At 43.8% G+C, this 131,024-nt stretch overlaps 3 protein-coding genes across 4 annotated transcripts; 2 read left to right on the top strand and 1 right to left on the bottom strand.

Moving 5' to 3' along the window:
* The first annotated feature begins 12,832 nt into the window (after window positions 1-12,832).
* Window positions 12,833-88,691, top strand: GALNT16 (polypeptide N-acetylgalactosaminyltransferase 16). Its single transcript, XM_054634716.2, has 16 exons — window positions 12,833-13,237; window positions 51,174-51,349; window positions 54,175-54,273; window positions 60,525-60,592; window positions 63,045-63,110; window positions 64,097-64,218; window positions 66,250-66,337; window positions 67,316-67,400; window positions 68,433-68,536; window positions 72,018-72,144; window positions 73,079-73,171; window positions 75,254-75,337; window positions 76,367-76,508; window positions 77,786-77,902; window positions 84,986-85,125; window positions 87,483-88,691. The coding sequence occupies exons 1-15, from the start codon at window positions 13,034-13,036 to the stop codon at window positions 85,121-85,123; spliced, it is 1,713 nt and encodes a 570-aa protein (XP_054490691.2). The 5' UTR covers window positions 12,833-13,033; the 3' UTR covers window positions 85,124-85,125; window positions 87,483-88,691.
* A 14,352-nt stretch (window positions 88,692-103,043) lies between these two features.
* ERH (ERH mRNA splicing and mitosis factor) lies at window positions 103,044-109,786 on the bottom strand. 2 transcript variants are annotated; one of them, XM_054634756.2, is made up of 4 exons: window positions 109,642-109,786; window positions 106,520-106,607; window positions 105,321-105,441; window positions 103,044-103,527 (listed from the first exon to the last, which is right to left on the bottom strand). In XM_054634756.2, the coding sequence occupies exons 1-4, from the start codon at window positions 109,642-109,644 to the stop codon at window positions 103,425-103,427; spliced, it is 315 nt and encodes a 104-aa protein (XP_054490731.1). In that variant the 5' UTR covers window positions 109,645-109,786; the 3' UTR covers window positions 103,044-103,424. The 2 variants fall into 2 exon arrangements, with proteins under 2 accessions (XP_054490731.1, XP_054490730.2); XM_054634755.2 differs by lacking the exon at window positions 109,642-109,786 and adding an exon at window positions 109,189-109,314.
* A 139-nt stretch (window positions 109,787-109,925) lies between these two features.
* Window positions 109,926-127,915, top strand: SLC39A9 (solute carrier family 39 member 9). Its single transcript, XM_054634719.2, has 8 exons — window positions 109,926-110,138; window positions 110,337-110,454; window positions 112,721-112,829; window positions 115,906-116,097; window positions 118,499-118,567; window positions 119,726-119,811; window positions 121,687-121,821; window positions 123,535-127,915. Exons 2-8 carry the CDS (start codon window positions 110,359-110,361, stop codon window positions 123,763-123,765), a joined length of 918 nt encoding a protein of 305 aa, XP_054490694.1. The 5' UTR covers window positions 109,926-110,138; window positions 110,337-110,358; the 3' UTR covers window positions 123,766-127,915.
* The last annotated feature ends 3,109 nt before the right edge of the window (window positions 127,916-131,024 follow it).

Here is a 131,024-nt window from a genome sequence, read left to right as displayed (position 1 = left end):
TCTGGTACTCCTGTGATATATGAGTAGCAAGACTAGATGTTGTTCAGCTGCATGTCTCAAAGCACTGTGGTGTTTCGAAGACCAGCTCCATTTTACACACTAGAAGTAGAGTTGGTCCAAGCAGTAAAATTGTAACTTAAGAAATCCTTACAGAGCTCTGGAAAACATCAGACTAGACTGCCTATTTCTTGACAAAGTGTTTACAGGGGAGAAAACTGCCTTCAAGTGCATCTTTTGTGCACCATAAGTGATGGTGAATGTTAGATCCTCAAGAATACCCAAATGCCCCTTTTTTCCCTGCCTTGCAAATGGGCATTGGGACTCTTAATGTCACTGAGGTCTGGCCACATTGGCTCCATGCCCCTGTTATGCTCTGCTGCTTTCAAGGTTTCCAGTGTATAGTGAAATATTGGAGTGTGTAAGGCCTGCTCCAGTTTTGGACAAAGAAGCCAGCAGGTGAGGTACATATAGGTAGATAAACGTAAGAACTAAAAAAGGTGGGTTATCTGTATTTCACCCACCTTTCATCTGAATTGGAATAATCACCAATTAGAACCAGAAAGACTTCCTGCTAGCCACCAACCTTTTGCTGGGTGTGTTTCACTGCCAGCTGTGTCCAGTCAGTGAGTTCACAGCAAAAGCTTATTCTCATGGTGGGCTGTAGTAGGGACAAGGAAGAGATGGCCATAGCTAGTGGGTTGGCACTCAGCTAGTAATCTGGGTTGTCTTTTGACCTGCCTTGCCCTAACCTCGAAGGGAAAGGAGCAGAGGGAAGCCTGAATGGGTTCTTGTCCTCATCACTGCCTCTTTTGCTGAAAACTTGCCGCTCTGAAGGTGAGTCCTGTGCTCTGCAGGGAACATCAGTGTGGAAGTGTGGCTTATGAGCAAAGTCTAGAAGAATTGAATTTGTCTTGTTTAGGGGGAACAATGGAGGGACAAAGAGGTAAATAAGAAACGTTCTGAAGAGGAGGGGGATTTTTGTGGTGTGCTTTCTAGTCTAGCTAGGACAGAAGGTAATGGACTTAAATGTCAACAAAGGAGATTTGTGCTAGTCATGAAGAAAAGCTTCCTTACAGTATGCACTGCTTCACGACACAGGTCACATTGCTTTCTTAGCAGCACGCTGACTGGCTCCCCAGCTGCAAACCATCTGTCAGTGCTGCCCACTGACAAACCTGGAGGTGATAAAAACAAAAATATTTTTGCTAACTCTGTGCATGGACATCCTGCTCCCCTACGTGCTATTTGCCCTTCAGTCACCCGCTGCCAAGACAGACATGCAGAGCTTCTCTCTGAACTACTTTAATTAATATGTGCCTGCTCTGTATTTTTATAGCTCTTAAAAAGTAGCTGTGAGTGGTATCTTGTATCAGAGGGAGTTTTTATATCACTGCTGTGAAGCTTGCCATGGCTACTGCTGAGGAGGTGACCTTGGCACGTGTTCCCTCCCCTTCACTCCTCACGCTACGTGTTAACACCACACTTGGCACTTCCAGTCAAACACTTCAAAAAAAGGACACAAGTCAAATGAGGATTTTTTTAATGCAACTTAGTAGCTTTCAAAAAATCCCTGCTTCCTTGAGAAAAATTACAAAAACAGAACTCCAGACCTAAATAAACCTTCTCTTCCAAGTATGTGGTCATTTTTTTAAAATCTCAGAACTTCACTTAGGGGAGACAATGGAGTCAGTAACCTCACCAGCCTTATTTTTCTATAAAATTCCCGAGAGTTTTCTGGGGAGATTTCACCACCACCCCACCCCATGAAGTTAAATGGAACTGCTGTACAAAGAAACAAATTGAACTGGAATCAAGATGGGAAATACATGCCAGTAAAACCAGCATGATTTTCTCACTTGCATCCTGAACAAAGATGAAGGAGAAAGCCTGAAAAATCCAATCAACTTGAAGGGAATTCCAAAAGCCATGGGGTGCTGTGTACTAGGCACACTACAAGAAAAGTACCCCATATGATCCCTGAGGGCAAGGATAGACATGTAGGAATTACTGTGCTGGACTGAAGCCAAAGTCTAGTTAGTTCCAGACAGTTTCACTGACCTTACTAGTCAGTAGTGTGAGCTTGGTTCTCCCCTGATAGTTTGTTTTTCACACTTCATGTTTTCAGGGTGAAAACTGATTGATAGTTCCTGTGGTAGTTTGAGGACACCTAGGCAGAATTTTTTTAACAAACCTCCTATCACCAAGACATGGAGCAGTGCCTGCCTTGGTGGGGCTGAGCTGTATATGGCCAGCAGGATTTAATTTCACCTTCCCCTCTCTAAACACCCAGCAGTGAGTAGACTCTCAATGAGTTGCCTGTCTGAAAAATGTCAGCTAAAGTGACTGCACTTTTTCTGCCAACATGAATTCCCAAACTGCATTTAGGGTTTGATGAGGGAGGAGAAAGTCCCTGATGATACAACACTGCTTCAGTTTGCTTCAGAAATGCTCGTGCACAGAGGAACTGTGGGTCAATTAACAGAGAGTTTTACAAGGCAGAACTTCAAAGTCTTCAGGCAGAGTGAACTTTGAAGTATTCTATGCTCTAGCTGACACTTTGTTTCTTTCAAGGATGGGGGGAATGCAGAGACTAATGGTGAATGTACAGTCTGTCGATGAAATGATGGTGTTCAGGCAGATTGGGTGGTAACAAGCTATTTTGCATGTTTTAACCCCAAAGATTCAGTGCTCTAGGTGTGTTGATTTGATAAGGAAGAAAGGGGCTTCTGCATTCTCCTTCCTGTATTTATCAGTGAATTGTGGTGATAGTGACATAAAAAGATGTTGGGGAACATTGTCAGAAACTCATAGCTGGACTTCGCAATTTCAATGTGTGGCAGAGGAGTAGAAACTCATTCTATGCATGCTAACTCACTGCTCTGCCGATTTGACATGAAGGAGACAAAAAAGGCATTAGATCTGCTTTTGTGGTCCTTATTGCCCCTGCTGAAACTGCCTGCCTATCAACAGCAGTGCTGTGTGAACGAGACACTTGCAAGGTAGCCGGATGATGAGTCAGCTGGGGAGATGGACATTAGTGGCAAGGAGACAGATGAACAGGTACCATTTGTTCAGGCTTGAGGAACATCATGGCTGTGTCTTCAGCAGTGAAGTACTTAAATGTCAGTGGTCTTCACTGCCTATGGCCTGTTAAAGCCCACTGAGATGCATTGAGGGACCTATTTTCTGAGCTAGTACAGACCATCTGGAGAGGACCCTCTGGATGCATCTGTCTCTGTCATGATAGGCAGAAATTCAGATCTGCTTGCATAGCATTATTATTTTGATTGGAGGTGGACTTCTGGATGGTCTTTTTGTTTATCTAACTGAAATGTCACCTGATGCTGTCAAGGGGGGTGCAAAGGCCTGTTATGTGTTTATAGCTAATTCCCCTGGCAATGTTGTGCTATAAACACCTTGAATTCAGCAGCTGGGTCCATCCTGAAGAAACTGCACTGGTTTAATGCTATCAGTGTACTAAAGCAGCATTACTTTTGTATCGACAAGCTCCTCTCTCTTTTAACAGTGAATAGTAGTAGTAAATAAATTACATTTTTCTGACAAAAGAGAATAAAAGGCATTACATCTGTGTGTCTCCACCTCAGGCTCTGGGCTATGTGCATTTATGCACTGCTGGCAGCCTGGATTCCTGCTGAGACACAGCAGCCTGGTACAAAGGAGCCTGCTAGGGAACTGGGCACTGGAGTGTCACCGAACTGAGGTGGAAGGTTGTCACATCACCGGGGGCCAGCAGGAGCAGAGGAGTAAGAGGCAGCAGCAGGGAATGGACCTCTTGACTTCAGTCATTGCAGACCTCACAATTTCAGTTGTTGCTCCTGTTCCCTGTTAATTTCATATCGAGGAGACCCAAAACACACACAATGAATGCAGGAAATGTATCACTGCTCCTTCAGGCAGCTCCCATGGGGAAGTCTGTTCTTGTCATTTCTAAAACCTCAAGTTCTTGGAAAGAGGTGCCGCCTCAGTAGCTGAGCTCATACTTCAGCAGGTGGGGTGGTGGTAGGGCAGAGGTGTAAAAGTAAAAGTACCCAAACTCTTCTAAATCTCAATGCACTGGCTATATCTCATTTATTGACTTCTGCTCAGTCTGGGGGCAAAAAATGAATATGCACAGTCTGCTCAGTTCAGTCCATGGAACGGGACTGAACAGGGCAGTGCCAGGTCACTGATTTCAATGTTTTATTAGTGAAAGAACTGCATATGAGCCAAAAATGAAATACAGGTTTTGTTATTTATACTGTAGTGGCTGGTGGTCTGACTATGGATGGAAATTTGGGTGAGCCCCAGCTCATGATGAATGGACAATGACCTAATAGTCTGATGTCATCACAAATCATTTCTGTTGCAGATGATTTAAAACAACTTCAGATTTAGATGAATATGGTGCTAGTTGCACCCCAGATAACAGATGGTCTGTCATTATTTTTCTTCTCCCATACGACCCCAGATTCACCAAGTTTTTGTAAGGTACTTTATTCTGTTTTATCTGCAGTAAGAGCAATCTACTTTCTGCTCTCCCTCTTCTTCCTTACCATACAACTAACCTTCATTCGCTTTTGTAACTGGACTCCTTCCTCTTTACAGCAGACTTGTTCTGAAGCAGCCAATGCAGTACTGAGTGGAGAGGAACAGCCTCCTAAATTTTCCTTGCAAACTACAGGACACCTCACTGAGGAATTCCTAGTTTTCTCCAAATCACTCCTCTGGTGAGCAGTTTCTTTTTGCACCTCCCTCTGAGACTCTGTGAGGCTGGACTTTAATTTCCAGATCCAACTGATATTTTTCATTGTGATTCCCATTTGACATTCTCAGCTTTACTGGTTCAGAGCTTTGATTTCCCACTTCCTTGTATCACAGAGGGCCTTCAACCTGTGATATGTAAGTTTTCTATCTAGGGCTGGTTTTCTGCTAGCAAGCAGAAAACACATCTCTTCCTTCACTGTTGATCACTCTTTCACTTGGATTATTCTAAGCTTTTTGTTTACAAAGAATATGAGGAAGGATAAGGCAGGCAGAGGGAGATGGAAAGACATGGAGCATGTGTTTCTTCCTGCTTAGGGAGGTGGCAGAAGTTCCTGAGGGCTGGAAAGGTGTCAAAGAAAACTCATCCTTCAGAGTTTGTTGGGGGTCAAACATCCCTGTGAATCACATCTGTCCTGCTGAGCTCCTCCCTGTACATGATAAAGAGAACCTGGTGCACTCAGCTGCCCCTGGGGCTGCCAAGTAGAGAACAGTTGCCTCCCATCTCTAGAGACACGGGTACAAGGGCTGATGCTGTCCAGCTGAGGCAGGAACAGGGTGTATAAGAGCCCATGGAGTGCTGTGATGGTGGAGTCTGAGCTTGGTCTGTGCTGGAGTTCAGACAAAGCCTTGCCTGGCTGAGCTGGCTGCTTGGAGCAGAAACAAAGCCAGGCAGCAAAGCCCGAAAGACCAGTATGACATGTATGCATGGTAGCATAACTGTTGGCAGGCTGAGACTGCGTGTGTTGTACATGGGGCTTTAAAACTTTGACCTATTGATATGGTTATTTTTGTGTGCATAGATTTTACTGCAGTAAAATAACCATTAAGTGTACTTCAGTATGCCATTAAGCAATATGGTTATAATTGTTGCACAGAGCCTTTTTCATCCTCTGTCCGTGGGGAAAGGTATGCTGCAGTGGACACATTTGTAAAGGAATGAGTTATTTGTTTGCTAGATATGGCACAATTCTTGGACCTTGCTGTGACCTTCAAACAGCAATGGTTAGGCTTGCAATAGTTCTTAGCTCCTGGGGGAGATATTTTCCTCATCTTCAGCCAGCACCAGAGAAAGTGGTATCTGCTGCAAACTTGAGTTAAGACTTGAAACAAATCTAAGGGTGTGGAACACATGTGCATGCCTGTATATGCATGTCAGAATGTATCTCTGCATCTGAAAATGCTGCAGTGATGTGCTGACATGCAAGTGTTCAAATCAGAGTACCACCTTCCATTCACAGTGGCTTAAGCATTTTCTGCCATTTCTCACTCCTTTTTTTGGCTGCTGTGCTCCACAGTGACAGCTCTTCATTGCCAAACCATACATTCAGGTACTGAAGATAATTACAAGGAAAAATTTGGGGTAATTTTTTAAAGAGTAAAATTTTTTACTTCATAATTCCCATCCCCCCTTCTATGCCAAAGTTGTAGAGGCCATTTTGTTCAGCACATCTAAAGCATTTACCTTTGGGGGGGATAAAACTATTTGTCCTAAAATGTGAATATTTAAAGAAGTATTTTCTAAAGTCAGGAAAAGGACAGCAGCTCCATTTCTGCAAAAGCTTCAAAAGAATTTAGCAGCATGCTTGTGTAAGTTTAGCAATACCTGGATTGCTGTTTATAGAGAGGAATGCTGCAAGGCTCAGACTGTGTACCTTATTCTTCAACCAGAAGTGGTGTCAGACTGAGAGAGTTGTCTGTGTGCTGCCCCATGAAGCCTTCCAGACTGACATAGCTGCTTGCTGGCCTGATGCAGGTCAGCAGTTCTTAATGGTTGCAATTCCACCACAGCTGTCATTTCAATAAATACTTTTGCCATCCTTGATGTCTGCTTCACCCACCTTCCTGGAAGTAAAGATGTTCCAACAGAACACAAATGGAAATGGTAGAAACTTATAAATATTTAATATTACATTGATCTGCCTGGACTGTGCTCCTGACATTTCAGGGATATCTGATGTCCTCTGAACTCCAACCCCTTTCCTGGCTTTTTTACAGATTCCAGGTTCCACCTGGAGATGGACTGGATCCCAGTAGGCAGATTATGGCATCAGGTTCACTGCAGTGCCTCTGGAGTTGACTGATCCGTGGCTCCTATTTCTGGCCATCCTTCAGCCTGGAGTTTCTCATGCTTAGTGCCAGGGCTGGAATGTTTTGGAAACTTTTCCATTAATTATCCAATCTATTTTCAGTGATAGAGCTTCAAAAATAAACATATCGCTGTGATTTTTAGGAAAGCTAAACATTTTTCATTGCACTCTGTTCAAACCCAGTCGGCTGTGCAGGGTGCAAGCTCCTTTTATGGGATGTGTGAGAAACTGGGTTGGATGTTTTTCACAGATTATTTCCCAGATTGTTGTGTTTTCACATGAAATTCCTCTGTAGTGGAAGACAGGAGTTTCATAATTTTGCCAGATGAGCATTTCAAACTGCTTCTCCTTTGCAGCCAAGAGGACTGTTGCAAGCACTAACCTGGGAGCTACACTGAGCTGTAAAATCTTTGAATTTCTATGAGGATTAAATTGCAGTTCAAGTCACAGTCAGGGCTGTGATGGGATGCCAGTAAAGGAGAGCAAATTGTCCTCAGATCATAATAAAAAGATTTTTATTGTTAATTAATTCTGAGCACCAGAAAATGTGCTACGTGCTTTACCATGAAGGGGAGAAATAAATCTCTGTCCTAGAAAAGATGCAGCAAGGGAGTGAAGCAAATGACTTGGGGTAAGAAAAGGAAAGAAGAAAAGTAGGTAGGAGGGAGAGCAAAAATTTGTATCAGGCTCATAAAATTAATCAGGTTGATTCTATGTGGATCTTCAAGTTCAAAAGTTGTATTCATATGTAATTATTACTACTTAAATATGTATTTTGTTTCTACATTTTTAAAAGGTTATATGAACTTTGAGCATTTTTCTGGGCTGTTGATCACTCCTGCCTAATTCTACCATAACTCCACTCCTCACTGAGGCCCACCTTGTCTGGTAGTGACAGACAGGGGAGTTACCTGGCTTAGAGGGGATTAATGGCACCATCTCCCATCCTGAATCCCAGCCAAACACTCTGAAGGCTTTCCTGGCTCTTATACACTGTCAAAGCAGATTCATGTTGCCACTGTTAGCCTTTTGGCAGATTTTTTCTCTTCATACTTGAAGAGCACAAGTGCAACTAACTGTTAATTACAGCTTATTGTGAAGTCTTCTTTATTCTCTCATTTTCCTTTAAAAAACATGCTCATGGAAGTATGTTAAGATTACAGTGACCTTAAAAGCACTTAAGACAATGTTTAATTGTACAATTTAAAGCAACTGAAATCCTGGTTCCCAGTTAACTTTGTACTATTTGCCTTAACTTGGGTCTGAGTTGCTGCCCTCCACCACCTTACTTGTTTACATGCTGGCCAGAGACAAGGGCCCAGAACACATTTGTGTCCTGGTCAGCATATATGACACCCCAGACACCTTATCTTCAGTTAAATGCAGAACTAACTGGCATCTACCATGTGTACCTATTCTGACTGGGCATCGGGATAAATTGAGGCACTCCTAGGGGAGTAATTTATCTGACTGGCCTTTTTATGACACCTGCAGCAGTAGAGGGCTGGAGACTACTTCAACAGTGTCTAGCTCTAGGCAGGGCATGATCAAGACAAGCTTTTGGACTTTTGGTGCACCTTGTGGTTTCCCAGTGGTGTCTGAGGCCAGGGATGTGAAGGATGATATATGACAGCAATATGGATTTTCAGAAGCCCACACGCACACTCATGCCCTCTGACCAGTATAAGAAAGTTTTTTCAGACAAGGAGAGTACTCCAGGCAGTGTAGAAATTTGGCCAATGTAGATGAGTCATGAAGGTAACATTTTTCTTTTTCTTTTCGACAGCTGTGTGGTGAGGGATGATGGTGCACACTGTCATCTTGGCATTAGAGTATGGGTGAATGTGTCTCAGAGGCTTTATAAGGGTAGGATCTGGATCTGGATGAAGAGCATGGTGAGATGTCATGGTCAGACTGTCAGAGGTGCCTATCATCCATTATGGGGCAAGAACTACAGCTCTTTCTGTCCATTGAAACAAATATTTTCCCTTGTCCCTCTTTTTCTTGAATTGAAATCAGGGATGAGCTTTGAGTCCTCTCCCTTCAATTGTTTTCACCCACTCCTACCAACCTCTTCCTGACCTGGAAGCAAACCACTGCCCCTGCTTGGGAAAGATCAGGAGCTTCACCAAGGAGGGTGAGTCTCCAGCCTAGGGGTGGGCCAGAGGAAGGAGTCACTGGGTAGCAGCAAGTTCAGAGAAAACCATCCTAAGATGTCTCCTCTCTTTTACACCCTGCTCTGGCTATGCAGGAGGAGCTCTTTGAAGAGTGATCTTTTGTGAAAAATCCCTGAAAAGTCCCTAAACTGGGGGTGCTCTTCTCTGGATACAGGGTGGAGCTCAGCTCCTGGCTGGCTGTGGGGAGGCAGAGCTGCCTCTCTCTGAGCAAGTCTTCTCATCCCACCTCATCATCATAACAGGCTACTCTTGTTTCTCTCTGGAGCATGACCTGCTTCAGCCCCTGAACTCTAATGCTAATTTTCCTCAAATGCTCTTAACTAAACTCTGGATGAATTTACTTAAACAGTTTCAAGAGTCCAGACAGACCTTATGTTGATATTTCAGATGGCACTTCCTTGCCTGGAGGCCACAAATCTAGCAGACCTGATTTCTCAGATCAGAGTAGTGCTAAGAAAAAACCTTTTGGTGTTCTCCAGATGTTTCATAGTTGAAAGCTCAGCCACGTTTTAAGTCAGATGACTGCAAAAACATGCACTGTGTCTCGCCACAACTATAAAGCAGCCACACTTCATTTTTCTGAAGACAAATCTGGATGATGCTTGTCTTTTCTGCTGCAATAACGATTATCTCAATTGTATCTGGGCAATTTCAAACACCATGTGTGTTCTCCTAGATGAGTGACCTAAGCTGTCAGCCAAAGACAAAACCGGCTTCTCAAGAGCACCTTTTAATATTCATAGCCTTAGGAGATCTCTTTCCATTGAAGGTGATGCTGGCTAGGGCCTTGGTGTTTGTAAAAAAAAAAAAAAAAAGTTCTCAAACCCCACACAAAATTTTCCTTTTGGTTGGTTATATTCCTCCTCTTGTTCTCTATCTTTATTATTCACCAAATACTTAGCTTGTGAAAACCAGCCACCTTATTCCACTGTACAAAGTTTGTCACAAAATAAGAAAAGATTTAACATCTCTATGATGGAATTGAAAAAGAACAAATGTGGTGATAAGATCCCATAATTCTGCTATGGAGTTTGAATAATCTTGATTTGTTTAGTTTATTATACTATGTTTCTCAGGTCACTTCTCTTAGGGCACGTACTGAATTAGTTGATGCTTTTGCAATGATCATCACTGAAGTATTTATTATCACTGTTAATATTCATTGTATGTCTAGTTTGCCAGTTGTGTGGTGTAGAGATCTCCATGCCAGACTGCTTCTGGTATTCTTTTCTCTGATGGGCTGGTGCTAATATCTGCCTGCAGCATTGCAGATTACAGTATAGCTATACCTGAACAGAACAATTTATATTGTCAGAGATCCCTGCAGAATATAAGGTTAGAAGTGTGCTGTCTTTTAAAAGAAATATGATATTCTGGAGCAAAGCTCAGTGGTCAGAGATTAAATCATTGCAAGTTTTGGCTGCAGAAAATGGAACCTTCAGTACCAATAGCTTGGACCTGCAAGCTGGTAATCCTACAGTGAGGTATCTGGGCCCTGGAGATGAAATATTGCTGCATTACTTTTAAAGCATGTGGAAGCTTGGTGATATGTAAGTACATGCTTTTTCTGCTGGAGCTGTGTTGAAGGTCCTGTCTCCTTCAGGTCATCTAGCTCTAGTGCCCCAACCACCTCCTAACACTCTTCCGCTCAAATTGGTCCCAAAGCTAAGGCAACATAAATAAAGGACCCCTGCAAATCTGGGTTGTCTATGCTGAACTGGATCTGCTGGCATGGGGAGCTGCTCTGCCACCAGCTCAGAGAGTGGGTAACACAGCTTTTCTGTACCCTTCACTGTGATTGTGGGCTAGAGCAGAGCTTCCCTGCCCAGCGCTCTGAATGTGCTTCTGCAGGAACAGACCCTGCTTTCTACTGCTGATTCCTGCAGGGAGAGGGGAGTGAAAACAACTGCCCCCATAGAGAAAGACCTCTTGACCCGGCTTCTGTCTGGGGCCCTGCTGAAGCTTGCCTACAGAGCACTCTGCTAGTTTCTGAGACTTCCCTACACAGCACCCCTTAAGAGGCAATGGTGATTGCATGGCAGCTTATAGGGTGTGCTAGTGGGGTGAGGGGGGCAACACAGGAAGAAAATGAATGGCTGCAGTGGAAAAGGGAAGCAGCGTGCTTGGAAAAGCAGGAGAAGGCAGTCTGTTTAGTTCAAGTCTTGGGGCAGAGGATTTTCTCCTATTTCAGACAAAAGTCTCCATTGCTGTTTACGATTTGCTTTTCTGTAGTGAATCCCACCAAAAGGTGAGAAAAGACTAAGAAGGAATCAAGCATAGTCTGGTGTGATCTGCACAGTGGTGAAAAAGAAGACACTCTGCCTGGCTCTGCTGTCACATGGATATGAATACATCTTACTTCCTGTCTTCCTCTTTTCTGATTCCTTGGTACAGCTCCTCTGCCTCTCTTCATGTGCCTCTGCAGCCCAGGCAGCTGCTGAATCCAAACCCACACAGGAGAGCAGATGCTCTTTTTCCAGTAAGACTATGAAAGAGATTGAAAATAGTGGGAGTAGTCCAGCTTCCACAGGATGTGGACTGGGCAGCTTAGACTAATTATGTTTTTGATGATCCCTTGGAAGACTTTGGTTCTTAAATGTCTCAAACTTCCCCTTGCCACTGACTATGACTAGTCAGCCTGGAAAGCTGCGTGTGGTTGACAGGTCATTGGGAAACGTACCTAGGAGGATGTGAGATGCTTTCTAACATTTTCTACATCGGGCATGAATTGTGCTTTGCAAGGAGGTTGATGTGGAGCTGTGCTGCAGCCCTGGGAGGTGCTGGTTCTGGAAACAGCATTCTGCCCTGAGTGCCCACAGAACGAGTCTGATGAATGAATTTTGTACTGTGCTGTACTTCAAGAAACAAGCAGTGTGCAGGTAAATCTCAAAGGGCAATTTAGCGGGGCAGGTTGCAATTACACTTAGAGGCATGTGGTCAGGAGGAAAGTAGGGCAAAACGTTATTTAGAAGCCCTGATGACGTTTTCCATACTGTAATGCAAAAACTCGAATCCTCTCATCGGGTGCCTTGGAAGCACCCACATTTTCTATCTAGCCCCGTTATCAGGTGCCTTGGAACCACCTTTGTTTTCTAAACATTTGTTTTCCCTGTAAGTTTTCTCGGTACCTCCCGCAAACCTTAAAGCCGTGGTTGCTCAGCAGCTGCACTGTGCCTAAATGTCACTTGGTTTCACAAGCTGCGTGCTCTGTTGTTTAAGCTGCCCGCAGGGCTGGATTCAGTGAGCCTTTTACCGCTACAGCTTTAGCAGTGCCCGGTAATGTGGAATTGTATCATCGTTGCCTCTCCACTGCCATGCTTGTCCTGCCGCAGGGCTTGAAAGGCCTCGAGGCTGAGGCGGTGGCCCAAGCGCCCAGCCCTAGTGCCAGTGTGTGACTGTTGCGTGTGGCAGCGATGGGAGCGGGTGCTTGGGCAGCTCCATTGTCCGCCCAAGGGCCTTGCTCCCGTCAACCACCACAGCTTTAGTGGGAGATGGGCTCATCTCCACGGATGCCTAGATCCCGTGTGCCATGGGCTGTCACGGTGCGTTCGCTGGCCGCCTGCCTTACGGGCACGACCATGGCAGTACGGACACGAGTCCCTCAGGGGCAGCGGTGCAGGAGGGCACGCTGGTGCCATCTCCTGGGCTGAGCCCGTGTCCCCCGCTCCCCGCCACGGGGGCCCTGCCGCTCCGTCCCCGCTGCAGCTGCGGCGCCGAGCGCATCCCCGCCGGCAGCCGGCCCCCGCTCCCCGCTCCCCGCGCCGGCCCGGCCGGGAGGAGGAGGAGCAGGAGGAGGCGCGGAGCCCTCCGCCCCCTGCGGCGGAGCGGGCCCGGCGTTAGGACCCGGCGGCGGCGGCTGGGCGGTGCGGGGCCGGGGCCGGGGCCGGGGCCGTGAGGGGCGGGGGAGCCGGGCCGCCGCCACCGCCTCCTGCTCTCCTCTTCTTCCTCCCGCAGCCGCCCCTGCCCGTCGAGGCAGCGCTCCCAGGCTCCCCCGGGGCGCTCGGCATGAGGAGGATCAGGGCTAATGCCATCGCCATCCTGACCGTCGCCTGGATCTTGGGCACTTTCTACTACTTATGGCAGGACAACAAGCCCCGCTCGGCGGCTGCCGGCAGGTCCGCCGGAGTCGGTAGCGGCGGCGCCCGGAGCGGGCAGAGGGCGGCCGGCAGGCTGGAGCTGCGCCGGGAGGAGAGGACCATCCCCCTCATCGTGAGTGAGCGGCGGCCCCAGCATCCCGTCCTGCCGCGGCGGGGAGGATGCTCAGGGAGGGAGCCGCCGCCGCGGGCGCGGGGTACGCCGGCGGAGGGCTGCGCTTTGCCTTCGGGTTGCTTTCTGTTTATTTTAGCATTCGTGCTTGTCACCATGGCAGCCGCTACTCGGGGAGCAGGGTGGGCACTCTCGGGGGAATAGAGTAATGCCGTGGGTAAAGTGTTTCCGAGTTGTCTCCGCCGCTCTCCGCCCGTGCTCTGCTCCTCCGGCTGAGAGCGGCTGCCCTTGGCCGGGGAAACAGGCGGGTGAAGCAGCTGGAAGGTTTTTAGTTCGCGTTCAGAAGGTGCTCACATACAGATATGCACGCACACACGCATGTATGTGATCACAGTCCTTTCCCGTCAGGACCAGCTGAGAGCCGTGACCTCTCACAAGCCCTTCCTCCGGCCAGCCGGGCTCCGAGCACCGGGCCGGGGGGATGCGAGGGACTGTACAGCTGGTACCAGCCTCTGCCCCCTCCGCTTGGCTGCCCGATGGGACTTTAGTCTCTTTCAAACCGGAGGCAGCGGTCTGAGGCGGGCTCAGGCTGGGGTTTGGGCAGGGAGATGGCGGGAGCCCCCAGGGCTCCGTTCCTAACCCGAGGAGTGGTAGCAGTGCCCTGATGTGCTACTTCAGTTTTGTTGAAAGCACCACGCTATGCCCTCCTTGGGTATCTGTGGGCTCAGTAGGGGGATAAAATCGAGCTCCTGACTTAAGGACGATGAGGACCTTTCTGCTCTGTTCGTGGGGGTGATCTGTCCTCCCTTCAGCCTGTATAATAGCATCAATAAAGCTCTCCCAACTCTAGGCAATCGCTTCATAAAAAATAAATCGGCCCCTGGAGCAAGAAGTGGCCCAGCAATACCATTCCCAGGAGTGATCCAGCTGAAGCTGTTCGGGAGCTGCACTGTGTGTCACTCTTTGGCTGCGAATCCATTTGTCAGCTGGTTATGCACACATGGAAGCGAACAAAAGCAGCAGCCCGGTCAGAGTCGAGCAGGGGCCAGGCTCCAGGGCTGCCCGCCTCCCTCCTTGGCTGGCACCGGGAGTTTTTGGCCTGTGTCTCGCTTTTTTTCACGTGTAAAGCGAGGGGATGGGAAGTGTTTATAGGTGTTTGGGAAGCCCCGTGAATGTTTGGAAAATGCTGTCAGAGCAGTCCCAGCCCTCAGGCGGCAGGGTGGAAACTCTTCAGCTGAGCCCCTTGGCCATTGCTTGCAGCTGCTGAAACTCAAAAGTCAAAGCTGAGGCTCTTGGATACAGCACTTCTGTTATTTGCTGCTCACTAGGGCTGGGGGCTGCCGGCAGTTCAGGCTGCTCTGCTTTGGACCCTTTATGTAGCAGGAAATGGGCACGGTGAGGAGCTCTGTGCGAGTGCTGCTGTTGCTGAAGCCCTTTGGGTGCACTGGGAAATGCTCTTAGGCTGGCCAGGGCTGAGTTGAACAGAGGATTTAGAGCACTCCTGCTTTTCTGATTCCAGCTTAGTGACAGAGGAAGCTGCCCCTGAGCCTCTGATTTCTTGTGTGAGCTTGAACATGCTGGTGTAGCAGTTTTATTTCTCTGTTCCCCCGCTTATCCCTTCTGGTTTTTTATAGCATTTACTTTACTCCCTCTCAGAGGGCTTGTTAGGTTACATGAATCCATATCGTCTGCCAAGCACCTTAAAATCCTCATGAGGAGGATGCTGTGGCAGTGCCACACGTGATTATATTGCTGCTGTTTGGGGGGCAGTATGTGCTCATGGCTAACCACAAAGCCTCTCCTTGCAAGATACACCGCCGTGCAACAGCCACTCCAAATCTGGTCCTGCTCTCAAAACCGTGTAAATCATTCCAGCACTGCTTCATGCCCGAAATCCCTTAGCAAGGAAAAATAATCATTCTTTGCATCTCAAGTCCCTCTGTAACTGGGGTCCCAGGATGTGCCAGCCCTCGCACTAGGGCTTTCAGTAGCAGCTGAGATGTAGGAGGACCCTCTCCTTATGCACCCAGTAATGGGGCATGGTGGAAATTTCACATCCTGACCTGCCATGATGTATTTGGATAGAGAAGGAAACAGGAAGGATTTGTGGTGTTTGGGTTTTCCCTCATGCACGCAGGTTTCCCAAGGGTTTGGTGGGTTGCTGTGAGAGGCAAGGTGGTAAAATGCAGTGTGTGTGCTCGTGTAGCTATGCGGTGCTATGGCTGTGGGGAGCCTAACAGGCTTAGCAGTGATGTGCCCAACGAGCTGTCCCAGCCTGGGCCTCTGCCTGCACTGCTGGGGCAGAAGCAGGAAAGTGACTGCATGTGGGCACAGGGCCGGAAGGTTGGTGGAGGTCTGGGGACAGTGCTGTCCCTCAGGGTGTGGCATCTAGCAGGGTCTGACAACTGGGTCTCGTGGTCTGATCTGTGTGAGTGAGCCTGAGGGCTGGTCAGGCCAGCGCAGTAGCTGTGCACACTGTCCTCAGCTTGTCCCCAGCACAGCCCACTACCCTCTCCCAGCCAGCACAGGAAATGTGCCAGTTCTGTTGCCCCACTGGAGAAATAACAAATCTTAGAGAAGCAGCTGTCCTTTGGCAGCACAGAGCCCTCAACTCCGAGTTCATTCCCCTTGAAGTCAGATTATTTGAATTAATGTATGATGGCAGTCATGTATAAGGGGAGGCGTGCTTGTGCTCTGCATGCTTCTCTATCCCTTGGCTTTCTGCAGAGCCACTGAGACAAGCTGCCCATTTTGATTCAGGTTCTGGTTTCCTCTGCTCTGCATGAGTGATGATGTTGGAGTTCAGGTTTGGGCTCATCTGCAAATAAGGGTGACTCATGTGACTTATGGGTCTCTGGAAAAATATTTTTTCAATTTTCTAAAATTGGCTGCTTTTCTGTCTGGGAAAAAGAAAAAAGTCTTTTTTTTGGGTGAGTGAGTCCAAGAGTCCTGCTCTTGCATCTATGCTATGACATTTCAAATCCTGGGCAACTGCAAGTATATTGCATGGGTTTAAAAACTGAAGTGCTTTCTGGGCTTTTGTTTTTCTTCTTTATTCTCTCTTAATGTGAAGAATAAAAATCATCTCAGGTAAACACTGTAGTCAATTGCAAGTCAGAGCTTGAAACTGTTTTTTATTTGTTGACCTCATATTTGTTAGCACAACTTTGAACTTAAAATCTGGATGTCTGATTCCTGGAGTCAGCAGGGAAATCTTTGAACATTTAGGCTGGGGCATCTGTCAGAGATCAGTGTCCCAGAAACAGCTCGTGCATTAATAGTGATCCTACAGATATCTGTTTTATAGATAGAAATCTTGGCATGTGGCCTCTTTGCAATAGGCTCTTCACAAACAGGCTGTACAGATGCTTGAGATGAAAATTCAGATATTGGCAAATGGCAGGGCTCACTTGGTGACAAGACAAGCCCCTGCATGCTTCTCCTTCCGCTTACCACGGAGGGTAGAAGCACAAGTGAGTACCACACTCCTAGAAATGTGTTTTTTCTCTGGAGCACAGCATAGTTTCATATTGATTAGAAGGAGCCCTAAGACCTCTGACAGCTAGCTTGTGTGTTTTTGGAAGATGAGCGTCCTCCTTGGACTCTCTTCTGTCTCTTCTAGGCAAAAGGTTGTTTCCTGTTTCCAGGAAATTTCCAAAGGCCAGAAGCTGTGCTATGTGTCTTTAGAAGAGCTTTGGCATCATTCCTGCACTATGTACAGGTGGTTAATTGCTCACCATGTGCTGCATATCTGCTTTAGTATGGCACTGACGAGCAGAGCCCAGGGCTCTGTTCTTCCCTGTCTAAAGACTGCAGCATGGGAGGCTCGCCCAGCACACTTGTGTCCCAGTGAAGAGAGCAGGGCCATTGCTGCAGCGTGGGCAAGGCTTGTTAGTGAGAGGGATGGTTGGTAGGCAGCTTTGAAAAAGAAATTTTTCTGTTGGCTGACTGTGAGCTGAGCTGAGGGTAGGAGAATTTTCTCCTATTCCCTAGTCAAAAGCAGGATGTGAGGTTGCCCACAGGGTTCTCCAGCTTGCTGACTACTCTGGGGTGGCAGGGAAGCAGCAAGATGCCTGGAAGGTGGAGATAAAAGTATCATTATTTAAATGCTCAGAATTGTGTTAGGCTGATGCCCTGTTGCTCTTTGGAGCAGGTATGATGCCTCTTATCTTTGTAAATTGCTCTTTGGATTTTGGTATGTTGTCTCTTGTCTTCGTCCTGCCAGTTTTTGTGACCTGTACAGTTGCTCTGTGAGCCCACTGCAGCCGGTTTGGCAGTGGAGAACCCTGTATTGTAATGCTGGCTCAGGTGACCTGAGCTCAGCCCTCCTGGCTGCTCGCTACCTCTGTGCTCTGCCATGTAAAATGAGCACTGGGGAGATGAGCTCAAGGCATCCTTTTTCCGTGTAGCTAAGGGTTTCTAAATGCTCTGCAAACATCACTGAACTGTGTGTCACCTGTGGTGAGACAGCAAGCAGGAGACTCCACTGGGATGCTTGGCTCAGAACAGGTGGTGTGTGTAGGCAAAGAACAAGTTGGCAAGGAAAGATGTCAATTGTTTAATTCCCACATCTTGTTTAGCCAGAAGATAGGCAGTGGCTGGGCTTTACCTGCTTCTCTGAATTGCCCAACTGGCACATTTAGTCATGCTTGTATTTGCCACCAAGTAAGACCACGCTGATGTATGCTCTTCAGACCCTGGAACACCTAGTTAAAAGCACACTGCTGCTTTTGTTTTGTGTTGTCTTTGGCTCCTGGGTATCTGAACCCCGCAGAGCAGGTGCTGGCTGATGTTCACTGCGCATTCATGAATGATTTTATTCTCATCCCTTCATCACATTTCCTCTGTGTGCAGCTTTCAGAGGATGCTGTTTTCCTCACAACTGGGAAAGGCTGCAACTTTAATGGTTTGCTAATGATACCATTTTTCAGGGACCTGTATCCTCATGTGCCTCCCTGGAGGCAGGTCTTGTAGCCTCAGGCATGTAACTCTGGCAACTGAGGTGGATCCTAAATAAATAAAAGAACCTAACAAACACAGCAAGAGGGGGATCAGCACTATTTCCTTGCATTGGCATATTGTCAAGCTTAATTTCATGACATGCTATGCTATGAAGAGAAAAGGCCTTATTTTTAATGAGGTGCCACAGCTCATTTCAGCAGCTTCCTTACCATTTTACTCATAGCAGGTTGGTCCCTCTTGAGTCTCCTGCCTTTTGGGGCAAGGATCACGCATATGGCCCTGTAGGTTTCTTTCTGCTCTTATGCTGAGTGTCTGTGTTTGAGTTTGCACACACGGGGACAGAGCAGGGGAGGCTCTGTGGTCTCCCCAGGGCTGTGATGCTGCCTGTAAGCCAGACCACCATGGCTGCAGCAGCAGCAGCAGCACGCCCTGAGGCCAGGAAGGTACAGCTCACACCTTGGTGAGCAAACCGGTGAAGTTGCCACGTTCAACAGCTCACTAAATGCTCTTGTTTTCTTAAAACATCTTCCTTTCAAGTAAACGAAAAGTGGAGGAAACTTCATCTCTCTGTCCCACCATCCTGCAAAGCAGCTCTGCTCCCTGTGGCTCTGCAGGTATCTGGGGTGTTGGAAATGAGATGGAAAAGAACCTGCCAGTTGCTGGGTTTGTCTGTGCTGTTCAGCCTGGCCCATTCCACTGCCAAAATCCAGCACCTGCCTGGCTCTTCCCAGCACCTGTATGGCCTCTGCTCTGCCCAGTCTGTATCAGGGTGGAGGACACAGCCCTTAGTGCTCGGGGTTTTGTGACAGCCATTCATGCTGAGGCCAGACCCTTGCAGCACTGATTTTTTTCTTTTTTGGATCTCTGTGGCATCTCTCATATGGTACATGGGGCCTGTGCCAGCTCCCTGGAAAAGGATGACTTGGTAACTTTTTCTCCAAGGGTATTATTGCAAGAGGAAGATTCAGTGACAGCTTGACGGTGTAATGTTTTATTTAAAGTGTTTATGTTTGAAAACTGGGGGAATGGCTGCTGTTTGCCTAAATGGCAGAAAATGATTTTATATTTAATTTGTCCCAGTGGCCCTTGTGATGCATTAAAATAAAATAAAAATGAAAGAAATTGTTCACAATAGTAATGTTAATAAAATCCAGTTGGCAGGACTGGCCTTAATTGTTAATCAAAATGATGCTGTAGGTGCAGTGAGGTAGCTGGGCTTGGGGAATGTGGTGGTCTGGGCAGTCTGAGAGAGTGTGTAGAAGTGAGGGGAGGGCCAGTGCAGTGCTCCTGAACATGATTTATTTTACTAGAGCCTTTTCTTTAAATCAGTGGGTGAAGCAGTTGCAAGTTTTAGTGAGCTGAAGCATTCTTTAGTATGCAGCTGCTTCCTCAGTTAGAGCTTTGCATATACAAAACTGTCTCAAGATTTAAAACCTAAAAATTTAGCGGTGTTGCTGGAAACAGAAAGCTTTGATAGATATCTCAGGTTGCTGTTTGCCACGGTGAAACTTGGTCCAGACACTTCATGCCAAGTCTGGCAGGGTGAGAGTCACTTAAAAGGCAAGGGGAGAAGATGTTTTGTTTCAGTGGCACTGAACTGGGACCGCCCATTTTGGAGCACTGAAAACTGATTTAATTCTGCAGAGCACAAAGGCAATGAAACAAACAGAGGCAAATGTGCTGGGGATGAAGCACTTGGGGCAGCAGGGGACCCTGGCTCACCTGTGCCTTGTCTCACATCTGCAGGGGAAGTCCCAGGGCAGAGCCCAGCAAAGTGGGATCACTTGCTCTTCCTTGGCTCCCCATAGAATGCCAGCTGGTTGTTCCTATTCCATGTGCGAGTCCCAGGACCTTGCTTTCTCTCTCCTGTTTTGCTCGTGTGTGCCGCTCTCATGTGCTGCTCCAGCCCTGTCTGCCAGCTCCTGCAGCAGGCTTGTGGGCTCCTTGGGGTAGTCCTGTCAGCTGGCACTGCTGGCACTCTGTCCAGTGCCAAGTGCAGAGGCCATGATCCACAGCACATCCCATACTGTTGCATTAAGATTGAACCACAGTGAGACCCGTGGAGTGGGAGTTGAGCTGCCTTATTGACTGAGCTGAACTCATCTTCCTTACAGGCTCTTCATATGCCTCCGTTTCCCCAAAGTCTAAAATGAAAATTTTATCTAGTTCACAGGACTTTTGGGCAGCTTAGCTTGCAAGTTTTGTGAAGGGCTGGAGATGAGAGAGATAACCTTAGCAAAACGTCCTTGAGTTCTCCCTTTATATGCCCTCTGAACAAGGAATGGGATTAGCAGAAATGTAGCAGGTCAGGGCCGATCTGCTGCAAGAGGAAGGTGTTGAAGGCACAGCACGGGCTGCTTCATGCTGAACTGAACAATAGGATTTGTTAGAACACTGAACAATAGGATTTGTTAGAAAAGGCTGTACATTACCCACTGCTGTCTTTTGCTGTGTCTTTACAAGCACATATTCTTCCAACTAATAAAAGTGATAAAGGACTGCAGGTGGACTGTCCGCTTCAAATTTCCATGTCCCAGTTGTGTTTGGGGCTGTGGAGACAAGTAAAAAAGAATATAGTGTTCTCTTGGGTCCTATCTCTGCAGAGAAATTACCCATGTTGTGATGTGCTTTGAGCATATGGGTAATTTCTCACTGTTGGTAGAGACCAGCTTTTTGATGGGCAGCTGCACACTCCCTTTGGCGCTCCTTTCTTTTGCCTCCTTGAGGGGCATTGTCCCTGCAGGGACCTGCCTCAGCCACCTCTGCAGTGCCACTGCAGGTCCCACAGCGCTGCCCCTGTCCCTGTGCATCCCCAGGATGGGAATGAAGCTGTCATGTGAGGCTGCCCCTGGGCTGGGAAGCTGTTTTGGCTGGTGAGATGATGCTTGGTTGGTCGTCCTGCCATGGTGGAGCTGAAGGGTTGACTTTGCAGTTCAGGCTCCAAGGCTCCCATGGTTGTGCTGGGGCAGTGCTCTAACACCTGACTGTCCCAGCATGGTCACTGATGACATTCAGCTAAAGCTGTAGAAAATTATCTGCTTTAACCTCTTCTTTTCAATTCTCCCACTTCACAAATTTTTCATCTTGTAAGCTGTAATATGATCTTTTTGAGGAGGTTTTGTTTAACAGCAGCAGAGAGCGAAAGCACCTGTGCTGAAATCTGTATCAGGCATTTTGTGGGCCTGTGAGGAAAAAAAAGGACTATTTTTCCTGCCTTTATTAATTTGGATAACTGCCCTGAAACAGCTAGGGCTTGGCTGGAAAAGTGCTTCTAACCAATGAAAGTGTCTTCAGAGGTTCTCTGAAAAAATCTTTCTGCAGAACAAAATTGGAAAAATAAAGCTTGCTTCCCTGCTGAGTGCCCTGAACAAAGTATTTGGTGCCAGAGAGTGTCATGCCCAGTAATGCCATGCTGTAACTTTGTGCCTTTTGGTACCAAGTATGCAGTAAAAAGTGTAATGAATATGGAAGAGTGTATAAGAGCTGCAAAAAGCAGTGCAGCTCCTTGGGTAACTGGTCAGTTAGTCTCTGAGTACAGGAATCTGGATACAGTGGCAGTGCAAAGAGGAGCCATCACATCCACACAACGAAATTGAAATAATTGTTTGCTTCCTATGTAGTTCCCTGTAGTCTTTTGAAATTGTAAAAAATAATGGTAAAGTATTGGAGTCCAAAACCGTGAATGGTGCAAGTGCTCACTGCGAAGTCCTGCTGTGTGTGATCATGCTGTATTTCCCAGGTGCTCTAATATGCATGTCATTTTTGGTGGACTTTTTTTTCTTTGTACCTTTCAGTGAGATTGATTCAGATCTGGTTGTGTGGTGTGGAGGGATGTAAGAAATAAAGATAGTGAAGAATATAAGAAAATAAAGATGGTGCAGAAGGTAGTCTCACACCTTGCAGCTGTACTAATCCCCAAAGATTAGGAACAGGCCTGCCCTTAATAGGCCACAACTGTGTCCAATAAGAAGACAAGTGCTACAAAAGAGTGGGTTAGCTGGGTGAGGAGAGAGCTGGAGTTTGTTGGTTGTGCTGTGATGAAGAAGGAGTCAGTGCTGTGAGGAGATGCCCATGAGAAATCACTAATAAGGTATGGAACTTTTGCAATAAGATGACAACAAGTGCGATAGGAATTATCAGCCGCCAGGCTGCTGATGGAGTAAGCTGTGTTTGTCTCCCAACCTTGTGAAATGTCTCCATTTAGCTAAACTGCCTGTTTTATGCCTACAGACAGGAAACAGCCTCTCACAGTGACCTCTGAGGGGTTGGCAGGACCATTGAGAAACAGGTAGGGGCGTAGCCCCATTTCTGGCCTAAGGATGCTCAGTTGCCACATCCCTGTTGGTGCTTCACTTGCAGAGCTGCCTCCTCTGTCAGGGCTGGGCTGGGGTGAGCACAGGGGTGTTTCTCTCATTGCTCAGGTGCAGGGTGGTGTTTATACTGAGCTTGGGTTGGCAGCAGAAGGATGGATGCTCTGCAATGAGGTAACCATTTCAAAAATTCTCTTGGAACAAATCTGAATGAACTTGGCATCTGTTGGTATCCTCCCTGTGTTTGGTTGTGCTGTGCCTTGGAATGCCATATTGCTGTGCCATGCCTGCTAGCTGAGTGGCCCCATGGGACATTTCAGGGTATTTCCAGTCTGTGCTGGGAAAACTGGACCATGCTGGCTGGGCAGCCCAAAAAAAATTTTGGGAGGGGCTGGGGAATCAGCATTCTATCAGGACTAACTGTGTATCTGTCAGGCCAGGCAATGATGAGATGAGGTCAAGTGAGGTCTGGCCTTGGAGAAGCTGCCCAAGCACCTATCAAAAGCTGCCTTTGGCTGAGTGTGAAAGGATTTTAAGTGAGCAGTTGGACTGCTGGCTCAGGTCAGGTCCTTGAACAGACATCCGTCTCATGCTGCATGTTAGGTGAGCCATGAGGAGGTGGCTAACAGTGAAAGCAAACACTGTCCTTACAGCACAGGATACAGATTGAGTCACATTAGGTAATAGGAAAAGTCTGTTGATCTGCCTGCATCCTTACAGCATTATTTAAAATTATGCATTGTAAATTATTAAAAGTTATGTTTTTTAAATTATTTACTCATTAATTTTCTTGGGCCTAAAGCTTCACTTTCAGGAAAGACATGTTGGAGTTGAAAGGAAACATGGTGGGGTGATACAAATAATTGTGTGTGGCAGGGCTAATGTTAAATACAGGTTATGACCACGTTCTTCTCTCTGCTGCCGTTCAGCTGTTAATTGTGCATCACTGCCCTGGGTGGCTGGTAGCTTTGCTACCCCTTGTATCTGTGACTCAAAAGGGCTACCTGGGTGCTTCTGCCACCCCCATGGGTTTGGATTCACCAGTCATGGTGAGGCACTGTCATGGCAGTAGTGTTCTCTTGCCCACTGCCAGCATCCTTGGGACAGTGGGTCTCCATTGGCACTGAGGAATTGGAGGGGACAGTGTTCTGTGAGGACCTTGTGAGAGACATTTGATGTGTGCAAAGCTGAACCCTTTAAATCTTGATGCCCTAGTTAACAGGGATTTAGTCCTTCCAACCTGTCACAGTCCATCTCATTTTTCCCCCTCTTTCCTTTTAGTTAGAGGATTAAAATTGTCACATTGAGCTTAAAGGGGATTGGAATGCTCTATATTTTTCTTCTGCTTTTGCCCAATAGCTCCTAAAAGACATCATAAAGAATGGCCAAGAATGGATAAACAGGTATTAACACCACTGCAAGTGCTGAAGAAAAGGTGAGAAAATTCCCCCCACCCTGTTGTGCCTGCATTATTGCAGGGTCTGAGCAGGATGCTCGTCACCTCCTGGGCTGTGGCAGCTGGCCCACACACTGGCATTGCTCTGTGTCTGCTGATGGCCTGGGGGCAGGGGCATGGACTTGGGCATGCAGCTGGGCAGGACCAGCAGCTGCAGGAGGGGAGAGTGGTGATGGGAACTGGGTGTATGAAGGGATTCTTATTCTTCTGTGCCTCCTGTACCATAGAAGCTGTGAAAGGCTCCCCAGTTCACCAGTGTACAAGAGGAACTTGCTCCTGCCAGTAGGCTGCATGTTCGGAAGTCCCAGTACACAGTTCTGCACTTCCTTCATCTTGGCTTCAGCAGAATATAAGATCTAAACTTTAAGTGAAGAATCTTGACTTCTTTTTGGGGGGGACAGGAGGGAGGGGGTACGGCTGGGTGGTGCTGTTCACCCTTCAAGAATTCTTGAAAGTATTACAGAGTAGAAATGCAAGGTGACCATTTGGATTCCCTAGTTTGTGTAGCAGTCAACCTAAGAACTTGGGAAATAATGCTGCACATGGTATTTATTAAATGTCCAGGAAATTGCTAAACTAAGCCTTGTGACAGAGTCATAAAGACTAGGTAAATTTTGAGTATCCACAATATATCATCAATTTTCTTGTCCAGCTTTCTGGTGGTGCTTTTATAATTCTGCTAGAAATACACCTCCCACTGCTGCACTTAATTTGCTGGCTCTGTGCAGAACTTAAAGTGGGGTCTTTGCCATTCTCTGTGGCAAGGACAGCCATGAAACATGTTGCCAGAAGGTTATTTTGAGTTATTAGAGGCAATGTGTATCTTTGTGGTCTTGAGTAGGTGAGTTGAATTTGAATGGAAAATACTTCCATTGAGGACAGAATTTGCTTTAAATTTTCTGTTCAATATTTTTCTTCCCAAGGTAAATTCCTGTATCACTACCCTATATTTGAAAGGGGTAAATTTAGATGTATTTTGATCAGTGCTGGTCAGTTGGGACCCATCTGAGTCAGATGCTGCATATCCTGGGGTGGGCTCAGCATCTGTGCAACCAGATTTGCACTGGGTTGCCCTGGGGGTGACTCCAGCCATTACCTGGAACTGCTTGGCAGGAGCTGGGTGAGGGTTGGCAGTGTACTGAGGTTTCAGGTGCAAAGGACAGATGTGGAGGGAAGCTATCTATGAAGGGAAGTTCTCTGTGAAAACTCCTTTTCCCTGCCCTAGGTGTAACTGTGTACCAGGGGAGTGCACAGCTCACAGCTGCATGTGTGTCTCTGTAGCAGGTTCTTTCTGTATGTCAGGGACTTGTCTGGGGCCCTTCTGTGAAGAGAGAGTGAGATAGGGAGACTAGTTGAATAATTAAACCATTAGGGGCTGCCACAAGCCTGCTTGGAGTTACCAGTTGCCTTGCCATCTTTTTTCAAGCAATTTGCATGTAAGAGTTGTGTGAGATCTCCCATTTGTCTTGCTCCTATCCCAGACCTCACACAAGGCCTGTGTAGTATGGGTGCTTCCTGTTTATCTGCAGATCTCTTTGGCTGTCCAGGCTGCAGGCTCTTTTGTGCAAATGTGAACAGAAAAGACAGCTTCTGTTCTGGAGTTTATAACCTCTGGACATGAGGGAGATAGAGTTGGGCATAGAAGGCATTCTTTCCCCCATTCCCCTGATGGAGAGCTGAGATTAAGCCTTGAGCTCTGCTGAAAGGAAACAAAGCATTATTCAGAACTGCTAACCTCTGGTTATTAACTCTGATGAAAATACCAGTGAAGCCAAGACAGTTTAGATATTAATTGTGTACCAACACATATTCAATGAATTTGCTACTGGCTTCCAGTTACTACCCAGAGACAATTAAAACTTTGTCCTGTGCTAGCTCCTATTGTAACTGGCCATCCCTCATTATGTTGTGCATTGATAATATATTTGGAGCACCTCCCCACCTGCTGTAATTTCTGTGACCAGTGGTGGGTTGGCCACCTTAAAACCACTTTGCCACATATTGTATGTAACCTGAGTGGGCTGGGACACCTTGGGAGAAACAAATTTGGCTTGTGTCTGGAGGGAACATTTTGGGAAATCCCCTTTCTTAGATTACCTCAGTTTCCTCAAATGCCAACTTGGGTTTTGGTGTGCATTTATTTCTGCATGTTCATTTTGAAGGAAGAAGTAGCATTTGAGAATAAGCTGCTAGGACATGAGACGAGACAGGTTAGAAAAAACTTCCTGGTGATGTGTAAGTGTTAATCATTAAACCTGTTTCCACATAGCACCATGACTTCTCATAATGATTAACTTCCTTCCCAGGCTGTACTGGAGTAAATCTCAGGGTGTTTGCTGAGCTCTGGAAGCCGGCTTCAGTTTCTCCCACCTCAGCCCAACTGCTGAATGGTGTTGAAACACTCCTTAACTGGCTGGGGTGATGAACAGCAGGGCTCCTTGGGGCTGATGGTGCTTCTTCATTCTGAATTCTGCTTTTGAAGACTTACATTCCCAACTTTATCAGGGTAAAGTGTGGTTCCCCATGTTACATTGTTTTCAATGCTAAATGACATCTTTAACCACGTGCTTAAACCAGTATTCTGTGTAAATTGCTCTTGGAGTGGAAAATGCACTGTAACACTTTTAATCATTCTCTCTGCAGAAAAAAAGTTTTCATCGGGGAATATGTTCCTGGAGTTTGCAGCCTGCACTCATTTATTGTCTTGCTGCCCTATTCTTTGTGCAGACAGATAAAAACTGAGTGCTGGATGCTGAAATTCTTGTATGCCTGGTCAGTGGTATGTGGCACGAGTTGTCACGGGCACTACCATCTGACTGGGCATGTGGCCTTTTCCCCACAGGTTATTAACAGTCAAATGCAAGTACAGCAACATTGTCTACTTTTGTAGGAGCAGAATTTTACACGGGTGAATTTAGCTGGTTGTTCTCATTTTCCTTCAGATAGGAGTCTGAATGTCAGACATCTGCTGCTGCCACTGCTGACCCAGCTTTGTGCTGAGAAGGGGTACTTGGCTAGTTCAGACTCCAGCAGTGTGGACAACATCAGCTGGAAGATGAAAAGTTACAAATGGATGGCCAGGCCTTTACACTGTTGTTTTGGCAAGTGATATTGGGTCATATTGCCAATAATTCTGTAAAGCAGGCAGGAAAAACTTGGCAGTCTAAGTGTGGGGCCCCAGGGTACAGCCTGTACCTGGGCTGGATAACCCATTCTGTGCTGAGAGCACTTCTCCTGATTAGAGGGGTGAGGAGTAATGTTTCTAGGTCAGAAGCAATATGCCACCTGGAGAAAGCTTCTAACAAGCACAAGCAACTCAACATCCTTTGGTATGTCTGTCCTGTTTGACACAGACTTGCTGTTGCTTCTTGAGTATCTCCCATGGTGCTATTGGGGTTGTGGGAGTGGGACAGAATTGGTTCTGCAGAATTGGCTTTTCAGTGTGGCTCTGCACCGTAAGCAGAAATGGGCTCTTTGGACCGATTAATGGGAAAAGATGGCCAAAATAGACCAAAAGCCTGATGATCTAAAAGAAATACCTTTGCTCCTGAAAAGGGTAAGTAAAAAATCACCACCTGTTTGGTAGTGCCATCCGGACTCCCTACAGGCTGTGCTTCCAGAAGAACTATGTACAATTCTCCTGCCAGTTCAGTACCTCCAGTGTTACCAAAGTGTGTGAAAAACAACTGCATGGGAATGTCTGTGATGTTAGAGGGCAGCTCAGCTGTCTGTTCTCAGGACAGACACCAAGTCTGGCAAGGAGGAAGGTATTTATACTGTGCTTTAGTAAGTATTGACCTGAAAGAACTTGTCACTGTGCATTTCCCAAAAACATGTTTTAAAACAACTCCATTAGCTTTAATGAAATGATTTGGTACATTTAATGAATTGATTTGGTACATTTCTGAGAGTGCGATGTTGTGATGGCAATATTCTCCTTGATTTACTGAACTAGCTTTCTGAATTGGAGGAGTTTGCTTGGTGCCTCCTTGGGATGAGAAAGATGTATAAAGAATTGTGGAGTGCAGGACTTTTTTTGTCTTTATTGTGTTCTCCTAGTATAGAGAAAGTGTGGAAGTATTAAAATATATTTAAAACAATTTCAATGCATTTTAAATATTTGCATGTTTTCTGAAATGTAGAGTCTTAATATTGCCTTAAAATTACTGCAGCCTCTCTGCAAATGCTGACTGCCTCCTGCAGAAATGGCACCATGGCTCCTGGAGCTTCTGGCTTGCTTTGGGAGGTACAAAAACCATCTGATAGCTCTTCCTTTCCCCTGTCCCATTAAATAGGTTGCCAATATAGGATGTAGTAAGCACAATGCTATGGTTTTATCTATATTAGTCTATATTGAGCCAGATTGGAACCAGTGTCTGGAACCAGCAGGAAAGATTATCTAAGGATGCTGGGGTTACAGAGTAGAATTCAATGTGACTGGGCTGGAGCTGGCTGCCCTTTAAAGATATGTGGTTTGGGAAGAGAGGATTGCTGTTAGAGAGGCCTGTGTGCTACTTCAGAGGTAATTTAACAGCCTGCCTTCCATTCAGGCAAGGGAAATGCTATCAGTGGATTTTTTCCTGTTGTATTAAATGACCTGTCTGTATGTCATGGCCTAATTGTGTTACCCCAGAGAGCACTGGATAGAGGATGATTTTCCTTGGAAGTTTTCTTTGCTGCATTAGAAAGGGACTGCTCCCATCTGATTCAGCTGCTAGGCAGCCAGATTTCTCTCTGCTGGTCAATAAACAGAAACTGTGGTTTTATGCACCAGAAGCTGGGGTACTGGTTGCTGTAGTTATGACTTAATTGCTTCTGTCAGATTAGTTAGGACTTGGATATTGCATCAAGCTAGGATCCATCTACTAGATATGCACACGTTGAAAGTGAATCCATATATCTACATTAAACAGATTTGTAGTGGCATCTGTTCTGCCCAATGGTTTTTACAGGGAAAACAGTCCACAGACAATAAGACTGAAACACTTCAATTGGTACTTTCAGTAATAAACATTTTTTGCATTGACAGGTCATGTGCACTTGACTTCAGAAATGTGGTAAGTGTTTAAGCATCTTCTTTTACAGATCAAGAGTCTGAAGGAGGCTCAGAAAGGTTAAAGTCTTGATTTACACTGATTGCTCAGGCTCCATTGACTTTCTCTTTGAATGTCTTTCCTGCTGGGCATTCAACTGACATCCCCTTCCTTGGAGCTTCAGTGCATGTTTAAATGGCTCTTCTGCATGGAAGACAGGGGTAACAAGGAAAACTCAAGTGAATATGCCCTGCTGATGCACAGTGCCAGCATGCTTAGCCCCCTGTGGATGATGCCTCTCCTCACTGGGTGTCTTTAGGAGGCAGCATTGAGAGTGCTCAGGTCTCTCTTTGGAGGTGGGACATCTTGCAATGCTGTGAGGTGAAGTGGCTCAAATGAGGCAGACAGTAAGGAGCTGTCCAGGAATGGTTCATTGGCTCCTGCCTGACAGAGGGAAAATTGTCCCTGTGATTTGTGCTTACCTAGCTGTGCAATTGAATTTTATCCTTGAACTTGGTTTTTGGTTCAGACAAAATCCCTCATGTGAAACACATGCCATTTGCACAGAGTTCTGAATTAGAAGAGTTCATCATAAACATGGGCATCTTTCTCTTGTTATCATGTACGGGGATAGAGATTAATCACATCCTCAGAAATTGCTCAGAAATGTGTCTGTTGTTGTTTACTATTTCTACATCCTTTCAATTCTTGATGTCTGCCAAAAGATGAAGTTCCTTATGATATTGCTGTGCTACCATTATTATGCTTTTAATTAGTTAATGAACTAGTGACTTTTGAGTTGAGGCAGTTCCACAAAGCTTGCTATCTGTTGATCAGCAAATGCTTAAAACTTGCATATTCAGAAATATCTAGATCTGCAGGGATGAAAGGGAAAAATCACAGCATGTTGAAATCTTTAACAGCTGCCCTCTCCTAAAACATCTATGTGCTTTTCTCCCATACTGCCACTAGAAAGGAAGGGATAGAGTGCAAGAAAATGATTTGCTATGATAATTTAAAAATTAACAGCTTAGCCTGGGGTACATCTTGCACCCTGCTTTTTCTCTCTGCCCTCCCTCAGGTGGCCATTTTGGAAGAATTCAAAAAAGAGAAAGTCCATTGTCTGTGCAAAGTTCAGAGAATTAGAGGTTCAAAATGGCTTATTAGGTTCTTCTATGTGAGACCTAGCTTCCATCACCAGGGATTAATTGCTTAACTTCAGGTTTTGGAAGGTCTGTGTTTTTTGCAGAGAATAAAGCAAGAACATCTTGCAGGCTGCAAAGCACATCAGCCTCATTGAAATGTTTGCTGGGGGTGCAGCAGAGCCTTCCTCCTAAGCTAGGAGCTATTGGACTGCTGCAGAATTGATTTTTGGTGGGTTTTTTAGCCAATAACCCCCATTTATCTCCTTGGGGAAATTTTCTTTTAGCTGGTTTGTCTCCTTTCTTCCTCTCCAGATGGATATCATGGTATTAACAGATGGCTAAGGAGAAATGTTTCCTTCCCTGACTAAAAAGGGAAGTATGTATGGAAGCTGTATGGAAAAAAAGTATGTATGGAAGCTGTCTCAGACATAAGTTTTGAGCCCTCTTCTAACTTGGCAAAGACTTTGCCCTCAGCCTTGGAGCCTTGAGGGCCACTGTGGCAGGCAGAGGCAGATGGGCAAGCCCACATAGGTGGCTTACAGAGGGAATGGAGTAAGGGTGTTTTGAGAAAGCCAGTGTGGTGGCAGGTGGGCTCACTTGTACTGTACTGGGCCAAATCTCACTCTGGCTCTCACAGTATGTCAAAGCTGGTATTTTCACCTGTGTCTGTCCTTTAAGCATAACAGCTAGGTCAATGTTTTTAATGAAGACCTGCTCTTCAGTGGCTGCTGGAAGCAGTTAATTAAGTAAAATACTGTGGGTTTTACACTAGCAAGGTCTTTTTGGTGAAGGACTTGTGTAATCTGGAAGTAGATGTTTGATGAAGCCATTTTGTGTTTTGCAATTTTCTGTTTAAGCTGAGATGGAAAGGGAGTGTTAATCATTTCTCAAGGGCGCTGCAAGACATGACTGCAATCTTGTGAACATCACTGATTGTGTCCTCTAAAAGATCTTTCTGGGACCACACAAATGGCAGAAATGGTAGACAAGTGTGATGGCTTGCTGAAAGTGAGACTATTTGATTTGAGAGCCTGCAGGCAAGCTCCTCTTGCTCTGAGAAGGCACTAACCTTATATTTTGCTCTGCAGGTTAGGATAAGCAACTATGCCATTCTGCCATATTTTGCCAGGTGCTGGTAGGGACACTGCTAGGATGGTTGTGAAATGCAGGAGAAACTAGTCTTACCAAGACATCCCTCCATCTGTCTGCAAATAATGCCTGTATTTCCTTGTCCCTGGGTACTGCCTCCCCTTTGGGCTGTGAGAGAGGCTGAGCCAGCGCAGTCCCATACCTGCAGGAGATGTGGGCCCTGCTATGTCTAGAGACAGAGGTCATCTTCCAGTAGCTGGGCTGAGAAGATGTAGGGGGATAGAATATATGAAAGTAAAGATAGTGTAGAAAGTAATCTTACCCCTAAGGAGTTGCAGCTGGGCCAATTATCAAGGATTAGGAACAGGCCTGACTTTAACAGGCCACAGCTGTAACCAATGAGAAGAAGAGTGCTATAAAGAGTGGGGTGGCTGGTTGAGAAGGGAACTGGAGTCAGTTCCCTTCTTTGTGAAGAAGAAAGAGTCAGTGCTCTGAGGAGATGCCCATGAGAAGCACCAAGAAGGTATGAAACTTTTGTGATAAGGAGACAACAGTATGGAGCCCCTGCAATAAGATGACAGCAGAAGACACTGAGGCATGTTAGTAGTATTTGGAAGGAGTGTGGGGGGAAACAGGAGAAGCAAAAGCCAGGTTATCTCTACCAGATGCTAGCTGTGGTCCCTGAGGAAACCGATTTTTGCTCTGTTGCCATGATGTTTGTACTCAAGGTTAAAGCACTTGGCTGGAGCTGAAGACACCATTCTGGTAATGTTTTGCTTCAGGTGGGTTGACTGTAAAGAAAATTCCTGTTGTTAGCCTGGTATTAACATTGGGGTATGAGAGGGATGATGTCTGTTACTTGCCTGGTAACATGTAAGTATGCAGTGAGGGGTAACATAGTCATTATTAATTAAAAGAAGTTGAGAGAGTTTTCCCCACTTACTGCTTCACACAGGTTAACACAATGCTCTGGGAAGAGATTGAAGAATGTGTGTAGGAGAGCAGAGGGTGGGGGTGGGTGCTTTTCCTATATATGGTTTTCCCACTTGCTGCTTCCCTACAAAATCTATCAGTAATTTGGAAATTGGTTCTGGCAATATTGCTCTATATGTTATAAGAGGAGGAGTTTGTTAAGGGCATAACTGATGGGTGAGGGAGTAAGTGTAGGATCCTTCATCTGTTAAGATGTTACCACCTTAGAGATGGTAGTTTGCTGGGGCAGTTGCTGCATCCCCAGCTCCAGCTGAGCACTGAGTGGAGGACAGGGTAGAAAGGTGCCAGTTGCACTAGCAGCTCTCAGTTCAGCTCCACGGACAGCTGGAGCAGCCTTGCTGGGAATATCCTGCAGTTTGAGCCACTGGCCTAAAATGCTCCATAACTCAGGAAGAATATTAACCTGTAGTTAGAAAAGTTTGACTGCCTCTGACTTGGAGCATCTACGTGACGTGGGATGGGAAGAGCTTGCAGGGGGCCTGGCAGGATGGATAAAGAAAACTAATTTGGAGGGGAAGTACATTGCAAGTAGCAAGGTAGGACCAACTTTGTTTTCTTTTGCTTTTCCCCCTGGGTCTAGATTGCAGAGAATAGCAGCTATTTAACATTCCTGTAGATCTTCCTCACTTTCAGATGAGGAAAAAAGGAACAGGTTTTTTTTTTAGGAAACCAAAGATATGGCTACATTCACAGTTTCTGAACTGAGTTGTATGGGAGATTTGTGCGTGTTATTTGTGTCTGTATATACTGAAAGCCTTGAGGTTCTTGTTGCAGAGATTTTTTTCAGTACAGAGGATTTTTATTCATCTTTGTACTTACTTTCCTGTTTTGTTCAAAGTACTAGTTCAGTTCTATAGTTTCTCCTACTTTTGTGGAGAGTGGTACAAACAAAATACTGGCAAGAAATTTGGACACCTGAGCAAAAGCACTGGAGATCAGAATGCCTCCCTGTATTTACCAAAAGAATTGACATACCTAATAAGATGCCAAACCTGATCAACTTGGCTGATACACTTTCATCCCCATCAAGCAGAGGTTTGTCTTGAATATCTTTCATTTAGAAGCTCCAGAGGCATCCTGCAGAAATGGATGGTGGAGCAAGCAGCTCTGGGACCCAGCTGCCTTCCTTCGTCTCCAGCTTCTCTTGTCTTGGGCACTGGTAAGCAGGATTTGGGGCATCCAAGAGCTGGGCACAAGCCAGGTTGTTACCCTCCTGTGTGAGGGTGAGCTTGCTCAAGATGTGATCACTCACACATATATCCTTTAATAAAGTCACCAGTGGCTTGCAGTGGGTAGACCCCTCTTTAGCTGGAGGCGATCTCTGAGCCTTGCAGCAGAGGCCCCAGCAGCAAAACCAATGAAACACTTTCAACTCCATTGATTAAAACCACAAAAATGAGCATTTACTTGTGATTGCTGTGAGATGCCTCTGCCTGTGAGATTTTAATGGATTTAGTGTTCCCAAGTTAATCAGCCTCCTTGAGATAGGTATCTTTTCTCTTGACACCTATCAGCATGTCTTAGACTGTTGACACTGCTTAATGCAGAGACATAAATTGCTATTGCATTGCCTTCACCACGGTGCATGGTCCATGTCAATTGTCTCTCTCAAAGGCAGCCATTTCTGAAGCATTCTTTCTCATATTACAATTTTGCCTTTAGTGAGAAAAATCACTTTTCTGCAATGAGAAACATGATTTCTTTCCTAATCTCTGATTAAAGATCAGTGAACTTTTGAAAGATACCTTTCTGCTGTCTTCTAATGAAATTATTTTCTTGTTCTGCATGACTGACAGATATCTATCAATTTCAGGCCTTTAGTGTTGCAGTACAAACCTGTGCTGCCTGTGTTTAAGGAATGATTCTTCATTTGCAGGAGCAGTACCAGGCAGTTACCCTCTGTGAACTGGCATACAGATGTGGGTTGTGTGCAGTCCAACTGCATCAGCAGGACAGGTGTGCAAAAATTGTTCCATTTTATGATGGACATTCCTCACAAAAGGTTTGATGGTGGGAGACCATTTTCTATTGTTTAACTTCACTAGTTTCTAATGAAGTGTGCTTCTAAGCTCTTCTGCTCCACTAGCTTGGGGCATTGGTTGCTAAAGTGCCAGCTTTCCAAAATTACCCAAATGTACCAAGTGTTTGACTCTTAAAAAAAGACAAAAGAAATCTGCTGGCAAAAGAATGTATTTCTTTCTGCTTCTGGAAGGATTCTCCTGTGGGTAGCCTTGATTCCGAATATGACTACAGTTGGTTATAGTTGAGGAGTGAATAGCTGTTAGTCAACTTTTTTTTGTCTTTTTCACATGCTTTGGAGTAGCCTGTAAATGGTATGCTGAAAAGCAAGCTGTTGTCCAAGCTGTGTGTTGATATGGCAGGCCTGGAAAACAGTCTTAGGATGGTCATTTTAAGGCTTCTGTAGATCACTACCAGACCCTGAAGTAAACTCTAGCATTGAAGGAAAAGTTGGCTTTGTTACTTGTGCTGGTCTTGTAAGCTGCTTTTGGCTGAGCTGTCTGAGGAAGAAGTTGAAAGTAGATGCTCCTAAGAAGCTGATGGGTGTTCTGAGAAAAGTTAATCACAAGAGCTCCCCAAGAGGTAAGAAGTGCTGTGATGTGGTGCTGATCAGCGTGGGTGGGAAGCAACACCATGCTGGGTGCAGGTGTCAGAAACGGCTTTGGTGAATGAAGTGGGCAGAGCCCTGCAATCACCGTGGGGCTGAGGCAGGAGCTGAGCATCTCCTCTCAGCACCCTGCTCTCAGGCAGCAGGCTCTGCCACATCCACAGCACACTGTGAGGTTTCCTCCTCACATAACTGGGAACTGGCTCTGTGTGCACTGGATAAGGACTTTGCTTTAAAAAACCCAAAAGCAACAAAACAAGCTAAAAAGTACTGTGGTATTGCTGTGGTAACAAACATCTAGAAATGCAGGCAGATCTCTGTATTAACTATAGGCTTGGGCTTTATAGCCTGTGCCCTGGTGTTGCATATGCAATCAGAGATAGAGATGTGCTGTAAATGGAAACTGCAGCAGGTTTATGATACCTTGGGATCTTTCCAAACATGAGACCCACTGCTCCCTCTGCCTGAAGCAGGCTAGGAGCAGTTGCAGGCTGTGTGTCTGTCACTGCCTGCTTGCTACCCATCCAGGCAATGAGAGATGAGCAGCCAAATGCATTCTGGAGCACTGGAATATCCTGCAGTTTGAGTTTAAGAATAGCTTGGGTCTTTCATCTGACATTTGGAGGGCTTAGGCTAGTTGAAGGAAATGGGTATCATTTGCAGCTTCCAGCAGCACATTCAATGGCAGGCGTGGGAAAAGGCAAAGAGAGTTCAACTTCTTCTCTGGTGTGGTGTTTATTTGTGTGTGCAGTAGTTCTGGGTTTTGCTGTGTTTTCCTTCTTGTTTTCCATTTTCCCACTGTTTTGGGCAATGGCAAAATCCTACTAGAGGGAAGGTAGCAGTAGCACAGAGCACACTGAGTTTCTGGCAGAGATGGAGCAGGTCCTTCCACAGCATGCCTGTGGCATGGGGTTTCTTGGTAGCTTGGATAGATGGCCATTTTCCTACCCACAAGCATCCACTGGGAAATACTGCAGGATGGGGCAATAGATAAGGAGAAGGGAAGGAACTTCCAGAGTGGCAATTACAGAGGCGTAGGTGACTCTGCTATAATTATAGAGGCTGATGTTAGAAGAAGACAAGACCTGTCCTGAGAAGGCCTGGCTTTGAAGAGGAGAAAAGACCTCAAAATGACAAAGACAATGAGAGAACTGGACCATCTCACTTGTGAGGAAATGCTGAGAGAGCTGGACCTGCTCAGCCTCTAGAAGAGATGATGGAGAGGGGACCTTTTCAGTCTTGAAGGGAGAGTGTCAGAGGGTGGAGCCAGGTGCTGCTCGATGGTGCTGAGCAATGGGCAGGAAATGATGCGCCTAAGCATGAGGAGGAACTTTTGTCCTCTATGGGTGACCATCCACATGAAACAGATTGCTCAGAGAGGTTGTGGAGTCTTCCTCACTGGAGATATTCAAGTACCATTTGGACACAATCCTGTGCCATGTGGATCTAGGATCACCCTGCTTGAGCTGGGAGGTTGGACCAGATCACCCACTGTGATCCCTTCCAACTTTACCCATTCTGTGATTCTGTGAAAATGCTGCCTCCTAAAATAGAAAAGTCTTGTTTCCTGCATCCTCCCTAAGTGTGATCCTGACAGGATCCTAGCATGTATAAAGGAAGCTGCCTCTTGGAATGCCAAGACTTCTCTGGCTTAGTGCTCCTCTGGGTCCCTTTGGACCAAGTTACAGGCCTGACTGTGATTTCAGGCTTCAAATTTTTTAAAGCTGCGGTGTGTGAGATATCAGTGGGGCCTTGGTCTAGACACTTTTGGCACACCACTTGTTTCTGTTCTACTTTGCACATGATTGCACGGAAGCAGAGGAAGAGCTCCAGAGAGCTCAGTCTCCTGCATGAGGGCACACATTGGCATGTAATTATGTGCAGTCTTGGCAGTTAAAGCTTTTAGTGGACATGCATGATAGAAGTAGCTTTGTATTGACACTTACAATTCAGGATTGCTCTTTTTGTTGAGTGCCTAGCCCTACAACCTTAAATATGCCTTTTTTTGTATTGGCTTGAGGAGGAAGGGACAAGAGAGAGAGCTGTAGGCTTATGAGTGACAGCTGTATATATTAACAGATCATGAAGAGCTGTATATATTAACAGATCATGAAGAGTGCTTCATCAGTACATGTTGCTTAAATATCTTAATTCGGGAGAAAGAATGCTATCCTGGCAGTTGGCTGGATTGTGAGTGGTGAATGCTACTGGGCATGAGAGCTAATATTCACATTGTGGTTGCAGGGACCTCACTGGCAGCTGCAGTTGTGCTAATCAAAAATAAGATTTGAACAGTTAAGTCTGTTTTGTTCAGTATAAGGTGCTCTGCTGAAGAGTGTTGCTGTTTATTGGCAGTTGGGTGTGTTGCTGGTCCGATCACCTTCAGCACTGGCAGAGAGAAACTGCCTGGAACAGGGTAGGGAGATGAATACACTGCCTGTGTGCCATTGGTCCACAGCCTTGCCATGGTCAGGCTCATACAGAGCACTTTTTACTTTCAACCAGCTTAGGTAGGAAATGCTTATTATAGACTGTGATGCAGAATTACAAGCTAATTTCTCTTTCTCATTAACCTTTTGTAATCTAGGGACAGGCCTCCTGCTCTGTATCTATAACAGTCCTTTCAAGTTTTTGTGGGTTATCAGGGTTTGGAGATTTTTTAAAGTTTATTTTGAGATATCTTTGATGCTTGAAACAACAGATCTGCTTTTGGTTTTATGATTTTTTTTAAAAAATCTAGTTTGTACAAACCTCTCAGCACATTTCCTTTGTTCATGTTTGTTCATTGCCCATGTTCCCTTGTGGAGCCAGAAATGTGAAGAATATCTCAACTTTTTTTTCTGTTTGGGAGAAAAAGCTGTTTTACAGACTCCATACCTCAAACAAGCTTGCTTTTAATCTTTACATCACCACCACAACTTCCAGCTAGAGATTTATACGTTATTTGTCTTCTGGGTAATGAAGGCCATTTACAACATAGTTAAAATGGTTTCTAAACAAGAGCCATTTTCCATAGCAAATAAAGAGTTGTAAGAAAGGGAACCTTAGTGTGCTAAGCAGTTTAATTTTTCTAAAATTCTGAAAGATAGCAGGAAATTGAGTCCTCTCTGAGTACTCTGTGTGTGTTTGTTTCTCCCTGTTTGTATTTTTGTTGTGGCTGAAATTCTGCTGATGGCACTGACAATTTTACCACTGAATTTAACTAGTAATTTACAATCACTCCGACTTTTACATTGTGTTTCTCTGAACACAAAGCCTATGTGCTTCATGCAGCTTTTCGTGGAGAGGAAAAAGCAGAACTCACTGAGCAGCGCTCATCCTCATGAGCAACCCTGTGGGTTTCATGGAGCTGTGACAGGACTGTGTTGTCATCTTATTGCAAAAGTTCCACACCTTCCTGGTGATTTCTCATGGGCATCTCCTCACAGCACTGACTTCTTCATCACAGTACAACCAATAAACTCCAGCTCTCTCCTCACCCAGCTAACCCACTCTTTTATATCACTCATCCTTATTAGACACGGCTGTGGCCTGTTAAGGGCAGGCCTGTTCCTAATCTTTGATAATTAGTGCAGCTGCAACTCCTCAGGGGTGAGATGACCTTCTGCACCATCTTTATTTTCTTAGATTCTATCCCCCACAGGACTGGATGTGTCTGTTTATTTTTCATTCATATTTAGGAAGGCTGCTGAAGGCCTGGGTCAAGTTCTTTGACCAGTGGTTTTTTGGAGCTATTCTCTCTCTCTTTGGTGAAATTGGTCTGTGTGGTGGAAAATGCACCTACCTGGTGCTCTGTAGGCCATGGCAGGTAAGTGAGGCTGTTGTGTTGCCCAGGACTGTGAGTGGAGATCACTCAATCCTACTGGTTATACTCAGCTGTCATGCTTTGGAAGAGGAGAATTTTAAAAAAGGTCAGATCTTGAGAAGGGAAAACTTGTCTTCTTGACAGTATTGGTTATACTCACACAACACCCTTGAGAAGCCAAGGTTAGGATCACAGCCTAACAGAAACAGATACCCACATTTCTTGCTGTGACCCATACATGAACTGAAAAGTGAAATCTTGCTCCAGAGTGGAAACTGCCGAGCTGCTGACTGGGTGAGCTGGGTGGCCAGGAGAGGAGTCTGGTATGTCAGGAGTGCAGTTTCTGGGTGAGAGGGATGTGGGACTTGTTTGCATGACTGTGAGCTTTTTAAAAATTGAATTTGGGCAAAATGTCATTAGTTGAATATGTGAAGAAAAGTGCCAGACAAACCTTTTCATAAATGAACTCAAAACCAAAATATGCAGCTCCCAAAATCTGCCTGATTGGATTTATGGTTAAGGCAGGAGAAACTGCTATAGCCCAAGGTTTCTGTAGTAGTGTTATTGCTGACCACAAAACATTCAAGCTTACTTGGTTTGAAAATCAAGTTCTGTCTTCTTTACCTTCTGGGTTTTGAATTTCTAGATATCCACCTTTTTCTTTTTTGCCACTTTGACAGCAGAAATTTATCCTATCCATAGAAAAGCTGTGAGTTGTCCTACAACATAACCCAGGAGTTGTATCTTTACAAGATGTTCTAACAATACAGAACTTTGAGCTTTGTGTGTGCAGAATCAAATGATGCCCTTGGTATTGGACAGGGATTGATTGAGTAATGGATTTTAAAGATCCTCATTATCACTGACTTTGTTTTGCTGCAGTTCGCACCTGCAGAATGAGACAAAGGGCTGTGTGAGGGGCTGCAGCACTTGTGGATGGGTGGAACTTCCATGAGCAGTGGTTGTGGCAATACCTGTCCTGAGTGTATTTTTGTGGTTCTGCTCTTCCTTATGTGCCAGCTCTTTCCTGGTTGACAGTGACTAAATAGCAGAGCTGAGGGGCTATTGAGGGAGCCTCTATTATTAGTGTGATTGAAGTCTAGAATGACAGAGGCTTGCATAGCATAACACAGGTGTTTTTCATATTTGACAGGCATATATGAGCCCATTGTGTGATTCTTCATTGGTATGCATCCTTGATTAAATTTGCTGTTGGGGAGGTGAATTTAATGCCTTTGCAAATAGAGACCCAAACAGAAGCAGAGTGCAGCTCTGAGGGTTTTGTCTGTTCACATTGATTACTAAGTCCTGGAATTGGAGCAATGCAGTAACTGAAAAATCAATTAAAATGGAATATCATTTGGTTCCTAAACAAAATGGCAATGGCCTGATAGTCTCAAATCTTCATGGACGAATAGGCAGTGAGTTTTTGCACTATTAGAAAACAATGTTGCATGCTGCAGGGCTGAATGCCTGGCAGAGAAGATGTCAGAGTGAAGATGATCTTATACAAAGGGACTCATTTTTGTAATAAATCATGGATGTATATGCACCATCACTATTGTCACTACAGATGGAATGTCTGTACAGTCTTTGGGAGTAGATCTCATAGCTTCAAGCCTCCAAAATACAAGTTTACATTGTGAGCTGAAGGTCAGTCTTGAAATTCTCTAAGAAAACCAGGTCATGATTCTGCAGCGACATGAGGAGCTATATTAAGTCACACTGCTAAATGTCACTTTGGTTGTTGGTTTACAGACAATTTGCATTTTCATATTGGGCCTGTCTGACTCCCAAACAATGTCCTGCCTAAAGCCTTTCTCTGTGATGTTCAAAGCTAATGGGAGGAGGAGCTGTGTGGAGCATTGTGGCAAATGACTTGACTCATCAAGGTCAGAAACTGTTCAGGTGTTAGCTCCTGGGAAGACCAGGTCCTTGCAGGCTCTGGGGCTGTGGGCCAGCCTCCAGAAGCAGCATGGTACTGGGCCCAGCTGGCACAAAGGCAGGAAGGAGTGTGGCTCCTGGGGCCAGACTGACACCTGGCTCCATCTGCAGGATGTGCAGTGCTTCTCACCTGCCTGGTGCAGCTACCTGTGAGAGTGACAGGGTCAGTCTGGTGATTAGCATGGGGAGAGAGTTGGTACAGAATTGGTTTATATTTAAAACCATGACTTTTTGAGCAAGACCTGCCAATAAAAACACATTAGAAAAAAAAAATTCCTTGTTGGAAGACAGGGAGAAATTCCCATCTCCTGCTGTGGGGGTGACTTTGTCCCTGCTGGGAGTGTGAAATGTCCTGATGCGTCCCTTTGTCTTCCTGGCTCAGCTGTGCATGTGCACAGTATTTTTGTGGAGTGTGAACGTTGGCTACTTGCAAAACAGCACTGTTTTATGCTTAATCTTCTAATCTCAATTTAAAGCTCTTGAGGATGAATGATTAAAGAGGTACTTCAGCTTCCTTTCTCTAGCCTTAGAAAAAGCCCTTACAGTGTGATCTTGAAGGCAAAGAAAATGAGCTGCAAGATTAACAAAATTAAATACTCTAATACTTTGGGTGAGTGGTGCCTGCTTCTCAGTGCCAGCTGACCTCTGCTCATCTCTTAGGTAACCAGTTCACTGCTTACTGTGTTAGCAGCTTATGAGGCCTAAAGTTGCTTTCTCCTTTTCTGTGAAAATATCTGTGGTGGCATCTGTCACTCCAGACAGTTGTGATTCACTGGGAGGAAAGGACTGAATGTAGGTCACTGGGGTTCAAAGGGAATGGATTAGTAAATCAGCAGGCAGGCACACACACATGTTGTGCCTGTGCAGACAGTGTAGGTGGGGGAGTGGGCAGGGAGAGATGCAGTTTATGTGGCTGATGATTTATGAAGACATGGAGCACCCTCATTTGAACTGTCTTGTTGGCTTCTTGGCTGTTACCAAGTGGCCATGGGAGCATCATCTTGATACAGAATGCTGTATGTCAGTCTGTCTTGATACAGGTGCTATAAATCAGGGTTCAGGTAACACCCAAGTGGCCACTGAGTATCTGACAGTTACAAGACAAATAACAGAATATTGTTCCTTTTTTTTTCTTTGTTTTCCTAGTTCAAAATCACTGGGAAACCAAAGGCATTCATTGCATATTTAAATGGCTATGAAGACAGGGATATTTTTCCAAAAGGAAAAAAAAAAACTACTTCACATAGCACCATTTTTACTCTGAAGGACCTCAGAACACACTTTCAAAGATTGTGTAGGTATGACCTTTAGCAGAACAGTATTCCTGCATACAGTAAGTAACCTGGATGGCTTTTGCTGAGTAGATTTCCTGTGTAATACTAAACAGATGTATAGATGCAGACAGCTTCATGTCCATGTGACCGTCTTCTCTGTACAAAACCTTCATACCCAGAGGCACTGTGTCCCCAGCTACCTGCTGGGATCTCTTTCTGACAGTGCTGCTGCTTTGATGTGGGTGCCAGCATGAGCAGCCTAATCCCTTAGGTATTCAGAGAGTGTGCTGTCCTGTCTGTCTTCTCCCTGACACCAGGCGTTGTCATGGATATTTACGGATACAGGGAACTGTGCTTGGAAAACAAGTGCTGTTTCAAGGAACAGCAACCCTACAGACCCTACACTCCCCACCTGTGCTGGTAGTCAGCAGTTTTGAAAACTATCCACTCACTATTTCTCATGGGGTTTTCCACATTGTTTTCTCCTGGAGTGGAATACAACAGCATAAAGGTTCCTATGAGCAAAAATGGCAGTGTTCATGTCACAGTAAAGTTTGCTGAATAGGGAACAAATGGCATTATTCCAGGGTATGAGATAATGACTGAACAAATATAGAAGCCAGATGCATGTGAGTCTGGACATGTGGGTCTTTTTTATACAAAATCAATGTATGTAAATATCATAAATATATTATATTGTACAGTTTCATAATAGACATTTGTGTGCATTAGACTTCAAACTGAGGGAAGAAATGCACCTTGGCAACTGCATTACCTCATCTGGGCTCTGAATCTCTATGGTTCTGAGCTGACTTATTTCCTCCAAGCTGTTTGGAAGAGAGTGCCCTTAGGCATCTATCTTTGAAGCCCTTTTTGCTTCCATTGCTTTGCTTTATTCAACACTCCTGAAATCAAAAGATCAGAAGGATATACCTTAGGGCATAATGTCCCCTCCCTCCAGCTATGGACAATGTCTCCTGGCATCTGGGCCAGAACACTGTTTAGGGTCCTTGTTAACTGCTGAAAGTCTCCAGGATTGAACAGCTGGGTCAAAGATGGACACACTTGATAGAAGTCATCTCCTTATGCTGTATGTTATATCTATATATACTATATCTACCTTGGTCAGCAGCAGAGCAGGATAAAGAGTAGTATTGTGCACCTGTCACATGAGAGGTTGTATATAATAAATTCTAGCTGCTCAGATTATCCTTCTGCAATGAATATACATCATGACTATTCAGAGGGGAATCCAAATTGGCAGCATTTATGCATTTGTTAATCTAGGTGGGCATGGAGAGAGGTTAGGTGGTGTGGAAGCCAATCACTGCATGTGGAAGTAATTCCTTTGCACACAGTGTGGTGCTGAGCTCATGTAACCAGCACAGCAGCAAGCATCCCATGCTCTTTGGGCTGCTGCTTGCAAAGTGAATGACACTGATGTGTGTGTGTGTAGTGCTGGCACTTGTGCACTCTTTGTTACTTTTGGCCATCTTCCAGTTGTCAACCCATGCTGCATTGCATGTCCTTGAGATCTGGGCAAAGTGATCCAGCCAGGCTTCCTGGAAGCATCTCTTCCTGCATGTCCTTGTCTACAGGAGGGATCTGGATGAACAATTGCAGGAAGGATGCTTCTCCACAGAGACACTAAAGAGATGGCTAAGTAGGATCATTAGGCAGAGGCCACGTGGCTGCCTCAGAAGCAAGACTGCAAGTACTTACACAGGATAGCAGGGAGTTGGGAGTGTGGTATTGTGGCTGCAGCTCTCTTCACAGAGAGCAGCAGGCACAACTCTCTCCCAGGATTTTTCCTGGGGAAGGCAGTGAGAAGCACAGAGAGAAGAAGAGAAAACAATTTTTGCCTCTCTTCACTGCTCCTGTTGTTTTGCACATGGGGGGATGTGTTATGGAGATTGTTTACCCCAAGTGATTTGTTAATTGGACACCGGTGAAGGTTGTTTTGATTCCTTGGCCAAGTGGGCCAAAGCTGTGTCCTAACTGTCTCAGACAGTCATGGGTTTTTCTTTAGTATTCTTTTAGTATAGTATCTCTTTAGTATGTAATTTAGTGTAGTATTAGTGTAACATAGTTTAGCTTAATAAAGCATTTGTTCAGCCTTCTGATTCATGGAGTCAGAGCACATTATTCCCTGGCTGGGGGATTGCCTGTTTCTATGATATGGTGGGACAGACACAACCCTTCTGTGTGCTGAGAAGTTGGATGAGGGTGTCAGAGAATCACTGCTCATGATAGAGACAGTAATTTAATTACTCAGGGGGTTTTTTTTGCTGCTCCCCTGTAAACTTCCCACATGCTGTTTTGCTCTCTTGTGTTGCTTTCTTCCCTTAAACTGCCCAAAAGACCAGCTGACAAACTGCAGCAAATCTGCTTGAAGGTTAGTGACCAAACCTTGTACATCAACGCGCTGTTGTGACCTGTAAGTCAGGAACATCCTGTTTCTAAACTCTTCACACCAACCACCCATGTCTGCTTGTAGCAGACATCATAGGAGCCTGTGATGTTCGCCTAATCTATGCTGTAGGCAATAAATGGAATACATTGTGCCATCTTCTGTATCTCTCGGAGGAGGGCCTGAATATTGCATCCAAAAACTGCTGGTTGTGGGGAGAACATTGCTATGGAAACCAAACACACAAATGTAGATGTTTCTCCTTTCTTATCTTGTTTGGAATTTCTGTCTTTGCAGGTCAGATTCTTGAGGACACTTTCCTTGTCAACAACTCAGTGTCTGGCAAAACTGTGAGGGAAGAAAAGAAGAGCAAAATAGAAATTATTTGGTGGAATGGCATGACTTTCTAGTCATGAGACAGGCATGGAGAGAAAAGGCTTCTCAGGACAAAACCAGAAGAGAGCTGAGATGCAAGTCTTGCAGAGCTGACAGAGAATTGCCTCTGCACACACAGAAGGCAATAAACACCCAGAGGCTATGGAAAAGAATAGGGAGGTAGAGAGGCACTTTGGGCAAGCATCAGTACTGGAAAGCAAACCCCAGCAGACAACCTCTGTTTCTCACTTTTGCCATCCCATGGCAACTACAGCTCTGTCACAGAGCCTGGAGAAGCCCTGTGAGGCTGGTGCCCATGGGCTCTTCTCAGAGGGCATTGGAAATAGCCCTGCTGGGTGTCTGCTGCTGGTCTCCAGCTTGGAACTGGCAGCAAGCTCAAGATTGCCCAGGGTTAATGGCAGCAGAAATTCTTTTGTGACTAGCTAGGTGCCATGGGAGCTGATCAAGTTGCTTTACTCTTTCCATTGTGTTACTCCAGTTTGTGCAAGCTACAAATGAAACATTCAAATTGGTCTCTGGGCTCTGCTGTTAGCACTTGCACTTCTCAAAGAACAGTGATGGTTCTATTTAACTGTGGTAATTTTTTTTTTTTAATTTCATAGTAGAAGTTCCATAAGTGAATGGTTCCCAAACCACATTTCAAGTGCTTTACACAGTTTAATAAAGCATGAATAAAATAGGCGCTGTGCTGTCAGGCACAGGCTTTTGTCTCTGCGGACTAGGAACAGTTTTTTGCAAAAGTGTACAGATTTTTCATGAGACATAACAAAAGCCATGTGCACACTGGGATTCCTAATGCAAACTGGAAATGCAACACGCCCTCTAAAGCAAATGCTTTTGGCAACAGGCATTTAGCTCACATGATCTTGCAGGTTCAGCCCATAGAGAGTAGCTTGGTCCCTCAGGAGTTTTTGGGATTTGCTGCAGATCTCAGTCCTGCCCTGTGATCTGTGGCAGTTCTAGCCCATCTGTGTGCAGCATGTGGGTTACAGAGCTGAGCAGTTCCTGTGTCTCTAGCATCCCCAAGCACTGCTCTGCTTCCCAGCATCTCACTGCTAGAGGTTGTGCTGTGCTGGCTTGTTCTCTCTGGGACTTTGCTTCAGGTCACTGGGACAGTGTGTGGAGCACATGGAGTGAGCCTACAGAGAACTGTCACAACATGCAGGCCCCAACAGCACCAGGGGTGTTTGCAGAGGTGAGCTGGCTCTTGCCTTTGTTCTGAGGGATGAGGATTTGCACAGCCAGCATGTTTGTGTCTCAGTATGATGGGTTGAAATTGGCACTAAACTGAACACTTCTCAGTTCAGAGAGAGAAGTCTGCTGGGGGGAGTTGGGCATGCAGAGCTCATTGGGAGGGAGGTGCTGGCAGGGTTGGGGTTCATGGCGGTGCAAGTGTCTGAGGCTGTGGCAGTGGGGTAAATTGAAGGGGGGCCCCAAGTTGTTACTTTCTGGCTTGCTTTGTGTCCATATTGGTCAATTAGACTTTCTGGTCAGTTAGGTCTTCTATGGAAAGACACTTAGTGGGGATGGCTTGCAATTGATGCTTTTCACTTCGGGGGTTTGACAGAGCTGAGGCAATTGTGAAAATGAGCTTAAAGGAGAAGTGTGGCACCCCCTGCTCCATTTGTTTTACTGGCACTAAATGCTTGTAAGAAGTGCAAGAGCTGCAAAGTGTATGTTCTGTCACATAAAACTGCTGCTGGACTAATTTCATAGTAACTGTAAAATTATTAATTGCACTTACCTTTGAGAGTTTTACATACCTTACTCTAATTAAGTAGTGATTCCTCATGACCCCTGGAGTATGGTTATTCTTTTTGAATTTGGCCAAGCCTGCTGTTAAAAGGATGCACCTTGGGACCCTGAATTCCCAGCTCTGGTTTTAGTGGCTGTTAGCACCATGTGGCAGCTGGTGTGCCTGTGTCTGATGGCAGACTATGACAATGCACAGAGATGAATGACACTGTCTCTATGGTAGTCTTGCTATTTCACAAGGAATCAGGCCTAGAGGAACATCCCTGTGTTACTTGAGAAATGAGGCTCTCAAGTTTTCATAGACATGCACAGCATTAATTCCTTTACCTAAATCCCTCGCTTACAAAGTTAATTTTGCTATTTAAATAGTTTCTGGTCTCTTGGGCCATGTCAAAATACAAATCAGAAAACATGCTTTCAACAGCAGAAGAGCATCTGATTCCATTCTGTCACTGAAAGGGAATAGTATATGTGAAAACGAGAAATGGTGAAATAAGAAGTTTTACAGTACTTCCTGAAATTTTCATATGTGAATTTTTTTGGAGGTCTCAGCAATGCTTGGGACAAAACTTAATTTGTGCAAACTGTTTGCTAATCCCTGGTCTAGACACTCACATTTCCAGTGCCTATTCATCTCTATTTCTGCTTAATTGTAGGGGTTTTTTTTGTTTTTTTGTTTTTTTGTTTTTTTTTTTAATGAGAGAGCAGCAGTCATAAGGAGCTGGGCTCTTCTGCTCCCCTAACTCGCACTTCCAGCCCCAAGCATGGGGATAGAGGGTGTGTAACTACATCAAGGACCAAGGGGTATGAACTGTCCTGTTGGTATGGTAAAAGTCTTGACTCTGCATTCAGCTGTACACAATGTGCCTTTAATACACTAAAGATAATATCTGCTTATATTGACTACTTCCTGAAGTGAGAGGTGTTAAGGTGAGGAGACAGCAAAGAGGAGGGTCGACATTAGTCCGCCCTTCAGACAGGGTTTGGCAGGGTTTCATAGAGAACCAGCACTGTTCCTGTCAAGTATCATTTGACTTCACAGCAATAAATGTCCTGTAGTGCAACATCTATGTTTTAGGAATATAATCTGATAAAGCAAGTCAGTCCTTAAAGATAAGCTTTATATTCACTTTGTTAGGCTAGTTCATAACTGTCTAAGCTGCACTCAGGATTGTGTTTGCTCTGCTTTTTTAATCTGACTTTTCTGTCATGTGGTTTGTAATGAGCTGTAATGTCTAGGGCTTTTCTGAGGGGTTGCTACTGTGCTGTGTCTGCCATATTTTGTATCAGCACACACCTGGTGAACTGTAAAGGTCTGCAGAGCCCTTATTAAATTGCTTTTACTGTTTTCAGATGTATTTTCTATGTGTTGAGATAATTTTGAATTCTAACCCTGTTACCCAATGTGTCTGGCATTTTTTCTGGATTTCCTATGGATTTGACAAACTTACTGTGTCTGAATCCAAGGTATTTATGAAAATACTGAATAGTGCTGGATTGGGAACAAACCCCTAAAGACCTGCTCTTACCTCTCTGCTCTAGTAACAGCTAATAATTATGCTCTGGCAGTAACTTTCCAACCAGTTTCACCCATTCTGCAGTAGGTTCACCCGGACTATTACTTTTCTAGCTTTCTAATGACAGCATCTTAACATGCCCTACCAAAAACATCTAAATCATGATGTATCTGTCTCCTGCTTTTCCATAGCCTTGAGCCTGATTACTCCATCACAGAAGAAAATTAGATTGGTCTGACATGACTCGGTATTGACAAATCTCAGTTAGCCCCTATTTATTACCTTGTTATCTTCTTGGTGCTCATAGATGGATGTTTGGTTACTTGTTGATTATTTATCGATTAGCTGCCTTTCTGGAAGCTGAACCCAGGCCCTCCTAGCTATCATCCTCTGAATCCTCCCTTTGAAGAGAGCACAAAGAGATACTATCTGAGATAAAACTGCAAGTGGGACTTAACTCTTAACTGTCAATCATTTCCTAGTGCTCTTTTATCACTTTTTGATGCGTAAGTAATGTGAGAACCATAGTATCTAGAAGAATTATCCCTGAGAGTTCAAGTTTAAACGTCATGGCTTTTAGGGCAATAAAGGGCCTTCCTGTCCCTGCCCACTCCCTGGGACTGGGAGGAGTCTCCCCAGGGTCTCACAGCCCCTGCCCCAGTGATGCAGCAAAGGGACTGGTCTCCAGCTCCTGGTGGCCTTGCCCTGCCCAGCCATTGGCCCTGCCAAGGTGGGCCCTCATCCTGTCCTTCCCCAGCGAGATGCCTGATTCCCCAGGGCGGGGATGCCCTGGTGCCCCAGCCCTGGTGCCCACTTCTGGCTGGGGCCTAGGATTGTCCCTGGCTGCCAGACCCTGCTCCCCAGCTCTTGCACTCTCCTGGGAAAAATGTCTTCTGAAGATATCTTGTCATTTCCAGCATTTTCTAGTATGTTCCTGGCAACATAAACCAAAACCAGCTGTTGCTTTTATGGGACTTGGAGGGGCAAGAGATAAGTATCAAAGGGCAAATGTGTGATTGCAAAGTATTTAAAGGTGTGTGATAAGCTGGGCTTTTGCTTCAAATCAGCATTGTTTTCTAGGGCAAAAGGAAAAAGGGAAATGGAAGCTGAGTTCAGCAAAACTCCTTGTATGATTTAAGGAAAGAAAACATTTCAGTTTTTCGAGGTATGAAAGTAATTTTTTTCTCATCATACTGAAAATACAAACTCAAGGAAGATTCTAGGCAGCAGGCTGTGCAAGGAGCCATAAAAGTAGCCAAGATGTTCCTGTAACCCAGCACCATGCCCAGGTGATGTGGTGGTGGCTGCAAGGGGCAGAGGGGATGGCAGCAGCATCCCTGGAGAAGGGGTGGCAGAGCAGGACTCTGGAGGAGTGGAGCAGAGGCAAACTTACCCACTGGAGTGTGCCTCTGTGTGTGTCCTACACAAGGGCAGATCCATAAACATTGGCTTGGATGTGCAGTAGCTGAAGGAGTTTCCAGTGCTGAAAATAATAGCTCTTTTTCTTTCCCCCATGAAAAGATGTTTGCCTCATTCTTGTATCGTGAGAAAGGGAAATCTGATCTCAGGCTAACTTTGGCTGTATTAGGCATAATTTTATGGCCAACCTTAATTTTTTTTTCTGACTTAATTCATCTCCTCTCCAAATGGAACAGTCCTAACTTCTAATTTCTCTCCATCCTCCAGTAGCTTCCTTCCAGTTACAGGCTTGACAAAGCTTGTGCTCTGGCCAAGGCTGCTGGGCTGTCACTGATTGCATATAACTGCTCACAATGGTTTCAGATTTCTCTGTCCCATTTGCAGTGCACTCAATTTGCTGCATTTCCCATCTCGGCAGACTGAGTGCAGGGTTTCATTTGAGCTGTCCACAGGGATGCTCAGATCTGTAGCCTGAGTGGTCACGGTTCATTTGAAATCCATCAATGTACATGAGTAGTTCAATTTATTTTTTCTAATGTTCATTGTCTTCCCTTCTTTATGCTGAATTTCATTTGCCATCATCTTATCTGACTGTCTGGTTCTCCTAGGGCTGTCTGGACTGAAGGGTAGCCCTTGTCAGAGAAAGTTGCAGAGATGAATGTTCTTCTAAGCACTCTCCTGCTTAAGCAATTTGCCGTGGTGTTGGGTCTCTTGAATTCTTTCCCAACCTACTAGGATGGCCCAACCAACATGCTGTGTGACACTGGGGACCATTCTCTGGTCTCTTGCCCTCTGTAACTCCTAAAAGGAGACCTTTAGCAGAGGGAGAAACGTGATCAAGCCTAGTAGTAGAGAGCATCCAAGCTATTTTACATAGAAGGATCTCAAGATCTGGGGATTACCTAGTGCTTTGAATGAGATGTGTAGGTGCAAGTATCTGCCTCTTGCAGCAGTTTTAGGGAGCTCGAGCACTCGCTTGCAAAGCTGGGAGTATTTTGTCTTCATGATTTGGTCTATCAAACAGCTACCACAGAAAATTTGTTAAACTACTTTTATTGTATAAACGGTCTTGATTGCTTTATAAGAAAGTATTTTAGAGTTTGTAGATTGTTTCCAAATAGAGTCATGTACCTAAGAGAGAGCCAGAGCTGTGCCTGTCCTCTCTCCTGATGACCCCATGAATGGTTTTCAGGTGCTGATATTGTACTATCTCTGTGGCCTAGGAAAGTTAGGGGAAAATTAGGAGGGGAGAGGGATGGCCCTGATCTTGTAACTCTTGTGGGGTACTGAGGACAGTCATGGACAGCTTTCAACTCTATCAAGGATGTCTGTGAGACTGGGCAAGTCTGAGCAAGGCACAGCAGGGAACCTGTTTAATCAGCTGCTTCTCTGTTTGTATGCAGTGATTGTTGAAAGGCTGAAACTGCTTTTCCTCAAAATATGGTGTCTCAGCCACCTTGGCTGGAGACTGCTCTCAGACATTCATTGCCTGGAAGGGTTTCCAAATGCCTGCAGTCTCACACATTCTGTGTAACAGGTGCTAAAGGGAACTTGGCTCTGCCTGTGCTATCAGGAACAGCAGCTTCCATCCCAAGCTCAGGCAGTAAGGACAGCAAACAGCAAAGCCTGCCATTTTAACACCCTGTCTGTGGGGACTCCTGCTTTCCTTTCCAAGCTCTTGCCTATCCTGCCTTCCCCCATACCTGAGCAACTTCCAGATGTGTGGCAATGTCTGAACTTATTACCTCTGTCTAAGCATGGGCCAGCTGCCGTCCCTGATGCTCTGATGCTTGTCTCTGCTCTAGATGACGAGGGCTCCCCTGGGAGAGAAGAGCAGCCGGCGGGGTTTTGACGAGAAGGCTTACTTGTCCTCCAAGGTGCTGAAGGCTGGAGAAGACCCCTACCGGCAGCACGCTTTCAACCAGCTGGAGAGCGACAAACTCAGCAGCGACCGGCCCATCCGGGACACCAGGCACTACAGGTACCCTGCAGCCCTGCTCCGAGCCGTGCTGCTGCTTGCTGCAGGAGCCCACTGCTCTCTGCTGTCAGTCTGTAATGCTGACAAAGCATGTTTTGGGTTTTCCTTTGGTCCACTGTTTCACTGAATTTCATGGTTTATCTGGAAAGGTCTCAAATGCTTGGAGAGCCTTGACAAATTCAGTCCCAGCTTGAGGTTTTTCTAACACCTCTTTTTCCAGGTCCAAACATCATCTTCTTTTAGCCCAGCCCCTCCACTGCAGCTCGGATTGGTCATTGGACAGTTGTGTTTTGCCCAACTGCCCCTACACTCATGGCTTCCCTTGGCATCCTTCTGTCCTGGCTGCAAAGTGCACCTTTGTTGCAGCCTTGCTTTGCTCTGGTGTTCCTCACCTGCTGTGCTCTGACTGTCTGAAGCTGGTTTTGTGTTTCTTTTCATCCTGAACATCACTGGCTGAGGGCTGCTGGGGTAGGGATGAAACTGACATGCAAATACAGTGTTCTGTAGCTTGCAAAGTGCTTGTCATTCTGTCCTTGTTTCATCTATTCTGCTGAAAAAAATTGTCCTTACATTGCTAATGCTGCTTGGGTAACTATTCTGTAGTTTCTGGAGGACAAAAAGGTAACACTTTAGTACAAAAAGATTATTGAAAACTATAGGTTTAATAGTAATAGGATAGTGTACAATAGTCTACTTCAGTCCTAGACTCTACCTAGAGCTATGTATGGTTCTAGGTATGATATGGTTGCAAAACAACATTTCCCAGCAGCTGGGAGCAGGAAACCAGGCATCTGACTTGACTGAAATTGGGAAAGGGATGCCAGGAGACATGGAGCTTTGTGAGCCTGCCAGCACTGACAGCCCTCAGAGTGTTTTTCGAAGGCAGTTAGTCAGGACCATGGTTGTGGGATCCAAGTCTTGTGCTGCTGTTCTCCAGCATAGTATTTGGGACTGGCTTCCTGGTGACCCAGAGGCAATAGTGCCATGTTCCGTGTTGCTGACAAGTCTCCCTGCAATGCAGAATTGCTGTTTTCTGTTAATCTGCTGTCATGTTCTGGCCTAAAACCAGCTCACTTCAAAGATAAATTATTGTTTATTTTGATCTGTGATAGCATGCAGAGCATGCTTTTTGTGAAGAGCCTCATCTGTGCACTTCAGTCAGAAAAGCAAAATATATGTGATTCTCTGCTAATGTATAGCTATTTCAGACCCAGCTTTTCAAGGATTCCCTTGAGTAATGGAGAGTCCAAAGTAGGATATAATCAGAACAAACAAACCTATTTCCATGTTTCTCCCCTTTACAGGGAGTAATTTGGGAATGAGCAATCTGTGTTTGACTGTCTTATAACAATATTGGAATAGTTGCTAGGATGGCAACTCAGGATGAGACCTTATTTCAGCTGATACAAGTTAGATTGTGGACTTGGCTCTTTGTTTAAGGAATGGGGGGAGTCTGTAGATCACTAACATCAATTTTTCTTCAGGCACCCAAGCCAGGGCATGGACATACTTGACTTTACATCCTACAAGCTCCTTCTGACTTAGCATGCATCTGTTTCTTTGATCCAAAGCAAAGACAGGGTCAACTTTTAAGCACAAACCTTGTCCTTGTTCTCTGGGATGCTGTAGTAATGCTAAAATACTGGGAAAGCTTCCCCAAACAACCCATACATCAGCCTCTTCTGCTTTTCCACTTCCTGATTCCTTAATACATTTTGTGTGCATTACATCACAGAGTTATTTTGAAACAATAATAAATATGGTCTGTCTCAGGTCTGTTCTCACGTTGTCCACTTTAGTCTTTATCAGATTTCTCTATATGTTTGAAAATTGCTGTATGAAGCTGCTGTCCCCTTAATAAAACACTGCAATGAAAGTCATAAACCAGTAGGATTGAAAGTGATGATGAAACTAGTCACAGTTTAGCAGTAGTCATAAAAGAATAGTAAGTAAATGTGGAAATACAAGTAGTGGGTCTGAGAACTGAATTGTATTCCCTGTCAGGATGGAGATTCAGTCTATGCAAAGCCTTGGGTTGTTAAAAGTAGGTGTAGTTTCTTCATCAGACAGGAAATTAGAGCACACTGACTGCAGTTTGGCACCATCTAGAAGTTAAGAAGGCAGATGCTTTGAAGGAGCAGGTCAGCCCACATCAGCTGTGCTCAGCATCTGCTGGAATTGGATTCAGGATTCATGTCTGTGAGTTGCTCCCCTCACAGAAACTTTGCTTTCCACAGGGAGAAGCAGGTGCAAGTTAATCCTTGGTTCTGAGTGTCAGAATGTGTGTATGTACCTAACATTACAAAGTCAGATGAGAAGATAGAAAGAATTGCTCTTCATTGCCAGCAGGTCCATTAGTGTTGAGCCTCAGCAACTCCCCAGCACACATCACAGAATTAGCTGGTGTTTTCCTTTCTGTGAAGTTTGTGTCCAAAGAATTTGAAGTGCTTTATACAGCAATGCCCGGGTGTACCACCTCTATGCATCCTTAGCATGTCCTGTGCATGAATAAACAAGATTTTATGTGAATCACAGGTAAATCTAGGGACTAGAATCCAGAACTGAAACTTAGTTCACTATAAAACCTACACGGCCTCCTTAGCATGCAGGTTTGTGAGTTTAGGTATCACAGCCTCCAAATGTTGCTTTTCAATGGGCGCAGTTCTTTTTAAGCTCTGCCAGCCTTGGTGCAGGGGCTGCTGAGGCCTCCCTTGCTGCAGCTCAACTGTGCTGGTTCTGATTTTAGCATATTAGAAATTCCAGGTACACTGTTGCAGTACTAGTGCTGGGTAATGTTTGGCTTACACTCCTGCTGTCCTGTGCTGCAGGTGCACTTCGGTACGCTATGACACTGACTTGCCAGCCACCAGTGTCATCATCACCTTCCACAACGAGGCGCGATCCACGCTGCTCCGCACGGTGAAGAGGTGAGCTCAGCTGGGGTGCCAGGCCTGGATGGGGGGGGTCTGGGAGTGCTCTGGGGGGAAATTAGGCATTTTACAGCAGCTAGACAAGCAGGGTGGCTGCAGTTCCCCGAGTGACAGCGTTCTGCTCTCAAGATGGCCCACTTGGATGGGCCAGAGGCTTGGATTGGCATTGTGGGCATTTCTTCAAATGCAGAGCGCATCTGCAGTTAGCCACTGTATGGCTCCAATCGGGGGAATCACAAGCAGCAAGAAAGGGTAGTGTGGCATTCACATTCTCTGAAAAATCTCTTTGCCTAGGATTTTTCTCCTGGGAAGCTGAGAACCTCAGAGAAAAAGGAAAACAACTATTATCTCATTTGCTTCTCCTGTGTTTTGCTCGTCTGGAGTGGTTTTGGAGATGTTTACCATAAGTGATTGTTTCATTGGGTTCTGGTGTGAGTTGTTTTCACTCATTGGCCAATCAGTGTCAAGCTGTGTCGGGACTCTGGAGAGAGTCTCGAGTTTTTATTACTATCTTTTTAGCATGGTGTAGGTATTCTTTCTGTATTCTTTAGTATAGTTTAGTATAGTATTCTTTAATATTATATAATATAGTATCAAAAAATAATAAATTAGCCTTCTGAGAACATGGAGTCAGATTCATCATTCCTTCCTTCTTCGGGGCACCCTGCAAGTACAAGAGGTAGCTGGGCCTGCATCCACAGGTGAGAACAGTCTTAAGTCTCAACCAAGTGTGAGCTTGGTTTGGAAGAGTGGGGGGGGACTAAAGAGAACACTGTGTGTTGCTAGGTGCAGTGACAAGCCCTTGCTCACTGTCCCTTGCTGGTAATCAGTTGCTGAACTGATGGCCCACCAGGTGTGCCCTGGGGCTTTGCACACAGCTCCTGCTGAGCCTGCAGGACACTTGCTATCTTTCACCAGTGTATCCTCATATCTGAGTAACAGCAGTGGGCAAATCTAGCTAAGTAAATAGGTGGCATAGGGCCTGTCAGCAACCCCAAACAGATGGAAGCTTGCAGTCATCTGCACCACAAAGCGATGTTCCAGCTGCTCCTTCACTGCCCTCTTCCATCACCCCCACAGAACCCAGGGAGGCTCTTTTCCTTTTAGTTCCCACAGAAAAAAAATGCCCTCTGACTTACTAAGTATTTTCTCAAAGGGTCTCTGAAGCCTGCAAGCAGGCCTGGGAACAGCCATTGAGGCTGAAGGGAGAGTGAATTGTCTGTGTAGCAGTTTGAGCTGATGGTATCGCTAACAGGAATGCATCATTCATCATTGCCACTTCTTCCCTTGACAGGTCCTGTGGACTTAAAGAAATGTGCTATGTGAATAAAGAAACAGGCTTTTTCAAGTTGGCCTCATGTCTAGAAGGCTGGGTTTCTGCCACCAAGTTTGGTGCTATTGTGTTTCCAGAGACCTGTATATATTGCGTTGACATGTTTTGTCTTTTTATTTCTATAATTTTCTTTTCCTTTGAACCATACAATGAGTTCTGTGGAGTCACTGTCCAGAAAATGGGCAGGCTTATTTGGAATCATGGTGCTGCTAGGGCAGCTGGGGGAGATTTCTGCCTTTTCAGTAATAGGTCAGACAGTAGATAGGTGCTGAGAAACCATGGTAGTATGTCCTACTTTTTTCTTGTCCCAGAAAGCCCAGAACTGGATACAGCACTTAAGATGTGGTATTACCAGTCTCTCAGATGTGGTCTCCTGCAACCAGAGCCCCCAACAAAGACCTTGAAAAACGAGTGACCATCTATTCAGATTGGTCCCTGCAATGCTGCTGTCCCTGGATGACTGCTGTTGTGAGGAGTTGGCTGCACTCTGCTGTGAATGGTGTAGTAGATAGGATTTCCTCCCAGACCTCTGGCTACAGCTGGGGTCTTCATTGCCAGACAGCCAGTGCATGTGATGGATTTACTCCTTCCTTAAATCACATCAGAAGTGTCAATAATTTATCCCTGTCTCATGAGAGATCCTGAAAGCTGAGTCCTTCTTGGGCTCTACAGTATTTGCCACACAAGCAAGCATTGGCTAGTAGCCTTGTTTTTGAGCACTGAAGATTTGACAACCATACACAGAGGTAAAGGTTCACATCATGGCTGCACTGCTAGAAGAGGCATAGGATAAGTCTGACTTACACGTTGACACTGATGCTATAGAGGGATTTGACAGAGCTCTTCAGAGCCTCTTCTGTAACCTGAGAGTCCCATCTTTCAGCAAAACTCATCTGAATGTGCCAGGCTGAATTACTGCTGTGAGAGTAATTGTTGTTCAAGTCACACACACAGTCAGTGCACCAGTGCTATGTAATTACTTTGCATCCCTGGCACTTCGGGATAAGTCAAGTATCAAAGGGACAGGACTGTTCTGTTCTGTTGGGTTTATGACCTGGCTGTGAGTCTGCTGTGGACCACAGTAATATTAAGCAGCAGGAAGCATAAAATTGCTCTGCCTGTTTACCTGCTGACTAGTCAGGCTTGCAGCTTGTCATTATTTCTATTTCTGCAAGAGCTTTCTTAAACCAGGTAGAGCATGATTATTTGGATAATTAGAATGAACCATTTGAGATGCATCTGGTGAAAGTTAAATATGATTCCACTGTTATTATGGGCCTTTTCCCAAGTTCAGTTATCATGATTACACTGTGGGAATGCTATAAGAGAAATGGATGTGAAGGAGGAAAAGTGATGAAAATGAGCAGCACTAAAAGCAAAATTTTCTATGTCTGAAAACATTTTTGGAGGCCTAATATTTTGAGGTGGGTTGAAAGTGTATTACCAGTTGAAATTTTCATAACCAAGGTCTTTGCAAGTGTGGCTTTTGAGTATCTAATTTGGGCACTCAAAAACCAACCATAAGATTTTGGGAAATTCTAGAATGAAATACATGAAAAGGGTACTGGGATTGAACTGATCTTAAGTCCAGAGAGAGCCCAAATGCACTCCCCTGGGCCAGAATTACCTTATTGCAAGGTAATTCAACAAAGTGGCAATGCCAGTACAAAAGGTCCTGGGAAGTGACCCAGGGATGATACTCCTGCATCACAGGCTTATTTCAGGGTCATCTAAACCTGGCAGCTCTAGGGGCCAGACCCTAATCTGCATACCCTTCTTGCTAACCTCACATGCACATGGACTTAAACGCCTCTGGCAGCTCAGCAGTTGCCTTCTTCTCCCTTCTGTCTCTGGGATCTCTGCTGCTGGGTGGAAGCAAGAGGAATGATGTGCTGTTGTTGCTCCTTGAGGATGGGAGAAATGTTTATGTATGAGGGAGAGGGGGAAAGAGAAGAGTGACCTTGAAGAGGAATAACATATTCCCTCAAGTACCCTGTTGCTTACCCCTCCTGGTCTTCAGAGGCAGCATGGGCTGCATACCTGCCTTCTAGTGTGGGCTCCAGCCATGTGTTTTCAGTGTAGAGGGAGACAACTGGTTAAAAATATCCAGCAAGAGTTTAAAGAAGGGGAATAGGGGAAAAAAAATGGGAAATAGGCTATCAGACAAAACCTGTGAAGATGCCGGTTCAAATGGCTTGTTGCTGGCATCCTCAGTCCTGCAGGAGACATGTGTCACTCAAGAGCTGCTTGCCTGTTTTGATCTCTTTTCTTTGCTAGGACATAGCTGTCACTCTCAAATCAGTCACTTGCTTGGCATCCTGTGCTCCTTCAGAAACAATTGTCACTCAAAAGGCATTTTATGTGATTGATGTCTATGCATGATTAATCTTTAAGCCATACCTTCAGTCTGCTGCTGTGAGCATTCTTGCAGAAGAAAAAGTCAAGTGCTTTGTTGTTTGGTCACTCTCTTTCTGATTTCAGAAAGTCATGATTGCAGGGACCTTTTGGTTTTGGTGCAAATGTAAAGGTGAATTGTGAGGCTCTAAGTCACTGGATTTGATCAGCTGTCAGTGCCTATGCAGAGGGCCTGTGAAAATCCTAATTAAGAGGATTCTGTTGTAATGCTAGAGCATTGGTGTAGCATCTCATTACAATGACAATTTAAAGAATGGCAGAAAAGGATATTATGTTAGAGCAAAGGGAGAAAAATATACTCTTCTGCTAACATCCAGAATAAACAAGATTATCTGGGAACTTAGTGGGGGCTGGACAGAGGAGAGAAACTCATTGGCAGTGCTGATGTCATGTTCATGCAAGAGAGTAAGGATTCTCATACTGAAAGAAGAAGGAAGCTGTGAGAAAAGGCAACGGAGATAGGGAATCCATAAGATGAGGGGGGAACAGTCCATGTTTCTGCTGTAAAAGGCAATTGTCACTTGGATTTTGGAATTCTACTAATACATTTTTGTGCCTGAAAGTGTTTGTCATGGCATTCTCGGCACCTCAGTGAGGGGAAATATTACAATTACTGTGCTCCTTCTTAAAAAGACAGGGATGACAAAGTGCAAAGAAGATTAAGTACCTTTCCCAAGGATCTACAGGAAGTGATTGCAGAGCTGAGAGAAGAACAGGGCACTGTACAATGAGCTGTGAACTCCTCATGGGATGTGTTCTCTCTACTGGGGAATCAGTGGGCAGGTAAAGAACAGAGAACAAAATGGGGCTTTTTTTCCCAGTTATATTGAGTTGAAAGACCTGAAACTCGTGGAGAAAATGTGAGCATTGCCAATAGTCAAGCCAGTGGAAGAAGGTGTAGAATACCATTTTGCAGCCATTATACTGCAGTCTGTCTGGATTGTTTTGCATTGTGTTTGCACAGACAAGAATTTCAGTGCAGGGCAACCTTGTCTGTAAAATATGCAGATGGTGGTGCTGAGAGAAGCTGCACTTAGAATGGCACAGGAACATTGCCCCACCTCCCACCCTACCATACTAGAGGATCCAGGGAGACATAAGCCAAGAGAAGCAAATGAGATTCAGCTTTGGAAAATGCAAGCTCAGTCATCTAGGGACATGTCAGCTCAAAATACAAATACTATGAGAGGTGTATAAAGCAATGTGAATCTGAAATAGAGTGGGATGTGATACTGAGCAGCAGAACAGTCAGAATTGTGCTGTATGAGAAAGCAGAACACTCTTCCAAACTGAGGGAACTTTGGCTCTGTACGCAAAGCCATCAGTGGTGTTACTTAACAAGATGGCAATTTATTTCTCTACACCTTCATTCCTAGGAGTACGGGACTATTCTTGTTGTCCGTTTCCTATATCAAACAACAACAACAGAATCCAAAAGGGAAAAAAAGCCAGAAATTGTTCTCTAGTATTGCTCAAAAGAGCAGGTGCCACTGAAATGAGACAGATTGCTGGAACTAGGAGGACAGTGTTTGCCTCTGTTTTTAGTATTAAAATTTGCATAACTGCCCTCTTCATTGGACTGCTTAAGCATCACTGAGCAACCTTGTTGAAGGTAATGAGGACCTGCCTGTGCACAGAGGCATTGGAGGAGGCTTGGAGGGGGAATATGCTGTGTGATGGTAGTAAAGCCAAGAGAAAGATTTGAGGAAGTTCATGGAAAAAGAGTTCAAGCATTTTAAATGAATGAGATTGGTAAAGAGGTCGGAACGGAACTGCTCAGACTCCAAAGTACTAGAATGCTTTGGTGTCTGGGGAGGGCAGAAGCTTTTCTGTGCTTTCCTCATGTGTGTCCTGCAGATGCAAACTCACTGCAGACCCAAGGATATTTCATGGTATGGTGCAACCAACCTGAGGAAAGGGGGTGCTTTCGGCGAGTGTGGTGCTAGTTTGAAAGACAGACAGGTAACAAGCAAAAGAGGGGGAAAAATCCAAATCCAGAATATTGACAATGCTTCCTTCCAAAGAAGGGAATTGGTGAGAAAGCTGAGCAGGTCTCACCTGTTGCATTGAGGTAGAGCTCCTTGCTGGGAAAGTGGCAGCTCTTTATGCCCTCCAGCAGTGATGACTTTCACCCAGAGGCTGGCAGGTGGGAATGGCCATTGGGCTGCCTTGGGGCAGGTGGTTCTCTCCATTTCACCTCTGTTTAGGGGCAGAGCATGCTGTGGCATCATTTGCTAGCTGCCCCAGGCAAGACTCACAGTCAGCTCCTGGCTATGGGTCCTTGTAAGGTCTGGCTGAGTGCCACAGCTCTCTGGGATATTCTCACTTGTAGTTTGGTCCTGCCAATGAACACTGTTACAAGGGCAAGGTCACTTCTTCCACTTTACTGGAGTTTGGTATTGCTGCTGTATTGCATAGCACAGCAGGTTTCTATCAGTCCTGACATTGTCATTGTTATGGCAGCTCACAAAGTGGCTTTTTCTTTCCTGGGTCCCTGCAGTGTTCTGAACCGCACCCCTCCCAGTCTCATCCAGGAGATCATTTTGGTAGATGACTTCAGCTCAGATCGTAAGTGTGGACCTATTTCCTTTACACTTATTTCTTTCTTTCTTTCTGTTTTCCCATTTTTTGTTTGCTCTCTTGAGTCCCCCTCCCTCACAGATTCCCTCTTGTCTGTATGCAGGAGAAAAAGAAAAGAAAGTAAGTGTGTGTTTAATGTCCATGCATGGCAGAGGCCAGAGCTTCTTCCTCTCTTTTTCTTTCCATTGAGTCTTCCATTTCTGTCAGTGTGGCAGTTTTTGCTAGGTTGCCAGAGATCTCTGTCAGGTTTCATTATGCACCATTTGGTGAGCCATTTAGCACAGATATCTATGTAGCAATGCTGTATGTGAGCAGAGCAGGTACTTACAGACCAAGAGGCAAGAAGAGGATGCAGTAGAGCATACAGAAAATTGCTTCCTGGGGTTCTGCTGGCTGGGTGAGGCGAGATTGGCTGTCTGTCTCCATGTGCCTGGGACCCCAGGTGTCCCTGTGGGAAGCTGTGGCAGAGTTACTGCTTTGGACAGCGCCGTACTTTCTTCTGCAGCTTGGCACAGGGAGGGAGTGTCTACTGCATCAGTTCCACCAGAGCTGCAGACTGGAGGCTCTGGAGTCCTTCCCTCTGTACAGCTGCCCTTGCTCCTGGCTGTTGTGTAGTAGTTGTGAGGTGGTGGGCAGAGAAGACTTCCTGCTTCCCCCATTATGTGTTCTGGATTCAAGGACAATCTAGTTATGTACCATTTGTAATGGTCAATAATTACTCCTTCAGAACACTTTACAGATAGCTGTGAATGCCCACCTTGGCCTGCTGAGATAAGGAAGCAATGCTATTTTGATTTTGCAGCTAAATACTTATGTAGCTTTGGCCACAAAAAAAACATTTTAAAGGTGGATGCTGAGATGAGGGATTTGAGTTTCTGAGGGCCTGACAGTATGCTTTGAATAAGTGCCAAGCTGTGCTCAGCTGTTTAATTTCAGTGTTTCTGAGCACTTCCAACAAACAATCCTAAGTGTTCCACATTCTGCACCTAAAAATTCAGTTCTTAAGGGGAAAAGTGTTCCAGATCAATCCAGTGATGGATTTCTGGTACCTGTTCTGCACAGGGTTCAACCATAAACTCCCTTTTAGGCTCCTCAGTAAATAGAAAGATTTTTAAAAGGCTCCATCCTGTCACAGCTCTTATTTTTTCACTGGCAGCTGGATATTTGTGGATATAGCCACTTCCCTGAGACACGTTCATGGAGGCACTTCAGCACATGTTTGAGGTCTGACACTTTGATTTAATACCTGCCCCAGTTTCTCCTAATGTACTGAGAGTTTGTAATCTCTGGCAAGTATCTACAGGCAGAGCCATGTGCTCCACTCCTGTGGAGTGAACGACTGAGTAAGGATTCTCATACCTAACTTGTGACTTGGCCAAGATAAGAGCATTGCCTTCCCTTGTAGCAGAGTTCCAGCAAAATCTTGATGCTCTGTAATTCAGAGCACCTGCTACTTCCCTTGGATGAAGCAGCATCTGCCAAAGTGCCAATGTAAGAGCAGTATTTCAGATTGCACAGATCCTTGAGAATGGAAATGCTTGTACAGGAACATGCTAAGAGGTGCACATTGGCTAAGGCCTTTGCATTCTCCCCAGAGTGCTCAGTCTGTGGGAAGACGACAGCAGGAAAGAGGGGGCATGAGACATGTAAAGGAATATGGAATAAACATGGAAATTGGGGTTAATTTGATGGAGCAAGAAAAAAGAGCAAGTTAGAAATTGCTGTTCCTATGACATCTGCTAGGGCAGGAATAGAGAGGATGACAGAGAATTAAAGACTCAGTGCTTATTGGTGTCTGGCTGGAGCAGGTAACTGTTCCTCTCCCTCATCTTCCCTAGGTAATGGAAATGAGGGATGCCAGGAGTTTCTAGCAAGCTGTCAGCAAAGCCCTTGGTCAGGCATTCCATGTGTCAATGTGCTGGTGTCTCCAAGGAAGCTAGTTGCATCCCACTGGCCTTTATTAAATAAATCAAATGGAAACTGCCCTGAGAACAAATGGCAGGAGATGCCTAGATGAGCCACTGAAGGAAAAGAGAGCAGATAAGATCGCTTTATGTTACAGAACTCTCTTTTCCTTGGCACTTTGGTGATTTGCAGTCCCACTTCCCTGTGTTCCCTCCTCTTCATTAGTGCCCAGTGCCGTGCTGCCAGCACATGCCCCATTGTCCTTGGGAAGTGCTGAGCAGGGGAGCTGGAGGCCTGGCTGCTCAGAGGATTGGGAAACATGGGCTCGACTGCTGAGGAGGACAGCCAGCAGGCAGTGCTCTTCTGTGTGCTCTATAGACAACAGGATTGAGGCCATCACACTGATTACTGTGATGTTAAGTGAAAGCAGAATTTCCCCTCCCATGGAGAAGCAGGAAGATAGGTGGCTGGGGCTCTCTGTTGAAGCCAAATAATTCATGCATGTACACTAAATGTCTTTTTTGCCTTCCCCAAGCTGAGGATTGCCAGCTCCTTACCAAGATCCCAAAGGTCAAGTGTCTACGAAACACCCATCGAGAAGGTGAGCGTGGGAAGCTTTCTAAGTACAAAGATCTTGCCTATTTTTCCACATGACCCTCGTTGCCTCCCAGCTGCTTACAGTTGTTGCTTCTTATAGTTAGAGTTTATTTTTTCAGTTTAAGCATTTGGAAGTTTTGTGGAGGGAGAACACAGCTTATCAACTCTCAGGCTTCAGGGGTCTCACGTAATACTTAAATAATGAGAAGTGGTGTCCTGAGGCCTTGGCTGGAACAAAGACCACATTTTAAGTTCTTTATGAATAAAGATCCAGATGTAAATCTCATCCTTTTAAACACAAGCTAACTCTTGCACCTTCAAGTGCAAGATAACAAGCTGTGCAGGGGACATGAGAGAAGGAAAAACAATCATGTATCTATCATAAAGAGATACAATTAAGGAAAGTTTTTTCTCATCTATCTGCTAAATGCATAAATGACTTTCCCAGCTGCTCTTTAGTTTGACCCACATGTGCTAGCTTATTTCTAAAGCTGTCAGTGCACAACAGGTTTGGAGCTAGGATCTAGAAGTAGAGACAAAAAATCACTGTTTAGTTCACAAAGAGCATCTCACATAGTTGGATGGTCTGTAAGAAAGTAAGGAGTCATCTGAGAGCCAGGCTGATCTCTCTGCAGGGCTGAATAAGGGAGAAATGGGAATAAAGCAGATAAGCAGTAAGGAAGGCAGAAAGCAGAGAGAAGAATTTGGCCATGGGGAATTGGTGATGTAGGCAGCAGAGTGCTCAATGGGAGAGTGAATGAGCAGGCAGCAGCCAGGTGTCTGTGGGTAGGGCTGGAAGGGAAGGGCAAGGAGCCAGGTGGAAGTTCTGTGTCATGGACAGAAGTGACAGGAGAGGTCATTCATTGTGTGCTGGGAGGGCTCATCTGACTGTCCCCATGGTATGGCCGCACAAAGTATTTTTTCTGAAGGAGGCTCAAATGTTTCCTTTCCTAACCTTCCTGCTCCTTTGCTGTCCTTTTCTCTTCGTAGGGCTGATTCGCTCTCGGGTGCGAGGAGCTGAAGTGGCGGCTGCTGACATCCTCACCTTCTTGGACAGTCACTGTGAAGTCAACAGCGAGTGGCTGCAGCCAATGCTTCAGAGAGTGAAAGAGGTGAGCACCATGTCCTGCTCTGGGATGGGTGGAGCTGCCTGGCCTGTGCTGTTGGATCCTCTGCCCTCACATGCCTCAGCAGAACTGGTGAGAACAAGGTACTCCTCAGGCAGGCTGTTGCAGAGGAAGGTACAGCCTGAGCTAGGTGGGTGAGAGATCCCTGATGGGATTCTGTTCAGCCACTGTGACAAGGCAGGAGGTGCAGAGTGATGGGATGCAATGCTGAATGCTGGAACCACCAACTTGTACTTTTTGTCTCTTGCAGGCATTATGCTTCCTTGACATGTTCACCTGTATGTAGGACATCCCCTTGGGCAGCATACATGGTGCAATTTTTCCATAGTTTCCATCTCCCCTGCTGCTGGACCCTCCCCTTTGCCTTGTCACTGCCAAATTTTTCCTTCTATTAATGTTCCCACTGAGCTGCCACCATACATCACCTGCATGCAGGCAGCTTCCTGTCACAGAGAAGCTGCTTGTGACTGCAAGGATGTTCCCTTTGATGGTTCACTTGGCAAAGGATTGATGGAAGGCTGGAAGAATGAAAATTAGGCAGAAATATTAGCAGCTGTCACCCTGACTGCACTGCAGAGCTGGAGGGAGAGATCATACAGCTCTGCTGTAAGAAAAGGCAGGGGAGAGGTGATGGGAGAAGTCCTGCTTGCAAGTGGCTGTGATTGTTCCCCTCTGAAAGGAGGATCCCATGAAGTAATGGGTCTTAGGAGAAGGGATGGAGGCTTTAATGATGCTTTGTAAGCATGTCTGATTAGCTTAATATGAGAGAGCAGAAGAAGATGAAACTTCAGAATTGATGAATTAAAAGTTTCTGCTTTTTGTACTTGTTCAATAAAGCCCATAAATGTTTACTTTACTTATTGGTCTTTAAGTCAAGCTGCAGCACCAGCACAGGGGTTCCTAAGCAGAATCTCATTAATTTCTTTAGAGAAGGAACTAAAATGCAAAAGCCTGTCTGCTACCTCTAGTATACAAATTTTTAGTGAGCAGATTTCAAGTCAACCTATTTCTGACCTACTTTCTGCATTTCTGATGTAGATACTATTATAGATTTCAGTCTTACCCTAGCCAGTCCTGGCACTGATTGGTTGGAGTAGTGGCTGGCACACCAGGCTGCCTGGTGGGTGCTGGATTCTCAAGCTGGGCAGACACACTCTGGCTGGGCCACCATCACAGCTCAGAGGGGAAAAAGCATGAATCCTCTTACCAAGATGTCCCATCCTAGCCAAGTATGGTACATCATGAGGAACTATTGCAAGGCACAAAATGAAGGTTTGATAGGAAAGGCATGGATGCTGGCAGCTGTCCAACAACAAGGTGCTGTTTCTGGCATTTCTAGCTCAGTTTCATCTTACATGGCAGCTGTCACAACACTGTCTTTTAATGCTCTGTCTCATGATGTTGAAAAATTGTTTGACTTCTATTAACTAAAAGGTTTTTGAAAGAAAACTGTAAATGTCTATATGCCTTAATGGCAATAAAGTACTCACAATATCTTGATATTATAATGTATACGATGTGTCATATGTATTATAAAGTTTGCACTATGAATCTTAAATGTGGGGTCTTGATTCCTAGTACTTCCTAGGTAAATACATTAGCTAAATACATTATTAGGGGTTTGATAATTTCTAGGCTGATGATAATGAGCTAATTTGAATGGCTGAGCAGAAGGTGTGCTGTCAATAGATATCAAAAGCAAGCACAAAACCCTTGGGACAGTGATTGATGCCCTGTGACTTGTGCAGGAAATAAAGAGCTGTTTCTTAGCAGTATCCCTAGGTGTTGGAGTCTGACTCCATTCCCCACATCCATGGAGTGCAGCTGGCTGGTATCACCATCTCCATGTTTGGATTTAGTGGCCACAGATCCCTTGCACAGCTGCCAGAACCATATTGGAGAAACCAGACAAAGATTTACATGTGCAGCTTTGTGTTTCCTGATCTCTGGCAGCTTTCCTGGACATTCAAGAAAGCCTGACCCCTTTATTCCCCCCCCTTTCTCTCTCTCCCTCAGGATTATACCCGAGTGGTGAGTCCAATCATTGATGTTATCAGCCTGGATAATTTTGCCTACCTGGCAGCATCAGCAGATTTGAGGGGAGGTGGGTATAATGAATGGCTTATGTAATTTTGACCTGAGGGATGGTGCATGATAAATAAGTTGTGTTCTCTTCAGCTTTCCACGAAAATAGAGTGATGATCTTTCTGATGGGTTATCTCTCCCTTGTTCTCTGCAACTTGCAAAGTCAGATCTTTTGAAGAGTTAGAACAGAATTCAAATAGTATTTTCCTCTTGACCTTGAATCACTGTCATAACATATAGCAGTTTCAGGACTTAGTTAATTGATGAAATATCTCACTGTGTCTTCACTATGCTGCATGGACCCTGGAATCTGACAGGCACTTCCAGTTGCTGCTTTGATCAGCCAGGCTATCTCGTGGCATCTTCTGGAAAACATTTACACCTCTCCCCTCACTGCTGAGCCTCTTGCAGCTGTGTCTGCGTTCACCACACTGCCTGGTGCCCTTCTACATCTTTTATGGCTGGGGCCCACTTCTGCACTGCTTGCCAGCCAAAGGCTAGCTGTTCTTTGGCTACCCTTAACAATGGTATAAAGTTAGTGACTGTGCTGTGCTGTACTATCCACCATAGGCCATCTGTAAGTACATGGTAGTCTTGAAAGACAGGGTGGGTACAGTGATCTGCAGGCATTTGTTCCCAGAATATATCATATCCTACAAAGTCCTTTATTAAAGCCTCATAACTCTGGCAGACAGGGTTTGCCTTTGGTAAAACAAACTGGCTAGAATAGAATTGCATCTCAGCCTGACAACACTCTCCTGAAGGTGTGGAGTGAAATTGAGGAGAGATCTGTAGTGCTAAGGAATGATGGTGCCAAGACAGAAGCTGGAGAGGTCTGCATTAGGATAGGCTATTGCCATTTTGGGAAGACTGTGAGGGAGGTCAGGGAAGGAACATGGGGACAGCCTGTGATATAACAGTGCAGGCTATCACTGAAAGCTATTAGTACTGTTTTTACAATAAGAAGACCAATTTGGCTTGTCTTTTTCCTTTTCAGGGTTTGACTGGAGCCTTCATTTTAAGTGGGAACAGATTCCTATAGAGCAGAAGATGTCCAGAACAGACCCAACTCAGTCTATAAGGTACACTCTGACACATGAGGTACACTTCTCCAAATACCTTTACTAAGCCTTCACCAGTGTGGCAAGGAGAGTACAGGGACTGCCTTGCTGAGGACAAAATGCCACAGTGTTGATGTTGATGATGACAAACTCTTCATGTTATTTTCTGAATACATTGAGGTCTATACCCTAAATGTGAGAGTACTGCTCTCTGAATTTTGTAAGAATAGTGATTATTTACTATCATGCACACCACCTCTACAAGCCACCTCTTCTTCTGTATGTTTGTTCTTGTGTTCTCCCTAACTCAACAGTCTGAATGCCTCAGAAATCGCTTTGGGTGTTTTTAATTTCATCTTTCAGATGAAAACTTAAAGAATGAAGCAGATAAACAGTCATCCTGCATGGGTAAAGCAGATCAGAAAACTGAATCTTACCTAGTAATGTGGGCATAGAATTACTCCCACTACTAAATCTGCATGTCCACAGACAAAAGAGGTTCTGTTGGCTGGAGCAGTTGTTGCCAGCCTCACTGCAGGGTACATGGCTCTGAGACATGTAGAATGTAACAAATCCTGATATGAAGAATTATGGTGCTTGTCTTTATAGGCAGACAGCTCCCCATTTGTAATATGAAAGTATCATTTAATTCCTCTGTGTAATTTGTGAGCTTCTGTTTTACACTCCAGAGGCAACCAGCTTGCTAACAGCAGAGCAGTACATGCAGCAGCCTGTCACACCATGTCTAATTGGTGAACACAGTCATCAAACAGTGCCCATCATTCCTTCACACTGTGCATATTTGTATAAATGCAAAAGACACAGCATTACTCTTGTAGTGCTTGCAAGACCAAGTAACAAAGGCATGAGGATGATCTAGTGAGAGGCATCTCAGAAACCTGCAGCAGGCTCACGTTCCAGCTCTACTGTTTTTCTCTTTTAAATGAGGTATGATTAGTGGTGCCTGGACAAATTGTCTGTCCTTTAAAATTAGGTTTGTGGTGCTACATATATGCATGATTATTTTTTCTGGATTTCTGTTTTCTCCTCCAGAACCCCTGTCATAGCAGGAGGCATCTTTGTGATTGACAAGTCCTGGTTTAACCACCTGGGAAAATATGATACTCAAATGGACATCTGGGGAGGAGAAAATTTTGGTAAGTTTAGTATGTTTCAAGGAAATGACACACTAATGCAGAACTGCTTCCCAGTCTTCATTGCTTACCAGAGCTTTTTTTTGGTGAGAGATCTGATCAGCATGTCAGTGTAAGGTTAGGGACGTAGTCAGGTAATCCCCAAGGGGGTCAGATCTGAATCACTGTTAGCATAAAGTGTGTGTGGTCAGGGCTACACTCTCCTACAGGCATATGTGCTATTGTACAGGAGCTTCCACAGTACAAGAAAGAAAGAGGTTGTTTAAATTGTTGCTTGTTTTTGGAGAATATTCCTCTAGTTCTTCACATGACATTCTGTGTTGCCACTCCTGCAGCCTCTTCTTATACCTATTCCTCTCTTGCAGATAAATCTGAATTGCTCTCTCAGCTCAGAGAGATATTTTTCCTAATTTAACAAGCCTCTTTGTAAGTGGAGTTTGGTTACAAATAGACTCAGAATGCAAACATTTAGAAGCAGACTAGGGCATCACAAACATCTGAGGAATTCAGTGTAGTCTGTCCACTCACATGCTGTTTTAGAGTATGGTGCTTAAACCCATCTCCTTGCACTTAATAGTGGCACAGATATGCCAGGCATCTCTCTTGGCCCCGTGTGAAGGGATGCTGCAATGTCACCAGGTGTTAATGATAAAAGCAAGATGAGTGCTAAAGAGAGGTTCATGGATACCTCAAGTATTTGGGGCATTAATTTAGAAATGGTGCAGATGGAGCTGAGAAGATAAAAGCCTTACTTTTTGTAACCAACTTAAGTAGATTTCTCTGTAGCTAACACTGCAAAAAATAAAAAAAATCTCTTTGTATAGATTCCATAAATGTCACAGATTTTATTTACATAAAAGCTCTCAAAGAAGGATTTGTGTGGTGTTTCCTAGCACCTGGAGAACCAATTAGAAAAAATGAAATAGTCAGGAAGAGGAAACCTTTGTTTCTCTGAACACAGCTGGGAGAGCTGCCTCTTTCTGAGATGCTTTCTAAAACCATTAAATAATATCTTGGGCTGATAATAGACTCTCAAGGTACCACCTTTTAAAAACAAAATGTCTAATAATGAGTGTTCTCTGTTTTCCCAAATCTTAATTCAGTTTTATGGTATTCGTTATATTAAAAAGAGATAGAAATGGTGCTTGCATAGGAATCTCAGCAGTCCTAGTAGCATCAGCTAAGCACTGTGGCAGAAGTCACAGGAAGCCTTAACCCAGGCATGAAGATCCCTCCCTTATGTGCCTCAGGAGCAGAGTCTAGCTCAGCTCCTTGCCATCACTAGCCCTGCTCCAGCTGCAAAGCCAGCCACTTGGCCATGCTGCCAGCCTCTGAGCTGGGACTGTGTAGAAGCTGTAAACCCCAAAGACGGAGAAGGAATATTTCTTAATATTCTTCTGCCCAGCTGGGAGTCCAGTGTTGTAGTTTGGTCCTTATGTCAGTAGCATGATGCTAAGTAGAGCTCTCTGCCATAAGTAGCAGTAAATTATTTGCGTGCTCACAGCCATTCTTCTATATAGAGCTGATCAAAACCACAGAATCACTCCACAGAATTTGCTTCATTCTCCTTGAAATAGCTCTTGTAAAGCCTGGCAGTGGCTGGGCCAGGCTATATGTGACTCAGCCACATGTACAGGACTTGCCAGTTTTGCCTTGTTAGGAGGTTTTTCTGTAAACTCAGTGTCTTCTGTCACTTGTCCCTCATCCTCCGTCAAGTCTGTTGCTGCTGAAAGCAGAGGGATAGAAACCAACCTGGATTTGACAACAAAATGTATTAATTTTCCTTGAAGAATTCAGAATGGTTAATTTAACCTCTTAAAAAACAGTTTACCGTACTTAATTGAAAACTGGGTTTTCTGATCAAGGAAAAATATTGATAATGTTCTGAAACATTATTTATACTAAATACTACAATTTTGGGTGGGAAGGGACTGTTTGAATTAGGTCCTCATTTGTAGATGAGAGAGTGGTTCTGTCTAAGATGGTGTAAAGAAATTCTCTCTTTGGAAATGGGCATCACTTTCAAGTTACACATGCCAGACTGAGAGTTCTGGTTTTGTTGTAGGCCAGAGTGAGTCAGAAGCTCATTCCAGGAGAGCAGATGTCAGCTGGACACATCACCACACAGAAACTTATGTCTTGGGGTTTTTTTGCTATTTGTTCATTCCTAAAACCCTTCCTCTCTTCAAATCTGGAACTCCCTGTTAAAAAGAATCTGAAAATAATTAGCTCTGGATAAGAGTCAGGAGAGAAAAGTGCTGGTAAGAAATACTACAAAATGCATTCTAACCAAATGAGGTCTTTTACTGAGAAGCTGCATTAGACACACCACCTCCCCCCTCCCTGCAACTCACTGTTTGAACTACCTCTCAGTATGCAGAGAGGAAAGTTATGGAGAAAGATGAAGGCTGGGAAGATGTTAGTGTGTGTACATGGTTTCAAACATCCATTAGATCTGGATACATAATTTCTTTTTCATTTCTAAGCATCAGAGCTGCATAAATCTGGCATTACTGGAGGGAGATCCCAGCTGAGTCAAGTTTTTGAAGTAATCAGCCTATACAATATGAAGCCCCCTTGGTAAAGACAACCAAACTACCCAGCTAATTTTCATTTTCCTTCTTCCTTCTCTTTTTATCGCCACATGAATTGAAAGTGCAAAACCCCACTGGTGTGGCAGTGATTAAAACAGTGAGGACAGACCCAAAAGCTTGAGCAAGGTCACATGCCTTCTGTGATGCAAATAAGTGCCTGCCCATCAAAGCTCCATGTTCTTCTAATCTTTTAGCAAAATGTTGAATCTAGTTTCAGGATAGGGTGGATTTCTTCAAGTAGAGGGATTCTCTCTGTATTTTCAGAGTCATACTATATGAGATTGGTATCTGCTCTGAGCAGTTCCCCCAGCAGAGGCAACTACAACACAGTCAGTTGCTCTAGTTTATTAGTAATAGAGCCAACCAAAATGAGAAGAAGGAACTATTGCAGGGTGGATAACATACAGGTATGAGGGAGAGGACTGAACTCTAGACATTGACTCCCTGTACCCTCATCTTGTTCTGTTCTTTCCTCTTATCTTCTAAACTCCCTTTCTTCCTCAAATGATTTGCTTTACACAGTAAGTTCTTCCTTTCTAATTCTATCTGTGTGCAGGGATGACAGTAACAAAGTCTGAAACAGGGGCTGTGTGTGGGATTGGTCTCAGTCTGTTGCCAGATGCCATCCTGAGCAGCCTTGAAGACCTGGTCAAATGCAAAGGTGTCTCACTGAAATGAGACCAAAGAGGAGCAGGACTGGAGAAGGCTTGGAAGTCCCTGAGCTGCAATAGTTGCCTCCATTTTAACAAAGGGAGGACAGTTTCTCTGCTCTCACCATGGCATTGCTTTCCCTGATTTTACTGATGCAGGCAATACACCTAGAGCGAAGGGCAAGAAAATTGCCCTTCTCAGGACTGTTGCAGCTGTATGACTCTTGGGGTCTCTTCCAGAGCTCTCTTTCCGAGTGTGGATGTGTGGTGGCAGCTTGGAGATTGTTCCCTGCAGTCGAGTGGGACACGTGTTCAGGAAGCGGCATCCCTATGACTTCCCTGAGGGCAACGCGCTGACTTACATCAAGTAGGTGTTGGGTACTTCCGGGAGCAGCCAAGGCCACCTTTGTCTTGGGCATGTCTAAATAAGTCTGAATTCTCTGTTGTGCTTTTCCCTGGTAATGGAGAACAGCTTGTGGCTGAGCATCTGTTCTCAAGGGAAGGATGAGTTGCTGTTTTCTGTGAACAAAACCTGTTCCCTTCTCTGCTGTTGGCATTAGTATTTCTCATTCCTTCTCAGTCTCTGGTGAGGGGCATGGGGAGCAGTATGCCAGAGAGACATCCTGGCCATTCACAGATGCTGCCCTGTGATGTGTGTGGAGGTATCAGCAGCCCTTGGACATCTCTGTCGTCTCTGAGCTGTACATGCTCTAAGATAAACCCTGAGGACAACTTCTACTGCAGCACAGCTGGGAAGAGAAGAGAGATGAGATGAAGGGTTTGACAATGAAAGTGGTCAAGCGCTGCTTCAGGGCCCCAGGGGGTGGTGAAATCTCCATCATTGGACATCTCAAAACGCAACCAGTCAAGACCCTGAACAACATGACCTAATATGAAGCTAGTCTGATTTGGACAGGAGGTTAGATGTTAGACAGAGCTGCTTTCCAAGCAGTATCCCAAAATGTTATTCTAATCTGGGAAAAGGGATACTGTAAATGAGTGTGTTGGTGACAATCAGGCCCGGTGTCTCTGCAAAGGAAGTACATGCAAAAAAGTAATGGTAAACTGTGGCTAATAAATGTTTAATTTCTGAAGTGTTCTTGCAAGGCTTCATAGACTTAACACAATCAATCTCTACCCACCCATACTGCCTACTCAGTTTCGTGTTTGGGACTGTCCCCCTCTGCCTGCTGAGGTATAGGGGGTCTGCCCACGCAGGGCCTGCTCCTGGGAGGGCAGGGAGGGCAGGTTCTGCAGCAGAGCTTCTCCTCAGCACAGCATCTGTTCCCCCCTTGGTGCAGGAACACCAAGCGCACAGCGGAGGTGTGGATGGATGAGTACAAGCAGTACTACTACGAGGCCCGTCCCTCGGCTATCGGCAAGGCCTTTGGAAGGTAAGCTGCCCCAGACCTTGGTAGGAGGGCTCTGGTAAACCCCTTGGTAGCAAGAAGTAGTTTTTAGGTCTTCTCTGGGGCTAAGTGTGAGAAATAGAGGTGCTCTGAATGCCTGCCTTGACAAGGAGGTTGTAGCTTGAGTGTGTGGCTAATGAGGTTTGCTTCTAATTCACTTAATTTTTTCCCCAGTAACACTGCATAAATCATTTGTTAGCAGAAGGCCAAAGGTATCTATAATGAAATTAAAAAACCAGACATTTGAAGTGGCTAGTCAGGAATATTTTTCTATCACAGCATGCAGCTGTTGTGGAAATGTGAGCTGTATCTTGAGCTTGAGCTTAAGTTCCTGTGCAGATGGAGAATCCCAGGGCAAGTATGGCTGGCTGGCACATGGGGCATGTTGCACTTGGTGCACTCCCCACTTTCCTGATGGATGGAGGGTAGTTTGCCTGGTTTGTAGAGCAGGAGAGAGCATGGCTGATGGTAAGATTTAGAAACACAATCTGCAGAATTGTGCTTCTTACAGCACCTTTGCTAAAGCTGTTTTCAGGCCACATGGGATTCATTTTGTCAGCTTAACAGTTCTCTGTGACCCAGAAATCAGTGATGGACACCAAACCTGGGATGAGAGGAGAGCTTGCTGTCTGTGCTCTCAAACTCCCATGACTCCCAAATAAGTGTAAAAATCCCAGGAGTGCTGCATTTCTGTGGGTTTTATCTGCCTGTGAACAAAAGGCTATTGTTGTATCAGTGTAGGGACTTGGCAAATGTGGTTGTATCTCAAATGTGTTTGCACAGGATAATGATGCATCTCCTACTTATTTATGACAACCAGGTCACTTTTATTGCTGTACACTTTTCTTTATTATCATGATGCATTACATATCTTCATAAAAATAGCTTTGCCAACCTAATTTATCAGTCCTTGAGCTGACTGCAGCAGCTGGACTGGGACCACATAGCAAGTAACCCTGCTGCTTGTGAAGGAAACAGACGATTGCATATTGTGTGTGGATCTATTGCTCATGGGTTTTAGTGGCAAAGTCTGCAGTTCTTGTTTGCACAGACTTCCTAGTGACTTTACTGACAGCATTGGCTGAATAAAAGCTGGAGCAGAGCATAAGACTTCACGTAATCTCCTGTAGTAACAGCTCTGTGAACCTGCATTAAGTCTAGATCTTACGGTGCAAATACCTTTGACACCATCACTGACAATTGGCCCTAAAATGGACCCTCCTTCCCCTCAATTCCAGTGTGGATATAAAATCTCAGAACGTTGCCCTGAGGTACGTGACCTCATGTATATGTACAGTGGCCTCTGTGGGCTGAGGATGGAGAGGTACATGGGTATCACTGAAATTCCTTCCCAACACACAAATGTAGTGTTAGAGCTTAAAGATAAGAGTTCCTGGTTTCACTACTCAGTAGGACTGCTGGAGGGAAATCCTCTTCTTCAGCCAGCTAAAGCCAGACAAATCAGCAGGACTGCCACAGCAGACAGCTACTGAGATGTTGAGTTAATGTCCCCTTTTACTGCCACCCTCTCCCCAAACTGCTTAAGAGCAAATAATTAAGTTCTTCAAGTCTCAGTTCTCCAACCTCAGCTTAGACCTGCTGCCATGAGCTAGAGACATGTTTTAGCACACACAGATGAATCATCTGAATGTACCTGAGCACAAACACTTTCTGGGCCTTTTCAGCAGCTGATGTTGTGCAGGTTTCATGGTATGTCTCTTACAGGGGCACCCAGAGGCACAAACATTTCCCTGATCTTACAGCAGTTTTACTGCAATGTATTATTTAACAAGGTAGGACCTGGGCCCTGCCATTGCTCTGAGCCAAAGGAAGTGCAAGAACAGCTCTCTGAAGGTGTTTGCTTTCCATTTCTATTCCCTGCCACTTGCCTCTCTCCTCATCTTCACCTCAGGTCACTGCCAGTGCCCTGAACCCAGCAACAGTTATGTGAGAGAATGAGTAATGGCAAAAAGTAATGTAATTTCCCTCAAACCTCCTGGCCAGTCTTCATTGTTCCCCTCCCTCTTGTTCACTGCCTTATTCTCAGCAAACTGCCTGTGTTTCCAGCATTGCAGACCGAGTGGAGTTGCGACACAAGCTGAACTGTAAATCCTTCCAGTGGTATCTGGAGAACGTCTACCCCGAGCTCAAGTGAGTCAGTTCTTTGCTTGTAGAAATCTCTGAGGGATTTGGGAAGTGGCTCACAATGGGAACATGAGCCTTGACAGCAGTGGGTAAAAGAGAGACTTATGCTTGGAAAAGGTTTTCTCTGTTCTTCTTTTTGGTGAGAAACCTCCTGTGTTTTCCTGGCTTGTATTGTCACAGTTCTGCAAAAGGTCTGCCTTCTGTTCTGCCCCACACAGCTGTCCCTTGGAGATGTGCAACAGTGGTGTTTTCAGAATGTAGGGTGGAGACAAGAGCCAGTCCAGTACACCCCTCCCAATTTTGACTTAGTCTCTGCCCACTGGATGCTCTGTCTGGAGGGAGCTGAGCCACATAGAACTGGACAGCCTCAGTGCAGAGGTTTGGGTGATTCAGAGAAGGCTCTAAGGAATGCCAGAACCAGCTGTCCCTGTGGCTTCCCCTGCCCTGGGTCAGGACACAGAAGTGTTGTGTCCTTGCCCAGCTTGGGAGGCAGCCTGGGTAGAGCTGTGTTGTTGGCATGTGCAAACCAGCACACATGTGTATAGCTCAGGAAGGGCAACACATCTTTGTGTTGCCCCTCCACCTCAGTCTGTGGCTGTGAGTGGAGGCTGAAACATCCAGCTGCAGTCTGGCCTTGACAGATCTTTCCTGCATTCCTACCAATGAGGCAAGAATATGTGTTAGCTGGGGAGAAGACTGAAAAGGGGGAGGAAGAAGCAGAGCAAATCAGTGTGGATATGGCTTTTTGCTGGAAACAGCCTCTTTCAGAATTTCAAAATCATCACATGAAACTGCTTAGGGTACCCCTAAAAAGCTTGGTATGCCTTCTGAAACAAAAGTACTAGTCCTCTGACCAAGTTCTCTCTTGATTTTTGCCTCCTCCAGATAATTCCAGTGGACAGCATGATATTGTTCATTTTTTGTCAAATATAGGGAACTGTGTTCAGTCAGGGGCCAATTAAGCCCATATAAATGTGGAAGTAATTTGGTCATTTCTGTGTATGAAGTACCATGCAACTGTCATTTTATTTAAAGAATTCCTGAAAAAGAGTTGATTCCAGGAATAATTAGACAAGGAAGAAACTGTCTGGAGTCTCAGGCACAGGATACCACAGGGACTGTGTTGGCTGGCATGGGAAACTGTAAAGGGTCGGTGAACAATCCACCTGTCACTCAGGTAAGGCAGGCTTCAGTTTGCTGCTTTGCTCCTTCCCTTTTAATTACCTGAATGAAGAGGCATCTCTGGCCTTGGTGGGTTGATATGGAGGTAAAGGAAGAAGGAATTTGATCCTGTAATGATTTCAGTAGTAAGCAGAAAAAGAAGGCCATCTCTCAGAGCTCTGTTGGCTCAACAGACTCAGCAGTCAGGCATAGAATGTGAAGGTTTTCATCTCTCAGGGACAACAGGTGCTCAGATGCTCAGGGAGTGACAGACTCAGTGAGAATCATTTTGGGGCTGTGTGTGGCTACTACCCTGGCATGTGGGTATGAGATTTTTTGGGATTAGAAACATTCCTTGCTCTGCCAGCTCAGCTGTAGCTGCAGATGACTTGAATGGTGCTGTATTGCAGGTGTTCTGGTATAAAGCACAAAAAGAGTTTAAATAGCTGACCCCAGTGGCAGTAATGTGGTGCAGTTCTCCTAACTGCAGTAGAGCTGTGATGGTATATACAAGCTGAAGATCTGCACTCAGACTCTCTGTTGGTGACTGAAAGCAGCAGCGAAGCAGCTTGAGAAAGTTAAGGGTCACAGTAGGGTATTTTATGCCAGAAAATACATATTCACATCTGTTATCACATATGCACATCTGTTAACAATTGGAAACTAGTTTGCAGCCAGCATTCAGTGTGCCATTCAACCTGACTCATTGGTCCGTGTCATTACCATCTGAAATCTTTGAAACCTACTGCATTTTGTATCTCTTCCTTGGGGAAGGTATAGTAGTAATATTTGATTGGATCAGGTATTCATCTAGTCAGAGGAAGGAAAACATTAATCAACATGTCCCTTATGCATGCTGGTGATATATGGATATGCTTGCATGTGTTTTGCTTTGCTTAACAATTTATAGGTCCCAGATACCTGTTAGAGAACATATCTGGTGTGTAAAATATGCAGAAGCAGTTGCACATCATGTATGTCAGGGCTCCTTGCTTTGTAGGCATGCATCTGTACAGCTGCAGAGCAGAGAATTGCATGGGATCATGGGTTAATCAGACACCTCAGATAGTGAGGGGAGCCAGCTGCAGACTTTGAAATGATGATGATGTACCAAGCCTGAGCATAAACTTCTGATCAAGTGACATCTGCTGTGGTAGGTGCTTCCCAGGGTGCCTTTCATAGGAAGAGAACAAAAGATGGAGGTTTTAAAAATATCTGATAGAAAAAGCTCTCTCTCCCTCATCTGATCACTGTTGGGATCCTAATGGAACCTTCCTTTTTCTTATTCCAAAGGAGTGGATATTCAGTGACCCTTTAATTAGACAGCAGGACAAGTGTCTGTCCATTGCCTCCTTCTCGACTGGTTCTCAAATCACACTGGAAGCTTGCAGTCAAAAAGACGGCAGACAGGTGGGTAACTGTGCACCTCTCTCTCAGCAGGGGCAAACCCAGCAGTACCAAAGCACATTAAAGTCCTTCCCATCTTCTGCATCTCCCTCTCTGGTGTGTTTTGTAAGCTTGGATGCGTGACAGAGTGTGTGACCAAGCAGGAGGTGCAGTGTGTGAGTGTCTGCTCTGCCTGGGCCCTTGGCAGCAGGGCTGGCACCCGCTCAGCAGCACCTCAGCTTTGCTTCTTGGATGAGTTTATGTGCAGCCAGATTGGTGCATGGATGAAGCATAGCACCAAAGAGAGGTGGGTGAGGCAACTGCTTTGAGATACCTAAGGGAAGGGTAGTATGTGCTATCATTTGTTTATTTAATTTGAAGTGAGATACCTGTATTCTTTGTGCTGTCTTTGGACATGTGAGCAGACCTTTAAAACTGAGTGCATGCAACTCATTTAAGAGATACTGACTGACATAAAGCACTGCATGTTCCACCTGAACTGCTCCCTAGAGGAAAAATACACAGCAGCAATGTTCCCAACAAAATGCAGCTCTTTGACTTATGCTGTTTCCAAGATGTGCATCCCTGATCTGTCAGGACAAATCAGTCCTTTTGCCTTCAACACTAGCTAAGGGATGGCCTCTGCAATGGCTGGGGTGCCCTCAGCAGAGATGTGATGTGCCTTTTTATCAGAACTGGGCAAAGCACAAAAGGGAGCAACACAACCCTGGCAGACAGCAGATTGGACTTGTTTCATTCCTAGTTCCCATGCTTCCCTCTACAGCAAGAGAGAACAAATTTTCTGTCATCTAAGACTGTGCTGACTCTGTGCTTTCTGACATGTCTGTTGTTTTGATAGCCCAAATGTAGAAGACAGCTCAGCTTTTGACCAGTTCTCATCAGCATTTTATTTTTTCAGTACTTTCTAATACTATATGAATCCTTGAAATTAGTTTTTCCTGAAAGAAACCACTGAAATTCAGTCCTGCACATTTATGGAAAACCTGTATAGACCTGTGGAGGGTTGGTTAATGCAGAAATGCCTTGAAGAGTTGTCACCATGAATACACTGGGAAAACTCTGAGTTTGGATTAATCTGCAAGGGTATCCCAGGTGGGCTGTGCTTGCCTGCTTCCTTTTCTTGTTGGCAATCACTCATCCCATTGCTGTGTAATTAGGTCACTTAGTTTCTCCTTATGTGCCTCACAGTATTTCTTCCCTGGCAGCAGAGAGGACTTCAGCAGCTGCCAAAATCAGCTGTCCTTCCCTGCTTCCTCTGTCATGGAAGGACAAGGGTCCCTCAAGGAGGGTGGAGTCAGGCTGCATCAGAAGCCAGAAGAGAGATTAATTCACAGTAACACAAGCAGGCTTATTCTGCTGCTGGAATAGGATTTATTGAGTCTTGATGTGTTGATTATTTACAGGCTCATTATAAAGACATACACACACTTAAGAGTGTGATCTGTTGTTTTCCATTACCTTATGTGAGCAAACTGCACTTACACCAAGGACTCGACCTAGCAGATGATTTAACCAACTGACTCTAAGCAAGGATTTTGTTTAAGCATTTCAAATAATTAGAGACTGATTTGAATTGCAGCTGCCATTCTAAAGTGCCTTGCAGCTGAATGGATAAGGTGGGGTGAAGTGGGAGAAGTGCATTTGAATTTTTAATGTAATTTGAGTTTAAATGTTCTTAAACACTGGGGTTGTTTTTGTAGTCCCAAACTCCCATTTCTGATTTCTGCTTATAAAGCCAATTCTACTTGCAATGCTTAAGTTTGTTGTGTTCCTAGGGAATGTTGTTATGGTTCTTTCCTTCCATAAACACAACAGTAATTGTTGTTAACACTGACATTAGATTTTAATTAGCTAGAAGTCAGTCATCTTGTAAACTATTCCATTCTCTGTCCTCCTGATATTTGAGAGGTTGATTTCCAAGAAAGAGCAAAGCTGGAAGGAACAAATTCCCTCAGCTGCTCTACGGCTTGCCTTGTCTCCCCATGGGTACTCACAGCCCAAAGTGCAAATGCTGGGGGAGAGCAGTGCTTCCAAACTGTGCATGCGTGTACCCACTTCTCAGTTCAGTGGGCTTCTCAGAAAGTCAGAGGAGCTGAATGGAGGGTGGAGGAAGGGCAGCTGAGCTCCTTTGCAGAGCTGGAAATGACAAGTAAGCGCCCTGAGTATGTGATGTGGTCTGAGTGGAGGAGGGTGAGCGTGGGCACCTTGCATCACACGCATCACACATACAGCATCCCAAGCAATGGAAGTCCAGCTTTGAACATCTTTCCTGTCACTGTCATCAGAGATCTGTGGTGAAAGATGTTTGCATTTTTCTGGATGTAGATTTCATGTCTGTGTCTGAGTCATGAAAAAGCAACATTTCTGACAAAAGATGGTATATGTGGTAGCTTTGGTTTTTAGTGTCGCAGGAGTAGATTGGTTAGATCATTATGACAGCATCACACAACTCCTAAAGTTGGTTTCTGCTTTCAAACATGCTGAAGCTGTGCCCATGCTACACAGCTGTTCTGCATTAAGCATGTCCCAAGGACAGATAATTTTTTGTTAATTTTGAGTGCTAAAACCAGTCCATTTGACATATAGGTAATACTCTAGCAGAGGCTTTAGAGTATTGTGATTTGTGTTTAGACTATTACCTCAGAATAAGTCTAGAATTTTGCAAGCAGGAGGATATGAGACAATAGTCACACTTCAGATGATTTTTGGTGCTCTCAGACTCCCTTGGGTTGAAAGAAACCAGAAATGAAATCTATTTGGCAACATGATCCTGTTGATCATTCAACAGCAACAGCTGGCACTGCTAGCAGAAGACCAGCCAAAAGCCATTCTGCATAATCAGAACTAGATTTCAAAGCAGATGGATGTTATCCATAATGTTATTTGGAGAATAGCATTTTTAGTTGAGTGCACAATAAATTATTGCCTTCAGCTTTGTTTTTTGGCTCTGACTGACAGTAGGAGTGGTGTTTTAATTTGTGTTATAGTGAGGACAAATAGAAGGCAAAGTGAGAGTCAGACCCTAAAACAAGAGAATGAAAATGAGAAACATTGGCACAATATTTCCCAACAGAACAAGAAATGCTGAGAAATCCTATTAAACAGCTATATTTCATTAAAATGTTCTGAAGGAATGTGACCTCAGCCTGAAAATGAGGACACTGAGTGTTCTGGTGAGACAAACACTATTTGAAATCCTGTGTCCCTTTGTATGCCATTGGGAAATTTTTCCCACTCTACTTCTCAGTGAATATTACCTGAAGATGAATGCAACTTTATATAGAGTATCCAAAAAGAAAAGCAGAGAAAGCCTGTCTATTTTGAAAGCACCTGACTCAGCACCTTCACGACAATAAGCAGGTAAAACAATACTGGCAATATGCCATACCTTGAAAGTCCTTTTCAGGAGACAAGAGTTTCTCTTAGTTGGGATTTAGTTTTACAAATTTAAGTGCTCAAAGGAAGACAGTACTTGCTGGATGCTGATGTGAGCTTTTCCATCTTCTGTCTCTGCTCGTGTATTTAAAATCTAATGTTCAAGACCAGCTTCAGGCTGCCCATGGCTCTGCAAATACACTCAATTACAACTTACAGCATCCTTGGCTTGTCCAGTTATCAGCTCTCCATACATTTCTGTTTGAAGTATCTCAGTCCTCATGAACAAAATTTGCCTTTCTCAGCTGTGCCTCCTGAACTTGGCCAATTCCATTGTTTCACAGTTAGGATTTTGAGAGAAACCCTGCACTACCTGGATTACTGGGGGTTAAAAAAAAAACTTTTGATTACCCTGAAAAATTAGACTAGTGTAAACAATTTCAGCTCTTGTATATATTGGATAGAAGAAGACTGGCTATTGGGACTTTTCTCTTACTTATTGTATGTGGAATGCTTCTATCCAGCCACCTAAAACCTATTTGAAATGATAGATAAAAAACAGCAAGAGAGAGATACACAAAAAAACTGGGGGCAATTTTGAGTTGACACTGGGGAATAGGATCAAAACACAATATTTCAAAGAAAAAATGGTTTCTTTTTTTTCTTCCTCCATCTTCACTCCAAACCTACTCTGACCAGTAAACTGTACTATCTCCATTGTACAAGAAAGGGAGACCAAAGAAGATTTTCAAGCCAAAATTTCTCAGATTGTGCAATGCCTGTATCTTCAAAATATTTCCTTTCACGTACAGTCCAGTCATAATGTCTGGGTGTAGAAGAAGAGAGGACTCCCTGTATGCAGGAGGTGTCTACTTTATTTTTGGGGTTTTTTTGCTAAAGGTGGCCATTACTGCTGTCATTTAAAACTTACCAGCCTAAGCTTCCCTTGTGGTCTGTGGAGAAAGCTGGGCCCTCCCAGAAGGGGCTTGGACCCCTCCATAACTATGTCACCAGGCAACTGGTTTAGACTAAATGGCTCCTTTCTGAGGTGGCTGACAGTGGGAGATGAGTGTCCTGGCTCCTGTTCCCATCCATTGCCACTGCCCACCCTCCTGGGAGCTCTGAGATATCATGTGTCTCTGCAGGGCAGGATGTTGGGCTGTCTTTGGTAGTCCTGTGGTCTGCAGTCAGGCCTTGTGAAAGGTTCAGGTGAAGTCAGGGGAGTTGCTCTGGTATCTCATGAAGGGCAGAAAAGCACAGTGTCTGATCAGAATAGGTAAAATTTGTCATTCTGGAAGTAGCCCATGCATTTGAGATGAGGAGCCCTACTTTGGCTTTTACTGTGGGTATGCTTTATAACAGCTACATACATGGCACCTCCCCACAGCCCAGATGAGCCTCACCTTCAACTCTTGCTTTCTCTCCTCCTTCCCTTCCCCATCCCACCCCACTTTACTTTGAACAAAAGGATCTGGGCTGACTTGACATGCTGGGCTTTCCAGTGGTGTGGCTCTGAGAAGCTGATTGATATTGTTAGCAGCAGATGTGCTCTGGAGAGTGTTTGCTGCCGTCCTGCTGAGCCTGTTGCTGCACACTCTCCCTGCAGACATCACAGTTGGGTACCTGCTCTGCAGGGATGGGTGCCACAGGAGCAGGTCTCTCCTCTGAAGGAGTAACATGAGCAAGCCTCCAGTGGTGCTAAGAAAGAAGAAAACCAGTGCCTCTTGGTAATTGGCCTTGTTCTCCATCTCAAATCTCAGCATATTCTTTTGCAGCAGGGTCTTTGGTGAGCTGTGGGGTGTGTGGGAGAGGCAGCTGGCAGCTTCCTCTCACACATGCACAGTGGAACATGGAGAGTGCGAATTCACAAATACAGAGAGGTGGTGGGAAAGTGGAGGGCAAGGAAGTAGATGTGCTTTGGAGAAGGTCAGGAGGCTCTTCAGTGGGGTGTCTGTGGCACTGGGAGTCACTGCTGGGGAGGCTGTCGTGCAGCAATGGCACCAGCCAGGCACAGGGCACAGCTTGCCAGGGGGAGAGACCCCCTCCTTTGCACTCCATCATTACAGCTGCTGCTGCGTGATATTAACTCTTCCTCAGCTCTTCGTAGGGAGGCTTCTGCCAGATGGGAGCCAGATGGCTCTGGGACCTGTGTAGGCAGTGAGTTGCAGCAGCTGGTGAGGGCATTGTAGTGCAAAGACTGCATTGTATCTTCCTGTCCATCATCACTGCATTCCTCTGCCCCCTTCTCCGTTAAAATCAGCTTCTTCCTGCTGCACAAACAGCTCTCCTTTAGTGTTGTCCTGTCAGACAGGGCTGGCAATACTGCAAACTGATGCTGCCTCTGGTATTTAGACTTGATGAAATACGTGATACAGGAGCAACAGATTACTCTGGGCTTTGCAACTGCCCTGCCCTCCAAGACACATAACAGCTACCAGCAATATGTGAATATAACTGAGTATCTTAAACCCCACAGCATGTGGCAGTCCTTTTGCTATGCTACCCAAGAATTAAAATGTTTGTAGCTTTTGACATTGTCAAAAGACAATATATTGCAGGAAATTCTAAAATTCCATTGCATATCTTTTCTGCAATATTCTTGAAGTCCATCAGTATTGTCAAACTGTTTCTTTTTCTTCATCAGTCTCATGAGTTAGCCAAAACATCCTCATAATATTCCTAAGCTCTTTACTGACTGAGCACCCAGATCACAATTCTAACTGGGTCATCTGTGTGACTGAAAAGAATAAAGGGAAAATCCCTGGAGCCTGAACCCCTCAGTCTTCTCAACCTGTTGAGCTCAGCTGTGCCCCACTGGAGATGAATTATACTGCCTCATCTGGGAGATCCCAAATCCACAGACTCATTTCTACTTTTCTCTTCATTATCATTCACAGTGGTCAGGTTTGGGGTTTTTTTCCAGCAGGGATGGAAGGTACAGCCCTTTCCCAGCAGAATTTTAAATTCAAGGTTAGGACTTTTTTTTTTTCCCCCTGATCAGTAGCACAACCAAAGTGGACCTTCAGGAAAGGTATACGAGACCTTTTGAAATTGATGAAAGAAAAGATGAGGGAACAATGGATAAGAGAGAGATCCAGTCAAACATTAGGAAGTGTGATTCTTGCTTTATATGGCCAGGTTGCTTTCAGTGTTGGGAGACATGTCAGTGCTTTGCTTTCCCTAGATTGGGAAACAACTATAGGAGGGTTTCAAGTTTTGGTGGGTATCTTGGTGTCCAGGACAGAGAATGGCCCAGAAATTGTAACTATAATGTACTTTAAAAATGCCATTGCTTGCTGATTTTTGTGTTGATAGCATCACACAATCATAGAATACACTGGGTTGGAAGAGACCCATCTGGATCACTGAGTCCAGTTCCTGGCCCATCACAGGGCACCCCAAGAGTCACATCATGTTCCTGGGAGCATTGTCCAGGTGCTTCTTGAATTCAGCCAGAGCTTGGTGCTGTGACCACTACTGTTGTTTGCTTTCTAGATGCTTCTGAGCATCCAGCCCTGTAACTCAGCTAAACCCTGACCCTACCTTACTGCAGCTATTGTTAGTACAGGAGCCCAGTGATTTAGAGATGCTGCCCTGTGCCCAGATTTTAATTTTCCCCAGCTGTTGGAATTTACTTGGGATTACCCTCAACTTGAAGTCAGGGTTCTGTAGGAGAATGGAAGTAACATCCTGTTTTTTCTCTTCTCACAGAAGTGGAAGATGAAAGGCAGTTTCATTCAACACTTTGTCAGTGGTCTCTGCCTGGAAAACCAGACTGGAAGAGTGGTGACCAACCCCTGCCAAGCAGGTGTACCTGGCCAACAGTGGGAGCTGCTACAAGCAACATGATGGTAGCACAGAGATCTCCTTGTTTCTTTGTGCATGAGACTTTGGGAACAGAGGGGATCAGGGAGGGAGGAATGGTTTTGTATGTCTGACCCTAAATGTTTTCATTGTGCTCATCAGTAAGCCACCACTTCAGCTGAGCACTTGATGGTTTTGAGCTTTTCAGAGAAGAAGCTGGGGGTGAGAGGAATCAGGACAGTTGTCAAAATCTTCCCATCTATTGTCTTAAGTTCTCCTTTGTAGCTGATGCCTGTGCACAGCTGCACCTAGAGATGGAGGAGGACCCAGCCCAATACTTGCAGCTCTCCCCATCCTTTCCTTTCTCTGCATCCAGAGTCCACAACCTTCAGTCCAGTAGCTTAGGCTATGCTTGTACAAACACTGGTAGCTCTTTGGCTTCCCTGGCTTTTTGCTCTACCGTCATGCACCTATATGTCTCTCAGTGAGGACTGTCCAGAAGAGTCATCATGATCAGTGGAAAGGCTGGGAAGGAGCTAGCAGATCCTGGGGGAAGGTTTGTCACCTCTTTTTGGTGGGCCCATTCCTTCCTCTGCTGAGGTTGGGCAGTGCTGACAAGAGAGATTGAAAAGGGAGACTGTTCTACGAGCCTAACCAGGGATTGTTTCAGGGACTATTCCCTGTTGAAGTCTTCTTTCCAGCTTTTTTTATGTGTGGAAGGCCAGCCCTGCCTCCAAGAGTGGCCCAGTCCTGCAGGTTCAGGGCACCATGTTCTGGTGGAGCCAGTCAGAGACAGGTGCCAACCCTTGGGGATGTTAGGGGAGCTGGGGCTGTTCTCTGGCTGCTCTTCTGGTGCTGCCAGCCACTGCCCAAAGGCAGTGGGCAGCACACACAGACAGATGTGCTGCACATGGCTCAGGCTGTGGCAGGAGCCCACCCAGATCCCCACTGTGAGAGACAGAAGGGGACAGCCCTTAGGTCATAGCAGACTTCTTGCTGCTGGCTGGGCAGGGCCACAGTTCTCATGCTTGTCTCTCCAGCTCTGCATAGCCCCTGTGAACAGAGCCTGGCATGACAAACCACCCACTCCCTTGTCTAGTTGCTTTTCCTTCTCTCTTTGAGAAAGACAAAAGGGACAAAGACAAAACCCCAAAAGGATTGGGGCTGCTCTACTTTTGACACCCCTCTCTCTTCCTGATGAGCACCCTGGGGAGAGGTTAGCTGGTGAAGCTGAAATTGCCCCCTGCACAAATGCTGCCCACAGTGTAGGGCTGCCCTGAGAGAGGCTCCTTTGTGTTCTGGAAATACCAAAGACACTGGTGGTCTCTAGCTAGCATCCCAGTCCTGCTCCCAGTTACCTACCAGTCAGCTCTAGCCACATGTGGGTTTTCAAACCTGCCAAGGGATGCTCACCTATTCAAATAAAGTCCCCACAACTTTACTTTCTCCTAACTAGATCTGTTAAATTTTCCTCTTGAGATTGATTTTGTAAACCAACCCTCCTTTCCAAGAACCTGACAGGGGAACCAGATGGTGGGACCATCTTCATTAGGCAATTGCTTGCCTGGATCCTTTCTGATCTGTCCAGAAGAAACAGGTTGTTCATTTGGATTCTGAACAGCTGTTTGCTTTTGATCATGTTTGTATCTGTTTTTAATTCTTTCTCTTAGTTTGGTATTAGCCCAAACATTTGACAAAAGAACAGAAAATGTTCTTCATATATTGCATGTGCTTAGTGTGAAAACTGGACAATGTTTTTTTGTTCTTGGTTTAAAAAAATTAAATCCATCATGTGTCGGAGCTCTTATCCTGTCTCCCCCTTCACTTTGATATCAGATCCCCATCTCAGCCCTGATTAGCCAGAAGAATGACCTGCCTGCACTGTGAAAACTCACAAGGGAGTTCCTTTTGATCCTTACAGAATGGTGCAGCTGCTCTTCTCTGTGGAAATGAGGGCACTGACTCTGCAGTGATTTCTCTTTCCTATATAGAGATGCTTTGGGCCAGAACCACTGAGGTTAGGAGAGGGCAGAGAAGGAAGGAAAATAGCCTAGGAATTGAATGAGAGCAGGCCAGACAGACCCATTGAGGGCAGAGATGCCACCCTATAAGCTACGGCATTTTTAACAAGAATCTTCAGGAGATGGTCCTTTCAGAATAGCATCATTATGCAGTAGGAGACAGGAACAGTCAAGTTTTTACCTACCTGACTGAAAAATACTGATGCAAAGACAGATGAAGGGCCACTGAGCAGGTACTGTTTGTAAGCTCTGTATACAACGAAGTGTGAAAGGATTACATGTTTTCATCAAAGGACAGCCTAAGTGGGCCATCTGACCTCCCCCCATTTCATTCTCCAGCAGCTTTTGTGCTGCAGCTAACAGCATGTTCACTCCTCTACCAGGTACTACCTCCTTCCTCCCTGCTCCCACTGTGTGTGTGTGCAGCTTTCTTGCAGTTCCTCCTTCATAACCACTCTGGGACCAGGACTCAGCTCTTCTACAAACAATGCTCCTGACTGCTGCAGACCACAGAAGCTCTGCTTATTTACAGTGCCCAAGCTCTGGGCCAGCCCTAATGCAAAGGGCTCTTGTCAGCACGGTGGTGCTGCCCTTGGCTGTGTGTTTGGCCCCCGTGCTGGAGGTTGCTGACTGCTCCTGGGGCAGACACACCTGGACTGGCTGTGTTGATTTATTTGTGCCTCTTTCCTACTGCTCTCCTGGCAGAGTGTGAACTGGCATCCTTCTGGGCTGTAAGCTGGGGCTGCTGAAGATGGGACACTCCTTCTTCAGGTGCTGTGGCCTGGGGGAGGAAAGGGCAAAGGTGGACATATGCTAGATGTTAATAACTCAAATTGCTTGTGGAGTTTGGAGTTTCATTTTTTAATTCTACCTGGTTTTGGACATGTTCACCTGAGGTTACCTCCCAACTGCTCACTCTTCTGTCAGCTAAAGCATTGCTTTAGCTCAACACAGACCTCCCCACACATCATCTTTTGGAAGCTGTTGGTTTCCAATGTGTTTTAGCAGTTGCTGAAAAGGAGTTACATTACAAAAGGCTGCTGTCAAGTGTGGGCAAACTGAACTTCTTCTTGGAATAAACAAAGTCTTGTTCAAACTCGTTATTAGCATACTCTACACTTCCCTTGCACTGAAGGGAAGAAAGAACAATGTTATCTCTATTTTTTCCCCAAGGTCCATCCAGTGCCATGTTTTGTAACAGGTGTCTGTTAGGATTTCTTCAAGAAAACTGACTATATGTAACAGTCAGACCAAGCAGCTGCTGAGCCTTGTTTTCCTGTTTATTTTAAACAGCCCCCTAGACTGTCAAGACAGAGAATTTGCATTGGTAATACCCTTAAAGAAAGCTGTTACTGTATCAGAGCATCCCCTGTAATTTCCTGTGCTGTGAACCAATGGGAATTTATTTAAGAGGAGCTGAATCTACTGTTGTACAGAAATTGGATTCAAAAGGTTTATTTTTCCCACTCACTTGTAAGTTGCACTTTGCCAGATGTAATTTATGTGGAATCCAGATTAGTTTTCCTTTTTCTTCAAAAGAAGCATGTGCCAGAATCTATTTAATGCCTGGAATAAAATCCATTTTGAAATAAGTGTTTCAGCCTGTTCTTATTCCCCTTTGCTTCCTCTACTGGAAAAGAGTGTCCTTTCTTGCCTGGTGCCTGCTCTGTCTCTCACTGGGTTTGTTCCCAGATGCACAGACTCCAGTTCCCTGCATGGCTTTGTGGGCTGCCTCAGGAGAGATGCTGCTGCAGCAGGCAGAGATGCTTCTGGGATGCAGGGGTGTGCCACTTGAAAAGGACTGCAATACTCCTTCTCAGCTGGGTAGGGAGGCAAGTATCCTTCCTGGCAATTAATGGGCTGACTTTCATGCTGAAAGAAATAGCTGTGGTTGTGGGGAATTAATTCTTCCTGTTACCCCCTCCTTGCTATTTTCCTTAAGCTAGCAGCCTGCCTGTTTTTTACATAAGCCTCCCAAAGACCTTTCTTCTGTTTCTGGCTTGAGGGCAAAGAGGCATCGTCACCCACAGATGTCTCCTAGCATGTGCATTGCTGGGCTTCAAATATTGTGACTCCCCAAGGAGGCTGGTAAGCTTTTCTAACCTCATATTATTTAAAACAAAAAGAGAGGGCAAAAAGAAAAAGAGAGATAGAAGAATAACAAGAGAGAGGGGAAAAAAAAGAGAGAAAAAAGGAAGTCTAGCCAGCCAATTTGGAGACTTTAAAATCAGAGCTTAACAGCCTGCCAGTTCACCTGGCAGAAGCTTTTTCAAACTAGGATCAGCTGGGTCTGAGTGTACAGAAAGTAGCTGTGCCAGAGCATCTGTCCAAGAAAGGAGGGTGAAGGTATGCTGGAAATCAGCTGGTGTGGGGGAACCACTGCTTATCCATGCTGCCTGATGTTTGAGTGGTGTGGGAACTCAATAAAAAGGAGAAGATTTGGGGCTTTCTCTCTTAGTGCTGCTTTTGTAGCAGCAGATATTTGGGCTGTGTCCCTGGAGCCCTGCCATGCACCCCTGAGTGATGACCACCAAAGTGCCCTGGAAACCAAGAGCTTCCCAAGCTGTAATGATGGCTGGGAAGACTTTTTTAGTCCTGCCTAGGAAAATAATAGGGTTTTGATCTTCTGAAGAGCCAAACTGGGAGGTTGGGAGGGTAGGAGAAATGGGTGAGGGGTGGGTTACCCTCTGAGGAGGACAGGGTCAGACATGCGCTGGTCTGGCACATACATAAAGTACAGAAGAGTTTGGAGTAGAAACAGGTGCCTCAAAAGAGACTAGAACATCATGTGGGAAAAATTATAGGGGAGTAATTTCTCTGCTGGAGGCTGAAAACTTAGAAACACCATGTCCATAGCTGGGTCAAATTCAATAGATGTTTTATCTGAAAAGGAAAATCAAGTGGTTTTTGGACTTGTTGGTTTTTTTGGTTGGCTGTTTTTAAATACTCAAATACTTAATTTGCAAACTCACAAAGCAGATTATTTTCTTAGAAATAGAGGTATTCTCCAGGCTACATTCAGTGACAAATCTAGGTGCTAAAGGACCATGTTTTTCTGCAGTTTGTTAACAGGCATTTGCTTGATACAGAGACCTTATGGGAATGTCTTTTAAGTCTCAAGACCCTCTGCTGTTGGGCTGCAGGGTGTGTGGAAGGGGATATCTCTAGCCCTCCAACTGGACTTCTTCATCATTTTAGAAGTACATTCTAAATTCAGAAGCATCTGGAAACCTGACTGCTGCTGTTCCCTCAGGCAAGCATCTTAACATACTTCCTTGCTTTCTTTTTCCCTTGGTCTCTACTGCTTGGTGAGTGTTCAGACAGAGGCTGAAGAGCTCCTGTATCCCTTTCTTTTAGGGGGCCTAAGATTCATTCCTTCATCATGACTTGTGAGAACTTTACACAGAAGCAGAGAAGCCCTGGAGAACTGCAAATATTGAAATTAGATGTTTAGATCTACCTGAAACAAAACTTGTTTTCAATATGTTTGTTTTGCTGCTATAGTAGCAAAATCAGCAGTACAGTGTCGTATGAAAATAAATAAACAGGATATTTGCAGCATGCTGGGCTTCTGGCTCTGCTTTTCCAGTGGAGAACTCTGTGCCCATGTGTGGACAGGAGGCATTGTCTTTCCATCACTCCCCCAGATGGGGTGCAAGGTAGCAGCCACCCCCATTTCTAGGGCTTTGTTTGTGTAAGGTGTTTTGCAAACAGCTGTGATATAGTCTAGAGCTGTGTTAAAAAATGTTCCTTTGCTGCAGCATGTTGCAAAGGAGCCACTGGGGAAGGCAAGCCTGGGGACATGAAGGAAGTGAACAACATTTTGGTTTTTTGACTGATCTGGATCTGTTTGAGAAATGCTGCTTAAATCTCACCAGGGACTGACCAGTAATTAAAACCAGAACAAGGTAGTGTTTCTGTGCTGAAAATGACACTGGTAAGTGTTTGGACTTTCCTTATTTTGAAACATCCCATCTGAATGGAAATAGCAACTTCTGCTTGACTTATTGATGAAACTTGTGCTTTACAAATCTGAGTCATTAAAATAAATTCAGTTTCATCTGTACTGCATGGTGGAAAAAAAACAAGAGCAAAGATAACAAAATAATCCACTTGGGACAAAACTGTGTTTTGAATGTGATTTTGGTGGAAACCAGCTTCTCTCTCTGATTTCCATGGAAACTGGTACAGCTTACCATTGCCTGCAGCAGAGCTGAGCTTGGCAGTAACAGCAGCAGTGTACTGGGTGATGAGCTGGCCAGTGCCTGGGGGAGGCACAAATTCATGAGGATGAAGCAAACAAAATGGGCTCACTGACCCAAAAGGCCACCCATGAATCCCTCTGCACTTCCAGGTCTGTCTACTTTCTTTTCCCAATGGCTCTTCTCCCTGAATTTTTTGTTCAAGAGTGCAGGGCTGCTTTGCCGTTCCTCATCCCAGTCCCAGCTGGTGGGTGGATTTCAGTGTGCCCTTCTCAAGGAGCAGCCTGAGCTCCTTGTGAGCATGGTGGCTGTTACCTGCCAGAGTGGTTGTGAGCATTCCCAGGCTTCATCCCAGCTCTGGAAGTCCCTTTGCACCTCCTGCCTTGGCATTTCTTGTCACTGCCCCTTGGGGCTGCCATGGGGTCTCCTGGTGGTTGTTCAGTTCTGACCTGTGGACTTGCTGCTCTGTGCTATTGGCTTCCCTGCAGCAGCTGGGTTCCAGAACTGGCCCTGCAGCAAAGCTGTAGTTTGGAAGTGCCCACAGCAGTTTCAAAGAAGAGGGACACCTGCATACAAAGTACAGAGAACAGTTTATTTGAAGAGATGACATATTTTATAGCTCGCCAAAGTGGTGTGAATTTTTTACCCACCAAACCACCTTTTTTCCCAGTCCTCCCAACATATAATGAGGGCAAACCAGAAATCATGTCAATGCTGGTGTGTTTTGAAGGTGATGGCTGGCATTTCACCCCTACTGAAGAGATGCAGTGTTGTTCCCAGTGCTGTGGCAAGCAGAAAAGCAGTGGACAGGGAAGTGCTGAAGTAGGTATGAGGTTTGTTTAGGCTAAATCATCCAGCGTGTGAGAGCTGATGATGTAGCAGCCTGTTGATGAAAATGGGGAATTAAATATGCAACAGGTGTGGCATAGTCTAAAAACGTACCAAAGGGTCTTGGCTTGGGGTGGAATTAGTTCATGCTGGTACTTTCACAGCTCCTCTCAGAGCTTCGGTGCAGATTGTTCAATCTCTCAATTTTATCTCTCCTAAACGGTTCTTTAACTGGAGGCTGCGTGGTATAACGCTGTTTACAAGGACAATGATGTCAAAGTCCCTCTAATTACCCCAAGATGAAGTGTCTCCTCTGCTTTTCTTCTGAGAAGATGAAAGCAATGTTCAAAGAGACCCACTTGGTACCGGAGCATTTTTCAAGGCAATCAACTTTTCCAAGCTCTTTCCCCCCCAAGCAATCTAAATGCTAAATAGATCTTTAAAATAATTTCCATATCTAAGTCGAGAAGCCATTTTTCCCCGCAAACACCTGATGCTCATTAGCAACATTTAACGTGTCACACATCACCTCTGTTTACTCTAAACTTTCATGGCAGGAGTTTGTCAGATATCTGCAAGTACTGAGCTCATGCTGAAGAGTCTGAGAAAGCTCAGAGCACAAATCCTCTGTCCTGAGAGGGAGAGGTCTGTATTTCTTCAGAACGATTCAATTTCTCCCTCCCAGTTTCATGTTGATCTTGTTGAAAAGAAATAGTGCCAGTGACCTACACCAGCCTGGCAGCAGTGTAAGCCAGGTACACAAATCAGAGATGAGCTTAGCCTGGAGCAGCAGGGCTGTACAAAAGTTGGCTTCTACCTGTCTTTGCAGCTTCTCTTTCCCAGGGTAGAACAGGATGCAGCTGGGTCACTGGTGGGTACCTGCAGCATCCCAGAGCCCTTGGCAGGACCAGCAGCTGCCAGCACAGCTGGAGCCCCTTTGCCCAGGGACATCTGTAGCACCTGCTGAACTGTGAATCCCTCAGGGCTGCCACAAGGCTCTGCACTGGCTTTCCCAGAGTCCTGCTAGGGAAATCCATAGGAGGGCGTTGCTTGCTGTGCCTCACATGGCTCGCAGGAATCACCCCCACCCTTGTACCAATGCAGTGTATCAGCAGGAACAGACTCTTTGGGAAACTGGTATTTCCCAAGGTGGAGCTGTTCTTAGCTCTGCTTATTAAAGCTCTTCTCCTTTGGACTTCACATGATAATAAAGCTTGGTTTGAATAAAGGATGTATGGTTCTAACCTAGTGGTTGAAGAGCTTTCAATCTCTGGAGCAAGGCCTGGAGTCCAAGATTACTTCAGGAATTACTTTGCATTTTTATTCAGCAACTATTTAATTTCAAGCTCATAAACAGCCTTTGGAACAGTGCCTGGAATGAAAGACCTTCCTGTGAATACCCCAGCTGCTACTAGGAAACTATAATTACTTTCCCTCTGGTGTAGGTCATCCTCAGATTTTCCATACCAAGGATTTCAAAGGACCTCATCATAAGACATTCAACATTTTGTCTTCTAATCCTTCTTGCCAGCCCCAGACAAGCCTATGCAGCTTGGTGAAATAGAGAAAGCTTTGGCTCTTGTCTTTCTATTTATTTGCAATGGCTGTGTTTGGAGGAGGCTTACCAAATCAAGTAAAATGGAGGAACAATTTATTTATGAGTTCCTTAGCACTTATTCACACAGGTGGACTGAACACAGCTGAGACTGGACTGCTTCTGTGTGGGTGTTGAAGTGGATCCTGAATTGTGAAGATTGAAATGTGCATATCTGGTGTGTATCCAGCTTTGGACAACTACTGAACATTTTATAATTCCAAAAATCTAATGATCCAAACGATTCAAGTCCCACCCACACTCTTTGGATATGGGCTTCTGGACACCAAACATCATCTGGGGTGCAGCCTGGAAAAGAGTTTGAAATCATCTGACTTTGAGTGGTGTTTTGGCTAGGATGCCACAAATCCCCTTTAATGCACACTTCTTAAACTTCTTATTCAAATGTCTCATTTGAATAATGTCTGCTTCATTACCATAGGGGTTCTTATCCTGCAATACCTTGCAAACAAGGCTGAAGGTGTCCAAGCGAGGGGAGGTCACAGGACCCTTTCATGGGTGTGCTTTGCATGGTAATGCTGTCAGCTGTGACCTGTGTGAGCTCAAGAGCCTCCAGACACCATGTTCATTAGTAAAAAGGATGATAAAATCTCAGGGGTTTTTTGTTGGGTTTTTTTTTTTTTTTTTGTGTTGCTCAGAGAAAAAGCAGACACTGCTGTACAAATTCCCTCTGAATTAGCAGTAAAACCTGACCCAGAGGACTGTGAGCATGTGTGAGAAGGGTTATCTGGGGGCTCTCCCTCATACCCCAGGGTTCTCACCAGCTGATCTGTTCAATCACATCTTAATCTGACCATAATCCCAGCGAGTGAGTGAAAGGGAGCCAGCAGGAAAGGGCCAGTGCCTGCTGCAGTGATGAGTGACCAGGCAGGTCCTGAAGCTGTAAGAGGTTTTAAGAAGATCAATATTCCCTGTGCACTTGTTTCTAATTGGGCTTTATTGCAGGTCTCTGATTCATGCAGTTCATTAAATGGACTCAGATGGAGTTTCTATAACTGAGTTTAAACTCCTAAGGCACAGGATCGAAATAGCAGCAGCGAGCAATTGCCAAGGCCCCTAGAACTCATCTGGAGAAGTAATTGCAAGAGTGCTGAAGCATTAGACTTCAAAGAAATGTGGATGTGGCTAAATCAGTGTTATTAATTACATTTAAGTTTACAAAAAAAGGTTATCTGCCATGTTAAGGGTCACTTTAAAAACTATCTAGTGCCATGAAGTACATATTTCAACTGATTTGTTGCACCACTTGCATTCTGGAGCAAGTATTTTCTGAGTTTTTATGAAGCCCACCAGTAAACAGCTCCTAAACAGTAAGAGTATCAGCTGGAGTTACATCATCACCAGGTCTCTCATTCTCAGGACATCGTGCCCAAAACATCAAACTTGTGGAAACAACAAGGAAAATAAATGGAAAGTACATGGAAAAAACCACTATCTTTCTACCTTAGGTCTGAAACCCTTTCATCTTCCCTGCAAAATATCTGTGGAAGATGTTTGTCAAGTGAATAAAAAACATCCAGCAAACCCCCCCAACAGCAGAGTTCCTCTGTATATCTGATCAGATACAAGTGCCACCAAGCTCATTAACCTGTTCCTGTCAGTGACCTACACCAAGTGTCTAGGGACAAACCTAGGAACAGGGCAATTGCATGGCAGTACCTCTCCCAAAACACTCTCAGGGCCCTCAGTTACTTCTGATGCACTAATACCCTGACCCAGGGCTGTCATCCTTACATCTAACAGCCACCATGGATTTCTATTTATAAATAGGCTTATCTAAGTAAATTGGAAGAAGGTATGTTTCCATTCTCTGAGGATGCTCTGCATTAACTAATTAGCACTACTTATTGCTAGTTAAGGTGAGTATCAGATTTTTGACAAAGGTAGAGCAGGAGATAATCAGTTATGTGGATGCATGTGTGAGGAAGGAAAACGAGGAAGTGCACCAAAGTGCTCATCATCATTTAACTGCTCAGCTGGCATGGGGCTGAGAACTGCATTTTACTCTTACGTTCTTCCAGGAGCTAAGGGAGAGTCTGGGCCAGACACACAGGTAATTTTTTCCATCATAATTATGTGTCAAATACATTGAGGCTGGATCTGTTCTTTTCCCTGCAAGTAGGTTGGAGTGATGTCTAACTTCTAAAGACAGCATGCCTGGAGGTAGTCATGAATTTTCTATATAAATAGTTTAAATAGATAAGTCAGATTTATGGAGCTTAAGATGTGTTATTTGAGGTGTCCTTGGGGGCAGGTGGAGGCTGATAAAAGCCCTCCTGGCTGCTGTTCCCTCATAAAGGCACGTGGGGCTCTAAGTGAGCTGCTGAGGTGTACCCAAGGAGAAAGGGGTCTGAGGAGTGACACAGACAGGGAAGCCAGCACACTGAGCAGAGAGCTGCCTAGGTTATACAACATGCTATCAAAATGTTTAGTCCATTAATTGTAAGCTGGAGGGAGGTGCCTGTTTTTCCTTGGACTTTTCAGAAGGGAAATACCTCCTGGAGCTATGGCTGACCTGATTTGGGTGCCTTTCTGCCAAGAAACAGAGCAACACAGTTAAATGTAGCTCTTACTCTGTTTATATCAGACAAGCTTTGAGTTCTCTGGAATATCTGAGGTGAGTGTCCTCATTAAGATCAAATACTTGGTTATTCTCATGAATTTCTTTCTTAAGCTTTCTAGTTGAAGTTATTTAATTTTGCATGAATAATGAGTGCTTTTACTTGGACATGATAGAGGCAAGGAATAGAGGGTGCACTGAACAATTGTTGTATGCATCCACAGTGTTGCAAACATAAAAACAAAACATGCAATTTTAGGGGGCATTGAATTATTAATTCCTGGTTAAGACTAAAGCAGTATCATTACTACAGTATGAAAGGCTGGTAATCTTCATTTGGGCTGGAGGTGCAGCTGATGCAATGGTTATTTCATTAAACTAGGTTCAAAGACAGGAAAACCTGGAGAAAACTGCTAGCATTAGCAGGGGACAAACATAAATTAAATAGAAATTGAAATTAAACTCACTTGGCACAGAATTTAGGATACTAATGAAATGTGTTCAAGAAAACCATTGCAAGCCAGACAAGGAAAGTAGCCCTGGTTTGGCACTGGCTAAATTTCTAGAGACTGAGGATGGAGAAGAAACAATTCTGGATTTGGGGAATGCACTTTGAAGAGAACTTACTCTGCTTGCTATGTGCTGGTTAGTGCTTCTACTGCATTCTAGTGGAATAGCTGTACAAGCTAAGAATTCCCTCAGGGACTAAGTTAATGTATTGAGAAATAAAGAAATCCCCCCCTGCCCCTCATTTCTTTCTTGAACCTGAAAATAGCCATCATTAAGAAAGAAATGTGAAGCAAGGTTTATGTTTTGCTCTGGCAGCACATACTTTCCACTTTCCTTGCAAGTACATGACTTGATACTGCAGGAAGATGCCTTTGCCTCCGATGAGGGGATTGGTGTGGAAGCACAGGTGCAATTGCTTTTTTCTGCATTGCCATGTAGGGCCTGCTTCTTACCTTCCCCTGGCATTTTGCAATGCCTCTGAGCTTTCCCCCTTATACTACATCACAGATTTCTCAGGCCTTTATGTATTTTTTTCCTTCTTGTACTTGAAAGCTGGAAAGGTGTGGGGAGTATGGAGGGTTGCATCTGGGTGGCAAGTCTGATGACCTCTAGGGACTTAACCTCTGTGGCAAGGCATTATTCTCAGTGTCCCGTGTGACCCTTCATTCATATGAAGACAACATGAGAACAAAATCAAATTTGATCCTCTGCACCCTGTTTTTATCACTAGGGAGCAGTTATACTTTCTGTAACCTAGTGAATGCTACTCTTGTCACCCAAATCCACTCATGAATACATGATGGCTTACCATTTTCAGCACTGTCATCAGTGGCCTGGGGAATACTGAGTTCGAGCAGCTGTATGAAACTGGTCAGAGTAGGGACTCGGATTTCTCATTTTTCGTGACATGGGGTTTTCTCAATAGAATAATGGCTAGTTTAGAGTGGAAGAGAGGTCCAGGAGTAGTCCAGTCAAATGCTGCTCAGAGTGGGTCTAATCAATCAGCACTCTGTCAAGTCTTGAATGTCTCCAAGGATGGACATTCCCCACCTCTCAGGGCAGCAGGTTTGTGTTGGGTGTGTGTAGCCCAGTGCTCATGGTAACTAAGAAGATTGTTTAAATTTGGGCGTGTGTTTCCTGCATGGCTGATGAAGTGATGCAGAAGCAGCAATGAAATACACTAGATGGAAGCACCAGTGCATTAGAGATCAGGGCAGCACAAGTGTTGGATCTAGTCAGTGGTAGAGCCCAGACACTACAGCCTCCAAGTACACTGCCACATGTTTCACCTCTGCAGCTCTTGTTGACTTACCTGGCACAACCACAGGCAGGCAGCAGCTACAGAGCTCCAGATGTGTGGATGTCACTGATGCACAGGACAGCCCACAGTAACAGTCTTGGTTGGGGACTGTGGAGACACTTCAAGGGGTACAGCAGCAGATGACTCAGGGGTGTACAAAATTGGTAACAAAATCCTTGCTAATGCTCACCAGGAATGGTGCTGAGCAGGCATATGCAGCATGCAGGTTTTACTTGTGTGTCACTGCAAACTCAGCACAAAGAGTTTGAATAAAACCTATGAATTGGAGCTATGCCCAAATTTCATCCAGATAAAATGTTCCTATAGGCATAGTTCAGATTACAGTAATGAGAAAACTAATTCCTACAATCTAATGCTCTCCTATGACAAATCAAGACAGGTTTTACCTTAATCCTTTTCAGATATAGTGAGGAAGAAGCATATATTAGTGGGTGATAATAGAGAGCTGCTTTCTACTATGCAAAGCTGAGCATCTCCATTCAGTGAGTTTCAGTGGCAGATTCATTCCCTGCTGTTTCCATGAATGGTACCTTGTATTTGGGCAACACTGAGTAACATTATAGCAGACAATACACTCAGTGTGGAAAACTTGAGGGAATTGACTAGTACAACAGAGGTGCAAAATTAATTTTCTATTTTAACAGATGTACTCTTGCTGATTATCTATAGTTAGTAAAAATTATTTATCATTTTACCTTAAAGTCAATGCTTTTAGACTTCAAAGGCCAGTGGGTACCTAAAATGAGTGGCTCAGGTGCTCACTGAGGCTAAGAATCTTCAGCCTCACCCACAGCCCATCTCCTGCTGGACAACTGCCAACTGAAACTCCCTGCCCCCCCTGAACCTATGATAACAGTAAACCAATTTGTTTCAATACTCACCAGGGTCTAGAAAACAAGTTTCAGAGCAATTGAAAATCAGGAGGTTTTAATTGTTTTGCACTTGTAACCTAGCTACCCTTGATTTTTCTGATTTTTTTTTTTGATAGAGCAAGTTTTCAGTGTAGCTGAGTTCCAGTACAATCAGACCCTTACTCAGTGGGGATTGCAAATGTACATAACTCTTATATACTCCAAAGTCAAGCAGCTGGAGCTTTCCCCTCTTCCTTCTGAAAGTAAGTCATCCTAAGAAGCATCCTTGCTTTCAGTGCATCATGAACCAGCACAAACTGCTTGGCACATGGCAATAATGAGAACCCAACCAGCAATTTTACAACTTACCCTTTTCTAATGCAAGTCAAAAAAATCTTTCAACCATGAAAATATTGCAGGTAGTCAAGTCTCCTCTTGCTGTAAACAGGTTTATTAGTTACTCAGGAAGATAACGAGGTGGTCTTGACTACTTCTTTTTTACCTCCACTGTACATTGAGAATGGTGATAAGCACAAGAACAGACTAATCTAGCCATGATGCTACTTTCCTGCTGTGCTTATAATGCATTGTGATGGATGTCAGGATTTCAGTCTATTTTAAAAGAACATGATGATGATGGAAGCAATAGTAGGCAAGTATTTTAACTATCTAGCTTATTTCACCCTCAGAGCAGGAAGGCAAACTCAATTCTGCTTTTCACGATTCTCCTTCAGCATACTGAAGGAGGCTGCAGAGTGGGATTCCTGTAAGAGTGATCCTGGTATTACTGTGGTGTCAAACACAACTCACAGTCTAATCTTAGTGGGATTACTCCCTGACCCAGTGCGTTACTGACTGGCAGGAGCTTGCAATGGTAGATAAATGGGTGCTTTACACATACACCAATTTATCTACTCTGCTTGTCCTTGTTCTCAAATATCAGGTTTTGGATATCTCTAAATGACCAGCTGCTCTGCTTGTTGGTGCTGACTAGCAGTCCTGTTCTCCCCTTCCCCACAACACCCAGTATCCCTTTTGTACAATAGTGTGAAGCAGCATTATACCTTTCAACAGCAGGGAACTGCTACTTCAGCTCAGCCACTTCACATAACTTCACCCTACTAATTTGCTTAGTGAACAGCCCTGCCAAGACATGAGTTGTGCCAGCCTGGTCATTCCTCAACTTGCAGTCCATGGCAGGCAGTCCAGAAACTGTGGGAGGACTTCCCAAGTCTGTGATTAGCAAAGAAGCAGCATGGCTCACAGCTCCACAAGGCAAGCAGAAGTCAGGCAAGCACCTCAATTCCTCTGCAGTCATGGCAAATAGCTCATACAGCTCCTTGGTCTGAGGCTAGGCTTTCTTAATGGACTTGCTTTTAAAAAAAATTAAGTATTTCTACACACTTGGAAATACTAGGTCTCTGGATTCCATTCTTAATCCCTGTTTTAAAATACTGTACCACTCTCCTGCAGAAGCAGCCAATATAATTTCCTTTGTCATTTACTCCCACACTGTAGCAGGCATGACCAGCACAGTTACTTGTATCTATCCATACCTAAGAAGCCCCAGAATATTTGCTGCAGGCAAAGCATGCATGGGATGACAGATTCTTTTTTGATTCCTTTTCTGTAATCATACCATTTTTAATGGCTTTACCTGCAAAATGCTGCTACTGAACCTCACTTTTATAGTAGGTGAACTTGGGCAATTAGCAGTACCTTGCTATCAAAGTGCTGATGCCTCTGAGGACAAGTGCAACTGCAGGAGGTACAACATGCCCTGCTGCCATCCATTCCTCAGTAGGAGCAAAGAAAAGTGAAGTCACTTTTCACAGTCTGCTACAACAGCCTACAGTACTAGAGTGCATGTAATAAGTTTCCAAGTGCTCATAACCCCCTCCACTAAATTTCTGAAGGCACCGGTGGTTAGTGGGAGACAACTTTCCAGATTCTTCTTTCTAGCTTGTTGCACATTGGATAGATACTGTAGCATTCTTTCTCCCTTTCAGTGTATTTGGTCAGGTGCTCAGCTCAGCAGCAAATCCATTGTTTCACAAATAGTTAATGAAGTAAAATGCAGCGAAGTATTATGGAAAACAGCAGCTCAAGAACTATGCACTAGAGTTGTATCAAGTAGCTCATTTCAGAAAAACAGACCGGTAGCTGGATGAAGAGGGGGAAAAGAGATGATGCCCAAATCCCTTCTTCTGAAGTGGCTTACAGACCACACTTTTCTATCTGCAGAAGGCCAAATCTGGCTCCAGAGATATTAAAGGACCACTTACTTGCATTTTTCAATTCTGTGGAAACTTCCACTACTGAAATGACCACAGCAGTCTGTATGTTTAAAAAAAAGTGAAGTAACCTTTAGGTTAAAGATTGCAACTTTCTACTTTCCAAAACACTAAAAATCATATCTTCACAAAGTCCCTTTCAAAAAGCAGAAAGGTTAATTACCACCTCCTTTAAAGTAACTTCCTATTTTCTGTTTGAATATAAGAAATTTGTATTTTATACTTGTTGACTGGTCTGAGTTTGCACAGTTATCATAGTAGAGTCAAAATCAAGGAAGAGGAAGATTTTCTTAAATCAGACCAAACATAAGGTACCTTTGAAGGAAGAGCTGTGCTGTGTTCCAATGCCTGATACTAGAGATTCAGCATACTCCTTTGTGCTTTTCACAGTAAGGAAAGACATCACCTTGCTCGTTGTTCTTAAATTGAAAGCAAGCCCACAGAATGAGGTAAATGCTTATTTGGCTTCACTTAAAGACTGCAAAATTTCATCCAAGAGAACACTGGAAATTTTACAAAAAAAAAAAAAATTGAAATTAACCTCAAACATGTTAGGAGAGAGCATGTTATTTTAGTATGTGCTATTCAGGAGGATGAACTATAAAAGCTTTAAAAATAACACTGCTTGTATTAAATCTGAATGTTATTATATGGGCAATAGTGAATTTTTTAAGTATTACTTACTGTATTCAAGCTGGATATAAAACTTACATGCCCTGAAGTATTTTGGATTTAATAATCTTAAGTGTACTAATATATTTCTGACCTACAATGTTTTGAAAATCCCTGTTCATTATAAAGGAAGCATGTTCTGATGTTAGCAGATTGAATTTATTCCTTGTCACTATAAATTCTAGAGCTAGTAGGTCTAATCTCCAACTTGTATTGGTGCTGAGAGGTTTAACACCCTCACCCAGTTTCTTTCTAAGAATTTATATCCCTTCAGTAATTTGATTCCCAGTCTTCAGCAGCTATTACTTATCACTTAAGTAAAGCTACTTTCATTGAAGCTTTACTATAGACAGTCACTTTGCCTCAGATTCTTTTCAGCCAGTGCATTTGCTGTGAGGTCCATCAGAAACTATTGATGTGTATTAGGAAATTAGGTGCATCGGAGAGAATTGCATTCCTCTGTCAATTCCAGAACCGCTCTTGGTTAAGTGTAATCTGTACAGTCTGTTCCTACAGCAGGCAAACTCTAAAGGCACAAAGTAACACACCAGCCTTTCTTTTCTACCTGCTCTGTTTTTTGGTCTGATGTGTCCCCCAATCCAAATCTTTTCAGTACAGCAAAATTACAGAAACATCAGCATTTGAGATAGACGGAGGCACACCTAATTTACAGTGGGGGTAAACAGTTAAGTCTTTATCTTATGTACAGAGAAAATTAAGTTTGGGGCAGATTTTCATGGGAGCAATCTGCTTTGTCTATTCCTTTCTTGGGGGAAAATTGTAAGCAGACTAATTCAAGGGGCCTGTGATGTCATACATTCAGCCTGATCTTATCCATCACCAGTTCCAGAGCAGACACATCTACATAAAATGCCTTGTAGAAAGACCAGCTGTGCAGTGCAAAAGGATTGCTGTGTTTCCCAAAGATGCCCAGGGAAAACCACCAAGACTAAGCCAGAATTTCAGGTGTTCTGTAATACAGGAAACAACTGCTGCTTCAGTCCACATGACCTTTCAAGCCATATCCCTTGGATAACAGGGAAAAAAAGATTTGTATTTTTTGGCAGGAACCACAAAATTGAGCACTCAAGTTTAACTAAAGGGTAGATTTTTATTTCCCATTAAGACATCTCAAGGACATAACTGAATGTAAAAAACCCACAGAGGGGCACATACAGCAAATGTGGTGAAGTACAATGCGAACAGCCCCAGGGGTTCAAATAAGGTAGGACCATTAGCAAACTGGAGGAAAAAACCCAAAACTCTGCTGAAGATGTTGTACTTTCTTCTCCATTTACACTGAAAAAAATTCCAATCCAACAAAATCCTTGTATCTCTAAAAACACAATCAGTCCTGGCTAATGAGTTTATCAAGATGGCAACAGGATGACTATAATACAAAACGTTCACCACTACACTCTGTACACAGCTGTTGTCCAAACCCCCAAACCCACGTAGCAATGGTGCCCCCATTATTTGCTTGCTTGCTGGGCCTGCCTGCGGAGGAGAACGTAGATCTTCTCCTTTATCCAGTCTTTGTTGTAGGGTTGGTATGTCTGAGTATCAGCACGGTAACTGCAGAGGAAACAAGAAATGTCAGTCTGCTCTGTGGTACATCTACCAGAAGAACTTCACAAACAATTAATTGTCCTCAAGTGTATGAGGTAGAAAGTGGTGTACAGAAGGTAGTATCAGAACTAGGTGGGAATTGCCACTTATCAAATGGATTTATCCTGTTCTCTATAAAACAGCTGTCCAGCAGATCTGACTGAGCCTGAAACAAAACGAGATGCTCCAAGCACTACTGAGTGACTGGAACACTGTGTTCACATTTTAATTCATGCATTTAATTACTTAAGGGAGACAGCAAGTAGAGAATCTTAGCATTCTAGAGCTCAGCCTGCAGAAGAATAGTTCCACCAGGAAACAATCTAATTTGTCTTAATGAGTCAAACACTTCTTCAACATTACTTCAAGGATTTATTTAAGCTTTCAAGTGTTGAACTTCTGTGTGGAATCCTTTAAAAATTTTTAAGATCAAATTTTTTCAGGAGCAAAGGCAGATTCACAGATGGATGACAAAGGATTCTTGCCAGTTGGCACTGAGGACAAGCTTACACCTAACAAGGATGCTTTATAAAAAGCAAACTGAAAACAAGAACCCACAGATGCATTTTCTTTGCTATTCAAGGATAGTTGATAAAAGCAGTCCACTTGCAAGGGCCAGAGAATTCAGTTGCTCAGGGCATGTTGAATGAAAACAGAACGAGACTGAAAAATGAAAGCAATCTGAGTGAAGGTCTGTGTAGGCTCATGTCCTCCTATATAATATTTTGTTCATGAAGATGGTACTTTCAGTGAATGATTCAAGAACCACTGAAGTCCTGGACAGTCTTTAAATCCTGATGTACTTTTATTTCTGATAGATAAGAAGGGTGAGAGGGACAGTGGTAAGAAGGTAAGTAAAAATCCCAAGTTAACTCATTCCAGAACAATTTATAGTTCTTACCTAAGGAAAAGTCCCTAAGCATGATGTTTCTAAGGAAGTCTTACTATTTAAACCTCAGCATGATGGCATCAAGGCCAAACAAAGAGCTTCAATGTATGTTCATACAGCAGTAGTTCTAGTGCAATGTCAGAAATGCTACTTTCAGGAAAAGTTACTGATTTCTACCCTCCATCCCCAACTCCTTTCATAATGCTACACAGCAAGAGCAGACATCAAGTACTTCAGGAAATCTCTGTGAAGAAGATGCGTCTCTTACACCTTGTGCTATGTGTGCCATCTGGTGGAAAACTATGAGCTGAAGTAGAATTTGGCATGACACTTATTTTAGAAGCCTAATTAAAAAAGGCACAAGACTATCCTAGACAACAGCTGCTACCACCTAAAACAAGTGGCTAGTTTCAGTCTGTTAGATAAACTTTCATCTTGCTGTATCTTGATCAAAACAAACTTTTGGCTGCAATGCACTTCTGTAGCCTTCTACTCTACCATAAGTACTGCCCTCAGCTGAGAAAAATTCTGTAACCATTCTGCCTCCTGAGGGACTGTACTAACAGCACAAAGGGAAATTTAAACAGATTCTAGTAGTAATAAAACAGTCATAAAAACTGCTGGATTTCAGTCAGCTTCAATGTGAGCGAAATCCAAGTGGAACTGTTAGTTTCTAAGCCTTTAGAGGTACCTTGTATCTATGCACTTAATTGGACTGGGAACTTGCTAGGGCAGCTGCACTACTGCTGTACTGCAGTTAGTGCTAAAAACCACACAAAACAGCATTATGTTAAACTCTCACAGAAGAGTTTAGAGGGAAGACTTGTGACTTTCCTAAGTCACTGAAATGGACTTGTACAACTGAACTTACACAAGACAGCTGAGGTCTGCCAAGTCATCAATGAAGTCAAACAATTGGCTGATATCATATGTAATGGATGGACTGTTGGGATTCATTCTCTTCAGATGCTCTTCATACATTTTACAGACTCCTACAGAGAAACAAGATTAACCATGCAATATTAAAAGACTGTATAAGCTGAAACTTTTTCAGCTCTTGATCCACAAATAAAAGTTTAGAGATTACCACTGTGAAAGCAATCAGATTTTCTAGAGCTGAAATTCTCTTGCTCCCGGCCATTTGCATTGAAACGTAATACTATAAAATCAGGTAAGATGCATGGAAAGAAAAGTGTTCATCATCTAGGGGAAAACCTTTTAGTTCTGTCAAATATATAATTTTCCATGCAGTAAGCTCCAACAGAAATCTGGAACTCCTTCTAATAATTTTAAGACAGAAATTAGAACACACTCCTACTGCACAAACACCTGAGAAACAGAAGAACTCATAAGAATGATCATTCTTGATCCAAGAGTCAAACAGAGTATTGAGGTAAGAGTGACAGCACAAACCTGTATATACATTTAAAACACTTTTATTTATTTAAACTAGTCCACTAATAATTCAGATGCATTTCAGAAGAATGTAATATTAAAATGAGCACAGAGACTTTGTTATACTTTTGTTTCCCCCACAAAACCTCCTGCAAGATTAATGTTAAGTGAACTACAGCTCTAATATTTCAATTTTCTTCCAATGGCCATTATGTGTATCAAAGTTTTGCAGGATCTTTACTCTGACACATGTGCCACGAGACTGCAAATGATGTATCAATTGCACACAATCCATTATTTAATATAGTATTTCCAGCAGCAGTCTTTGCCTTACAATGCTAAGAAAAGAATAGTGAGAATTAAGTGCTGATCCTGCAATGAATTGCATTGAAACAAGTCTGCTGCATGAAAGAAAGAATTATCAGCTACTCTCCCAAACTGGATGTTTTATCTAGTTAAATCAAAACCAGACATTAAATAGAAAAAGGAAGTTTTAGAAACAAATAATAACTAGTTTTTAGTTTGCTACAACATTAGTAAGCTAAAAACATGGGGGTTTTTGTGAATGACCTTTGAAAAATATGAAGAGCAACTTATTTTCTTATTAAGTTTGTGAGTATGTCAAAAAGAGGATTTTAACAACAGTTTTTAACTCCCATGTCTGCATCCACCCACCTTCCATGCATTCATTCACCGATTCATAATCAGCATATGTTCTGCCTTCTGGCCTCTTGGTGGGCTGGACAAGTAGAATTGTGTGAGACTGGAAAACAAAACAAACACAAAAATACAGGTTACTTGCACACTTTGAATGATTTTTGTTTAAGTTATTTATATGAAAGAAGGAGTAAAAAGACGTGTAATGGTAAAATATTAGACTAGCAATCAAGGATGCAGACATTTTCCACACAGCATTTACTATTTATATAAGCTGTGTTACTAAGTTTTGGTTCCAACAAGTCCTATCAATCCTTATGGAACTTTAAAATGTGTAGAATCACCAGTAATGCCGCTACTGTGTTGAAAAAAAAATACCACAGAAAGAGTTTATATTTAGACAGACAAGCAAAGCAATGAAGTCAATGTGTAAGAGCTGTGGCATTAGTGTGTTTAATTATTTTATTCCAAATGCAAGCTGTTAGTAAAATTTTCAATGCCCCAAATTTTTTTGCTCAAATTTTTAATTAGCACAAAGAGGGGACCCAACTTAACCACATTGTCACCTGAAAGATTTTAACAGAATTAGCTATTTTGAGTTATCAATTTCACTTCAAGGGAACACTAATGATACAATAAATCTGCACTTAGGACCCAAGATTATTTCTTGCAAAACAGATGTACTGGTTTTTCCCACTTCAATGAGTTTACTCAAACAGTAATTACGGCACAGAAAACTGTTCCAAATGTTGGAGTCCATAAGCTTGTTCTTCTGCAGCGAAGGCTTAGATGACTGCACACTCTGTGGCTTCCATTATTTTTTTCACTTGGCTACAGCAAGTAATTTGAGCAAAGAAGCAAGATTTTTAAAGTGTACACAATCTGTGATCTAATTAACAGGTTGTATACCACAGAAAGTTTGCAAGCAAGCTGCAAATGGCTGTTTCCACTGCTGCTAATTGGATCCAACATTTTCAGTGCTAATGTCTGAGGTGAGCACATAGCACAGAGGCAACTGCAGAGTAAGACATCCTTTTACTTAGATTAATCAGTGGCTGACAGAAAAATCCTGACCCATACTTTGGAAATCAGTGAATATACCAATTCAGTGCTTGTGAAAAGCAGTGACAGAAAGAGAAATGGCAAATGTTAGGATTTACAGGGAAAAAACCCAAACAACAGGACAAATTCTTATCCCATAACTGACAGTGTTCCCATCCTTGGAATACAGTTTTAGTTCTTCAAATTGTTTCAACACAGCAGTATCAGATTCTGAGAAGTTCAGGAAAATGTTACGCAGAGAAAAAGAAGGAGCAAGACTTTTCCTAATCAGAAATGGAAAAAAGGGGAATTCTGAGCTGCACACTCTAGCAACAAAAATCATACAAAGGAGAGTAGATAATTTAAATCCACTTTCATGTATGCCAGAGGACGATTGATTTGAAGGGAATTCCCCAAGGGGGGGCTGGTATCTGGCTGTTCCTAAGTGCATTGTACTTGAACAGGCATGTCTTAGCAGGGAGTCCAAATGACTGCCAAAGATTACCATAAAATAAGTTTTCCAGCACTATAATTTTAATTAGATGGTCACTGAGAGGTGCTAAATGAATGTGTAAATTCTGAAATTATCCAAATAATCAGATTTTAGAAAATTCAATGAGCCATACATGTAAGCCAGTTCCTTCAGAACTTCACAGCAGAAATCATTTGGGCGTCTGCCTTTATGCCATTTATCACTTCAGAGAATATACAATATCTGTTATCAGATACTGGCCCAGGAAAATATTTAAATTAATGCCATTGGATCACGTGTATTGTAGAATTAATGCTTTTCAAACATTTCTTTGGGAACTTGACATTATTTTATTTTAAAGGAAAAAAAATTGTTTGATTTGATTAAAATTGCTGGTCTTGTCCTACCATATAGGTACAAAAAAATGGCAAGCTCAGAAGCCTGTGGGAAGGCTCCTCTATTACCTGCCCCATGTGCCTAGGTGACAAAACCAAAACAAGGGAAAATCTGTAAACCTTTCTGCCTTAGCACCAGTTACCTGGAGAAACTCAATCTGGACCATTATTATGATGATACATATGTCGAATTTCTTTGCATTTTCCTTAAAAGCACAGTGGTACTGGCTACTTTGAAGCAGGACACGGAATGAGACATCACATGGTTTATATTATACCAATTCCAAACTTCTAGAGAGCACTTTAGAAATTGCTCCTGCTACTGAAGGCAGAACCCTGTACAACTGGTTAAGGCAGTGCCAAGAGCCAAACCAGTAGGTCTTAAAAGCTATGCAGCATCTGCCCACAGAGACTTCCACCAATTGTAGTGTATTTAACAGTAAAGTGAAAAAAAGAAAAAAAAAAAACAAAACCCGATACAATAAAAGTGGAAGATAGATGCATATTGTAAGGGCAAGATGTGCAGTGATGCAAATACCAACCAGCAGCACACTGAACACACCGAAATGCCGAACAGAAAAATTGGTCTAAGGCTTCCCTTTCATTCTGGCCAACAGGGACAGGGCCTGTAGCTGCTCATCATGGCCGAAGCCAACTGCTCTGAAGCAAGAACCAGGCAGACACAGAACTTCACTGCAAACCGACAAGCAGCTGTCCTCCCACCGCACAGCGACAATTTGCTTCAGCACATCTTCATTTATTAGACGAGCGCAACAAACCGTGTTGATAGGGAGGCCTTGGAGCTTCAGCGTGCCATTCCCAGAGCCCACCAACGCAAGCTCCCGCCTTTCCCTCCTCCGAGCAGAGGGGAGGAGCAGGGAGAGCAGCATGGAAAGCGCAAATCAGCCATTTAAGGCCGGCTCGCTCGGCGGGCGACACTCGCGGGAAGCGCTAGGCTCCAAGCAGCGCCTTGAGAGGGGGCCGAAGGTGCCGGGGAGAGGGGCGGGAGCCTCCAGCGCGCCACTCGCCAAGTGCCGCCGCCGCCTTTGTGCCCCCGCCCCGTCCGGCCCTGCCCCGCCAAAACGTGCAGCCGCCCGCCCGAGCCCGCACCACCGGCGGCGGCCTTCCCGCCCGCAGTGGCCCGGGGGACAGGGAGGGGAGGGTAAGGGAAGGCTGCCCTGGCGGGCGCGGTGTGCACGAAACGCAGCGATCCGCTCCCGTCCCGCTCTCACCATGGCGGCTCCGCTCCTTCAGCACCGCCGGGTAGAAGTGGCGCGCGGCGATCCCCCACAGGCCCCCGCGCCCGCCGGAAGCGCCGCAGCGCCAAGGGCCGCCACCATAGAGCCGCTCGCGCCAGAGCGCCGCGCGCGCACGCGCCCGCAGGGCCGGCAGCCAGGCTGGCGGGGGCGGGGCGCGGCCGCCGCCATGTTTGGTGAGGGAGCCGCTCGCCGTTTATCGCAGGCCAAGGCGCCACCCGCCATGTTGGAGTCGGGCAGCGCGCGAGGCGGGGCGGGCGCGGCCCGTCCCGGAAGGGGAAGCGTCGAGTGCCACTTGGCCGCCGGGGCAGCGGCCGTGGGCACGGCTGGCAGCGCCCGTCCCGCACGGTCCCCTCGGCCCTGCCTGACGCTGCCCCGCCGTGAGGAGCCGCCTGCGTGCTCGCCGTCCCCCAGCTCTCCCTCCCGCCTCCCCTGGGAGCAGCACGGTGCGGGTGAAAGTTCCCCCGCCTCAGGTGAGGGCCGGGCCCGCCTGCCGGTGGCCGAGCCGCTCCCGCCCCCTGGCCGCGCACCCCTGGCTGGGGGCCGAGCCGGCCGCTGCCGCCGGGAGAGAGAGACATGGCTGAAAGCCTCTCCTGGGAGCTCCGTGTCTGCACGGGTTAAGGCGTGCGGTGCGGAGCGGTGGAAAAGTTGCTGTTGGATTTCACTTCAAGGGAGCGGACAGAAAGCGGCGAAATGGACGACTTCCCCTCCATCTGCCTGCTATCCCTGGCCATGCTGGTCGCCTGCTATGTGGCAGGAATTATACCCTTGGCAGTTAATTTTTCCGAGGTAAGACAGCTCCGCCAAACTGCTCGTTGGTTGCTAAAGGAGGAACCAGAGAGATCTCCCAGTGGGAGTTGGTGCCGTCCCCTTGTAGTAGGGCAACACTGTTAAGGATGAAGCTTTATCTTTAAAAGTTACGAGTGCAATATTAATTTTCATCCAAAACTGCTGTGTAAAATTATGCTTGTTTCACAGTGGTCATTTAAATTTGTCAGATTTGAGTCTGGTCTCTGCTACAGGTGAAGTATCGGCAGGTAGTGTAAGGACACGAATAAGCATGACTATTCTTAGAAGCTTGTGTAAGAAATGGCTGAAGTCAGTGGTTATCTCTTTTGTGCCTGTGGGCTACTCAAATTAAGGCTCTTAAAAACAATTCCAAGAACATTCTTGGAAAAAAAATTTGATTCACAATTTTACTCACAGCTTGCACTGTTGAAAATTAAACCTTAGCTCTTTGATTACTATAGAACTTCAAGGTACTGGCCCGTGTAACTCAAGGCATTCTTTCAGAAAAATATCTTGGATAAATAAGGTACTGTTAAAGGAGAGGGATGGTTTCACAGTTTGGGTAAGTTCCCAAACAGTACAGGAGTTCCTGATTAAACATCTTTGTGTACTTCTGGGAAATAGTTGTTGAGCTAGTGGCAGTTGTCACAGTCTCTGTAGGTTTCCTAATATCCTCTGATACCCAAGGGGTTTTGCTCTTTCTGAATGATGGTTATTTTATAGAGGCATGGTGTAGTGAGAGTTTAGTTGTATTGTGGTAGTAAGAGCACTCTTACAAGGGGTTCCCATTTCTCTTGGAAAGCGAGCACTTTTGGGAACCAAGGTGCTGGAGGAGAAATGTGCCTTTGTCCTCCATCAAGTCAGAGGGCTGCATGGAGTTTTAGCACTGCTTACTGTGTTGCTCTTGTTTTTTTAACATGCAAATGTATTTAGCAGAAATTGTTTGATTTCTCATATAAAGGTGTATTCCTTTTGCCTCTGTATGTAGGCTGTTCTCATTAAATTTCTGTCTTCCCTACACCTAGCTATTTTGTACTGAAAAGGAGATGGAGACTTGCCTTGAAATGATAACTTGTCCTTTTAACAGATCTTTAAAATTCACAGGTGCCCAAGTGAAGGCAAGCTTTACTATATATTTGCAGTTGTAATAAATCAGTATTACTTCTGACACTTGCCTCTGTGTTTATGTAATATGCAAAAAATACTGTAGTATTGCAGATAAAAATGATGTTTTTTCCTTGTATGTTACGATATTTTTGCATAATTACTTTGTGAACAGCAGATGTTGAAAATTTATCTTCTCGTGTAGATTGCCGCTGTATGACAATTTCCCAAGTATAATTATTGTTTGTGCAAGTTTGCAGTGCATGTTTGTGGGAGCTTTACACTTGTTTTAATCTCTTGCATATTACTGTTGGAGTTGTCCCCAGTAATGCTGCAGCTGTTCCCTTATGGTCACACTTGGTTGGCTTTCAGGAAGCTGGTTGTGCATCTCCTAGAGCATCCTGCTTCTCCTGTGCAAGTGCTGCACATTTCAGTGAGACTGAACAGTTTGTGTGGTTGCAGTGCATGAAGGAGAATGGGTGGCACAATAATGATAAGCAACAAGTGGTTTCCTGCTATTCAAATGCTGCTCTCTGTCCCTGGGCCTCAGAAGTTAACATTAGTTTTGGTGGTGCTCAGACTTGTCATTGAACATGGAAGGTGATGGTGATTCTGCCAGTGAATGTGTGCTGCACAGTTGTGAGGGGATCTAAACTCCCATGGTTGCTACATGTTATATGATAGGGGTTCTTACAGAAACTGAGTCATGGCCTCTGCTAACTGTCCTATTGTAGACCTTATTATATGTTTATGTAATTGGATTTTAGTACGTGGCTTTGACTTTAACCTGTCAGCATAGTCAGAAGGAAGTGAATTGATTAATTTATTGGTGAAACAGAATGTAATTAGTTTGGGAGAAAGATGCATCTAAGCTTTTTGTCCCAAACTAGAATATAACTAGGAAGATAACTCTAATCGTAGCAAGTACTAAGAAACTATGTGGGGTTTTTATTTTTGTTATAGAAATTATTCCAAAAATATGAATAAAATTATTTTTCTTTACTATAAAAACATTATGTTTATATAGTGTTGTTAAGGTTTAATTGCAAATTCTCAATATTTATGTAACAAGTAACCCCCTTCCCCAACATCTGTTAATAAGGGAGAGTAAAGAAAGTATTTTCATCCTTAAAGATGATACTTGTTTTGTATTTAATTGCAGGAGAGATTAAAGTTGGTGACTGTTCTGGGTGCTGGGCTCCTGTGTGGAACTGCCTTGGCTGTCATTGTGCCAGAAGGAGTACATGCACTTTATGAAGACATTTTGGAGGGTAAGAATCAAACCCAGATGGCCTCATTCAAGATAACTTAGACTGTGCTGTGTTATGATATACTGAGGCTTCTTTTTGGAGTTTTTAAGAAGAGATTGATGGAAGAGCTTCACAGCAGTATGACACAAAGCAGGCATAGAAATGCAAAACCACTACAGGCATGATATTGCACATTGAGGGATATGATCATGCAGATTGATGACTCTGAGTTATCCAATCATTTGTGGCTTTGGATACTGTACTGTTCCTGGAATAACAGCCTTTCATGACAGGTCATGTGTAGTGTTTCTTATTCTGGGGAGAGTTTAACTTCCCCTGGAACTTGAAAGGAGGTGTAAGGGTGCCTTTGGCAGAGAATGAAATTGTGGAGTGTTCGCTGCTTCTCTTTGTAGTTTAGACTGCTTTTCATTAAAGCAATTGCAGGAGGTGTTTTAAATCCCTGCCCTAATAAGAATTTCCTCTGAAGCTGAAAAGCATCTTGGAATTAATATACTTAGCTGAAAATTATGGCTATATATTATGGTTGTGGCTAATTTACAGAGTAGCAGGCATTTCTTCTTGGGTAGTGATACACATTACAGATCTGAATCTCTGTGTTCAAGCATCCCATTCTAGTTTGCTGTCACTGTTGTAACCACCTCATCAGCTCTATTGAAGAGCTCAAAGTGAGCAGAGATTGTGTCTTGCAGGGATGTTTGTGTGGAGCATGTCTTACAGCCAAAAGCCTTAACAGACCTCAATTTGAGATTCTGACATTGTTTCAAATAGCCAGGGCTCATCACCTCTGTTGGGAGTGCACTTTAAATTTTGGTTTTGCTTGCAGACTTGTGCTATGAGATGACCATTGCATGTATGAGATTTTTCCAGTACACTCAGAATCAAAACTTTAAAGGCAAATGTCAATGGCTCACTGATTGCAGGGGAAAGCACTATAAAGTTGATGCTGTAGAGAACCTTGCAAACATCTGGTGTGCTGCTGTTGCTAATTTGGGATTGAGAGGCAACTGTAGTCCTTTGCTTTTCCTGTAGTACTGGGTTTTGTGTTTCTAAACTTCTAAATTTCATTTTAGCAATATGCTTTAATGTATACTGTTTTAGCTTCCACTAAATTTGTGTTGTTCTGCTTATATTTAGAATAAATAGGAGATAATATATAAAATCATCCTTTATCAAGAAGTGAAAAAAGCGCTGATTATGCCGTTATACTATACTATAATTTGTGCACTCTGATGTCAGATGTCTCTAATGAGCTGTAGTGGGTTTGCTCTCCATTCAATTTTAATTCTGAGTCGACTGATTTTCTCTTGTCATGGTACAGCTAGCAGTGAATACAATTGCTGTGAACATTGGTGGGTTTTAACACTTTTCCACCAAATGGGGCATACTATTCATGTATGACTCGACAGCTTGCTGTGTAGAGCTGTATGGGCTGTGACTTTGTTTAGTGTATGGCAAAAAGACACTTCACAGTACTGCGGTAGTAATAGCAGAATATTTTACCTAGGGAAAAAAAGAGTTTGTGAATGGCTTCAGACTCAATGTCTAACTCACAGTATTTTGTCTAACAACAGTCTATCTGTTTTTGGGTTTTTTTTTTTATATTGCAAAGGGACAGAACTAATGGGTATTACAGATTTAACTACAAAAATTATTTCTAGTATGTTTCCTGGTAAAGTAGGATATTCAAAATTAAACTTAAGACTATGAGAACAGCTTTCTGGGGTTTTTTTCGAAGTTCACCTATTTGCATAATTAAACCTAGAAAGATGCAACTAAGGGAAACTTTGACATATATTCATATAAGTGGAAAAACAAAAGGAGAAATCTTTGTTTTCCCTCTTTCAGGTGTACCTTAACTCTGACTGGTTGCTTGATAGCAAGCAGTTTAGTGTTTTCCATTGATATGGAAGTAATTTACAATTACTTCTGTATTTCCCTGTGGGTAAACAGGCTGTGGAATAAATAACTTCTGATTTTCAACCTTGTAGGCTGAGAGAAAATAGCATATCATGACTTGGATTATTCTTTGATTATAAACCTGTGTAGTGAAACCTTGGTTTGGGTGCTACTAGCAAATAAAATTCCTTTGCTGACTTCAGTCCTTTGTTTTATGTATAATCCCTGTCAGAAAGATTGTCCTGAGTTATACAATTTTATGGCTTGAAATGATCTGAAGCAAAGTCAACTTCATAATATAGATGGCAAAAATCTTGTGTGGTCCAAAGTAATTTTATTGATGAATCTTGTTCAGCAAAGATCTGTGTGAAATATTTGCTACCAAGCTTATTCTGATGTGCTTTGACTGTAGCAATGGCATTGTCTTGCTGGAATATTCATACTTCCTCTTGGATGAGACAGGTGTATGTTCATCCCATTGTATAGTGGGGATGATGCAAGACAATGACTTGATAGAGTAAGTCAAGTTCTTGCTATAAGTTTTTAAAGCTTTTGAAGAGTAGTTGCCATCCAAAAGACCTTCCAAAAATGAAAAAACCATGGGCAAGCTTTAATAGCTGGTGTAGGGAAAGGAAACCACACATCATTCATCCCCAGGGCTTGGACTTTGGGTTTCTGGGACGGTACTGACATTTATAGGTCAGTGTGCTTGACTTAACTACTGTTGTAGTCTGTATCAATGGGGTGTATCAATACTAGCTTGTTTATATCTCAGCATCAGTTAATCTTCTTAAAGATGGTATTAAATCTTTTAGTGGATGGAACCTATTTTATTTTCTCACTTAAATGAAGGTAATGATGTAACTGCTTGATGGTATCTCTGAATATTGACAAAACGGGCAACTTCAGTTAAAACAGGAATTATACAGCAATTTTTGTGAATTAATTTGTATTTAAAATGCAACCTAGCTTATAACATATTAATACTTTCTTTGCTTTTCCATGCTGAAGATGTATGAGGAGAAACCAACCAGGCTTTGCTAAGAACATTGTCTAAAAAAGACCATAACCAAGGACTTCTGTGTATTGTCCAGGAAAGTGTGAGGAAGGCTTTTGGCAGAAGAGCAAAGAAGTGACTGTGTCATATTTAGTCTCCTGATGTGTTTGCTTGCTGTCCCAGGGAAGCACCACCCAGCGAGCGAGATGCAGCACGTGATGGAGTCTGAGAAGGTAGCGAACATCCCGGCGGTGCACGAGCACGGCCACGACCATTCCCGGCTGCACGCCTACATTGGGGTGTCCCTCGTCCTCGGCTTTGTCTTCATGCTCTTGGTGGATCAGATAGGCAGCTCTCATGTGCACTCTACAGATGGTAAGTAAAGATCCACTTCAATCAGACTTGCTAATTAGTCTTAATTAACAAGTTGAAATTTATTTCTTTTAATGCTACCAGGGTGTAATTTGTCCAGTCATGTCCAGAGTTTCAGTAGGTACTTTAAAAACATAAGCCATAAACCAAGGTCCATGTGAAATGTTTGTGCTGGAAATCTATCTCAAAATTCACTGTAATTTGGGAGCTTGCCTAAATAACATGTATGAGCACATGTCGTGTGGGGGTGAAGGGTGACTTGACACTTGAATTACTGTCTGTTTTTAGGGGATTTCTTTGGCTTTTCAAAAAACTTCAGTTGGTCTTATATTTGTTTGTTTTTCCTACTTAATTGTCTTATATGTAGGTAAAATTTGCAAAGAACAGCAAGTTATCTTAAGCAAGATGGCAGGAATGATTAGATGTAAGCTCTGGTACTTGAGCTGCATAGCTGGACCTCCCACACTGTCTAAAGCCTCACATACTTCCAAATACTTCTTGCTTTATGTAAAGATTTGTCAGCTTCGTGCAAGACTCTAAAAATGCCTACAATTGCTTTTGTTTCCTGCCTGTGACTTTATGCTCAGAGTGTAGCTTGAAATGCACCAAAGGTGTTGTGTCAGTTGAAAAGGTATTTTATTGCCTTTGGCTGCTCATTTTCTCCCACACAACATGCTCTGATGCTGGAATTTGGCCCTGAAAAAATAAGGGATTGATCTTAAAGGAAAAGTAAAACACAGACAGGGGGATATGTTTTGGCTGGATTTTGTCAGTTCACAGTGCAGCCTGTTTTTATGGGGATACTGTGGTGGGACAGATGAAAGGCCAGTGCAGGGGCTATGTCGCTTGTGTACTCCTGAAGAAGTGTAAGTGGACCCACAGCCATTGGTAGCTGATTTTCAGAGCTGTTCTAAAGAAACACTGGCAATGAGGATGTCAGGGAGATGCAGGTGAGCAACTTCCTAAAAGATTCTTGGTTTGTATAGGTTATGACCCTTTTCTATGTCTCTGATCATAGCAAGTACCAGGACAAGACTGTGATTTGTGTTAGAGATACACACTATAAAATAGGATTATAAGTGAAGTTTTATCTAGCCACTACCTGTCACAGGAGATGTAGCAGCGTTTTTGTAATGTTTTTTAAAGCAACTGAAGAAAAACACTTTTTTCTTGAACCAATCAATGTCTTGTAGTTTATTACCTATCAAATGACTAGGTGTTACTTTGTCTAAACTAGAAAAATTCAGTAGGCCAGAAGGAAGGTATGAAGTCAAATGTGATTCTTTGTGTTTAGTAATCAAAAAAATCAAATAATCAAATCAATCCAAAACAATTGTAAAGGAAACGTTTTTTATGAATCTCTCCTCCTGTTTGACATGAGTGTACCATTGCCATCATGCAAATGCAGCTTGTGGAATTAATTTCTTACGTGGCTTCCCCTTCATTCAGAAGATAAAGCTGATCAAAGAGGATGCATTAGTTTAGATCTGACTCTTTGGGAAGCTACATGTGTGCCTGGGAATGAAGAGAGACTTGGGGGTAATGGGCAAGGCAGGAGGAAAGAAAAGGACTGGAATTTCTGTTTTGGCATCACTGCAGAGTTAGAGCAGGTGTGCTTACAGTTGTTTTACAGAACACTGGGATAATTCAGACATGGCTGCTCAAACTGTCTGAAATTAAACAGTTGAATAGTAAGATGTTTCTACACTTTGTAGGGCTTACCCACCCTGCAGTGATTCCTTGTAATGGTTTCACCACTGATTGTGTAGTGGTGGTTATTGATGTTGCCCTGTTGTGCTAACCTGCAAATGTCAGGCAATTCTGGTCAAAACAGTGGATCTCAAACAGCTCTGGCTGCATTTCTCCTTTGTGATATATAACATCAAAGGGAAATCTTTGCAACTGGTGCTGTGACAAGCAGTCTTTATTGTTTACTAGGAACTGCCAGGGAATCACTGCAACAAAAACTGACCCAGACTGTCACCTGAAGGAAACTACAAACCTTGAGCTGTGTGGAGAAATATCATCCTGACTCTTGAAGCAGCTCTGAATTCTTGGGATCCAAAAATAGCTTTTATTTTTCTTGGTGGCGCAGACCTTTAACATTTCATTTGAGGAGGTTAAGAAAATCATCTGCTTCTGCCTATGAGAGAGATCCTGCAAATTGCAAAGAATTGTCCGTAAGTCTGTCACCTGTTTGCTGGCAGAACTTCAGGTGATGTGAAGGTGTTAAGTGTCAAACTATTTTGCAGTAAATCTAATGCAGAAATACAGAAGCTGGTAGTCCTGAATACAACTGCCTAAGCAGCTGGGGGAGATATGTACAGTGATACTTACAATATTTTTTCTAGCATAATTTATTAATTTGATCTCTTTCTCATAACTGTTCTCATGACTGTTTCAGATCCAGAAGCTGCAAGATCAGGCAACTCCAAAATCACCACAACACTGGGACTAGTAGTCCATGCTGCAGGTAATGTGGGACCTATTATTAGTCCTTGACAAGTATATGTATTGCTGTGTGGGTCATCTTTAGGTGGGATGGAGACATTTGGGTTTTACTTTTGGAGGTGGCTTTTTATAAAAGAAAGGCAGGGAGAACTAAGGATCTTTCCCAGAATTAACTGGGAGCTCTGATGGTTCATGGAGTTTTATTTGGGTACAGAATTTTCTCTTTTACTCTTTACTTTACTCTTTTGTTTTTCCCATGTGAAAGGTTGTGTGATGCTCTCTCTGCCTCTTCAATTCCTTTGCTGACTCCTTTAGCTGCTAAATTTCAATACATGCTAACAGATTTGATAAGTTGCATGAAACACCTTTGGGGTTGCTTGTTGGTTGATGGGGTTTAAAAAAAAATACTAATTTAAAACAATAGTATCTTGTAGGGGAAAAAAAGGACGTTATAAGGTGGAGCACAAAGACTTGACTGAAACCCATGTGGGCTGACTTGCAAGGACTGACTGTTAGGTGTGTGTTACAGTCAAGCCATTGTGATTTTTCACTATATATGTATAGTGTAAATGTGGTGCTCTTTCATGTCCTGCTGAAGGTTGTTGTCTAGATAAGTCAGAAGAGGTTGATCAAAAAGATACTTCTTCACCAAACAAAGTGTGTATATATTAAGGAGTAGTATAATATGCATTTTTTATTTAATTTAGAAAGTGTAATTATTGTAAGTGATAAAAAATATTTACAATAGTATTTATATTTGAAAAATAATTTCAAGGGTAATAACTAAAAGTCTTGCAATGCTTAGTATCTAAAACTAAGATACTAAGCATTGCAAGTATTTTTTAATTAGAGAGGAAATCTCTTCCAGTATAGAAGACTAAAACAACTAAACTTGTTACTTGTTCTAGTTTGAAGGAATGTGTCGATACGGAGTAGATTCCCATTGTGGTTTTTATGGTCTTGGGAAATATGAGACAGCTCTTGTTGAGGCTTTTCTGATGTTCTGAAATGTTATGGCTTAACAAACAAAGGCAAGTGAATCCTCTGTTGGGCTGCTATTGTTAATGGCAATTTTCAGTAACAGAGCTTCTTAAATCAACATGTTTTCTACTCTCAGCCTTTGAGGGGGTGGGGAAGCTCATGTGGAAGAATAATCTATGAATCTGCACTCCTTTTTCAGCTGATGGTGTTGCATTGGGTGCAGCAGCTTCTACTTCTCAGACTAGTGTCCAGTTGATAGTGTTTGTTGCGATTATGTTGCACAAGGTGAGTCATCATCAAAAAAATCTTACTTGTTCTTCAAAAGACTGTTAACACAGGAATTGCTAAAGATCTACAGTTTCATTAGTGATGTAATACAGAAATGTTTAATGCCATTGAAATGGAGGGATTAGTACAGTGTCAAGGACCACAAAGCAAGGGTGTGAGGTATGAGAGGAAGAGCACATGATTGATGCTAAGTCTGAGTGGGGTGCAAGTGAGAGACAATTCTGACTGCCTACTGCCTGCCTTGATAGCAGAGGTTAGGAAAAGTCTCCCAGAGGTAGAGAGGGAAGAGTAGCTCATGAAAAAATGTGTCAGCTTCACACTGACTTCTTCTGAAGCTGGTATGGTAGTGTTTATTTAACAAACAAAAAACCCCAAGGTTATTATGTCTCTAAGAGACATATTCCAAGAAATTCTAAAGGGTGAGACACAGGAGATGCTAGTGCATTAGGAGGAAAAGCAGTTTCATGCTTAGTACAACAGTCTTGGTTCTGTGATGCTCATCAGGAAATGGGGAGAATATTTGTTGTGAAAGGTTTTAGTGTTTGAAGGATTAGTCTTTTGAAACCACTGAATATCAGAGTACTAAATTACAGCAATTAACTTGTGCTTACCTCTGTTGTAGTAGCTTCAACATCACTCATATACCATTTTTGTAGGAAAACAAAAAACAATTTTGCTGATGGTAACAAGCAAACAGTGGCTCTTGAAGATGGAGAGATCTTTGCTGAATACTTATGTGAATGTGAACCTATTGGCTCTGTAGGCTCTAAACATACCTGTGCAGACGAAATTTGCCTTATGGTAACACATGCATGGATGACAGTGGTTAGTCATAAATTCATATCAGAAATCATACATAATTTCATGTTCAAAATGTTAGGAAATGCATATCTATTATGTCTTTTCTTCAATGTTCATACAAGTAATTGTGGTTTGCATAACTTTGAGGGTGGCAGTGTCACTGTCTCATCTTGGAGCTTAACTTATGGCTATTGCCAGGTGGAACTTGCTTCTGTTATTCTTAATGTTCTTAAATGACTTGTGGAATGATACAATTTTAGAGGAGGAAAATTTCTCCTGTGAATATTTGGTAATAGAAGAGAAACTTATTTCTTCTCTGATGTCTTTTTTCTATTCTTTTGATCCTATCTGATTCTTTTGTCTTTCTCATCTCTTTTTTCACTCATTTCCTTCTATGTTAAAAAAAAGGATTCTCTGTATAAAAATGCTTAAGGTATTTTAGTTTTATGTCTTACTTTGGAAATGTCAGGGTGGATTGCTATTGTTTTTGTACAAGCAAAAGTATAGTAAATTCTGTGAGTAGTGGGACATCTATGCCTTTTGGATAAGAAACTGGATGCCAGCAGAGGGAGAAGGAAGTGTTTGTTTGCTTCCTGATGAGAACAGGAATGAACTAATCAAAAGAACTCAAGTCTCTGTTAACACGCAGGTTGACTCTTACCTGTCTTTGGGCAATTGTTTCCTTCCCCATGTTAATTGTAGAATTTTCCTACTGCAGATGAAAAAACTGTCTATCTAAGGACGTGTGATAGTAACAGGATGAAAAAGGAAATTACTCAAGTTGATGGAGTCTTAGGAATTATAGCAATGACTACAGTCAGAATGAATATTTTAGTATTTGTAATGACTACACAAGTACGTGTTTTTTGATAGCCAGAACATGAGTTTTCATTAGGTTTGGTTATTAAGGTGGGGCAGTCTGCAGAATGCTCCTAATTTGGGTTAGCTGCACCCACCCTGAATGTCTTCCAATTCAGTCCATTTCAATGTAGTAAGTCATATTTCAACCTTTTCTCATTTTTCAGGGCCTTTAGGAGGTATTGTACTAGCAGTAAGTTTTGTTTTTTGCAGGCACCAGCTGCCTTTGGCCTGGTTTCCTTCCTGATGCACGCTGGGCTAGAACGGAATCGGATCAGAAAACACTTGCTGGTCTTTGCCTTAGCAGCACCTGTTATGTCAATGGTGACATACTTAGGACTAAGCAAGGTAGGTCCATGGTTTTGTTCTGCCCAAAATCTACCTTAACGGTGAAGTCTGGGGAAAGGACTGTGATATGAGTTTCATATTACACAATTCCAAACTGTTTGAGATATTCAGCAGAATAAGATTTAAGAAAAGCTGATGAAAAGGTAGCAGTATGAATGCACAAAACAAATAATAATCCATGCATTTCACATGAGAATCAATGACTTTATAGAGTTTGGTACAGGTTTTTTTTTTAAAGTCTGATTTCTGTTTTTTATCCTTTTTGCTGCTCCCCACTGAGAACAATTTATTCAAATAGCAGGTTTTATGTGATGCCTATTTAAATAAGTAATTTTCAGCATTGTTGCATGCATTCTTCTTTTAATATGTAGGTAGGAAATAATCTCCTCTAGCATCCCCCACCATCCCAGAAGTGGTCCTCTGTATTCAAAGTCTGTGTCAGAAGTTGAGTCCTCAGCTAGAACAGTCCTTGTGCCTTACTCCATAAAGCATCGCTGTGTCTTTGGTCTGTACAACAAAATGGTCTGTGAAATGGGACACTGTACATGAGTTTATCATCTCTGTCCAAATTAAATGTTTCTGCTTCTCATAGCATGTCCTGGGACGCTCCTGTATTTCTCAGCTGTGGTGTGTCCTACTGGTGACGTGCTGTGGTGGCCTGTTGTAAAGGATATAGCGTGGTCTCATGAAACTCAAGGCATGAAAGGAAAGATTAAATAAATCATCTGGGCTAATCCTTTACTTGCTGGATAGGATTTATATTTGACATTATAGTACAAAAGACAGCAGAAAAAAAGGTTGGGTCTGTAAATAGAAAAGAGAATTCTCTTTGAGCACTGTTTTGAAGTGTCCTCATTAAGGTGGGGTTTACATGTTGCCCTTCAGAAAGAACAGAGAATTGGTAAGGCATCAGGGCTGTCACAACAGTTTTGTAGTTCCAGATGATGTATCTTTCTCTTTGGAAAAATGACCTGAGAGTAAACACAAGAACTAAGATTACACCTGAGTTGGAAAGCATTGAAGAAGTATTTGAATCTGATACGCATGGGTTTACATTTCATTGCATTTACTGGTGTGTAGCATATCTTAATCTTTTACGAAGGTGAAGAGGTGCTCAGTTTTGATGCAGAAGATGCATTTCTTTGTGAAGTTTGCATGGAAATACTGGAAAAGTTTTGGGTATTTAATTCTACATACAAATGAAATATTTAATGAGTGATGTTCTGGGACTTCTGAAGAGCAGTGGAGAAGATATTTAAAGGTTAATGTCTTATTTGAACCCCTTGTTCAGAAAAAGGGAGGAAAAAAGTCAACCTTGAGCATCCTCCCTAAAATTTGTGGCTTTGCAATATGAATTTTATTTTTTTTCAAAACCTGTTTGGTATATTGGCTGTGAGCTGATCAACAAGATGCTTCAGTAGACTCTAACTTCTTTCCTTTTCTGAGGGTTCTTTGGTAAGGGTTTTTTCTTTCGTAAGTCCAAAGAGAAGTAACTAGCAGGAGGGGTGTCTTTCTGCTCCCTCACAACTTCAGGGTGCCAGTCACTACATGTAAGGTGCAAGACACAAAAAAAATCACACTAAACCATTGTCATTGTGAGAAGAGACTTGATAGAAATCCTACTGTTCCTGGATACTGGGAGATTTTTTAAATTTTTATTACTGATTGAAGAACTTCTGCTTATTCTCACTTTTTTTGCTCTTTGTGTTTCAGAGCAGCAAAGAAGCCCTTTCAGAAGTCAATGCCACTGGAGTTGCTATGCTGTTTTCTGCTGGGACTTTCCTTTATGTCGCCACAGTTCATGTTCTCCCAGAAGTAGGAGGAATTGCTCATAGCCACAAACCTGAATCAACTGGAGGAAAAGGACTCAGTCGTCTGGAGGTGGCAGCCCTAGTATTAGGATGCCTTATTCCTCTAGTTTTGTCCATTGGACACCATCACTAAACGCTCAAATTTCAGTGTTCTCAATAAGACATGAGCAGTAAATGTCTGCTGCTCCCTTTATCATTCTTTTACCCATCATTCATCCCATCCACTTTATGGAGTTCAGAGGGAATTCTGATTGCAAAATGAGAAATACTGGGAAAGTTTTTAGTGTAGCAAAATGTACTTTGGCAGCCGGACACAAATTCTCTGTAACTTTCTTTTCTGAAGACATTTGCTATTTTAATTGTTACTTCTGGCCCTATTCTCAGGGAAGATGGAACTTGAAGTTTAAGAAAGGTGAGCAGGGAAGAATATAGCAACTCCTCACAAAATTGCAATCACCAAAGTATCCTGCAGTTCAGCTTTCACAGCTGAGAGCAAAACCCAAGGATGGCTGCGTTGTGGGAGGTTGAAGTCTCACTAATGAAGAAGGGGGCTCTCCCCCATCGGTTCTACGTTGTCCTGGCAATGCTACTGGCCCTTGTGATGCTTGTCACTAATTGTACTGCAGAAATGGGCTGCACTGGGAACTCGGTATAACACTGCTGCTGTCACAGAGGTGTCACTTGATAGGAAAGAAATTATGTAGACAATGTGTAGGATTAGAGGAAGAAATCAGCTGGTTAAGAAAGTGCAAATGAGTTTTGCAGTGTATTCCATTGTTTAAGACAAAGGATAGAAGCAAGGAGAATAGTGTTTTGATTGTTTATTCAATTGTTAATAAATTCTAAAAAGGACTGTTTCTTGGGAGATAGTCTTCTGCCAAGTCAGTCAAGTCAGCAGGAATTATGTCTTGGCTACTGGGATACACTTAACACTTCTATTGAGAGAGATACCCATAGTGCCCTTTGAGATAGAGCTGTTCTGGGCTCTGAGGAGTAGAAATCTGATGGAGACAGCTGTTGAGGGACCAGAGAACTTTACTAGCTCATTTTCAAAAACCTGAACTGCTGAAATCCGTGGGGGGCTGTGTGGGTTTTTCACTAAATAAAGGTATTACGGCTAACAAGATGTTTAGTTAAGTATTTATGCTGCAGATAGAATACAAAGTGTTTCTAAAGGAGTTCTGGACAACAAAAACTCAAACCCACCAAAAACCAATCTGGTGGGTTCCCAGTGGACCTGTTAGACATTTTGCTTTTCCTTTGGGAATTGTTCATTTGCCTCTTACTGATAAGCATTAGTTCTGGTGAATCTGCTGGAGGACTTTCTGCCAATTGCTGATGTCTCTCACTAGAGAGGAGTGGGAAAAGACCCCTCTGTTTTCAAGGCACAGATTTGTCTTACCAGACACTATTTCCCTTATGTAAAACATGTTATACTCTAATGTGCATTGGAAAGTCAGGAATGTTTGACATGCACAGAATCAGCATAAAATTCTTTCTTTAGGAGAAAACTTTTTAATGCTGGCCCCCTTATAAGCTATACTTTGTCTGCACTTTTTGAAGATAACATTGCCAAATCTATTTTTCTTTTTTTGTTGTTGTTTTTTTAAAAAGAATCTTGAAGAAATATCTTCTTAACTGAAGTGCTTCTTGTTTCCATATGAATGACTATGACTGTTTGTGATGCCATTTATTACGTAAACTGCAGAGCCCATTGTGCCTCATAACTTCTTTACATTTTTGTTATTGTCCTGTTTCTCTGTTAGTTCAGAGAGTAATGGGTATGGCCTGTCTCTTGGACTAGTGATGGCTTTGTCTGTTGGCTCTGCAACAATACTGATGAATCCCAGGATTGAACCTAGTATTGATTCCCAGGAGTGCTTGTTCATTTGTGTGTTTTACTATGTAAGATCAATGCAAAATTATTAGAAGTCATATTTTCCCATAAGACAGTATTTTCAGATAGAATTAGTGCTTCAGACCTAGACAAACATTTTTTTATATTAGACCTTCAATATTGTGTTCTGAAAAGCCACTGCAAAATTAGTTATGTGGATGGCATCCTCTTCTGTGTGTTTTTCAATTTTTTTGGTCTGTTTTGGTTTTGGGATTTTTATAACATACGTAATGCAACTGGTAAGTTACTGGTTTAAAAAGTTCAGCAGGACAGGTTCCTAACACATGCAAATGATACACAGGAATGTTTACTCCAGAGTTCTGTTCTTCCTGATTCCCCCCTAATTACCTTCTTCCTTAATAATCTCACTATTTTTATTTGTGTTTAAGCTTTCCACATAACCATTTCCAAAAGCTGGCGGGTTTGCAAGAGCAGGAGATAGCTTAGTGCAACATTAGGTGCTTGCATTTCATAAAGCAGTAAGTTACTATTCTTTGACCTCTGTCCTGACACTTGCATCCCCACCCTGGGAGTTCACACCCTGCCCAAATTCCCCTTTAGCCTCACTTTGTGTATAACAACAGCAGTGGTTGACAGAGGCTTCCTGTTCCATGCCATTTGATCCCGGCTGAAGCATGTGGATAGGACCTTTTCACATGGATCAGTGTGTATTGGTGAGGGTGTGGCAGCCAGGTTTTCACTGCTGACACAACCTCTGGCATATTAATCACAGGTGTCACTGCTGAGAGGGCTTGTCATCTTTCCATTTTCCTGTCCTTCACATCATGTTTCCAGTTTCTGGGGCAGCCATCAGAAATAGTAGTACTCAGTTTAATGATTCATGAAGTATAGGGGCCAAGTTACAGCAGCAGGTGAAGGAACTTGAATGGAAACATTGGCAACTCAAATTTGGCACAAAAATTCTAAAAACGTACATTTTAGCATTTGGTTAAGTGACAGAAGACTTCAGTGACAATTATTTTTTCTCTACCCATTTAGAGTTAGCAACAGCATGTTGTTCTGGCTGCCTGTTATCATTGAATTATTATTTTCAATTTGTATTTGAAACTGCAGTGACTAAAGAAGCTTTTGGTTATGTTGATATGGAAAATTTAAATTTTATATTATCAGACCTTTCCAAATTTTTAGTACCAAATGGAGGATTATTTTCTTGACGCAGAGTATTTTAATGAGTTAAATTAAACGGTCCATTTTATTATAGCCCTTTCTTTTTATCTATCTCCCCATCTGTCGCAGTAAATACAAGCATTGCGTGTAGTCAGGGCCATCTGGTATCATTTTCTACTCCTCTGGAGACCTTGGTGCAAACAAATTCCTCTTACTCTCTTTGTAATATCCTCTCTGCCTGTTTTTTCTTCTGTGAGGTAGGTGGCAGTAGGTTTAGCAGGTAAATGCTTAAACCAAGTGCCAGCCATGTCCCACTTTCCTTCTGTAAGTCCCTCTACGAAATCCATAATCTTCTCATCACCTGTTTCTTTTCAGTTAATGATTTCCTAATTGGTAATAGGAATTGGACTAAAGCTGTTACTGTTGATCCTCATGTCTTCAGGTACTTCCCCTACTGTTCTTTTATTGTTCCTCTTATAAAGAAGGGAAATATTTCTTTTTCAGGACTCAATGACAGAGGCAGAAGCTGCGCTAACATTAAATTAAGTAAGGATGACAGAGCTGTCACACCAAGACAGGATTTTTTGATTGTTTTGACTTGTCAGGTGGTTGGGTGTTAAATACAGAAACCCACTGCTGACTCCAAAGAACTATTTCCAGGTGGATTATATAAAAGCTGATCTTACCCAAGAGGCCCAGGAAAACCACTGTATTTATTCAGGAACTAGTTCAGAGCCTTCAAGGAGCTTTTGACAGTAGCAGGTGCGTCCATGTGGTATCAGCTGATTGCAGAAAAGAGAGAGATGTTGTGGAATAATTGCTCCTGCTGCTCCCTTCCTGTTCTGTGCTGGCCCTTGGGAGAAGAGAAGGAAATTGTACTTGTATTCTACTGAGGGTGGAAGGAGGAGGAGTGATTGCAGTATGGTGGGAAAGTTTATGATGAATATCGGATTCTTTACCACAAATTTCAGATTCCTGTTCACATCAAACTTCTTTTAAATTTTTTTTTTCTATACTGTTCTATCTCTTAGCAGCCTTGGCTTTCCAGGGAAAAACATTGTGTGGTCATTGCTGTTTACCTTACATGTTTCTCCATGTATGGAACTGTAATTTTAATGTCTTTTTTCCAAACCATTTGTACACAAAATCATTCCATGAATGGCTGCCTTATAATTTTTCCACTTTAATTGTGAATGGTTAAAATAATATTGCCGTTTTCAATTTGTTTTATTATATTAAATTTTTACTAGGTGCAGTGCTTCGGAGTTGGCTTGTCATTTACTGCATGGGGTTTTCTGACAACTCTAATAGAAAGAAATTACAGTCTTAAATGGATGCAAGCGTTGCAGACAGTGTTTTATTTTTGTGGGAGTGTGTTTACTGCTTTTCTTCATGATGTCTGAGCACCTCTTGCAAACCTGAATGTGAAACTGCACACTGGGAGGCAGTGTAGCAGGTGGATTTGGATATGGCTGAATGTGTTCAGAGGTACTAATGCAGAGATGATGTGACAGCTCTGCTTGAGCGGGGCATTTGGCCACTCATGTCTCTCACAGAGTGTTTAGGAGCTGGCATTGCCCTGATGCTATCTCCTGCACCCCCAGGAAAATCTCTGGAGCTTACAAGGCTGAGACCTCTTTGGAGGGTAACAAGGAGATGATGGGCTTAAGGTTGCTCTAGACCACTGTAAAAAGGCTTGAGGACCCTTTGGAACTAAAGGAAATCCTCTTTTTTCCATCCTGTGCTCTCAGTCTCTTGTCAGTCCCAAACCAAAAACCTGACACTGTCTGGCTCCATCCCCTTTGCACCCTTCTCTCACGTATTTGTATATATTGATGAGATTCCTCTTAAAGCTGCTGAGTTGACATAGTGTATAGATATTCTCCATACTTTCCAGCTGCCCTCTGAGCAGAACTGGGGTTTAGACCTGCATTTTCAGAAAAGAGAAAGGGGAATGGTGCTGTTACAGGATGAGTGATGTATGCATTTACAAACTTCATGCATCTATTTAAGAGATAGCACTTGATGGAGATTATTCATAAGCAATTCATTTAAAAAATGGATTTATGTTTTTCTGCTGTGCTTCCTGTCTTCCATTCTTTTAGTGTATTTAGTAAACATGTCACCTCTGTAACTGGAGATTTAATCACTGTAGCCTGTGGTAAAGCCTTTTGGAGATGTGAGGAAGTGGTTTGGGTGCATTTATGTTACAAACTTAAATTTAGGAGCTGTGGTGTTGCAGGCTTCCTGATGATTGCTGTAGAGTGTTCCTTCATTTGTTAAGGAAATAAAAATGTACATCAGCATTTTTATGAGCGACTCGTTAGGGATGAGCACAGCACTAAGATGATGAGCTGTCATCTATTGTTCCAGCTGACAAATTAAGCCATTCTTCTACTGATATGTGCAAGCCTTATCCAAGTATCCCTGCAGGCAGAATTGCACAACATTCCACCCTCCTTATCACAGCACTTCTCCCCCTTGTCTGTGATGTTGAGAGATTAACAAACTGTTATTGTGGATGGGGGTTAAAGAAAAATGCCTCGTTCAGAAAAACTTGTAGACCTAATAAAAATTAAGCTGTATCATGCTGACTGACACCAAAGCTACGTAGTATTTGGAAACTCTAAAAGCAGAATGACATTATTAGGGGAAAATGCTTATTGTGCATCTGTGTGCTCAGCCAGTATTTGAAGTGGTAGTTAACTTATGATCTATGATTATAGTTATGTTGGAGTCTGTGGAGGTTAATGGGCTTCTGCTGTCTGAAGGAACACTTTCATTGAGATACTCCTGGTTACACAGGGTTGAAGAGGCCTGCTGAAAGCCCTGCTTACAAGCCTTACTACTACTTCAGGCAAGTCTTACTGTTGCACCTCGTACTCAAGTGTTTCGTGCCCTCAGAGGGCAATGCTATCAGGAGGATGAGTCGAGTTTTAAGACTGCAATGGATTTCCCATGTTCTATTGTCTGTTTTTGACAGAGAAACTGAGAGGTGACTGATCTTGAACAAAACTTTGTACCCTTGTACCCTTGGTATCTCCTCTGTGCAAACACTTCACGTGAAGGTGACTGAGTACAAGTGGATGGCTAGGCAGTGGATCTGGGAGCTTTTCCATGTTTATCCCTACAATCTAAACTTCAGCATCATGAAGAAAGCCTCATCTGCAAAGCTGTGTGGCAGCATGGCTCACAGGAGAATAAAAGGAGATGGCCCTCTTAGCCTCCTGTATGTTGTAGAGAGCAAAGTCTTTGATGCCCTTCCTTGACAGATATTTTATCTTTCATTTGGCTGCTTGCTCTCCTCATCATTGCACAGTTTGTAATACAGCTGTCATGGTCTGCTGCTATGATAGATGGCAGCAGTACTGTGCCTCTGTACTTAGATAACCACTTGAGACTGTGGATAGGAAGGAGGCAAGAGGTGTCTTGTGCCTGCCCTGTGTATGTTTGCAGCAGGGTCCTGACCTTGCTGGGACTGGCTGGATGAGCAGGACCAGGAAGGAGGAACTTGAAGTGGTGGCTGCTGGAACTAGAGCTGAGGGGTATTGAACAATGTATAGGGGAAGGCTGTGAAGAACACTGGTGGTGTGGGCCCAGCAGTTTCCACTCCTGAATGAAGTCCTAATTGTAGTGTCTGTACTTTTTAAGGCCTTGCCTTCGATGATCACAGCAACGGTAGGTGTAAAGGAAGCCCAGAATGAGTATATAAGAGCAATTGTGGTCTCTGTGCATGTGTGAGGCATTTTACAAACTTAAGATTAAATAAAAAGAGGGGTTGGCCAGTTTTGTTTTCCTGGATGTGTATTTATTGTTTAAAAGTTAAGCCTATGAATTTCCTTGTTTTGATCAAAGGGAAGAAACCGGGTAGAAATTGGTGGATTGCAATCAATATTGATACCTTTGCAGTTGAAAAACACCTTTTGGATAGAAATCCAGCAGCTAACCTGTTTTTAGAAACTTGGAGAATTCAGATATACTAATTGGTGTTGAAACAGCTAAAGAGTGGGTTTCTCCAGAATGGGCAGCCCTGGATCTCATTTGCTCCTTGCTGGATTGTTGTCAGATCTGAAATGTGCCTGTGGTTCTCTGGTTGTTTGCCTGCCTTAATATGCAGAGGTATTGTATTTCCCCTCCTCCATTATTCTGCCAAGGAAATGCTAACAAATCCTTCTCTTTTGCAGGACTTTTTTGGCTGTCCATGGTACCCAAACTACTGCCCTGGTATATGTATTCTTGTGATGTTCTGGATTTACTACCTGTGTCACACAGGAGGAACAGTGGCTGAGGGAAATCAAGTTACATGCTTAGATTCAGACAATGTTCTGAGTTGGAAGAGATCCACAATGGTCATCAAAGTCCAACTC

Source organism: Agelaius phoeniceus, chromosome 6 (genome assembly GCF_051311805.1).
Source record: "Agelaius phoeniceus isolate bAgePho1 chromosome 6, bAgePho1.hap1, whole genome shotgun sequence".
Taxonomy (NCBI): Eukaryota; Metazoa; Chordata; class Aves; order Passeriformes; family Icteridae; genus Agelaius; species Agelaius phoeniceus.
The sequence above is the reverse complement of the archived record's forward strand: the minus strand, read 5'-3'. Positions and strand labels throughout refer to the sequence as shown.

Bases quoted from the DNA above. Each gene is read 5' to 3' on its own strand.
- GALNT16 (XM_054634716.2), top strand. From the start codon at position 13,034: ATGAGGAGGATCAGGGCTAATGCCATCGCCATCCTGACCGTCGCCTGG. The intron at 68,537-72,017 runs GTAAGTTTAGTA...GGTCTCTTCCAG, and splicing joins CTGGGGAGGAGAAAATTTTG to AGCTCTCTTTCCGAGTGTGG. The intron at 75,338-76,366 runs GTGAGTCAGTTC...TTTTATTTAAAG, and splicing joins AACGTCTACCCCGAGCTCAA to AATTCCTGAAAAAGAGTTGA.
- ERH (XM_054634755.2), bottom strand. From the start codon at position 109,299: ATGCTGCTCTCCCTGCTCCTCCCCTCTGCTCGGAGGAGGGAAAGGCGG. The intron at 106,608-109,188 runs GTTTGTTGCGCT...TTTGTTTTCCAG, and splicing joins AAGGCCTCCCTATCAACACG to TCTCACACAATTCTACTTGT. The intron at 103,528-105,320 runs GTAAGTTCAGTT...TTTCCTCTGCAG, and splicing joins GCAGACCTCAGCTGTCTTGT to TTACCGTGCTGATACTCAGA.
- SLC39A9 (XM_054634719.2), top strand. From the start codon at position 110,359: ATGGACGACTTCCCCTCCATCTGCCTGCTATCCCTGGCCATGCTGGTC. The intron at 112,830-115,905 runs GTAAGAATCAAA...TTGCTGTCCCAG, and splicing joins TTATGAAGACATTTTGGAGG to GGAAGCACCACCCAGCGAGC. The intron at 118,568-119,725 runs GTAATGTGGGAC...CTCCTTTTTCAG, and splicing joins ACTAGTAGTCCATGCTGCAG to CTGATGGTGTTGCATTGGGT.